The sequence below is a fragment of the Embiotoca jacksoni genome, unplaced genomic scaffold (assembly GCF_022577435.1).
Source record: "Embiotoca jacksoni isolate LCO1_2020_lvr unplaced genomic scaffold, fEmbJac1.0.p SCAF_4, whole genome shotgun sequence".
Classification (NCBI taxonomy): Eukaryota; Metazoa; Chordata; class Actinopteri; family Embiotocidae; genus Embiotoca; species Embiotoca jacksoni.
Window position 1 is genome coordinate 3,906,762 of NW_027185392.1, and position 122,808 is coordinate 4,029,569.

Genomic DNA, 122,808 nt, shown 5'->3' on the forward strand with positions numbered 1-122,808 from the left:
TCGACATGACAAATGTGTGTCAAACATCAATGGTGGAGGAGAACAATGTCTCTGCTGCTCTGCTGAAATGCATTTCCCCTGTGCGGTTAGTCCCCTGTGCTTGATGTGAATTCAATTGGAGTTGAATTGATTATCTCCTATTTGTGATCAATCCTAAGTGGGTTTACGTGTATTGGCTCAGACCTTTCACTGTGTGCTTTGCTCTTATAAAGCTTTTTCTCTTCCACTCTTTTTTCTAGTCTTCCATCCATCCCCGGCTCTAAATGTTGATTTTATTACATTTGATAGGATTGATATGATATATCAAAATAGAACTGCGATAGAAATGCAACATTTATAAAAATATGTGTACATGAAATAGCTAAACAAAGCTACAGCTCTATGCAAACTAGAGGCCAACTGATACTGATTTTTGGGGCCAATGCTGATACCAATATTAGGGAGTAAGACAGTATCAAATAACGACATATTGTCCAAAATGTGGTTATATAAGCTATCTGTGATGGCGAGCGATGGATCTGACTGAGAACCAGGGGGGGCGCTACGCCACCTAAAGCAGAAACCTGGCTGCACCACAGGCCTGTCAATCACACAGACACGCCCACAAGCCTCTTTTTGAGGCCAAATATCTAATTAATGATGGGATTATTCTCAGATGGTTCGACAGAACACTGATCAGAAAGAGTGAATTTAGCAAATAACACCAGAATGACTTGTAGAAAAAAATGCATTGACTTTGTATTTCATGCGAGAACTTAAATGGGAGTCTATGGAGGCCATGTGTCCAATAGAACTGAAATATAAGTGCATACACTGATGTGTAACGCCCGTGCTGAAACAGGCAATCAATGCTGTTTACCCTTCCTGCTGTTTAACATTTATTTAGATACCTAGTGGTCTTACTGGGTGTTGGAAATTGACGATATTTATCGTACAGATGCACAAACACACACGCATACTCAGCCACACGTCCGAGCATGCCGTGTGCAGATTTCTGTTCAGTGTGGAGGGCCTATCAAAGCATGGTGGTTTCCTCCTGTTACTTTGACAGCCCTTAAGCCTCACACATGAAAGACTGACAGGGACGTTTTATTGAACCTTTTCTCAAAGCGTGCGTGTGTGTGTGCGCGCGCGCGCGCGTGTGTGTGTGTTCTCAGAGAGGTGTAGACAGCGGTCATGCTGAAGACTTGCCAGATTTCCAGAACAAAACATGACTTCACAACAACACCAGCCTTCATCTGTGCTTTTATCTGTTGCTCTCTACTGACACACGAAGCTGTGAGTTCAGACGTACGTGTTGTCACAGACGGCATTCGGTTGGTTTGGATTTTTAAAAAAAATATTTATGGATTAAAGCTCCTGAGAGACTACAGTAATGCACATTGCATATGTTGATGCAGCAATGAAGTGCATTCCAAAAAATGCAATGAACAATTTTGTGTTAATTGATTTTGTTACCAGGTTGATTGTCCTCGAATAATCTTCTTTGAAGTTATTGTGTAAACTGCTATTATTATTGAATAAAATCAATATATGAACTTTAATTGATATTATTCTGTGAGCTTGTTCTTATCAGTCACAGCTGCTGTGCGAACACACACACAAACACACGCACAGATAGAGGATATTTGATAATCTTATTCAGTTGTTGTCATCTCAGATAATTTCTCTTTAAATGGAGAAAGACTTCAACAAAGACAGAACGAGGTGTTTGACTGTGATGACAGTATCCATACCTGAGGAGTTACGACATGTGGAGGTGACAGACAATATTTGGAAAAGCATCCGTGTGTCGAGTGTGAGTGTGTGTGTGTGTATGTGTGTGTTTGTAGAACAAATGGCAGCAGAGCTGTGGAATGCTTGTCTTGTACATACTGCAGCAGCTGTACATGAATACAGACAGTAACTATAGCAAAAGAAAGCATGAGAGACACTGTAAGAACCACACACACACACACACACACACACACACACACACACACACACACACACACTGTCATCAGAAGATCAGGATATGAGTGATCATTGCCTTTCCAAGCCAGGGAGTTTCCTTTCCTGGCTGCGGCTCCATTAAATCAGTGCATGTGTATGTCTGTGTGTGCATGCGTGTGTCTGTGTGTGTGTGTGTGTGTGTGTGTGTGTGTGTGTGTGTGTGTGTGCGTGTGTGTTTCCAAGGAGCTTTGACCTGCTGAGACGTAAACAATGTTGGAACCTCAGGTCATTCTTCAATACATCTCAATGGCACATAGTCTTTAATTTAGCGGGATTAACTAACTGTTTCATTAATTTAAATAAAAGATTTTGTTTTATTCATTTGAAGTTTATTTATTCACCTAAAAGTTTGTATTTTCCTACAACTTTAGAGAACCTAAAATCATGAATCCTCTGAAAGGGAAGATATTTTTTGGATTAAAATTGAATTGAACTGAATGACCAACCTAATGTTTATACATCAAATTTCTCAGGACTCTTGATGGTCATGTTGGCAGACTTCCCATCATGCATCGTTGACATTACAACTCTCCAGAGTTCTTCTCACATATGATAGAAACTATGTCTTTAATATGTGTTAAATAAGTCATTGATTCTTTTCATAATGATAAAACCAATGCTAACTGCAATGAAGGTTAGTAATTCACACCCTTCAAACATACAATTGAGGACAGCCTAACATGTTGTCTCGAACCACCTCAATGTTTGTCCGTATCCTGTCTATATACAGTAACCCAATGGGAGTGTCTCCGTAATTGGCACCACCCTTCTGGTGTGCATTGACTGGATCAGCGGGAGGGACGCTCTTCTTGTGATTGGTTGTTGCCTGGTAGGAGGGTTAGAGTTCTGATTAATGTTGTCGAGAGATCAGTTGATTGACAGTGAAACAACCAATTACAGCAGTGTACGGTTTAGAGTGTGCGTCCCCCCCGAAGCTGATCCCATCTAGCAACAATTATTATTATTATTTTTTTAACTACACCACATTTTTCTCGTGTTTCTGCTCTTGCTTGGTGTTCTGCTGTTTTAGCAAAGTTGCCAACTCACTCATTTTTGATTATAAACCAAGTGTCAGCCCATTTCGATGGCGGGTTAGCTGCTACCTAGACATCTTAAGGCGATGTTTACTCACTAGATAACACACTAGGACATCGGTACTGGTATGAAGGGCTGCGGCATTGGTTGCTGTCAGCTTGCCACTCAAGCTTGCACCACGGTGTGTCGGGGAATCCAAGTGTTGTGAAATTAATTTAGTTGACTAGCTTATATTTTTACAGTATCATCCCATGAATTCTGACTCACCCTGACAGTATATTGCAGTTGATAGTTTGTAATATAGTTATGATTTGTGTGATTTTCACTTGTGGCCACAGAGGTCGCTGTTGCTGCGTCTCAGTAAAAGTTGCTTCACGTCACATTGTTATGATAGTAAGAAAACCTTTAATCACACCAGCTAAAAATGATTTCCAGTGTATGAGTTCTGGCATGCACATGCATTCACATGCTCTCACAATTGCACATTGACACAAACTCTCTCTGTTTCTCAGAAACTGAGAGTATCATATTTGTGCTCTTTACTGACAAGTGAAAGAAAGCAGTGTTCTCTAATCAAGAGCCTCATTCATTAATTCTGTCACAATGCAAACTGTAAATGGCTCCGTAAATCAGCTACTCAGAAGGGGAAACATCATCTGTGTCGGAGATAAGTGCTCATTAAATCACAGTTACTCTATACTGACACAATTATGAAAGCTTGCAATTTCCTCCGCTTGCAGCACTTGTGCAGAGCCAAACCAAACACATCCTGAACCAATCTCAATGTTTTCTGTAGACATGACCCTGAGAACAAAGCCGCATGAGACTATCCGGCCCAACAGTTGCTGCTTTATAACTGTGGAACGGTTTCACATGTGATCTATGTATTGTTGTCCTGTTGCACCAAGTGGAGGTGACCTGGAACGCGTCAGGCATCAGGTGCATGACTGGTAGCAAAAATCGGGGAGACCTAAGTTGAGCTTTAAAACACCTGCAGTGACCAGTTCAACAGTGAACTCTAAAGTTTTGGATTTTGTGCCGACTTCAAAGGTGCATTCCTAGTGTCTAAACAAGGTGGGAAAACCCTACAAATAAATACATTTAATCAAAAATATTAAAGGACACGTTTATTCCTGATGTTAGATCCGACTAAGAAGGTATTACCTCACCATCAACTCCACAAAGGACTGTCTAAAAGATATCTATTTAATTTGGCTTACATAGACTGCTGAAGCCTCATACTGTATGAGCTTCGGCTGTACTTTCAAAAGCAGTTTTGCAGAGATTGAGGTCTGATTTCATGTTGTGGATTCCAGTAAAGTCATGTAGTCTGAAGTGCAGGCCTGATTACATCGACGAATAACTCAACAAACATATCTCATTTGAGTGTTCTGTACCTAAAAAGTGAACTTAAAAAGAAGAGTAAAATAAAGGAGTGCAACTTACATTTCTTCAGCTTTTTGTTGAGGACAAAGTTTAAGTGACTGAGTCACAAAAAATATGTCTTGAGGTTTTGACTTGATGGCTGTAAGACTCGACTTGAAAAGTAACTTCCTGCAGACATAATTTGAACCGAGAGGGTCGTACCATTCATGGCTCAGATTTTGAAGGGGTCCAATCCTGTGACTATAACTATACTAGCTTTGGAAACTGAATATCTGACATGAATATTGAAGGAAAAATTATACCATTCAGAAAAAAGAAGGATTTGCATCTTGACTAACAATTGGACAAGACTTAACATTTGAACTTGTAAGTATTTGAGAGACTCCAGATTTGACTCGGACATTTGATTTTAAAAGCAGCTCTGGATTAAATGACCAGGAATGGGATTTAAATGGGATTTTTTTTTTTAATTTTTGTATAAATTTTAGCAAGACTGTTTTCTATTAAATTCCCCCTGCAGCATCACAGATAAAGTGTAGGACACTCTACCTACAACTATGCAGAGCAAAAATATTCCTCACCTATCAGTGTTCAGCTGTTTCTACGTTGCAGCTCCAGTCTGGCTCTCTCCTCCAGAGAGGCTGAAATCCAGGCTGATCTGGTGCATCGAGCCCGGACATGTCAGGACACGAACACCCGCTGAACATCCACAGAGCTAGTGATTTATCTGTGTGTGACTTTTGTGTGTTTTAATCACTGACAAGAAACACACACACATGCAGGCACACGCAAAGACTCAGTGACAGGTGGGGTTTGCGTACACACTATATGTGAGAGTGGTGCATGAGAGTGCATGTGTCCCTATACTGATGCTTGAAGTCAGGTGGGCTCGCACATCCAGGGTCCTCTTTGAAGGTGTGTTCATGTACACAGACAGACAGACAGACAGACACACACACACACACACACACACACACACACACACACACACACACAAACACACACACACACACACACTGACCAGCTGTTTCTCTCTTCCTCTGCTCTTTGATGTATCTACTTTTTCCATCCTAACCGCCATAGTTGCATCTCTTTCTCCTCATTCCTCACTGTAGCGCTCTATTCCACCATTTCATCCCCTATAATTACAACTCTATAACTTAAAAAAAAAAAAAAAAAGAAATCGAATGTCAAAAGTAACAGTAAACAGTCTACGCTATTCTGCAAAAACAACACAGCAAAAAAAACTGTTTTAATGAGTAACTGAACCTCTTACTTACTCCTAAAAAGGGCCAAAACAAAGCAATTTCCTAAAAAATGCAATGCCGGAAGAGTTTTACATGTAGTATTACCAGAAATCCTGAACGATAATAAAAAAAGAATTAAAAAAAAAACTTTCTGGACAGAGCAAGGAGATAGTAATGAACATTTGTATACAATTGACATGTTACAGTGGTGGCCTATTTAGGTCATCATTGAAAACAGTTTATTTTTTACCTGCTTATAATAATAATAACATAACAATAATATATTACATATTAATGTTCAATGCAATATTTCTTCTCACAGATCAACTTCCATCCATCTATCCATCATCTATCAAGTCACTGGGGGGCTGGAGGTACACCCTGGACAGGTCGCTCACATTCACAGCTGCGGGCAAATTAGGATCACTAATTTACAGAACATGCATGTGTTTGGAAGGCGGGATTAAGCCAGAGTGCTCAGAAAAAAGCCACACAGGCACAGGGAGAGCATGCAACCTCCACACAGAGCACTGTGCTAATCACCGCACCACCGTGTCCACCCACTTCAACGCACGACTTACAATGAAAGAAAAACAATTACTGCCACTGTCAATCACACGTCCCACCACAACCGTGTTTGGCGACCTTATTCTACCATTTCTTTAAAAAAAGGAAAACATAACTGAAAACAGAAAAGCTAAATTATATCAGGCCAAAGGCAGAATTTTCTTCTTGCCGAAAAAATAAATCTCCAAATGTCCAAAATTAAATACACTGTATTTGTCTCAGTAAATGAGAGCCTTTTTACAATTATTTAAAAAAAAAAAAAAAAAAATTAAAAAAAAAAAAAAAAAAAAAAAGCCTTTATGAGTTAAAGCAACATTGTTAATGGAACAATGTGTGCACACACAAACACACAACTGTCTGTCTGTATGTCAGTAAGGTATGGTAATTATTGTTTAGATTCAGCTCTCTACAGTCGGTATGTGTTCGCTGTAAAATGTACAGAACAATGCAGAAATCAAAACGTCTTTTCTTTCATAAATGTTATGTTGTGTTGTTGTTGCACGGCGACTCTGGTGCTGAAACAAGGATCAGTTTCATACACACAATCTCTTTTATTAGAACACACACAGAGATGTGATAAAACATTGTTAGACCTTTTTTTTCCCCAGCATTTTAAGATCAGTGAGGATTGGAAGTATTTGCACAAGGCCACTAAAACAACAAAGTTTAATCAGCCTAACCCTGTCTGTTCACTGCCTTGGAGATTATTTTTTTTTATTCTATATTTATTTATATTTTTAAGTGTAATGTACACTTGAAATTATCCTGCATTTTGACAATGGTAAACAGCTGAAGAAAACGTGTTGCAGCTCCCCAGGTTAAGAAAACAGAATCAAACATTAATTTAATTCAATCTCACACACTTCATGCCACGATTGGCCAGCTGTGTCGAGGAGAGAAACTATGCTGGGTTTGAGTTTATCTCTGTTGAACCCTCTCTTTTCATTGGTCACACAGTTGTATGCGGCATTTTTTTTACGAGAACAACCAAGTGCAACACTACAAATGTGAGCGGATGACCCTGCTTTTAAAACAATGACTTGATGACACTTTAGATCCAAAAGGTCAAAGGTCAACTTCACCGGGACGATATCTTTTTCTGCAAAAACACTTCTCCGGTCATTATTCAACACCATGACTCAGGAACAGAAGACGAGATTGTGATCACATTTAACAATTTCCTCAGATGCTTCGTTGGTGAGACTAATTTGGTGTGTCCACCTTAATAGTGTGGTGATTGTATAGATCTTATGTGTGTGAAGCGTCCACCTTTTAGAACTTGTCGCTTCGTTGTTGCAGCATCCACATTGGAGGTATTGTCTGTTGTCATGGCTACAACTTTGTGTTCTAACAGATTCAGCTTTATAGGCCTAACTCCTTTATAGTTGTCACTACATATATTATATGCATATAAACAGACATTGATGTAAAATGCAACCTGACTGGTTGGTGGAGGCATACATGCATGAGGTGGTGATTATAGTTATACTGTCGCGACTCTACTCACTGCGATGGCCGCCTTTTCCCTCCATTTCAGACACTGTTGGGTAACAAGATCTAATACCCTGACCCTCAGCTTAGCACAGCATAAAGACTGGAAACATGGGGTAAGAGCTGGCCTGAGTCTGTCCAACGTTATAAAAAAAAAAAAATCATTAACTTATATCTCACTTATGCCACGTGTCAATAGTCTCATAATTATAACTCCTGTCTCTCCACACTGTCGTCTCACAAATAAAGAAGGTAAAACGGGATAAATGTGAGGTTTTTACGGGGAGTTGAGCAGAGTTGGATTAAAGCTTCCTGCAATGATTAAATCGAACTATCCAAAGATGATTACTGTCAAAGACTGAAAACTAATAATAATACAGTTCTGTAAGTCGAGGTGGCCTCTGGGAATCATCGCCCCGCTCAAGCATTCAAAATGGCTGCGTGGGAAAAAAAAGCCACTTTGTTGATGGCGGTGCCTCAGATCATCAAAAAGCTGTGTTTTTAACCCGACATTTTCCCATGTTGTAATCTTCTTTTAACCATCTTCCCTTCATCTTGGGGCCATTAAGACCTTCTAGTGTTACCTGGTCTGTCTGTGGCCCCAGCGGAGCCCCAGTCTTTGTCCGGGGCCCGGGCAGCAGGTGAATAGGATGCCCATGCGAGGGGCCTCTCAGGCCAGATACACCTGATACCTGGCTCACACCCCCACAGTAACATCCACCCACCACCCCACCCTCCAAAGACCTGAGTGGACCCCCGAAGCCCTCAACTCTTCTTGTCTGGCTGCCAGCTGGCTTTTTATACACACAGACACACTGCAAGAATGAAGGATGTTATTGTTGACAGCAACCCACTGTGTGTATGTTATATGTACGTTCTCAGCTCTGCCCTCTCTCTTTTTTAGTTGAGTCTATGTGGGCTCGGCCCTGTTGTCTGAGCCTCATATCTGTGTGAACTCTGTGTTCACCTTTGAAGTGCTCTACCCTGCATCTCTGCACCCCCTCCGCCCCGCCCCGTCTCTCCCACTGCTTTGATTCCCTTTCTTGTTACGGGGAGTTGGCTGATCCACAGATAATACCACTCAGTCTCTTCCAGGCTCCACGTTACTGAAAAAAACAATCAGCATATATATGGTTCAAGTGCAAAGCAAATAGTAGTCAATCTTGCTTGATCTATTCCATGTATAATTTGTTAATTCAGATGCCTGAGTGTGTTAAATAGAGGCAGACAAGTACACAAAAGTGGGTACAGAAAATGGATGAACCGTCCTAGTTACTTTGTTTGCTCTGGATTATTGGTGTGCTTTCTCCATAAACTGTCTACCACTTTCACTTTTTACTGCATGGCACCAACGTGCTGAAATGACTCAGTTGCTTTGAAGGCACACAGGTGGATTAAAACAAGCCTCACGTTTGCATGCTGATGATAGTTTGACTGGACTGGCTTGAGGACAATACAGAGAGACGCCTTCATTGCCTTTTACTGCATTCACAAACAGCAGCAGCCGTCACAGAAGAAGAAGAACCTCCTGCACATCTGTGTCACATTGGTACAGCAGTATCTTCCTTTTCAGGGAAAAACGATGTATTTATGTCACTTGTTTACTGTGCACTTTAGCATCCTCAACTGTGTGATTCTTCAACTATTTCGAAGAAAATAAAACAACTGGATTTAAGAATACAATCTCACTAATTACCGATGATATTGATTGTAACACATACTATTCCTCTCAGATGGAGTTGGCCCACTTGCCACGGTATTGTACATTTGAAAATTTTAACTTTTCCGTTTACCCTTCAAGGTTTTCTTGTCCACTTTGGGTCAAAAGGTTAAACTGAAAGTTTATACTTGTCCTGAAAACAGCTTTTGATTTAACAAAACTGATTAATTTAGCACTTCTGAGCCTATAGATTTCTGAAATTCTTTATAAATTCATTATTTATAGCAAACTAAATCAATGCAGTTTCTTAATGCAGTCAGTTTTTAGGTTTTTTTTATCTTTATTCACTTTATTTTATTGGCATCTTGTCACATTAATTGAATTATGGCTGTAACTGCTTTTTCTACTGCTTCCTGTAAACTTTTCATTCTGTGATCCATCAATAGAGAAAAATATGAAGATATTTTTCAACCCTATGTGTCTCTAAACATCAGCGTGTTTCTGCCTTAGTGTGTGTGTGTGTGTGTGTGTGTGTGTGTGTGTGTGTGTGTGTGTGTGTGTACACCTGACAATGTGAATTGGTTTCCAAAGAAATGATAAATGGCTGCTTTCGATCTCCCAGCCCGTTTATATAAGCCGACGACTATGGCTTTGTCAGCAGAAACAAATGATATATTAACGCACACACATACACATGCACACACGCGTACACACGCGTACACACACACACACACACACACACACACACACACACACACACACACACACACACACACACACACACACACACACACACACACAGAGTTGTGCAGCTTGGTCAGTGGTGAGTATGATGGATAGGACCTGAGGTGTGTCTTGTCTCGGTTATTGATAGGCAGGTATTGGAGTGGCTGCATGAAATATTAATAGACCAGAGCTAAATGCCAATCTGACAAATAATGAGAAGGAGAAAGAGAAGGGCAGAAAAAGAGAAGTTTGAAATGCAAGTGGTCATACGTGAGGCTTGATAGCAGGCAGAGACGATAAGTAGCATTATAGAAAAGCAAACATTCACGAAAGTGCGTCGGAGAATTTGAGATACGTCTGATATCAGTGTCAAATTAGTTCTTTTCTCAATGGAAATTCCCTCTTATCTTTGATACATTTTACAGACACACACACAAGCGCGCACACACACACACACACACACACACACACTAAATTCTCTCTCTTTTTGTCACTCTAACCCACATCCTGTTGTGGTTCTTTCTCCCTCCTCGGCTTTGATATCCGAGAACCGCTGACTTTCGCGGACAGACAAGGAGCACCTTTGTCTTTGCCTGAGTGTTTGTCATCATTTTTAGAAATCTGTGTGTGTTTGACTGTGTCAAGTTTTTCCTACCATGCTGATAGTAACTCGCATGGTAATCCCTGGCCGAGAATTTGTCCTCAGTAACGCAATTTAAACAGCAAAGAGGGTAGAAACATCCCTGTGCTATTAGATGCAGAGAGGGTGTGTGTGTGTGTGTGTGTGTGTGTGTGTGTGTGTGTGTGTGTGTGTGTGTGTGTGTGTGTATTGATGCAGCACTGCAGAACAATCTATACTAATGATTTCCCATAGACACCTCAAGTTGATCTGAGAACGAGGGAGGATGGGAGGGAGGGAAGTCAAAATAGACGACTGACCAGATGGAAGGAAAGACTGAAAGAGAGACCGAAGGAGAGACCAAAGAAGTGAGGAGGCAGCACATTGGAATGATGGCGGGATTATTACTGCACTGAATCCACGAGTCACAATCAAAACATTATTTAATAATCTTTAGGTTACAGGTTTGAGCAGCCCATAAGTTATAAGTTCTAATGGTGTTATCAATAGATAATAAATCCCTTATTAATATTTTATGGACCAGTAATTCAGCTGGAATAATTGCTTTTTTGCTCCCATTAATCAAGTCATTCATTATTAAATAAATGCCACAGTGCTAATGAGGCTCTTACTTACTGAAGCAAACAAATCTGTCGGTATAAATGTGCAGTTACTGTATAATAAAAAGTCATGAGTGAGTCCCACTTGCTAAAAAGTCATCAGCAACAGTTACAAAATTCCTCTTTAATTATAATGTCAACAGTCATAACTGCAGCAGCGGTTAATACATGCTTCATAGATAGATTGTGGCCAATAATGCTCTGCAGCTAAAAAAAAATCCCTTATCCAGAAATAATTTACACATCCTGGCAAGCCAAAGTGTTTTCAATGGTGACTCACAACTGACTGATTAACTTTCAATAAGCTCTGTATTTGTAATTTTTATTTAAATAATTACTTTTGCCTGGCTTTGCTTGTGAGTTTTGAGTTGAACCTGTGATTCTTTGATGTAGGAAAAGTTTGGGACATTGGAAATAAACGTACTCTTGTAACTAAATGTAATAAAGAAAAAATATGGAAGTGAGGATTTTATTACACTGAGTTCTTGAAAAATGAACATCATAATATAATTTTTGAGCTCAGCACCTGATGTATGTTTGGAAGATGTGCACGTGTTTTGCACACTGATATTGGAATTTCTTGCTGTTTTTATGGCAGTTACAGCTGTTCTATTTTTCACCTATAATTAATAGCAATGATTGGATTACAAAAGAATGTCATTGCAGCTGCAAATGGAATAATATGCAGAATTTTCTAAAGTTTACTGTATTTATATATTTTGGCCAATTGAAATTTTTTATTTCCTCTTTCAGCTGTTCTTGTTTGAGTTGATTCACTTGTGTAAAATCTTTGTTGCTGTATTCTTCCAATTTTATTGTTTTACTAAAATGACTTGATTAATTTTACTTTTTTATCCCCATTTTTTTTAAAGGTCCTTTTCTGCGTTTCTTCTTTTTAAAGTCTCTGCCTCGGTTTATTTTCAAGTTAAAATATAGGTTGAATGAATAAATGAATAGATTCATAAACCTGTAACTTTGTGAGTCATCTTTCTTTGAAAAACTCACGTGACAATAAGAGAAAAGAAAATATAAAATAAGAATAAAAAACATGTCATTAACAATTTTTTTAAACTATATTTTCCGTGAAGTTTTTACATTTTGGTATGATGTGATGTTAGTATTTCTGCTAACGTGTGTTTTTTTTGTATGTATATGTGAGTGTGTGTGTTTGAGAAGCCTTGAACCTGCAGGAATTTCCTCCAATCACCTCACATTGTTCAGACTAATAAGTCAAAGAGGACGAGGCAGGACAGAAATACTCCACACCCTTCAGGCCGTCTCTGAGGAACCATAAGGACTTCCAGGTCAAAAGGCCAGCGTGCGCACACACGCACACACACACACACACACACACACACACACTGAATGAACCTGACCTGATAAAAATAAGTTCAATATTCAATATTTGCCATACAAAACAATGCCGCTGTAACTTCTCTGTCAGCTGTGTGTATTTATGTTGGGCAGATAATGTATGGTGAATTTATTTAGAGGTTTTGCTGCATTGGCCTGAGTGCAGGAAGTTTAACCAGCAACAAGCAGCCAGTAATCAAAAACAATGATCTAAAAGAGGCAAAAAAGTTACACAGCTGAATGATAATTCTTTGTGGGTTTAAGGTGTGTGTGTGTGTGTGTGTGTGTGTGTGTGTGTGTGTGTGTGTGTGTGTGTGTGTGTTGTGTGTGCGTGTGTGTGTGTGTGTTGTGTGTGCGTGTGCGTGTATGTGAGAGGGAGAGACAGCTAGGTGTGAGAAATAAGGTTTAAGGTGCAGCATTAGAGGAAACAACCATGACAGAGGGTGACCTACACTCATTGTGATGGTGAGGGTGTAGGGAGAACAAGTGTGTTTACATTTCATGTGACCCTGTCTGTCTGTCTGTGTGTGTGTCTGTGTGTGTGTGTGTGTGTGTCTATGTTATCGAGAGGAAGCGATTATAACTCGGTCAGGGGGAAACTTCCACTTCAGCTGCCATTGTTCAGCCCTTCCTGGTTGTTACAGAGGAAGACGAGACTCCATCACTGTCGCACTTTTTTTTCTGCCTCATTTTCTCCCTCACCCACTTTCTTCTCCTTCACTTGTTTGATCTACTTACACCTTTTCCCTCCTTTGATCTGACCATTTTCTGCAGTGCTGTATGCCTAAAATTACACGACTAAACACAAACCTATATTTGGTCAAGCAGATGCTCCCCTTTCTGGCACATGAAAAGACAAAAAAAAATAAAAAAAATAGAGAATTCAGATGATTCATGGTGTCAATTTCTATTGATTTAAGCAAAGCATTAGATTTCATGAGAACAAACAAACAAACTCACACAGGTACAGTGTGGTGATTTATGTTGTGCTGCCATCTACTGTCTAAAACGCGCCATAATTACATAAAGCAACAGCACTGGAAGGCCACAAAACCGCCCAGTGTTACTGTCACTTATTTGATGATGTCACTTCAGTCTAAATATTATATTTAAGATTTTGGGATTTTACCAGAGAAGTAGAAACGGAGGTATGTCAATAAAAAAAAAAAAAAAATACTACAGGCTGTAATTGAGACATTTGATCTTCCTCTTTCTGTACAATAATAAAAAACTATTACAGGACATTTCATTTGCCGCTATAAAGAGTGAATTTATCATATACATAATCTACAATTAATGTTAAAGTTAACCAATTTAAAGAACACACATTAGGTGTATAAAGTCCGTTAAGAAGAAACAGCCAACGACAGAGTCCGCAGATGAAGTACAATGAGTGTTATGATTTTGAATTCGTCACATACAAATGTTTCATACCATTCTTCTTAAAAAAAAAAAAAATAATAAAAAAAAGAGAATTCACTCACCCTAATCTGATTAGCGCGCGAGGGAGTTTGTTTGGATTGGTTACTTGACAGACAGGTGCACAGCTGCACGTGCATGGATCGACATGAGTTTTACAGCAATCACACCTCATTTGATTCACCTGGGGCGGCTCCGCAGATTAAAACCTCCCCCCCCCGCTGCAAGCTTTAATTAAGTGTTCCTCAGCGCATCGAGCAGCTCGGACGTGTCCGCTGTCCCTCAAAGTCCAACATGCCGACCAACAACGTAACCGACGAGCGGCTCTCCAAGTTTAAAAACAAGGGGAAAGATCCTGCAGTAAGTTGATAATCCGTGTTCAAAGTCACGACATTTGAGCTGTTGTCTGAAACTGCAGCGTCACCTCTCGCAGAAACTTCGAGAGAAAAGGATTTCGGAGTGCGTGGAGCTGCGCAAAGCTCACAAGAACGAGAGCTTCCTGAAGAGAAGGAACATCACGCTGTCGTCTCTCCCGGACGATGAGGCCTTTTCTTCCGACTTCAGCTCCAACGAGATGGTCGGTTCACTGGAGCCTTCTTCGCAATTTCTCTCAAACTAGTGGAGCCTCTAACGGTGTGCGTGTCCTTTTTTTTTTTTTTTTTTTAGGTGGCCATGCTGTCCCTGGAGGACACAATTAAAGACGTGAACAGCATGTGCAGGGAGTCCCAGACCCGAGGCTGTAAGGCAGCCAGGTGAGCCGTTAGGGATGATTGACTGTCCTCCAAAATGAGCCCTTTTCTTTTGTCATTAATAAATACCTTTTTTTCATATTTTGAATTGTTGGTTGGAAAATAAGCATCAACTTTTAGGGTGTCACCTGCTTGCGGTGATGGGCATCTTTGCCAATTTTCTGGCTCAACTTTTTGGGCACAAATTCAAGACCAACTACAGATCAAATGTTAGTTTTTTTTTTTTTTTTAAACTAGTTTAGATGGTAAGAAGTAGATTGACCATTTTGTATTTCGTCCACCCCTTCCCTCAGGAAGCTGCTTTCTCAGGAGCGTAACCCTCCTCTGAAGGAGATCATCGATGCTGGCCTGCTGTCCCGCTTCGTGGCTTTCCTGTCTATGGATGATGAGCCGACTCTGCAGTTTGAGGCAGCCTGGGCTCTTACAAACGTTGCCTCCGGGACGTCTTGGCACACACGGCAGGTGAGACGTGTTTAATGTGACCGACGTAACGAATGTTTCGCAGGAACTGTTTTTTTTTTGTTTTGTTTTTTCTGATCCATGATTGTCTCGTGACGCGTTCGTTCTCTTGAATCACTTAAATCTGTATCTCTGCCTTCAGGTGGTAGAACATGGAGCTGTACCCCCCTTCATCTCCCTGTTGACCTCTCCGCTGTTGCACATCAGCGAACAGGCAGTCTGGGCTCTTGGAAACATTGCCGGTGAGATTCCGACCGTTTTATAGTGCCATCATGCCAGAGGTCGACTAGGAATTAATGCAACTGATGAGTAATTTAAAAGAGAAATGGATAATGATTGGCCAAGAAACACTTAAGAAAAAAAAAAAAAAAGTCCCCTTGTGGGATTAATAAAGTATCTCTCTATCTAACTGGTTGTCTGAACTCTGAATATTTACCTACAAAAAATATTTGGGCTCTCGTCAATCTGTGATCTGCTTTGCACTGTAGATAAAGGGCAGTATTACAAGAATTGGTCCATTTCAGTGGTTTGATGTCACAAACTGTAACTCCTTGACAGGGGACGGTTCGGTTTATCGAGATGTCCTGATTGGATGTAACATCATTCCAGCTTTGCTGACTCGCATCTCTCCAGACACACCAGTGAGTCAAAGCTTTACATGACCTGCTAAGAATATGGATTAAAGGTGTTTCATTGTTGCCTTTCACACAAACATTTCAGGGAAAATTGATTTAAGAAAAGATAATTTACTCCTGACAGTCTGATGCTGCCTTAATGCCACTGGATTGAGTACGAGTTTTAAACTCTTTGGTTTGGCCTTCACTATTATAGGGTTGTCAATGAACCCCTCAAATGAGGCAAATACTGTTTAGTGTTGTCAATTGATAATAATTAAAAAAAATTTTTTTATAAAAATTGTCTGGGCTTCTACCCCAACTGACTGTTGGCTACTTGAGGACATTTATCAGACTTATTGACGCTCTCGCTCTCTCATATGGACAAGTTCTCCTGTAGAATCACTTTTAATGTGTCAAATTGCTGTGGCAGGTTGGCTACCTGCGCAACTTAACGTGGACGTTGTCCAACTTGTGCCGGAACAAGAACCCGTTTCCACCCTCGTCTGCAGTCCAGCAGGTAATTGAGATCCCTCTCTGTAACCGTCGTATCGAGGCTTGACGTTCCCCTCCACAGACGAAAGGTGATATAATATCAGCAAGAATGATGTGCCGTTTCTCTGTTCCTTCAGATTCTTCCTTCTCTGATCAAGTTGCTCCATCACAGCGATAAGGACATCTTGTCAGACGCGTGCTGGGCAGTTTCTTACCTCTCAGATGGCAACAATGAACGCATCGATGTTGTTGTGAAAACCGGCATTGTTCCTCGACTGGTGGAGCTCATGACCCACGAGGAGCTGAGTGTTAAGGTAGTGTCGTCTTGGATCATTAACCCTCAGAAGTACTGTCGGACACCACGACCCAACTTTTGAATAGTCCAGATTTGAAAAGGAGTCTTCCATATGTACACGTTGTTGAGGTTCTGTCATGTTTTCCTGGGACGGCCTGAGATTAGATTGTTGCCTCCTGTAGTTGTGATACTTTTAGTCGAGGACCGAGATGTTGCAGATGTGTCTTGAAGGAAGACTTGCTCCTTTTATACGTTTGTCTTGATACTGAGGTAACCCCGCTTCCCTCTGAACCACAGACCCCGGCTCTCCGCGGCATCGGGAACATAGTGAGTGGCTCCGACCTGCAGACCCAGTTGGTGATTGACGCCGGAGTTCTGAGCGTCCTTCCTCAGTTAATGAGGCACCCGAAGGCCAGTGTCCAGAAGGAGGCAGCGTGGGCGCTGTCAAACATCGCTGCAGGGCCTTCCAAGCAAATCCAGCAGCTGATCACCTGCGGCCTGCTGCCGCCTCTGGTGGAGCAGCTCAAAAACGTGAGGAGCCGTCAAGAAGGTTGAAGAAATGCAACTACATATGAAAACCACGAGTGCCGTTTTCTGAAAGCCTCCATCTCGGTTGGCCGGTCTTTATGGTGCTCCGCTCCTGATGTCAACCGTGACCTTTTTCCATTGTCGAGGATTATTTAAACCCACAAATGCTTGAGTTGTACTGGAGTTTCAAATCACCAGATTCAGCAGATGTCCAATCGTATGATTTAATCTTTTCACAGGGAGACTTCAAGACTCAACGGGAAGCAGTGTGGGCAGTGACAAACTTCACCAGTGGGGGCACTGTGGAGCAGGTGGTCCACTTGGTGCAGAGTGGAGCCCTGGAGGCAATCATCAACTTGCTGCAGGTCAAAGACGCTAAAGTCATTCTGGTCATCCTGGATTCCATCAACAACATCTTCATGGTGAGGCCAGGGAACTTTGGAGATATGAAAATGCATTAACTTTCATACCAAACTACTTTAAGATCCAACGCAGACATTGCTGATGATCAGAGAGGAGTTTCCAGTTGTTGTTTTTTTTTTGTTTTGTTTTTTAAGGCTGCAGGAAAGCTCGGTGAGACGGAGAAGCTGAGTCTGTTGATTGAAGAGCTGGGAGGACTGGACCGCATTGAGATACTGCAGAACCATGACAATATAATGGTGTACCAGGCGGCACATGGCCTCATCGAGAAGTACTTTAATGACGCAAGTGGTCTTTTATCGTTTTTAACATTGCACGTTAAGCTGATTCATATCTGAAGGCGTGGTAGCTCTTGTGCTTATTTGCAGTTCTGAAATTGATTAGCTTTTTGTTTTGTTGGTTCTTCTAGGGTGACATTGAAGGATTGCACGTCAATACCACACTGGATGCTTTAGTGTTTGAGAACCCTGATGTCCAGAAAACCTTTGAATTTTAAACTTTATGCATGTTCGATAAAATTCATGTTGAAAATAAATGTGTTAGTATAATCTTGCAAGTGAAGCCAATTGTACACAAATGTTTACCAGCGACTCTCCTTCAAAGATCCTTGACTCACCCCTCACATTATACTCTGAGGTGGGAAAAAAAATGATGTTTGAAAAAGTAAAAGCTTGGGTACACCAAGGATTGACTCCTAAACCTGTTTGATACACAACTGCTCCAACCGACAAACAAGACTAGATATGAGGAAACTGCTTCAAGTTCACATCTCAAAACGTTTATTAAGAAATCTGCAACTTGTACAAAATTAAAGAGAAATCTGGCAAAGTTGAATTTAAGACTATACACTTTATCAAAATGGTTAAAGTCAAAACTTTCCAGGCGACAGAAATAATAATAATCATGTACAGCGACATGCAAAAAAGGTGTAAAGGGAGGTTGGCTGCCTGCTGGGAAAAACTAGCCATCACTTCCCACTGAAAGGTTTCACCAAAAGGAGGTCGATGAACAAATCTATTGACTTGACAACCTAGTCCACATTATCTAATGTGCAACAGACAGACGCACACACACACACACACTTTTACAAAGATGTAAACACGTTTTCAATTTCATTATTGCCTTTTAAGACTTTACCAATACAACAATTAAACAAACTCAAAGCACCAGTTCTTGATCAGTACGTGGATGTGGACAGTAACGTGGTATCAAATACTAGCTTACAAAAAACCCCCAAAGTAAGCAGTCTATTGTTGCATCTCTGTGCAATGATATTGGATAAGAGATGAATGCCTCTGATTTTAACTTCGATATAGAGCGATTGGTGAGAGGACGTGCCCACTAACCACTGTATTAAATCTACTACAAGGAAATCCAACCGCTGTCAACACGAGTGAGGCCACAACTGTTGACGTGAAGTGACCTTTAGGAATTAGACTCGACATGATGGCAGAAAACGACACGGTACACATCTGTTAGGACATCTGGATGCAGCCACAGACTTCAGTCCAAAAATAGAACACTAAAAATGAACTACACAGATTGATGTTCACAATAATAATCTTTTCCTTTTTAATCTTTAGCATGTTTGTGCGCTGCTGCATGTCCGTGTGAGTAACGAGCAGAGTGTACGTGCGATGTAAACCCACCAATTTAGATGCATATACATGTGTAAATGCACTTGCATATGGGCGCAAGTACTACTACGCTATGCTTTGCAGATGTAAGATGGAGCCCGACATCTGTTTCGGTCATAAAGGAGGTCCCACAACTCAGTTTTACACAAGACAGTATTTTGAAGTTTCGCTATCGTGCCTTTTTTGATTTGCCCAGATTTTAGAGGGAATCTCAAACAGGAGGATCTGCAAAGTTGTAGCTAAACACAGTTTGGTGTCAAAGTTTAAGCTGAGGTGAGAGACAGTCATTTAAATAGGAAGCTGCTGTAGATGTGTTCCACAGAAGAGGGATTTTGGCCCCTTGGATGTGCTCTGGATGGAGTGTTTTATTCACGAAGGAGAAACCCAGGAGTAGAAAAAGGAATAGTACCGAGTGGTTTCAGAGAGGCGTGGTTACCTGCAGAAGCACCAAAAATCCTGTCCCAGCTGCCTGCGTCTGTAACAGTCAGAGTGTGTGCCTCTACATCTTCTCGTAGGTCAGTTCATGTCCGCAGGTGGTACAGGTTTTCTTGTAGAGGTCCTCCTCCGGATCCACCACCTCCTCCAGTCCGTACTGATGCTGGTGAACGCTGGTGGTTTTGGTCCACATACTGCTCCTCACTGCCCTGCGCAGCTCTGAACACACACACACACACACACACACACACACACACATTAATTTGATGTTTAACAATGAACAGTTTAACCGATTTGAGAATCTTGGCTCAAACAGAAAACCGACCTTTGACCTTCTTGTTGAAACGCTTTTGTTTCTGCTCCTCTCGGCTCTCTTCCCTCGACTCTTTAGCTTCCTCCAGAGCCTCTTCTGATCCCCACACCTCCATACATCTCTTCTCTACCTGGACACACACAAATATTTTCAGATGAACACGTTAATTGTCTCAAGACAAATTTTCAGATTGGTTCAGTGTTTTAAAAGCAGTTACAAGTAAAATATGAACATCTCAATGAGCAGTCTGGATTCTTTGAGCCTCAGTCACAGGATTTTGTTTGAATACCAAAGAAACATTAATATAACATGATCTCTGCTAAACTTTGATCTTGCTCAGTATGGGCAAAATTGTGTTAACTATTCTACTATCAATAAACCGGTCCGCACCTGGACCTGGAGGTAGAGCTTCATGTCTCCCCAGCGAGGGTTGTGAGGGTTCTTCTTCAGTATAAACCTGAGCGGCGGCTCTCTCTTGTCCAGGTCGCAGTCCTTCAGCAGGTACTGCTGCTTGGCTTCAGTTCTGGAGACGAGCTTGTGCTTCTCCTCATTATCTCTTCAGATAAAAGAGGCTCACACTGTCAATAAATCTGATCGATTCTAAGAAATATAATGACTTTAAGCAATTGCAAAGGTTACATGAGAAAAGTTTTGAGAGCAGAAACATTATTTCAACCTTATCTTCCGCTAACCCAGAAAAAACAAAGTCCACACAACAAATCTTTCTTTAAAAGGTGCAACATGTCAAATTTAAGCCCCGTCTTGTAATGCCACTTTGTCCATTAAGAGGCGAGAGTGAGTCACTGTAGCGTCCCACTCTGTCTCAGAGTTTCCTTAGTTTAGTCAAATTTTGGCTTTTCTTTCCCTGCAGTTAGTTTGTAGTTGTCTTTTTTTAGTAACTGATGGTTGATCGTAAATTGTATGGACCCAGTGGTGGATAGACAAAAAAAAATGGTGATCAGTTAAGCCTGTAGTTTATGGTAAATTACCTCTCCCGCAAACTTTTTTTGAATAAATAATACTCGTGTACAGATCCACCCACATTAAGGTAGATTTATCAACACACCTTTGAGTATCATGTCTGAATAATAAACGTTAATGTAAACTGATGTTATGTACCAGTGTTAAACTGCAGTTCCTGTGTATCATTGTAATTATTTTTTTTTTTAATGTTTTGAACTAAAAATCATATATATTGCACCTATTAATGAATGGAACGGTTGTCATGCACCATCCGAATTGTTTCACCTTCAAAACACAGGTAAATGCATATGTAATATCTGCATAAACTATAAAAAAAAAATATAGTGTATTGCCACTGAATTTTTGAAATGGGGGAAGCAGCGTTATACAACGAAACTGTGGGCTGGCAGTTGAATGATAATGAAGACATGGTACAATCTCATGCCACAAAACTTACCCTTGAAGAAAACATCGCAACAAATGTAAACAATGTATGTTTATGTAATTAATGTGAAGAATTTGTCTTTGGCACTACCTCTCATAAATTACAGCTGAAGCAAAGGGGGAAAAACAAATCAAGATTAAAAAAAAAAAACCAAACATTAAAAACAAAACATCTTGTGCTGGTGACTTTCTGACAATAACCAACAACAAGCAGATGCAGTTGTGTGTGTGTGTGTGTTCGTGCACCCACCTGCACTTGTCACACACAGACAGGTCAAAGCTGTTGCTGAGGTAGGAGTCCATGAAGGGTTTTTGACAGTCATCGCACAGCAGGTAGTCTGGTTCAATCACCGGAGCTAAAAACAAAACACACACTCGTTACACAGGTAACACACACACACACACACACACACACACACACACACGCACGCACACACACCTGGCTCATGCACCACTTTCCTGGTTCTTTGCTCCCCCTCTCCTTCCTCCTCCTCCTCGATGAAGAAGCCAGCGCCAGAGTCGATGGTCTTGGAAACTTTGGCCGAGGTTGCACCCTCCACAGCGGACAAAGGGCGGCTCGCGAGTCGGGCTTGCCGCAGCATCAACGCCCGCTGACGGTTCCTCTCGATTTTAGCCCGCATCATTGCAGAAAGTTCGACTTTGGGTGTCTGTTCTGGGTCGGGACCAGCAGCACTCCTCCCCTCTGACTCGGACGGGTCCATGTTGCTCGATCAGCACGGAGGAATGACTGAAAGGACTCTGCAGACCGTGTTTCGTTCCGTTTGCTGCCATGCAAATTGCAGCGTTGAACTGTTGTTACAAAACTGACAGCTGGCTGCTTCCGGCTGCTTCTTCTTCGCTTTTACTTTGTAGGGTTCAGGCGCAGTACTGCCACCTGTCGCTTCGGAGTGTGAAGGACCAAAGACTTCATGGTGATCGTTTGCCACTTATATATAATAAATTACATATTAACAAATTGAATTCCACCTTTAGGTCCACGCCAATACAAACACTTGCAGTATTGTAAGTGTGTCATATTTCCACTGACTGTCACAGTGGCCAAGGGTCTGTCCATATTACTATTGAGCAACCTTCAACACTTCGGTGTTCAATTGGTGCCAGTAAATACGTGGGGTCAGGGGTGTAGTGCTTAAAGTACGGGAGCGCACCTGTAATGCACATGTGCATGAGTTGTGTAACTACCGTTGAGGCAATTTTACATACAATAGTCGCTTTTTTGGTTTTTAAAGTACATGCAAAGTGCCATCTTATGGCAGGACAACACTGTAAGGGTCGACTGACTCAATGTTACTACCAATCTTCACCAATCAAACTACGCTAATACCAGAGATAAATTTTGAGCCATGCATTTGTGTTTACAACCATTTGCATCATTACCGTTATTGCTCACATACTTGCTGATTCTGAGATCACACGGAGACAGAACCAACATCGGCATCGTCCCCTACTCCATATTCCCAGCACTTTCCCACCGTACATCAACATAATGGTGTTGCACTTGTTTGCAGGTTCCTGACCCTGTCTCATCTCCATTCTGGATGCACACTGCCCTCACCAGGTCATGTGTGTGTTGCATCTTGCATATCATTTCAGAGGACATGCACAAACAAACTCCAAACACATGAAGGTTTTGCAAGGCAGCCATCATGCACACACTAACGAGTAGTTTAAAGGAAGTATATCTTCGCCCTAACTCACAGAATGCTAAGCATTATAGTAAGCCACTAACTAGTACAATGCCATCGTAACAAGGTGTTGCTGGCCTTATCAAGTGGGAATAAACCATTAATAATCCAGAACATTTGAAAATAGCACGGTTCCATATCTTTACTTGAAGTGGCACCTGTGCCGCTTCAATGGAATGAGGATTTTCTTTTCTGCAAGACTCACAGAGGTTCAGCTTCAAACTTATTAGGTCCTTGAAAAAAAAATTCTTTCCATTTTTGTCTTTTCATTCATGTAATACACGAGAGCAGAGGACTCATTTGAAAATTAGCCACTCGATAAACACATTGGTCTGTTGTGGTTTGTTGGTTGACAGACGGTGAGTTGCAGTTTGGTGAGCAAATGCCATTGGATGCCAGTAAGAGGAATGCGGATATAAAGCAGACAGGTGAGTACATCCTTTGTTGGATGCCCTCGAGTGATCACTTAATCCGTGTTGCATCATGCTGATCGTGGCAGCGGGCCACGCATACTTCTGTAAGAGGCTTGTGTCAAAGTCAAGCAGATCACATTCTCATCGATGGCACTGCAAATCTAATTGGTATTATGAGGAATCTTCATAAGAAAAGTGAACTGACTGATCCCAGTGTTTCATTACAGTGTCATCAAATAAGTATCTCAAGCAGGCTACAGTACTCTGTTTGCCTTGACTAATGTTGAGGTATCATCCAAAACAGCCCAGGATCATCACCTATCCAGCAACCGCATTAATCCCACAATCGTTCCCACGAGTCTCAATCATCAGAGGTAAAAGTACTGTAGTTTGAACAGTCAGGGGCATTGTTTCCTGTTTGTGATTTTTGTGGACAAGACTTTAAAGCGCGAAGAGAATGTCCTGTTTCGGGGTCACAAGATTGCTTCTCTGCTCTTTGCAGATGATGTGGTTGTCTTCACTTCATTAGATCATGAACTTCAGGATGCTCTGGGGCAGTTAGCAGAAAATAAAACGAGATTCAGTACCTCCGAGTCCGAGGCCATGCTACTTAGCTAGAAAATGGTGGATGAAGATCCTCTACCAAGTGAAGCAGTACAAGTAGCTCAAGGTCTTGTGCATGAGTGAGGATACGTTGGGCAGGCTGATTGGTCATCAGCTGTAAAGCAGGCATTGAACTGGACTGTTTTGATGAGGAGGGACCTGAGCCGGAAGGCAAAGCTTTCAATTTACTAGCCGATTGCAGGCATCATATGGTCAGGAGCTTTGGGTACCAACCAAAAGAATGAGATTGCAGATACAAGGGGCTGAAACCATTTTCCTCCACAGGGTTGCCCAGCTCAACCTTAGAGTTATGGTTAGGAGCTCCAGCATCCGAAGGGAGCTCGGAGTAGAGCTGCTATTCTTTCAAAAGGAGCCAAGTGATGTGGTTCGGGCATCTAATCTGGATGCCTCCTGGGTGCCTTCCATTGGTGGTTTTCCAGGCAGATCCAACAGGTGGGAGGCCCTGGGGTGGACCCAGAACACATTGGCGCGATTATAATCTCAGCTGCCCTAAAAAAAAACCAGGAAGAGTTGGAAAATGTTGCTGTATGGAGGCATGTCTGGGCTAACTTGCTCAACTTGTCACTGCGACCTGATCTCGGACAAGCCCCCCAAAAATGTATGTATGGAAAAAAAAAACATTTGGAAAATTTGAGTTTTCATTTATTTGATCATATAACACTTTATACAGAGTTTATATTTTATACAGAGTTGAATGATATATATTTTTACAGTATAATACATGATTCAAGTAGCATGTGAATATGATTCCATACTTTCAAAACACAAAATATATATGAAAATTTGTGTAACATTTGAATGGAAACGTACTTATTTTCTACCACAGAATGAACCTAGTGAGTTAAAATTTCTGTGTTGTTTCACTGGCTGAACAATGGGTCACAAGCTGCAAGTCTAACAGACATAACACAAAACTTGTGTTATCTTATACAGTACATGAGCTTTTTTACACAAAAACAATACAGAAGAAACCCAGTGATACCTGAGGATATTGAACACTCCCTTTTAAAAACACAAAATTTGAAAAACATTTTTTAGTTTTACAAGTCAAATACAACAGAGAATACTAATTGCATCATCAGGATACTGATGTAATCCCTCTCTAAAGTGGTGCATGGAAAGGCAGCCAGAACAGGAAAAAGTCATATGAAAATTTTTAATAAGTTAGTTAACAGATGTGAGCCGATGTGTTGAAAATCTTATCCAATTTAATCTGTGTGCACTATCTATTTATCATTTAATGTGTCCTATGATAGATAAGGGATATACTGTATAGTAACATTGTGATTTCTGCCAAATATGACCCTCAAATTGCAAACTGCATTGGAAATCACATTCAAATTATTACCACTGAATATTTCTCTTTCGCAAACTCACACCTGTGGAGGAATGGACACTAAAAATCTAGATGTTTACGAAGCAGCTACCAGACTTTTTTTTCCGCCTCTTTGGCCCTTTAGTCTTCTTTTTTTTCCATGATATGATTTCCATGATCTTTTCAGAGCTCCGCTGGCATTTAAAAAACAAAAAACAAAGACTCTTTTTGATCCCCAGTCTTCAGTTTATATGCTTGCTTGAGTAGCGGAGGTACGCGTTATACTGCAACACAGTTCTTTCGTTAAAAAAACAAAACTATTTTTATTATGATCTTCAATTTCAATCCCAGGTAGCATTCACTGTCCTTTAGTTTCAGCAGGTTTCATCCAATAGTGGCTCTTGAAGTGTAGCCACATGGTACAAAGAGAGTCTTTGTCATATGGGTGGCATAAAGTCTTTTAAAGATGGAGAGGCCTGCATGCCACTGTTAAATGCCTGTGATGCACCGGCATGAAGGTTGATTTACGTCACGGCTCCTGCCTAACTGACTTCAACAACCACTGTGTTTGTTTGTGTGTGTGTGTGTGTGTGTGTGTGTGTGTGTGTGTGTGTGTGTGTGTGTGTGTGCGTGTGTGTGCGTGTGCGTGCGTGTGCGTGTGTGTGTGTGTGTGTGTGTGTGTGTGCAGGATGCAGTCTTCTACTTTGTGCATGTGAGACAGATAAGTAACAGTGTTTGTCCGTGCGAACACATTTTCACACTCCTGTAGTAAATCACGATTGTTATGAGTACAGTTGCGTGTAATTTCTGCTTCCCAGCAGTCAGTGGGAGTCCCTCTCTCTCAGATGGTGACGGGGCAGTTGATGACTTTGTCCTCCAACATGACGCTGACGATGAGGAAGACGAAGTAGAGCAGGAACATGAAAGAGCCCAGAAGCTTGCTCATTCTCCACTTGCAAGCCGCAATGGAAATGATGACGAAGAGGAGCATGAGGAAGAGGAGGACGATGGCGCAGAACAGGCCGTTGCTGCTCACCTGTACTGGTTTGAAGTCGTTGAGGATGTTGTAGACGAGCCAGGGGAAGGGCAGACTGGAGGAAGAGGAGGGGCGAGGAAGAGTTATTTGGGTTTCGTTACACTGGTGTGTCAATGCTGTGTGCTTCTTTGTTAATCAGTAGACTCACCCCACAGTGATGTCAAAGATGTTGGAGCCCACAGAGCTGGACACGGCCATGTCACCGAGGCCTTTTCGCGCTACAATCACACTGGTGATGAGGTCAGGGATTGAAGTACCAGCTGCTAATATGGTCAGACCCATGATCTCTTCTGTGATCCAGAAAGTCTCTCCAACCTGAAATGAAGAAAAAGTTTCATAAAGTCAGAAACACATCGAACCATCACCTTCACAGGGCTCAGAACAATCTTATTGTCTTGCTGCTGGTTTTGCCTGTAAAGTTTATGTCTCAAATTTTTCCTGCATAAAACGTCGGATGCATTTTCAGCTAAATTGAACTTTTATTGGTACCAATTTACACTCAGAATAAAAAGAGATTAAAAAAGGAAAAAGAAAAAAAGAGATAACAAATATGATCCACCTGTAGAGGTAAGCAGTAGTGGAAAGTAAATAGTGTATTCAAGTATAAACACAAGGTACTTGAGTCTATTATTTATTTTTAATGGTACTTTATCCATTCAACCACATTTTAGGAGAAAATATGGTACCGTTTACTCTTCTATATTTATTTGACAGCTTTATTTACTTTTCAGATGAAGATTTGACACAATGGATAATATAATAAGATTTTAAGATTAAACCAGGAGTTTCCAACCTTTTTGGTTTCGATCCGTGTGTAGTCGGGGGTCACATTTTACATGTCTAAGAGTTAACAGCTCCACTAAATAGTGTTTTTCCCTCGAAACCTCTCACATGGTTTTATTCAAAGAAATGTTCGGAGTATCTAATATGTCACCAAAAATAAACGATTAGAGAAAAACTCCAAAAACTTTAAACATATTTGTGTTTTGTATTCTCTCCTCTCCCAGTAATCATCTGACAACACCTCACATTTATCAGCGCTCCCTGGATATAAAACTGTAAATAAAGTACTTGAAACCAGCTCCAGCCGCAGCAGCTACATCTTTAAAATGCTACTTACACACTGATGCTTCAGTATTAGTAATCTAATGATATCATATATAATAATTTATTGCTGCTAATACTTATGCTCTTTTACTTAAGTAGGATATTAAATGCAGTACTTTACTCTTAATGGAGTATTTTTACATAATTGTATTGGTACTCACAATACCAATAAAAGATGTATTCATACTTCTTCCACCACTGGAGGTGTAGGCGCTTGTTATACTCAGTAGAGTGAGGTTCAGTGAGATGGCTGAGCATCACAGAAGGATTTGTGTGATGCAGATAGTTTTGTGGCAACACAAAGACTGAAGTCAGCAGAGCTCTAACAAGCTCATCTTCTTCTGAAAATAATATTTCCACATATCAGAAGCTAGAAGGAGGGACAGAAGGATTAAACTAACATTTACTTACATTATTGTTGTTCATTTACTTTATTGGTACTTTTTGTATTTTAGCGTCCAGAGAAGTCAGTGAAAACAACAGGCATTATGTGCATCTTTGCTTTGATATATATATAATGACATGATCAGACTTTCAATATGCTGCAATTCAGTTAAAAGAGGTAAATTATTTACAATGCCCCTGAACTTTTAGGAGGTGAGCTCCACTGATAAATAGAAAGACATGAATCCCGCAATGGGACAAGCTGAGAGTATGACAAATAATCAGACACTGATTTATATCCTTCTTTACCCAATTCATGTGCTCTGCAACAAAAAAAAGTAACCTTGTACACATGTCCTTCCGCTTCAGTCCTGTCTTTGAATTTGCGTTGTAAAAATAGAGAGTTACAGATTGAACTGGCTGTGGATCAAGACAGATTAGTCGGGATTAGCTGCTATGGTCAAACATTCGACACCCTGACAAGTGTGTGTGTGTCGGTATGTTTGTGTGTGTCGGTATGTTTGTTTGTGTGTGTGTGTGTGTGTGTGTGTGTGTGTGTTAAGTACCTGGTGAGCCCACCACACCATCAGGTAGGAGAAGAAAGCAATCCAACAGATGGCGCCGATGAATGTGATGGGAAAGAACTTTTCTGAGGTCTGAAAGAATAAAAGCAACAATCAAACAATCAATAAATGGTCTGATACAATATATACAGGATGCTTAATATTGTACATTCAGCATATAATGCAGTATTTTGGGCCACAGTCTAATGTGTGTGCATTTTACTATATGAATTTAAACATACAATGCGCGATCCAAATGGATAGAATATTCAAAATAAAAATGAATAAAGAGGTTGTGTTTAGGATCGACTTGAAGGGTTATGTTTATTTTTTGGGGGGGTAAATAATTTGTTTACATGAGTTTTTATTTTAAAAGCAGCATTAGATCTGGCCTGTTTTTTTCAATGAACAAGTTTTGACTCAAATATTGTCTTTCATTGCTTGAATATTTATCTGAAATATGTTTTGCATTTTTTTATTTTTATTTTTATTGCTCAATATGTTGTAAGTCTATTTGTTGCATTTTAATTCTGTTCCAAAGTTGTGCAGCACTTTGGTCATTATATATTGTGTTTGGATGTGATATATAAATAAAATGACTTGACTCAATGAAATGTTATATCGTAAATTAAAAAGAACACTGACAGGGTATACTGGGACAGGAAATTGTAATAAAAAATATAGTGTTGTGTGTACTTTTTCGTTTGTTTCGGTGCACATGAACAGGCGTTGGTGTAACTCAGAGCTGCCTGTACATATAAACATCTCTTTTCTTTGCGTGTGTTTGTGTACGTTTGTGTGTGTTCACCTCTCTCCTGACGTCGGGCAGTGTGAGCCACAGAGGAAAGACGATGGGCAAGATGACGAGGTAGGTGAGCTGTTTCCTGGGTGTGTCAGGCCACGCCAGGCTCAGAGGCTGGTCTTCATCTTCCTCCTCACCACCCTGCTGAAGAGTTTAGTACTTTACATTGCATATTGGACTCATAAATATCAATATTTTTACATTTTCATGTTGATAAGCAGAGTTAAACTGCCTGTTTGTGTTGGAGCTTTTAACACGTGAACAGGGAGGGATGCTGACAAAAGTCGTACCTCTTCTCCTCCTGCGACACCGTTCATGGGCGGCGTGACCTCCACTGCAACATTTGTACTGTTGATGATCTTTTTATCAGCTTCGGGGTAAAAACAAGAGACAGAGAAAGAAACACAAGAGATTGAGGTATTCTTTCACAAAAACAGTATCTCATGACATGTAGGGATGAGATGAAAGTTTCTGTGTTGAGACAAAACACTATGAATTTTTACAGCTCATGTCTGCATGTGTAACATCACATAGTCTCTTTTATAGAACTAAAACACTGATTAGATGACAGATTTGTTGACAAATCAGTCAGTGAGATGATAAATAAACTGATAACAAATGTTAATTTAATGAAGAGATTGGCAAATTATATTTCAGCTGGATAACTGTGTGAAACAAACAACAAAGTACAGCGGAGGAAGTAACTGATGTGAGATATGTGGCAGCAGGTCCAGATGCACTTTACAAACACAAAACTCTACACAAGAATATAGAAATATGAACGTTATAAATAATGAGAGCAAATTTGAAGAAAAATAGTTTTCTTATCAAATTAAAAGTAGAATTTCTTTTATTATTTGATGAACTTTTTATTCTGTAACCTGCACATTGTCCATTCTTTCATTTTTGATTAACACATAAATTTGTGTACTGTTTTAATCATTCATCAATCAATAGTCACACTTCTGAACTGATTAATGACTTGATAATTTTCAATAATCAGTTAGGAAGTGTCACTTAAATTATTCATTTGATTATTGGGACAAGGAAACACTGTAGTTACTCACAGATACCGTTGGAATTGATACCTTCGTCTTTACACTTCTTCTTGGCCATTTTGTGGAGGATTGATGCCTTCTCTTTGAAACGGTCTGAAACCGAGGAAACATTTTCCATCATGGGGTGAGACTTTTTGTAAAAGGCACAACTACAGAACGTAGGTGAGGAAGTACTTGGATATTGGAGAGGGGTCGGATGAATGGGCGTATTTACGTTTATCTGAAAGAATGCAACTTGACAAAAATCCTAACATTACAAATTTAAGCTAAACCTTAAACACAGTATTCACTAAAATGCATTCATCTTCATACAAGAAAATAAACATTTAATTTAATCATGCAATATAATGATTACGTAATTAATGTCAGCACAGTGTCTGGGTGTCAGGCTTTGTGTTTATTTTGTGTTTGCTGTATGTTTATGTACCTTCGTCACTGAGCGGGTCCAGTGTGTGAATCATGAGCTGGAAGATGCTGTTTCTCATCAGTGAGTTGTGTAGAGAAGCACAGCTGCCTTCCCTCTGCAGCCGGGGTTTAGCCTGAACAAAAACAAACCACAAATACCAAAATGTTTCAGTGGATGCACACATATAAATGTGTCCATGCTTTTTTTCCTCATCATTCTTCATTTTTATTATTTCATTTATCAGCTTTTGTCTCTTAACAAACTCCAAACTATTGTCAAGTAAAAATAATGATTTTAAAAACACTGAAAATGCATTGAACATGCAGTTTCTGCAGGATGTATACAAAAACACAAACAAAAGAAACTCACCATCAGCTTGTTCTCATCATCTACATTTTCAACGACCTTGAAGAAAAAACACAAGGAAAGAAAACATAATGTATATATATATATATACACAGTTTAAGTAACAAATTCACACATACTCTGTGCAATTGAAAACATTAGGCCCACAGGAAATATTACATTATTCATTAATTTATGTCCAATGCTTGAGTGTCATCTGAAGTCAACTCCAAGTTGTGTGTTTGTAACATTGGACTGAACTGCATTACTGTCGTTGTAATGTAGGGAGGGGATAAGTAAATGAATGAATCAACTAATGCAGGTACATTACCAATCAGAAAGCACTATAGAGCCATCAGTTGTTGTTGTTTTGAATCGAGGATGCTCCAAACTGAATGTTAGAAATATGTGTTCAACCCCTCACATCCTGTTTACTCATAACTACAGTTAAAAAAATTAAAACAAACATAAACTGTTTGAGTGACAATACAGATTTTAAGAGCCAAATATTTGACCATCCAAACAGGGGAGAGGTGAAAGGAGCAGAGGAGGTGCGGGGTTTGAGCTGAGACAGGCTTTTTGCCATGTTTTCATTTATTTTATAGATTAAGTATAATATCTCCCTAACAGCTCAGAGTGGTATATGACAGCAATGATACAAAGAGCAGGAAATTCATAACAAAATTTGTCACTGCGTCTAGTTTTTGTGCACATTTATTGGAGACAAAAACACTTTGTTCATGTCCAATGAGTGCCTCAGATCACCTTCTTCCTCCCAGTGGGCAGGAACCTGTGCCAGAGGTTTGAAGCACAGCTCCAACACACACACACACATGTTGGTGGCCTGTTGATATATAGGGGTAGTAATGTGACCCGTGGGGAGGGTTTGTGTGGGGGTCGGGATTTAGAGATGGGAACATAAAGTTGATATTGTGGCATGTCATGTAAAGGTTTTCTTGTTGGCACAGACATTAACATCAGAATTATTTAACCGATTAAATAAATTTCCACTCATTTATATCACCATTTTGCATCCCTGATTATAAAAGATGTTGTTTTACGCACCACTGAAAGCAAACACATTCAAACACACTTTGATAATCTGTGCAGAAAAATGATTTCAAGACACAATAAATAAAGAACTGCAGAGCCTGAGATTGCTCCAGAAAAATTGTCAACAACCGAAAAGTTACTGCAGGATGCCACTAAATCCTCCACACTGCCCCTTGAAGTCGTTAAACTATTATCTAAAAATATTGCAAAAATAAATGCTTTAAATTCATACTCCAAAACTAGTCCCTATAAACTATTTATCAGCCAACCTTTGCTGCATGTTACGATACCCGACAAATATTTCCCTGTATCTCCTGTTTGTCTCTACTTTGCCAGGCAAACATGACAAAAAAAATAATGTAAAAAAAAAAAATCCAAAGCCAACAACAATTTAGCAAAGTGTAATTTTTTTGTGTCTCTCAACACCACACACCAGCAAGGTTTCTATGAACATTTATGGAGGTGGGTTGTCAAAATGAACTCGCATGTACACTTAAAGAGACAGAGAAGTCCTGTTGAGAGAGTGATGGACCTCATTAGAGATAAACTGGATGTAGATGATCATACAGCTACTCTGCTGTGAACAATATACTTTATATCTATATTAATAAAGCAACAGCCTTGAAATAATTCAATAAAAATGATGGATTAAGAGAAACATGGTAAACTTATTCCATTATATAACTAAATTTGAAGGTTTTCACATGAATTAGCAGATCATTTTTATCTCTTTAATAGCTGCAAGAGCCACATGAAGGCTTTAGTTTGAGGCCAATTTTACTTGTGTGCCTCATCTTTTTCCTTAAATAGCTCAATTTAGGAACAGAGTTACAGCTCCGACAAACAGGTCAAGCAGTCAACTGTTCCTTTAGTTTTTATGCATTTCCTAATTCATATTGTAAAGAACAAATATTCCACAAAAACTGTCATGAACTGAGTGTACAGCAGTAGCTAAATGCACAACCACACAACCACATGCACAAAGCAGAGCGAAGGACGGTTTTGTTGTTGACACGTTTTCATGATGGTGGCTGCAGAGTTTGAGCAGATAATCCCTTTAGCTTACATCTGACAAGACGTCTGCTGCTGTTATGGCAACTACAGGAGGGCCAGGGGTTATTTTAGTTTGTATTTTTATGGTGTTCATCCAATCAGCTGCAGCTACAGATGATTTAGTGTTCTTTGTTTTATATTTAGCTGTAAATTTAAACGCTATAAGATTCATCTACGTCTTCATCAAACTCAACTAAAACACAAGACGTTTTTTCAGAAATGTGCGATCAATCCTCTGAAACAGAGTCTGATTTATAATCTCTGAAGATGGAAAAATTTCACGTCATTTCTTATTTCACCGATGTATTTAAAAAAACACCACATAATGAAATGAGAGATGATAACTAAAGACAAAGAAGGCTTGGACACCTGTCTCAATTTACTTTGTGATTGCTGAGCAATGTGGCCTCCTGGCATTAGTTCATGTTGTCTAATGCTCACTTGGCTCTTTAGAGCTACTTGGAAACCAACAGTCTTAAGCTGCTGTAGTCTGTTGAGACGGAAACTGAGGTTCCGTTTATCTTTGATTCAGGTGATGAATTTCATTCTACAATTTCAGGAACATCTTTGATTTAAGAAGTCCTGCACTGGAAATTCCTGAACTTAACAAAGGCTTGTCTGTTTGGACATTTCATTTAATAAAATTACTGTTGCCCAGTAGAGTTACATATTCAACAGGATTTTTTGTAAAGTATTTTAAACCTGTTACCGTATCAGTGTCACGTTTTGCCTCACCGAGGCGTGAAAAGTAACATGCTTTAGGTTTAGGAACCAAAAAACACATGTTTATGTTTAGAAGAAGATCAGGGTTGAGGTTCAAATAAATAATTTTACTCACGTAACATCACATACGTCACTTAAATTTGTTACGTTATGTACATAACTTACTTGCGTTACTGTAACAGCGGTTGTTCGAATAAAAGCCATGTATTTGTGCCATCAAATCGCCCCTTAACCATGCTCCTATAATTAGACTTCATCGCTGTTTGTACTTTGTCACATGACCTCCTACTTGAACCTTGTTAATACATATTTACACTTTTCACACCTATAGGCGAGGCACTGACATGAAATCCTCTAGTGGACTGACAGGTGTGTTACCCCCTCTGGTGTGACACTGGGCTGGCATTTTGCACAACATTGGGTGACTTGTTTGGATATGTGCCTAATTTTTGTCCCTCCCTCACTGAACTTTCATCTCTTGACAAAATTTTTTATAATTCCAGCATGTTGAATGAACAGATAAAAAATTTGCCAAACATAAAAAGAACTTTGACAGAACAAGATAATTACGAGTGACATACACTGTTATAAGAGATGACATTATTTTAAGATGTCCTGTACAGCAACTTCTATTGTGATAGATATAGCCTAATACCACATTTGCTGACTGGACAATCTGCAGAGAGATGAAAGCATCTAAGAATGTATGTGTGGAGGTTTTGACATGTGACTGCTCATATATACTGTATACTGTACATATAAACTGCAACCATAATCAAGCAACAAGTTGTATTTTGCATTTTGTTATTGTCTCGTTCACATATTTGATGCATTTTCATGGTTTATAGAGAATAAATATGCTCAGCTCCACCGCATTGACTGAGAAATAAGGCAATAAACAGGCATATACATATATATATATATATAATATTGTGATATTTAGAAGTTCCTCTGTGTCATTAGATAATTTGTTATTTTTGTTAAGAACCACAGTTTAAAATGGGCCATTTCAGAGCAGCAGATTTACACCAGACTTCACAGTCTTTTCAATCCTCAGCATGACACTGAGGCACCATCAGGTAAACTTTTCCAAATGCATCCTTATTTTCTTCCCCTCTCCTTTCTTCTTCCTCCCTCTATCTCTAACTTTACCGTCCACCTGACCGCTCGAGCTGTGGGACTTAGCCGGGATTAATCGGCAGAGATCACCACTTTTAGACTGGTAAGTTTCAAGCCTGCGTGTGAAGTCGTGCAGAAACCTTCACAGGTCACCGTGCTATCAAACATCTCTCTTCCACAATCAGCAGTCAGCAAATCCCCATGACCTTTCTTTTTTTAATTTTAATTATTTACAGCAACAACACTAATTTTATCAAGTGCTAATGAAGTTACTAATTAGGTGAGTGCCTATATAAAGAACAACTCGGCTGTAATATGTTGCAGAAGTACATTAAATAAAATGTGTATCTGCACTTTGGGTTACAAGTATTTGAAAATACCCACTTTTGAACAAATGTAGAATTACATTTGACCAGACATTATATTTCAAAATAAGTCCTCTATTTCTATTCAAGTACTAATGCCAAGACTTATTCTGTTAAATCACACCACAACACTGCTACATTGTGATCTATGGGACTGATGTCTATGCCTATTTGAACATTTCTTCATCTCTGCAGGGACTGAGTGTGCTGGGCTCTATATTTGCTGTCGTCACCGCAGGTAAGCATTGGATAAGGGGATCAGAGGGGATTGGCGTCTTTCGTTCCATCAGCAAGCATACCTGCAGATCTTTTTGCTGTATACTCATACTGGACACAGACACTGTAGGCAACGTCTGCACAGTGCAAACCCACTTACAACATCCCCAGTTATGCACAAAATTTACCTCACACTGTGTTACCAGCAGGACTACAGGCTGAAAAAGGAGCATTCAGCCTTTTTTTGTCAGTGATCTACTGATTCCTGCTCCCCCAGAGAACACCCGACTATTATTAGTGGCTCTAATGGGATTGGAGAGCATTAACCCAGGGATTATTTAGCAGATACTGACAAATGAGGACAAGGCAGCTGAACATCAAGTGCCGGACGACAGAGAGAGAAGAGCTGTTCTTGGGCTGAAGTTTGGCAGCCTGAAGAACAGCTGATTCCCAGAAGGGCATAAATGTCGAACAGACTGCGTCTGCAACAACACGGATACTAAGAAAGGTCAATGGGTGCAGAAATGTTTGTTTTAGGTTTTAGTTTTTATTAAGCACATAAAATATGGAATAAAAATAACCCAGCATGAGTTAAAAATAATCAAATTGACTTGACATGCCTTGTCTCATAAATGCCAAAAACTGTAAATAAAATAAAGTCATGATTCCTGGGGAGATTTTATTTCCTTGTTCACACTTAACGAAGCATTTAAGGGGAGGAGTTTTAGGGCAGATCATATTGGAGGCTAGTGATTATGAGCTCATCAAACGTGAGAGCTGCTACCTGCCTGAATAACTATAATAAAAAACAATGGAGAGCTCCTTTTTAAGTGTTTTCACCTCCTAACTAACAAATTGTGTACACTGCACTGTTGATGTTAGACAAGTCTACGGGCACACTGCTAAGATCAACCTACAGCAGTTTTACTGTTTGTCACCTGAGCGCCGTATGAGATTACAACATCGGAGAGCAACAGATCTGACTCCAACTGCACACACACAGACACACAAACAATGGAGAGACAAACGTAAAAAAAATTAAACACGTTTTTTTTTAACCTTCACATGAATCAATTTCCCTCTCTGTCAGGAGACAGGTTGTGTGGCTCGTGGAAGTCACTGTAATCATTCATGTTTCCACTGTAAAAGCGCACAATCCTTTCACATGAGATGAGATTATGAGGTCTGTGTGTAATCCATGTTAGAATGAATAACCACAGACACTGAAATTATGTTTAGTATGTTGAAACAGGAGGCAATGAACACCCAGGGGTAAATTCTTCCTCCAGAGTCAACAGCGTTAGCCAACTCTTTCGAATCTCAGGACACAGATGGGGGGGAGCTGAAGGGGGGAGAAATCTTATCAGGATGGAGAAATGATATGGGATTTTGGGACTAACAGTAATGCTCCTTCTCGTATCATCACTTCCCCACAAGAGTTTACCTTGGAGAAGTAACGGTCATCGGATAAATATCAGATAGAATTAAAAATCTACCCTCAAAGCATTTTAAAAGCATGAAATTTAATCAGAACAGTAAAAAAGAAATTCAGCATCATATTCTGCATCCCTGAGTTCATGTCAGATTGTTAAATCTGCATGTTGGATATGTTAGATTGTCTGGCAAAGGTGTAGTTTCATGACATGTGCTTCTTGTACCACTGATATAAAGTAATGTAAAGTGGATGAATGAACCAAATCCTAATTTTAATTGCAGCTAAAAAGAACGTCATGCCTCTGTAGTTTGCATCAACCATTTTGTTGATTTGGCTCTTCTGTGATGATCATATCTTGATCTCGGTGGAGGGGAATAATTTTAAATTCTATCACCCTATTGTGAAATAAATTCTTTAGGTTTCTTTCATAAAGTATTCTATCAGAAAACATTGATAGTATCTTAATTGAGTTGCAGGCGCTTTGACTCTGTCACATCAGTCCTATTCTGAGAGCCTTACTGGTCTGAGCTCAGTTACTGGAAGTAGTGACTGAAGATGAGGCCTGTGTAAAAAGGCTGCAGTCTGGCTGTGTGTCTGAGTCCTTTTGAACTGCACAGGTGGCAGGTTAAGGTAAATCTTTTTAAACACTGAAGGGGTAAATCAGGAGCAGAATAAGGTCTGTATTAACATCCTCCCTGAACTGGAGTACTTCTATTCTCTGGATCAGTAGCCATGACTGGTTTTCTCTGTGATATTACTCATTTTGAAAATCAAATACTTTATGTCAGATCTGTTGAATGCAAGAAATGCTTAAATTGTATGCCAAGAGACAAAAACGAACACAATTATGTTTCCCTCTGAGGAATGTTAGAAGCCCACTTCAAAAACACGTGTTGGACCACCAATCATAAATCTAAATTTCTATCTAATCTTTTATGATGAGGTATATATCGTAGATAAACTATGAAATGAGTCTTACACAAGTTTCTGTAGTGTTTTTAATTTAATTGGATGTAGTCAACCTTCTCGCTCATTAGCTTGAGATGCAGCGGACAAAAAAGTTGTTTCTGATGGTGACAACTCCTCAGTGGACTTAAGGGTGAATGTAAGGGTGAATGTAAGGATGAATGTAATGATGAATTTAAGGGTGAATGTAAGGGTGAATGTAAGGATGAATGTAAGAATGAATGTAAGGGTGAATGTAAGGATGAATGTAAGGGGGAATTTAAGGATGAATGTAATAATGAATGTAAAGGTGAATGTAAGAATGAATGTAAGGATGAATGTAAGAATTAATGTAAGGGTGAATGTAAGAATTAATGTAAGGGTGAATGTAAGGGGGAATTTAAGGATGAATGTAATAATGAATGTAAAGGTGAATGTAAGAATGAATGAAAGAATGAATGTAAGGGGGAATTTAAGGATGAATGTAAGAATGAATGTAAGGGTGAATGTAAAGGTGAATGTAAGGAATGAATGTAAGAATGAATGTCAGGGTGAATGTAAGGATGAATGTAAAGATGAATGTAAGGATGAATGTGAAGGTGAATGTAAGGATGAATGTAAAGGTGAATGTAAAGGTGAATGTAAGGATGAATGTAAAGGTGAATGTAAAGGTGAATGTAAGGATGAATGTAAAGGTGAATGTAAAGGTGAATGTAAAGGTGAATGTAAGGATGAATGTAAGGATGAATGCAATGGCCTGATACACAACATTATTGGTCTACCATGCCTGCTACCAGCTCTTGGTACTGAGCATAGCCTAAAACAAGGGTCGTGTTGAGTAGAAAAATTGGGTAGTTATATCAGACGATGAGGTGGATGGATGGATGGATGGATGGATGGATGGATGGATGGATGGACTCACCTTTGGTGCATTCTCCAGCTCGTCCACCTGGTTGCTGCCCAGCAAGCGCTTGATAACAAGTTCTACTTTGGCATTGAACTTCATGAATGTCACGTAGCAGGTGTAGCACATCAGCAGACTGATACTTTCCCCCAACGTGATTTGATTATCCAGAAAGAAATAGATTAGCATAAGCAAGCCAATGATATAGAAAGAGACGTCTCTGAACAGAGGCCACCAAGTGAGGTTCAGCACCTCTTTGGAGAACAGGGCGCACATCCCGATCACGAACAGGATGTTGAAGACGGCGGATCCCACGATGGTACCGATACCCACGTTACTGTGGGAGACGAAGACTCCTATGACAGAAGTAAAAAGCTCTGGGGCCGAGCCACCTGCTGCCATGAAAGTGGCTCCTGCGACATCATCCGAGATCTCCAGCTTCTCTGTGATGACAGTGAGAGCAGGGACAAAGAACTCATCACAGACGATGGCTAAAGATATGAACATGTACAACATGCCAAACATATGAAAGACCACAAAGCCCTCGCGTCTCTGCTCCACGGAGAATAAGTCTGTTGGGTAGTCCCCATGACTTGTCTCTGCGTCAGATGATGACATGGCCATCGGTGTGTCCTCTGGTGCAACTGAGAGGTTGTGGTGCTGTAGAAGAGTTCTTTGGGGTACTGCTGCCTCTCCTGAGCCCTCCATGGCCGATTTCAGCTGAGTGCCCACTGTTGTGGCAAAAGAGAAGGCACTCCATGAACAGACTGTGCAGACAGCCACCAGGCTGACGATGAAGCTCAGAATCCGTCCGGGTCGCAGCTTTCTCTTGACACACTGGTAGTGGTGCCGGGTGCAGCTGCTGTGAGGGCCCAGAAGAGGAGCAGAGCTGGGGTCAGCTATCATGTCTGAACTTCTGATGGGAAGTGTGAAATCCATGGTGTTTGGTGCGAGTGGTCAGGCGGAGTGGAAGAGTCTGGAATCCCCTCCAAAGGTGGGTTGGTGGTGCTGGTGGCTATGAGGGCGGGGGTTTAACAGGCCGCGGCGGTTCACCGATTTGTTTGCATGCTGCTCCCAGGTCTAAACACAAAGGAGGCCCTGCAGTCTGATTCCAGGATCCATCCCATTCAAAGGCTTCCTCATATTACTCACTGCATGACAGAGAAAACAGTGATAGCTGTTAGCAAGATGTATAATGCCAAATGTATAATAATTAGCCATGTATAGAATTAGAATAGCCATTTTTCCTGCAACAACAAGAAAACATAAAGTTCCTAATGCACATAGTGTTGTTTTTATTTGTTTACTTTTCCCACTCCTGTCTATCCATTCCCCTGCAGGTCTTACCTGCCTTGTTAGCAACTCAGTAGATTTAAGTACGTTACTCCAGTATTTCCATTATTAGATACTTTCTACTACCACTTCATAGAGGGAAATATTGTACTTTTTGCTTCACTGCAATTTACTGACATTTATAATTACTAGTTACATTAAAAATGAAGGTTTTACACACAAAACATACGGTGAGTCAGATGGTACCATTACAGATAGACAGTATATAAAGAGGTTGAAATTAGTTCCCCTTCACCTGCTATAACATGAACTTGATGCTTTATTGTCGGTTATGAGTATTACTTACTCAATAATATCATGTCTATAAGGTAACAATCTGAAAGTCCCATAATTATCAATGAGTACTTTTACTTTTGATGGAAATATTTGACTGATAATTCAGATTTATCATTATTTAAATGAACTTTTGATGGAAGATCTTTTAATTTTTAATTGAATATTTATTACGGTGTAGTTTCACTCAAGTAAAGGCTACTGACTGACTGTTCCAACACTACTCGTTAGATAACAACATTTAATATCTGTAAATATCTTTTCTTTATCGTCTCACAAAGTAAAAACGCACCTTCAACTGCAGCTTCAAAAAGAAACACAGAATATTTTAGCAAAAAAGGAATCTCCTGAGGTCGTGACCTATGAGGTAGTGTAATTTTATGAAGCTGAATCATAATAACTGGGAAGATTCTCTGTGGACCTTAAATGTAAAAAGTCCTTTATGATGCAACTGTTCAATCATATTCATGTTGTCGGGTGGTGAAGGTTGACTGAATTATTTTATTATTATGCAGCTGGAGTTACAGAATGTGCTGTATTGGACATAACAGTTAATAGTAAATGTATTAATAGAAGATGAACTGTGCAAATTGGGGTCTTTCTTGACATTGTGCTGAGAAGCTGCGGCGAGAGCTCTCTTTTAACTGAAGTTTGGACATTAGTGGAAGCTCATTAGGAAGCTATTTAATCCCTGAGAAGATATACTGAGATTAGCCTCGGGCCCTGCACACCGGGGGCCACAACACAAAGTCAAAAAAGTAGAGGCCAACAAAAAGACAGAAGAATTAACTTAACTATTAATGACATATTGTAAACACAATATCAAAGGTTTTCACAGCTGCAGTTAAAGCAGCTTTTCAAGAGACCATCTGAACTCTTTTAGGAGATTAGAGTGAAAACAAACTGAGGCTATTCACACAAAAAGCACACAAGTATCTTTTTGGTTCTCATACCACTTCTGGATTTCTCCCGTCCAGCAGGAAGGACTCGGGCAGGTCGCAGCTACTCAGGTCCTGAGTGAATATTCCTGTAAATTGACTGCCAAAGCAGAACGATCCCAAGAGCTCAGTGTTCAGCCTGAAGGTCCCAACAGTAAATCCTGAGGGAGATTTTCCTCTCTGAGCAGAGGTGGAGCTCTGAGCCACCAGGTTCGATGGGGCTCCTCCCTCCTCCTCAGTGCTGCTCATCTCTTTGACACTGCCTCTCTCATCTTACCTTTCTCCTCTCTCTCCCTGTCACCATCCAAGAGCGGGGATCAGTGCTGTCACTGATTCTCACATTTGCATCTCAATTTCTGCCTCTCGCCCCCTTTGTGGTTCCCACTTCCCCCAGTGTGCTGCATGATGTCTTCCCATCTCCACACCTAAGGAACTGGGTCTTACACAACAAGCTTACAGCATGATGTGGTTGAAGCCTGTTGTGCCATAAGATCATGGTGGCGTGTACAAAGCCCTTGAAAACCATTCTGATTACTTTGTGACGTAATGCACTGCAGCAGAAGAACATGCTGCATTATATCAGTATCATCTGTATTTTTGTAAGTCAAATTTTAATCTTGTCATTCTGGCGAGTTTAGTTTACTTTATACTTTTGCACACATTTTGTCACATAATTTGCATTTCTTTGTGATTACAAATGTGTCATATGGATATTATTTCCAGCTGTTGTTTGCACTGCAAGTTTTAGTTGTAATTAACGAGTTGTCAGAAAACAACCTCGTACAAAAGAACTGTTGCATAACAATCGTTAAAATCTGGGTATAAATACCTACAACAGGCCATGTAACTTTTAACTGCAGAACTACAGTAGAGTTGAAATGATTTTACAAACTTCCACTCCCTAAATTACCTAAATGAATGCGCACAAATATGTAGAAATAATTTCTAAAGTGGTAAAAGAATCCCTAAACTGTGAAATGCATGAAATTTGCATCGCAGAGTTATGTGGTGATTTGCTGTGCGTTAGTGCCCATGAGCACACTTAAGATAGATCAGGGTTTACACAAGAGAACTGTAAGCTTGAGTAGGAGGGGTCTGAAGGTGAGTTCAGGTGATGTGCTTTACTCTGTTACATAGCATGGCCTCAACATAGTGCTGTGTGAATGTGTGTGTGAGAGAGAGAGAGAGAGAGAGAGAGAGAGACAGACAGACAGACACCACACACACACACACACACACACACACACACACACACACACACACACACACACACACACACACACACACACACACACACACACACACACACAAGGAGTGTAAGAAGAATGGGCAAGTTTAATGTTAAAAATGGAAGATTAGAAACTTTGAAACAGAAGGTTTTCAGTAAAAAGATGTCTAAAATGTGCATTTTGGCATTCAGAGATCAGAGTAATGCTTTGAAATTTAGAAATGTTAAATTTCAGTTCCTCCAAAAATCCAACTCGAGCTGTCTATAGTTTCTCATCTGCTGCTTTCATCCAATTAAACAGGCAAATACTTAATGGACTCCTAATTTTCCCTCAGAGGCAAAATGTTGCTCTTGATGGGTTAAACCTGATTTGTTTATCCACCAAGCCAAGACCACTTTAAAAGCTCCATCACCCTCTGGGAGCTTTTCATTACATATTATTTAGAGGATGGGGAAGTTCTAGTATTATCTTTAGCTTTTATTTGAGTTCAGGTGGTCTCAGGACTCTGGACACAAGAGAAACTATTCAATGTTTTCTCCGTATTTAGTACAATGCATATTGTACTTTCACAACAGACTAATGCAGAGGTCTGAGGAGTAAACTTGTTTTGGTGCAGAGGACTTTGACCTCTGTAATGATTATATAAAGTCCAGAAAAAGGCTGAACATATTACATAAGCACCACGCTTCTAGGTAGGCTGAAGTACATCGCATTCAGAATTTGAAATACCAATAAGACCTTTGGTAGCTATTTCAGGTTAGTTTTGCAACACACCTGTATAATAGTAAGTAAAACGATTTGTCAGAAGGGGTTCACGTTGAAATCAACATGCAAAGATTATTACAAATACTGAATATAAACATGAACCAAACCTCAGCAGGGAAAATTATACCTGTAGATGATTATGTATGTGATGGTAACCGCATCATTCACGGACTAACACATTTGCGATATTATGTTCTGTTATGAAATCTGTTTCTTTGGGCTGCCGGGCAGTGAAAAGTAAGAAAGAAAGATGTTCCTGGGAGAATCTGGGATCAGCAGAAGCTTATTGGCTAAAGCTGCTGTGCCTGAAATAGCTGTTAAGGTACCTATGAGATAGGGAGGAAACTTCTCAGTCAGCAGGGACAGAACAGCTCATTTGGGAGGTCTGTCTAATGACTGTGTGAGTAAAACAGTGTAGAAGAATTTACCTCCTCTGACTGTTCCGTAAGGTCACTCCCTTCTGTTGCTGCTGCTATGGCTGCCAAGCACAAAAGCAGTTTAAATAAAGATGATTGCCGAACACAAAATTCAATGCATTTCATTTAAGCAACGAATCTGTGATTCATTGCTTCTCATTTCTAGTTTACTGCCTCATTTTTCAGCACAAACATTAAATGGTGTTTGCAGATTTATCGGCAGCAGTGTTGTGGTGTAAGAAATACCAAGTTTTTTTTACTTTTCCTTTGACCTCAGGTCATCTTTGAATTGGAAATTTGGTGCCGACAAGGAAATTTTGCTTCAGAAGAATTAATTATCAATAGTCGTTGGCTGAGAACAGAGAAATATAAAAATTACAAAGCTGAAAAATAACTGGTGAGAAATGAGAGTAATTTAATCTTAATTTATTTCATCAACTGATTATCTGATCATCAGTATCTGAGTCGAGGTTATAGTAGAAATTGATATCTTTAATTTATCTTTTAAACTTTACAGAGTAAACTTGACTTTAATTGATTGTTATATTTTTTTACGAGATAACCTGTACATACAATTTGTCAGGTTCAGGGCTCCTTTTGAGTTGATCACAGTCAGTGATGTAAATATTACTGTGTGTACTATAGCATAATATAGTAGTTTTACAAGAAACAAATCTAAGATCAGACGATCATTTTAATCTAATACAACAATACTTGTCTGCTCATCATTTGGCAGAGCCATTGAAGTTACCCTAAACTCTAATCTAGTAGCAGCTCCTGACCAGTGCGTCGTTGTCATGTCAAGAGCTTTTTAACATAACGTAACTGTAAAATAAATTATGGATCTAGCTGGTGATATGGGCTTTGCTTTGGCCTTCACTAACACGGGGTTAATACTCTGCGGAAAGTGGCACTGAACTAAATCAGCGCTTTAGTAGACCCAGGTGAGAAAGGCTGAAGGATTAAGGAAAATAGAAAAACAACTCTATCTAGTGGCTCAAGTACAACATTGCGTCTATTTGAAGTCTAAAAACAGAAAACTTCAATTTTTCTTTCCAGGACAAACTGTGTCATTGTGAAAATTTGTTGGAAGAGAGATGGATCAGACGGTGGGTCATTTTTTGATTAATACTTCAAATCAAAGATTTTAGTTTCTGAGTAGTATTTATTCACAAATATACAATCTCATTATTGCCAAGTTTTTAAAATGAGCAGATAGAAGAGAAATAAGAGACTTTTTTTTATATGTAGGTATGATCTAAATCCACAAAATTTCATGCATGTACGTAAATGCATTTAGGGGGGCGCTAGTGAGCCATTTGGCCACACCCATGCGCGAAACCACTAAAATATGTAATTTTTTGCGTTGAGACAGAAAAATAAGGAACGAGAAGAAAAAGAAGAATAATACCTTGAATAACAAAAGGGCTTTTGCACCATCGGTGCTCGGGCCCTAATCATTGGAAAAGGGTAAATCTATTTTTGAGGCTCTGATGTTGATCCTTTTTTCTTTTAGTGTCCCCATTGAATTTAATGCCTTCAGTGCTTTGAGAGTCTGAACATAAACCATGTAACTTTAACAAAAGCTTTTGCTTGCAGCAGTAACACTGCAGGCCTCCTTATGTGTGGTAATGTAATAAGCATCAAAGGGATTGAAGTGAAATGTGTCAGAAATATGACTCACTCCAGGTCCAGACTAAGAGCGGTTCAACCATCACCGATGCCATTGCAACTGGCCCTCCGGTCTCTTTACAACTGCAGTAGGAGCTGTGTTCGCATTCTTGGCAATACGTCAGAAATGTTCCCGGTGCCTGTTTGCCTTTGCCAGGACTGTCCTTTGTCACAGATCCTGTTTGGGACCTTCATGGACAGGATATTTGGGGGAAGCCAGGGGGAGGAGAATGTCCGGTTTGGGGGTCTAGGGATCGCTTCTCTGCTGTTTACAGATGATGTGGTCCTGTCGGCCTCTTCAGACCGTGACCTCCAGCATTCGCTGGGGCGGATTGCAGTTGAGTGTGAAGCGGCGGGGATCAGAGTCAGAACCTCCAAATCTGAGGCCATGGTGCTCTGCTGGAAACCGGTGGACTTCTCCCTCCGGGTGGGGACGGAGAGCCTGCCTAAGTGAAGGAGTTTAAGTATCTCGGGGTCTTGTTCACGAGTGAGGGCAGGATGGAGCAGGAGATTGACAGGTGGATTGGGGCAGCAGCAGCTGTCAAACAGGTGCTGCACCGGACCATTTTGGTAAAGAGGGAGCGGAGTCATCTCAGGCTGGTCACGAGCTCTGGGTAGTGACCAAAAGAACAAGATCGCGGTTACAAGCAGCTGAAATGAGTTTCTACCGCAGGGTGGAACGGCACAGCCTTAGATAGCCGAGATAGGGTAAGGAACTGGGACATCAGGAACTCGGACATAAAATTTGATGTAAACTCTCTGCTCAAGTCCATGGTGACATTGACAATGCGCACATACCAGTGCTCACAAAAACATGTGTAACTCCGAATCTGATGTTGTTCAAGCAACGTAACTTGGAATACTTACTCGTGAAGGTTATATCTTCCCCCTCGCTCTGTGCACATCATCGTCGTGGAGGGCAAAAGGAGAAGTCTCACAACTTTTGGATTGCCCCAGTGACTGCTGGGTAATTAGACTCTGTGATCTCACTGTTGTGTGATGAGATGACCAAAAGCAGCTTCATCTCCACGTATTCCACATTCATTCAATCTCTCCAGTGCAGGCGGAAACTGAAGTGTGTTTAGTTAACAGCAACATCTGGATCTGCACTAATACTGACCGCAGCGCTGAGACTACGATCGAGCCTCTGGATTTGTCAAAGAGCCAGTTAACCAGAGAATTAGCGAATTATGTTAAGGCAACTTTTAGAAAAAAAAAAAAAAAATGGTTTGGCTAATGAGAACTGAAGGGGGGAATGAGTTAACAGCTTAAATGTTATCACAGCTCCTGTGCTCTATCAGACTCCAATGCACTCTCCAATTACAGAACAAAATACTGATCATCCATGATTTAAATGTCAGAAGTCTCAGCAGCACCGTGCAAAATTATCCCAAAATTAACACTCCTCCTTGTCATCTTGACCTCCTCCCAAATTATCCCCAGAGGAATCCATTCAATATCCTCTCAAATGAAGTGCCTTTTTCTTTACTGATTGCAAACCTCTCTTCCATTCTCAATACTTGGCCTTCTCCACCAGTCGGATGGAGCGGACCAGCTCGGTCAGTTCAGACGGCTCCAGCGAGGCCGCATGGTCGCTTCCTTTCCACGTCTTGTCCAAGGTTATGTGGCGCTCGATGACTTTCGCCCCCAGAGCCACGGCTGCCACAGAGATGTTGATTCCAGACTCGTGGCCGGAATATCCGATGGGAATATCTGGGAATTCCTTCTGGTATTCCTGCAGTCGATAAGTGGGTGACATAAGTGTTAAAAGTAAAAGGAACAGTTCAACATTTTAAGAGATATGCTCATTCAGTGGCTTTTTACCAGGACCTAAATATGTACGTGAAACGGAGAACTAAGAACTACGATGGTTCTCAGTTCCTGCACATACAAAAAAGAAGTACTTCCTCCAACGGTTCTTTGAACTATAAAAACGTTGCTCTGTAAGTATCTCATGTAGCCGCGTGCATTGTTTGACCACAGACTGTCTGGGTTAATGCCGTGAAACGAACTGACGACTCTACTTGCTCTGAGACTCCATGAATCTACTGTGCAGCAGTGTTTTTATATCATAGTAATACTCTATTCCATTCCATTCACCATGATCACTCGGAGGTTGACGTCCTCAGCTTCCAGAGGGTAGGCGCTGGTACACTGCAGGATGGTGAAGTTTTGGTTGTGCTCCTTCACCGTCTTGTAGACGTGACGCATCGTCTCCATGGACTGCATCCCGCTGGACACCACCATGGGACGTCCTGACACGCACGAGAAGGCAAAATTATGTCAAACACGGACAGAAAATTCCTTCTGTGCTCTCTGAGAGTCCCTGTCGTCCGTAATAACAAGGCAGACCAGAAAGGTTAAACCAGAACAGCAGTCAAACTGATGTTGTTGATGATGCTGAAATCTTTTAGGCTGTGGTGAACTCTTATTCAAATCTTTGACATTTCCATGTGTATGTTGAATTATTGCGATGAAAGCACTCTTCTTTTTATAATAGAAACCTACAATGAGTGAGAAACCACAGAAAGAAGAACAACAACTTCCATGTATACTTTTTGCATTTCAGTGTCAAACGTTTGTCCAGTTACGCTGGCTCTCACCTTTCTTGGCAGTTTTCTCCAGGTAGGGGAAGTTGTTGGTGTCTCCAGAGCCCACTTTGAAGAAAGGCACATTGAGCTCATTGAGAAACTCCACCGCCATCTAAAAGACAGAAAAAGTTCTAGTTCAACTTCTCAGCCGATTAAACCCCACCCCCCCAAAAAAACAAACCTTGAACGAAAAAGTGTCAGTCTTACCTCATCCATCCCAGAGGCAGTGAAGAAGATCCCCACCTCCTTGGCATATTTCTGCAGTTCCCTGTACTGCTCGTGGCTGAACTCCAGGTGGCGCTTGTGCTCGCCGTACATTTTCCCCCAGGAGTGTTTGGAGGTGTACGGCCGCTCCAAAGCTCGCTTGTTGAATTTATTCTCCAATTCACTCTTCTGGAACTTGGCACAATCTGCACCACAGTCCTGTGGGAGAATATAAGAAAAAAAATATTTAAAGAATGGTCATGCTTTATTCTAGGCTTGTCATAGTTTACGTTAATGTCCTACAAGACAACTCTCTATAGCCAACTTCATAAAACAGGAAACGATTTTTATTTTGTTACTACTGACAACAGGAGACGCTGTTACATGTTTGTTTTTAATTCATAATTTTTTTTCTCTACAAGAGAACATGCAAATCACAATTAAAAGGAATGTTGCCAAATCTAAATAAATGCTGAATGATGGGTTCAAATTTAAAAAAAAATTTCAATGTAATTCTTCAATAAATCCCAATCACTCAGAAGTGTGTCTTTATTTCCCTGAAACTGGTGCAAAGTTACAAAGCGCGTTGCAAGAATTTATTAAGAAACGAGATCCTTCAAAAATAAAGAATAAAGGGAGGAGTTTTCTGAAAAGATATTGCTTGTTTTTTCTGTTTATTATGTGCATGTGCAAATATTGATTTCATACCCACTGCTGCACAAAACCCAGGAAGAAACTAACTGACAGACCAGTAAAAGCCTCTGGTTTAAGAAACCCTGCCTCATGGTCGTTGTCCTGACTGATTTAACGAATTAGTGACAGAACCAACTGGTTACCACATACGATAATAATGACCTTGATTAGTTTGTCGATTAATTGATCAGCTGTTCGGTCTTTAAAATGTCAGAAAATGGTGAAAAATGTCAGCCAGCGTTTCCAAAAGCTCTAACTGCAACCTAAAACGTCTTGTTTTGTCTCGACCAACAGTCCACAACCAAAAGATATTCAACTTATCATCATGGAGGACTGAAGGAAGCAGACAATATTCTCATTTAAATGCTGGAATTAGAAAATATTAGCAGATTTTCATTAAGTAAAAATGACTTGAAACGATTTAGTCATTATCAAAACAATTTCTGATAAATGTTACTTGATTGAGTAATTGTTGTATCTCAATTGAAGGCTGTCTCCTGTGGAGCTGAAGACTGCAACACACTTTAGTTTCAACTACTTCCGGTACATTTCTTTCTTACAGTTAAATTTGATACAATATATTGTTATAATAAAGTATAATATACGTGTGTAGTCGTGTGGTTTTTGCGTGTTTTTAACGGTAATAAGATGAGATAATTTGCCTCGGATGGCCAATGCATTCATAAATCTGTCAACATGGCTAAACACCTTTTTATAAAGTTCCTTCAGAGCTACAGTCGTAAAACCACATCAGATGGTATATCATTAATTCAAGCATTTCAGGTCATACAACAGACTGTCGTTAATGATTTACTCATGAATGGTTCAGAAGATAGTGTGGTGAGCAAGACATTAAAATGGTCAGTTTATAAATGGAATTGAGATGACAACATGTCCTGTGTTAATGTGTCGGCTGTTTAAGACAAAATCATTCAAAATAAACCAATACAGTTACGTGTGATTTTTTTCTTTCTTTTTTTAAATTTTTTTTTTTATCTTTGCCATCTTGATCATTTTCTTGGCAATCTCAATGTCTCCCTGGTGGTTCTGTCCAATTTCGGCTATGATGAAGCACGGATGGTTTCCTCCGATCATTCGACCGGGACACAGCTCGAATTTTAAAGGCATTTTGAAGGCAAGAGTTAGAAAAAACAAAAAAAGACGCAAATATTTAAAGCAATTAATAAGCAGAGAAACGGAGGGAAGATCGAGTGGTCAGATCTGACTGGAGAAGCTGACCGGAATGGTTTATGTGCTGCACAATCAGGATATTCAGGGACTTCCGGTTTTGTAGTGCAACGAAGCAGCCGGATTTCCTTTGAAAAAATAAAAGTATATAATTCTGCATCTGTTTGAAAGAGAAAATGGAAAGAAAGAAATCTTCTGGACTTTAAGAACAGGATGTATAAACACACAAAAAATGGAACTCACTTGAATTGAAACAAATCAAGATGCTTGGACATTTGTTTTCTAATAGTTTGCCTACTCAAATTTTGGATAAGTATAATCTTAAAACAAACTAAGCACTGTCTGACGAGTTTCTAGAAATAAAATACACATGAAATGTGAAAGTGTGATGACAGAATGCAGACGAACTGGAAATAGAAAGAAACAGGTGAGAGATTGCTTGTTGAGATCTATTAATAAAAGCTAGAAAACAGGGCTTTTTAAGATATCTTTTATTTATAAGATTATGATTTCAGAATCAGTGATCACTGTGAGAGGACCACATAGGACAGCAGTCAAAATAACAGACGTTATAGCTGCAATCCCAAAACCATTCAACAACAACATCCCCCGGAAATACAGTACATGGATGCAAACTCAGCCAACTTCACCAGCTGTTACATGAATGCATCTGCATTCTAACATACAAACGTTCATCTTGTTAAAGCCGTGCAAATGACACAGCAGCTATGCAACTCTTTCTGACATCTTATTTTAGAATATGTCATCGTAGGAATGCAGAGGGTGGGAAAATATGTCCGAGATAAAAATTAATGTTCGTTGAACTTAAAACCCAAAAACACGCACCTCAGGTCAGTTGGCGCCGCGGTCGTGGCAGCCTGTTGCAGCAGCTCCCCCTCGGGATGCTGCTGTAGTGAAAGAATTTCCCCTCGGGGATTAATAGAGTACAATAACATTTTTTTTAAAAATTTAAAAAATTTTAAAAATGTAAACTGTCAACACCACACCCTATAATTACAGGACAATGACATTTAAGGATAGGTCATGTTTGGTTCAGCACTCATTATCATGTGGAGTAAGTTCAGAACCCATCAAACCTGTTCACCCTCAGGGTAATCTACCTTTTGTTCTCCTCGTCTTTCTATTTACTCAGACTTATTCATCCGTTCATCTGTTTTCTTGCCTCCCACATCATTTACTGAATGTCTTTATGTTCACACACTGCAACACTGCCCATTTTCTATCTCCCTGCCTCTCTCTCTCACTCTCATGTTCTCATTCCTTCTCTCTCCCTGTCATCTCCTCTATCGATCCGCCCGTGTCTCTCTCCCATCCTTTGTGGAGGATCCTTTATGCTATCATGTTGTCCAAGATGCTGTCGTCGTCCTCCACATCGACTTTGAGCTTCTTGCCTACCAGCTGCTCCATTTTCTCCGGAGCAATGCCCTTTGGCTCACCAACCTTTACTGCAAACATATCCAGGGAGAGCACCGTGCCTTTAGGGATGGCCCCCTTGGCCACCACTGACTTGCCCAACTGGAGCAAAAAATGAAAAAAGGAGAAAGAAAGAAAATCACAGAAAGATTAATGAAATACGGCAGAGATGGAAAGAATAAGGAATATGGTTTGACATGTCTTTCAAATTGCGTATTACCAGCTTGTGAATCAGGCTTGCCATTCAAAAATTAGCTGTCCCTAAGTCTGAGCTCAAACTCTGGGCTAATTTTATTCAGAGTCACAGAATAAATTATACCACTGTTTTCAGTGGCCCCTTTAAAGTGGGTGGCTTTACTTCTAACTACTATATAGCACCGCATAAAGGTGATTAAGATGATGAAGAAAAACAGTTGCCTGACTTGTAATGCTTAATGAATCAAACCAACCTTGTCGTGGCAGTTCTTCTCACACGGCAACATCTGCTTGAGAGATGATCCCATCGCCGTCTCCACCAGTCGGATTGTCCGGACCAGCTCTGCCAGCTCGCTGGGCTCCAGGGATGCCTCGTGGTCATTTCCCCTCCAGGTCTTATCCAGGGTCACATGACGTTCCACAACCTTCGCTCCCATCGCCACGGCAGCCACAGTGATGTGGATCCCCTGCTCGTGTCCAGAGTATCCGATGGGAACATCTGGGAATTCCTTCTGGTATTTCTTAAGGAAACGAGAGAAAAAGTATAAATCTAATGGTCACAATTTATGTTGGTCATTATCTATTTGATCTATTAAAATATTATTGCAGTGAAGCTTTGATTTATAAACTGAGCTAATTCACCTAATTGCAAGTGAGTAACTGTGGGGAAGTTAACTTGGAGGGTTGTCTGAGATACCGTGACAAAAAATAAAAGCAGCCATGTCTTGTGATCAATTTTCATTCCAAAATCCACATACATATAAAGGCACAACCACAAGATGTTTCACTTTCTAAACCATTCTGTTGGCTGAAATCCATGTACAGTGAGCACACAGTATTATTACTGTCACATGACAGCCACTGGGTTTAAAGGCAGGTAATAGTCAAGCTTGTTTAAAGTCTTGAGTTTGAATATAAACAAAATAGAATTTCAAATATAAGAACGTGAATGTAATGTAAAAACATGCCCACACCTGGTTATAGTTGATCTTAATATATATTTAATTAAATAAGTATTTTCAGTTTGACCACCAGAATTCTAAATCGGAATTTAACGAATGACAAAATAATGAATCATGGAAAAATGATTGACTTTTATGAGAGAAGTTTATGCTTTTTGAATGGATATCTATTGGAGCCGGAGTTTCTTTTGAAACCAGCCCCTGAACCAACCACCATCAAAGGACTTAAATGCACTTCTGCACTGGCTTAACTTTTTAGGCTGGAGCCTACATCATTTTTATGGACAGTCTATTGGAAGAGCCCAGACTCAATGGTCCCCGTTCAGAAGGCCACTTAGGAATCTGGAAGGATGCACTTCTTCTATTCACTGATCTTACCTTTATCACGTTGAGGTTGACTTCTTTAGGGTCCAAAGGATAGGCGCTAGTGCACTGCAGCAAAGTGAAGTTCGGATTGTGTCTCTTTACTGTCTCGTAGACCCGACGTATCGTCTCCATGGACTGCATTCCAGTGGACACCACCATGGGACGTCCTGACCAAGATCGATGGTACAAAGACAAAGAGAGAGGAAGATATGGCTTGTGTCTGATGATTGTGAAAGAAAACTCTTTAATGTTTGTCATTTATGAATCAATGCTAATGATTCACTCATTTACACATTAATTCATTAGAAACTAAATGCTTATTTAGTATAGTTTAACCTTTGTTCTAGAAGTATTACTATTGTCCCAGTCAAAAATGTGCACACTGAACAAATGTTTTTGAAGAGTGTGAAAGCAATTCCACTTTATTGCAACTTCTGTAGCTTAGCTGATTATTAGTTTTGTTGCTGACATACTAAAATATAAAATTATCATAGGAAGACAGCATTCTTATTTTTAAGGATAAATCAACACACAAACACACTTCTTCTAACATGCACATGGATTTGGCTCTTACAAAGAATTTCTAGGTTTAAAGTGGGGTTTTTATTTTCCTGCGATAACAATGATTTGTTTACTTTCGACATTTTTTTGTGACGTGTCATTGTGATGTGAGGAAGCAAACTCAAATGCTTCTCTGCAAAGCAAACAATGAGCTTCTCAGATTAACAGTTTGTATTGTGAAATCATCGTGAACAAAACAGTCACATTCAGGTTCACTTATTGTATTATTGTCCTTTGGGACTTCACAAAGCTTCATGAGGTTGAATTCCACTTTACATTAAGTAAAATGTTGCTTCATCCACATTACCAAGAGATACAGAAAGTTCACACATTTTATAAAATAAAAAAGAATGCTCTGGTTTTTTAGTATTTTAGTACATATTTAGTTACTAGAACTACTTTCTGCTGAAGAAATAGTCCCTATTTCTACTGCCTGCAGTGCACTCTGAGACCCGACCTCACTGGACAAGGGCTCTCACTCCTCATAAATCCCAATACAATTATGCTTGTATAGTCGTACCTTTGTTACGCATAGCTTCATCAACCCCACAAACATCTGTTTCTGCTTTACAAGACTATAAATCTCTTAGTACAGCTTTTCAACAATCAAAACTCAGAACCTGAATCGGAGGCATGGTCATTACTTTTATTTGGCAGCCATTCAGTCCTGCCCACTTTTTAACTGTCAAATGTCGTCCCAATCAGAGATGAAGAGATAAGTCTTGAACATTTGAATCTGTTGCACTTGTGACCACACCCATTCGTTTTCCAGTCAATGGTGGTAAGGAATACAATACACTGTACGGATATAAAATCTACTTTTCAAACAGGAGCAGACAAAAGGACACATTGGATGGATTTACTTTTCACTATAGACTTCAAAAGGATGACAAATCCAGTATTCTCCAGGACAAAGAAAACCCTCAAATGTTTTTCTCTTCCATAACCTGTGAAGTCAGTTCAGGAAGAGTTTTTTTTTTATTTTTATTTTTTTTTATTTTACATGCTTCATAGCCTCATACCTTTTTTGGCTGTTTTCTCCAAATATGGGAAGTTGTTGGCATCGCAGGAGGCAACTTTGAAGAAAGGCACGTCCAGCTCATGAAGGAAGTCCACAGCCATCTGTGGAACTCAAAAGTATTTAGTACCGTATGTCCTTTGTAAAGTATTTCAGCGTTCCACATAAAACAATATCTGTGACATGTATGGTACTGTTACATGTGTTGTGGTAATTCAACTATTACCTCAAATTAACTGAAACATCTGCAGGTTCAGTAAGAATAATTTTTGTTTGTTCTTGCCACTTGTGTTTTTTTTTTTTTTTTATTATAAGGAATATAGTAATATCAAGAACAGCCAGTGAAGTGTTTCATATTCTTCTACTTTAAAGTGTAGTTAAATGAGGCTCTTGCTTGGGCTGCACAGCAACATTTGTGTTTCCTTTACCTCATCCATGCCCGAGGCAGTGAGGAAGATGCCAACCTCTGCTGCATACTTTTTCAGTATCTTGTACTGATCATGACTGAACTCCAAGTGACGCTTGTGATCGCCGTAAGTTGCCCCCCACGAGTGCTTTGAATTGTAGGGCCGTTCCAAGGCTCGCTTGCTGAATTTGCACTCTAACTCACTTTTCTGGAATTTGGCACAATCGGCACCGCAGTCCTGAGATGACAGACGAAGAGAAGGGAAGAGAAGAGAAGAGAAGAGAAGGGAAGGGAAGGGAAGGGAAGGGAAGAGAAGAGAAGAGAAGAGAAGAGAAGAGAAGAGAAGAGAAGAGAAGAGAAGAGAAGAGAAGAGAAGAGAAGAGAAGAGAAGAGAAGAGAAGAGAAGAGTTATTTTCACAGTTTAAAGCATCTTCTTTTTTTTTTATTGCCTTCCTCATAGATACAGTTTCACCTTTTTAACTTACCTTTGCCATCTTGATCATTTTCTTGGCAATCTCAATGTCCCCCTGGTGGTTCTGTCCAATTTCAGCAATGATGAAGCACGGATGGGAATCCCCGATCATTCTACCGGGACACAGTTCAAATTGCAGAGGCATGCTGGTGATGTTGGAGGTGAAGTGACTTGGCAGATGAGAGATGTCAAATTAGGTGAGCTTCCTTCAGGTAACCAAGTGAAGAGGAATTGTCATACGATGCATTTCCCTTTTTATCTAGTCCTGGAGTCCCGCCCTCACAGCCTCTAAATTTACACGTAATGCAAATTCCAGGTACACACACGAGCACATATCTTTCTATCTTTGTGAGGACACTCATGGACGATGGATTTCTTGGCCTTTTACCCCAAATCTTGACTTTAATCTGATTCTAATTTGAACACTAACACCATGTTTTAATTGAGATATTAGAAGCTGGATAAAAAAAACAAAAAAAACAAACGTTTTTTCGTAATCTTTCAAAACTATTTTCATGGTTAAATGTTTGTCGTTGCCAGTATTTGTTTTTAATGAACATCCAACTTTTTAATTGCTGCTCATTAAAAGAAAAGTAATATGTTGAGTATTTTTGTCCATTTTTAAGAACTAAAATCCTTTTACATTTGATTTCATGTGCATGGGCTTTGTTTATTTAGATTGTTGATTGAAGAGTTTGTGGCTCAGTCACGGAGCTTAAGTGTTGTCAGGGTGGCTAGCCTAGATCAACATCCACTCTCATGTCCACATATGACACGTCCTCTGTTGCCCTGACAAGACAAGAGAGGTTGGAGTGAAAATACTTAGTAGCATACGAAAAAAATAAATGAGTCATGTTGCCCAATAAACGTTGGAGCATTTTAATGTCGAAGGGTTTACATTGGGTAATAAGACATTTCTAATGATCAGATGAGCATCATGTCAAGAAGCTGCTCCTGTTTCTTGTTTAACCCCTTTAACCCTTTTTAATAGTCAATGATCTTTATTTTATAGTTTGCTGGAGATTCTGATATTTCCTAAGAAAACAAATATGTCAGGTTCTGGAAAATGTGTATTAATCAATGCATGAAACATCTGGAATATTTTTTTTACAAACAAAATAGACTGTAGGTTTGATTGGGTCATACATCTAATCACTTCCAAACCGAAACTTGATGGAAATTTATCGGGAAAAACTGGGATTTATATTTCTGCGCTGACAAAATATAATTTTTCATGATCCAAATAAAATCAGAAAAGATAGTAAGAAATGTACAGAGTATAATTTCTATGCAGATATATAAAATCATCAGACAGGTCGTGTCCTCAACATGTATTCGAATAGTCACATGTCACCGACACCCACATGGGCACTGAATTATCCTTTCATATCTTGAGATCTAGCTCAAAACACGTCAGCAAGAGGAATATGAATCATTAACTTGAGGTAAGCTGATCATCTGCCGCCACTATCAACACCGGCATGCTAACCAGATGGAGGTGCAGATAATAAAGGTTTGTTTACCTACATTATTTACATATTTTCAAATCAGTATTTGCAGAGCTGAAGGATGAGCAGAAACAGACAGGACTATAATCACTCTTTGTTTCCCCAGATGCTGAAATAGAGAACCGCAGGCATTTCAAATAATTTTGCTGGAAAGATTTAAACAAAGAAATGTGCCTGGAATCGTTCAACCGATTCTGCTGTAAGAGACGTGTCGTCTTTTCAAACAGAATGTCAAACGTCCGCAGGGTTCCACTTATCTTGACAGTAATGATGAACATAAAGCTGTTATGATTACACCAACAAGCATCTAAAAGGCAACACAAATGATGAGACTTCTGCATTTATTTTAGGAATGTCAGCAGCTCAGAAAGGATTCAGTCATCAATCAGCATGACACCAGGTAGCCAAAATGTTGGGCCACCCCTCCCTTTCCAGATACAGTGCATCCGGAAAGTATTCACAGCGCTTCACTTTTTACACATTTTGTTATGTTACAGCCTTATTCCAAAATGGATTAAATTCATTTTTTTCCTCAAAATTCCACACGCAATACCCCATAATGACAAAGTGAAAATAGTTTGTTGAAAATTTTTGCAAATCTATTCAAAATAAAGAATGAAAATATAACACGTACATAAGTATTCACAGCCTTTGCTCAATACTTTGTTGAAGCACCTTTGGCAGAAATTACAGCCTCAAGTCTTTTTGAGTATGATGCTATAAGCTTGGCACACCTATTCTTGGGCAGTTTCTCCCATTCTTCTTTGCAGGACCTCTCAAGCTCCATCAGGTTGGATGGGGAGCATCGGTGCACAGCCATTTTCAGATCTCTCCAGAGATGCTCAATGGGGTTCAAGTCTGGGCTCTGCCTGGGCCTCTCAAAGACATTCACAGAGTTGTCCCGAAGCCACTCCTTTGTTATCTTGGCTGTGTGCTTCGGGTCGTTGTCCTGTTGGAAGATGAACCTTCGCCCCAGTTTGAGGTTCAGAGCGCTCTGGAGAACGTTTTCATCAAGGATGTCTCTGTACAGTGCTGCATTCATCTTTCCCTCCATCCTGACTAGTCTCCCAGTTCCTGCTGCTGAAAAACATCCCCACAGCATGATGCTGCCACCACCATGCTTCACCGTAGAGATGGTGTTGGCCAGGCGATGAGCGGTGCCTGGTTTCCTCCAAACATGACGCTTGGCATTCAGGCCAAAGAGTTCAATCTTTGTTTCATCAGACCAGAGAATTTAGTTTCTCATGGTCTGACAGTCCTTCAGGTGCCTTTTGGTAAACTCCAGGTGGGCTGTCATGAGCCTTTTATTGAGGAGTGGCTTCCGTCTGGCTACTCTACCATACAGGCCTGCTTGGTGGAGTGCTGCAGAGATGGTTGTCCTTCTGGAAGGTTCTCCTCTCTTCACAGAGCAACGTTGGAGCTCTGTCAGAGTAACCATCGGGTTCTTGGTCACCTCCCTGACTAAGGCCCTTCTCCCCCGATCACTCAGTTTGGCCGGGCGGCCGACTCTAGGAAGAGTCCTGGTGGTTCCAAACTTCTTCCGCTTAAGGATGATGGAGGCCACTGTGCTCATTTGGACCTGCAATGCTGCAGACATTTTTCTGTTCCCTTCCCCAGATCTGTGCCTCGATACAATCCTGTCTCGGAGGTCTACAGACAATTCTTTGGACTTCATGGCTTGGTTTGTGCTTTGACATGCACTGTCAACTGTGGGACCTTATATAGATGGTGTGTGTCTTTCCAAATCATGTCCAATCAACTGAATTTACCACAGGTGGACTCCAATCAAGTTGTAGAAACATCTCAAGGATGATCAGTGGAAACAGGATGCACCTGAGCTCAATTTTGAGTGAATGGCAAAGGCTGTGAATACTTATTTACATTTTGATTGTTGAATTAACACGATGAAAAACTTCTTCCCTCAATCCCCACCCCTGCTGCCATAGAAACATGAGCATGTGAACATTAGTATTAAGTTACAAACACAATTGAAATGCGAAGCCAGTTTTCAGAACAGCTCATCGATCAATTAAAAAAGGCGATGCCAAAAAAACAAAACAAAAGAAGTTACCAGGCAACATGTTAAACTACTCTCATCATACATGATAGATTCAAAATACTCTACATGAATACAAGCTTAGAAGTGAGGCCCTCAGAGTGCCCGTCTGCATGAAGGAGGAGGATGATGTTTGATTAAGATCTATTCCGCACCAACAGCGCTCAGGCTTACATTTGTTTCTGTGGTATCAGGTGATATGAGACAACCATGACAGCTGCCTTGAGGTGCACACATTTTGATTGTTGAATTAACACAATGAAAAACCTCTTCCCTCAATCCCACCCCCCCCTGCTGCCATGGAAACATGAGCATGTGAACATTAGTATTAAGTTACAAACACAATTGAAATGCGAAGCCAGTTTTCAGAACAGCTCATCGATCAATTAAAAAAGGCGATGCCAAGAAAACAAAACAAAAAAAAAAGATGTTACCAGGCAACATGTGTTAGGAAAAATAGTAACTCATTGTCAGTGTGTAAATTAAGTTACTGCTATGTGCGTAAAGTTCCATCTAGTCTATGCATTAAAATGTAGTTGAAAGGTCACTACTGCATGCACAAATCAAGAATTCCTCTCCTGCAAAACACATCCCCTCGGAGGAGGAGGAACTGGCTTATCTAGTTTGGCACGCACATAAATTAAAAGCAAACATACCCATATAGTGTGCAAAGAACATTTAATGCCTACACACTCACGTTGCACAACACGTGAACATGCTTATATATGACTGTAATCAAGTGTTGTTATGTAACCCCATATGTACAATAAAAGGTGCAAAGAGGGAAGTCTGATTCGGAGTTGGCTGATACCAGGTGAAGAGCTTACAACTCTAAGACCCTGCACCGACTTCCCTTGCTGCAAGTAAAACTCAGATTTGGGTCCAAGCCTTGTTTCTGTCTGACTGTGGGTTTGATTCTTATCCTATCAGCGCTATGTTACGGTTCTGAACCCAACAACATGTTAAACTACTCTCATCATACATGATAGATTCAAAATACTCCACATGAATACAAGCTTATTAATATACAAGTTGATGTGAGGTTTCTCTTTTTGAGATCGAAATCCAAAGCTGATACACAAGAAGAAACAAAACATGTACACCACAATGCAGGCTGATGGATATCCCCAAATAATTTGATATCAAAACCAAAGGCTGCACAGCTCAGGCTACTAGATAGCTATGGGCACTTTAGCATGTTATCCTATAGGACAGCACTCGCTACAGAGCAGCTCATATTCTAATAGAGCGTGAACACAGTTGAGTTTGAAGCAGTTGTGTATTCATGACATGACAAGTGGTGCCAGAAATCAAATCTAGCTGCACGTTCACTCGCAGCACCAACCGTGATAAAAGCAGATACATTGTGTTGGAGCTCACGGTGCGTCGATGAGGAACTGGGAAGTGGGAACGTTTCGACGTCAGAGCGGGAAAATACGCACGAACGCTGGTCGAACTGGAGATCCCACTAGGAAAGTGGGATGTTTCTGAGAGCTCAGACAAGAAGGTTTTACGTCACTTGGCAGCGTTTGCGGTGAAAGGAAGAAATGTATTGGATCCAAACCTCTGGTTAAATCGCCAGACTTTGTTAGCATAGCCAACCTAGTTTGCTGGCCGTGTTAAAACACAGTTCATTGAAAGATGAAGAAATATTGTGTGCAGATAATATTGACCTGCTGAGCTCCATTTGGTCCCTGTGATAGTCTGTATGGATGTTGATGAGGTAGTTTGTTTCTGTATTGTGAGTTTGTGTTTGGGCCCGTTTTTTTTTTTTTTTTTAATGCTTCCAACTCGAAAGTGGGACGTTCCCAAATGGAAACTTTCTCACTTCCCTGCCGCCTAAACTCACAACTAACATACGAGATGTCAAGACATCTGCATGTTCAAGAAAACCAAATTCCAAACGGTTTAATGCTACCTGGAAATGATTTCCAGAACAACTTAACCAAAACCACAGAAACAAAGCCGGAAAACTCTTTCTCAAGAAGTGATTGATTAAAGTTAGTATTGAGTTTTCTGCAGCCAATAAAAACAACAACAACAACTACAAAACAAACTCAAAAGGTATCAACTCGGTGATTAATGCAAGCTCAGCACATTGTGCTGTAAAATCCTATCTTACGATATCCACTTCTCTCAAGATTAAAAAAAAGAAAGTTTAGGTGACACTCACATGAACAACACGTCCAATTATAAACACACAAATGCTTCAAACAAATCTATAAGCATCCTACTCCTGAATAACATGTAGATTAATTCAAGAGAAAACAACATTTACAAGCGTGTTCAGTAAAACAAAACACTTCCTGGTAAATTTTAGAACATTAATGTAAGCAAGTGTTAATTGTTGGAAACTTATGAAATGTATTTGCTGAAATGACTTCAAGGGAAGATAGCAGGGAAGTGAGTCATGAATGAGAACGTAACATGGACACAGTTATGACAGAATTAATATGATTTTGATGATGTGGCTGATGAGCTGCAGCGGGTGTGTGCTTGCATGCAGTTGTTCTTTTTACTGAAGTGTCCTGACAGCCATCCACTCACAGATGACATGCAAACATATGAAGCTAAAATGAGTATCACACATTGTATTTGAACACAAAAAAAAAAAAAGCTCGATGGGTAAAGTAATAAATTATAAATCCTGGCTGATAAATGTGGTTCACTGAAGATGGAAATAAAACATGTCAGCACAGAGATGTAATCAATGCCCTAACTAATGAGATGAAGATGCTGTCAATAATTGATAGGAATGGAGAAAACAAAAGCAAAAAAAAAAAAAAAAGTAGAAGGAGGATGTTAGTTGGAGCAACATACACATAACCAATGAGCTCAGAGAAGGGCTGCTTGTAGAAGTCTTCATCCAGCACTCTGGACAAACATCCGCCAAAACGACAAGAGCAGCAAGAAGGCAGGAGAGAAGAGAAACAGCGGTAAAAGGGAGGAGAGGATGGAAACACAAGCATTATAGGTTAGCACATAGTCGTGAGCTCAGGCGTATAATCAAAGGCTCGGGTTTTTTGAAAGGACGTTTAAATGCAGTGGCGGGAGGTTTCAGAGAATCAGGGAGGCTCTCGGCTCATGGATTCATTTGATTTATGGTTAATTTATGGATGACAGGAGTCTGTGTAGTTTTCGGTCAATATATTTCACCGTATAAAAACAAGTTATTATTGATTAGTTCTGAAAATGATAATAAGGAAAACATTTGTTAGTTGCAGACCAAACTCCCACAAAGAGTTCTAAAAAGTTCTCTCTTTTAACAAAACTAACACACAAACAGAGTTCTGGTGAGCGCACAGTGTCACAGATGAGTGGGGAGTCATAGCTGCGGCTAGTTTATTATTGATAAGGCAGCGGGGCTACATTAACGCACAGGAGACATTGAGACTTCAATCTTGCCATTTTACCACACGTCTCAGTCGGCCTATAAGTAGACATGATACGAATATAAACATGTCAGTCCGACGGAGTTTCATTATTAACTAGTCAAGACAAACTAACGAAATCCACACTCGGAGCGCAAATAATATTGTGTCAACTATTTACACATACACGTACATTGGAGTGTGAATTGAAGGGATCTTTTATTGAGGCCCTCGGCTTGTTAAAACCGTTTTAGAAGATGTGGTTTATACCAATGTTAATAAGTGATTCTAGACCATATATTTTTTATGGCTGTGGCTGTGACTTTAAGTTTAGGTTGTCATGACAGCTACAATCAGTCTCTATTCAGGTCAGGGTCACAGTTCAACAATTGTCTTTACTTTACTAAATGACTGCAATGCTTGCTTGCCTTTACCTTATCGTTCACAACAATGACCATAAATCGTCTGCCTTGTAAAGACATATTTGTGGTGGGAGCTCACATTAAAACAAAGCCATAAAAAAGATTGATCCTCTCGCAGCCTGCCACGTCTGCTTTACATCAATATTCATTCACTCAGTAGAGTTCTCTGTTTATTTAAGAAATTCAGGGACCTTCAGGATTTTGCTATCCTCAATCTGACAAGAGTTCAAGGGAACTCCCACAAATTATTTTATTCCACGTTGGTAAATTAAACAAATAAGATCAAAAGATAAATTATATCAATTTTACAGTTGTTAAATTAAGACTGTCAATTTAGATATCAACTAAATAGAAAGCCAATCTGAAAATCAAGACAGTCACAGTAATTGAAATTACAACAAAAATAGGCCGCAAAGTTTCTGCATGTAACTGCAGTCCTACAAGAGCGTTTGTATTTTGTTTCTTTCAGGGCGGGCAGCCCACCATCCCAAGACAATGGTCGGGGAAACTCTGACAATGCAGGACAGTGCAAACATTTTTTTGTCATGCAATGCAGACTGCTGATCTGCACCATTCTGCAAGAAGACAACTAACCCAAATATTGTGCCACAGTCAAAGAATAAGAGTAAAATCTTCAGCTATAAGAAGAGGTTAATAAGATAAATAAAATCTGGATAAATAAAAACTAGTCATCAAATATCTATGTTACTTTTTGTGTCTAAAGCTTTTACAAAACTGAACTAAATAAATTATTTCTATTAATTGAATAGTTTATCAACAGAAAACCACTTGCAACAATTTTTACAATGAATTGTTAAGTCATTATCCAAGGAAGAAAGTTGAGTATTAGTTTGTTCCACTCCTCAGTTGTAAGGAATGTATGCTTTTCTTTCACTTACATCAGAGTGAATGTAAATAAAGCTATAGTGTTTTGTAATATTGGTCAGACAACACGCGAGAGAATGATAACCCACAATCTGTCAAAAGGTGATGGATGGTGACCACCTGCTGCAGGGACAGCGGAGCACTTTCTCCAAAAGATTCCTCCAGCTCCGCTGTCACAAGGACAGATACAGGAGATCATTCCTGCCGACCGCAATAAGACTGTACAATAACTCACCTCTGGCAAAATCCATCACACAACAATAACACTGTTGACTTTGTTTCTTGGTTGTTTGTATATAATATATATATAGACATATACTGTACTGTATATACTGTATATACTGTGCATTTTATATTTTATATTTTTTACTGCTATTTTATTGCTTTTCTATTATTCTATTATTATCTTATTGCTTCTGTATGCTGCTGTCCCGACAAAATGTCCCCTCGGGGATTAATAAAGTAACTACCTAACCTAACCTAACCTAACCTAACCGAACCTAACCTAACCTAGCCTAACCTAACCTAACCTAACCTAACCTAGCCTAACCTAACCTAACCTAACCTAACCTAACCTAACCTAACCTAACCTAACCTTTGACCTGACCTGTCAAGTGATTTATGACCCTTAATCCCCGCCCATTTTATGACAGTAATTTACCACGTAACGTTACTTAATTTGGCACCGAGTTGTTGAAGAACTCCCCCTAACAAAAGACGCATATGGGGCAAGGCAGACAGGAGCTGATGACTGAACAGGTTGCAACACTAAACATAAGTTAAAGAAGTTACACGAGACTAAACCTACCACACAGTGTTATTTCATTTGGCACGGAGTTGTTGAAGAACCTGATGAGCACACTGACTGCAGTTTTGTCACTTGTGATAAGGAGCAGGTGTGGCGGAGCTGCGACTCAGACTTGGCCCACGTTAGACAAATAATCAAGAGTCAGACAAAGAAACACGGGGAAACGGGAAACAATAGGAATCTCAGCGAGATGATCTTAAGAGTTAAGATTGTGTTCACAGAAGCTAGTTTGGGCAAGCGTTCTGCAAAGTGTGATGTAAGGTGACTTCAACACCAACCTGTGGATTCAAAAGGTAATTTTAGCTCTCTACAAGAGAAACTTCCAAACTAGAATAACATGCAACTCTCAAAGGACATCCACTAAAACTATCCGTGGGATTTTGGTTAGGTCTGTTCATATGCCACGAAAATGGCCCTTACCTCTCTTAGACCTGGTTTTAGCTGCCAAAGTGCAGGCTCGATTTAACCTAATTTTACCCAAATGGCATCGCACGGTCGCATCTTTAATGGGACGCCTCCTGATGCCTTGTTCTGCCAAGCTCAGCGCAGCTGGGTTCACATAAAATACCAATGCACCTGGATCTGTGCCGTGCCATAGAAATAGAGCCTGTAGAGTGAAACAAGCCTTGGTTTTTTTTCTGACATTTCTAATGTCCTTCATGAACTTAGGCTAAGGCATGGCTGACGAGTTCCAGTACTGACTGGCTTATTTTTAGACTATTGAGAAACAAATGTTCTTCTCTAACTACAACAGCAGAGTCTGAGTATTGTATTTCAGTTACTACTGTAAGAGCTATTTCTGGTATTGTTGGTATGTTGTATTATGTTGTTAGATGTTTTGCAATGCTACTTTTTGGACACCTGGTTGCAGTAATTGGATGCGCAAGGGTATATGGCTATTGTATATACAGAGCACAAGAAACAGGAGACCAGAACCAAGCTGAGGGGCGTTCTTCTCTCACAGGGATCTGCACGAAAGGCTTGAAGATTACATTTAGTTTAGGAATATTAGTTTATCGTCTTCGCTTTGCATTGTGGGGATGCCTGGTCTCGCAGCAGCCCCCAGTTTCACAGTAGTTTATTGGGGTAAAACAATAACGCTGCTGTTTCCCCTTATGGCTGAGTGCTGGAAGGATAACTGCTCTCCCTGGTGCTTAAGATGCTCCAACCCAACAGTGACATAACAACAGTTACAGTATGTGTCTGTGGCATAAAATGTCAAAAATGGGTTTGTTGGTTAGCAGGTGTGTATCGAGCTGGTAACCCGTGGAACTGCTACAACAGGGGATTTGCTTGCCGAAGGAAGGTAAATCCACACAAATGTAACTGACTGACTTCAACTTGTATGACAAACTCTGACCCGCTGCCTTCTACAGATTTCTGACTCATTCACTAGTCTCTCCATAAAGTACACGCCATGGTTCACAAAATAGCGATCAGTAGATTTTGTACACTTTTGCATCAACACCAGCAGCTGTTAAGCTGAACAATGGGCATTTCAATGTTTGGAAAATGTGTTGATCGCATTAGGGGTCATAAATTACTTGACAGGTCAGGTCAAAGGTCACCATCCATCACTTTTTGACAGAAGGCGGGTTATCATTCTCTTTCTAACGCGTCATTTCAAGACATCACCGTTGGATTTGAAAAATTGTGATGGGACATTTTTCAGAATTTTCAGACAACAATTAAGACAAGAAAAAAAATCAGCAAGCATATTAAAAAAAAAATAATTATAACCATTAGTTGCAGCCCTAACCTTAACTAATTATGTCTTCAAGAAAATAATCCATCCATTCTTTATCTATACCCGCTTCATCCTGAACAGGGTCACACAGGAGATGGAGCCAGAAGACTTTGGGCGAATGCTAAATCTAAAGTCTTTCACTAATGACGTATCTACAAACAGCAGGGCAGACAATGTTAATGGTTGAAGAAGCATGAGATAGAAATATTTCAGGGTAGGTCGCTGCCCATCACAGGGTCCAAGGAAATAATATCAATGGTAAACATTATGTACCATCACCCAAACCCTTCGAAAGACGCATAACGTCATCTTGGTATTTGCCATGAGGGAATGGCACTATTGGAACAAGCTCTACAAACTTCCTGTACAAAATAATGGTGGAGTGTGTGAACTACCATCAGTGTTGATACGCCCATGACATCCTGTTTTAAAAAGGACATGGACAGCAGTGCCACGTTGAACAAAAGTCTGGAGCTGTTTCAATTGGGCTCCACTCTGATGATGCAAAACAGCAAACAAGGCCATTGACCATGAACCTTGCACCCATCCTGCTTTTTGCAGGATTACCATTAAAATCCAAGTAATCATACAGGAATGATTTATGACCTTACTGCAATTTCTTACTTTTACTTTACCATTCGTCAATGTTCTATTATTATTTATCTACTTATTCTAATCCGCCCTTCTACTTCTGGTGTGACTACCGCTCTCCTATACTACACTGTCTTTGGGCCCCTTTAAACTTTTACTTTCACTTCTTAAATCTTAGTATTGTCTTATTTTCTTTGATCTATTAACTTCGGTCTATCTTTTCTATTTACTCATCTCTAACTAATCTCATATTATTTTAAGTTGGTTTATTTGACTTTATCTTATCCAATCAATCACCTATTCTTCTGAGACAGGTACTGTTTCAGAAGTTGAATTGCTTGTTAATCAGACTTCCTATTTGATTGTTTAACGCATTTTTCCACATCACCGCCCCTTTGATCACCTGTAGCATTCTGTTGTTAGTGTCTCTTAGCAGTGATCACGTGACAGGTATGAAAGGAGTTCGAGTTGGTGGAGTCTGTCGAGGTCAGCCAACTGTTTCTGACACACGGATTGTCCGTGCCTCCCGTACTTGTGCCACCGGATCCATCTCGGTGTTATACTGCCTCTTGTCATGATTTCAGTGTGTCTTTTCTTTTTTTGGTTTTTATTTTGATGCCTGTTGCTGGTGGTTGCTCCGAGGAGGAGTGTTTGTCTCTGTCCTCACTCTCTCTGTCCACTTCTTGCGGTGCAGACATGGTGCTGGTCTGCTGTATTGCCTCCTTTGCTGTCAGGGTGGCTTGACTGTGTGCTGTCGCAGAGTTTCATCTTCCTCTGCACTGGTAGAGTCCTCCTGCTTCCCTCTCTGGCTACCACCCAAACCCTCTCAATCTGTCCGTGATCTTTGCATCTTATAATATCTCTCGTTTTTACTGTGGGTTTGTTTGATTTTCCCACCTTAGGGCTCTCACGGGGCTGTGATGCAGATTTTGCTGTCTCTAACCTAATTTTCTCCCTTAATCTCCCCATTGTTCTGTGTCCTTTTTACTTATCAGTAGCTTTTGCGTCTGGCGTCATCTAATTGGGAGTTTCAAAAGCTGAGCCTGTGCCTGTCTCAGCTCCTCCTCCTGTTCCTTTTTCCTCTGTTATCTCTATGCTATCACTTATCTTAGGTTATTCTTGTTTATTCATGTATTTTCTTCAATCTTTAACCCATATTTGTTTGTTTCTCTTTTTTTTTAATTGGCTTCCTTAACCATATTGTTTCTCTATCTTTTTTTATTATTTCATTTTTAACCATCACTATTATTAATTGTTCCCGTTCTTTTATTTATATATTATTACATTCTGGATTATTCTAGTCATTTGTCTGTCTCCGTTGTTCTAAGTTTTTGTTTGTTTTAGCGTGATCTTTCAGCGTTAGTTTTACTCTGTTCTGATTTTATTTTTCGTTTACTTCAATTTTTTTTTTTTAATTATTTCTGACTGAGATTCTGCCTGTGTTTATGTTATCCTTCTCTCTCAGTAATTTTGTTCATCTGGTCTTTTCTTCACCTGCTCTTTCTGTTTACTCTCCCACACTTGCTGTGTGGCTCTGCCTCCTAATGCCATATTATGCAAACTTCTTCTCCTATCCTGCATCTCTTCCTTTTCCTTTTTCCACTTCCTTTTTTCTGTCCACCTCTTAGGACCACCTTCTTCACATTTCTTTATGTCTTGTCTGGTCTTATTTTCTGCTCTACTCAGCCATGGCCACACCACCATCATGTCCTGGTCCGCGGGGAATCCTTCTGTTTCCTTCAGTTAACTTATCATATTTTCTCATTTCTCACTTTCTGACTCCCTTGTCACATCCACTACTCAACTGCAGCCTAATGAGAACCCACTGTTCTCCTACATTCACTTCTGGGCCACAGCCCCCATACTCCAAACACTCTTGATCAAATTCACCTTCCATCTCCTTTTTTAATTTGTTTTTACTGTTTATTCAACACTACCACACAGTGATAATTCAACACACACGTGGAGATTGAGTGTGAATGACTCCTTTAGGTCAATTTGTGGATCTAGTGAGACAAGCTTCTAGGCTGAATAACTTCAGTCCGGTCTCACTCCAGGGGTCGCCCCAGAAACCACAAATCTTTTAATTCACGCTCACTTCTTCACCAACACCACCCTTTGTTCCCACAGAACAAGAACTTGCCGAGACTGGATATCTCTATAAAACTTGCTTAGTTCTTGGAAGCCACCCACATTTCCCCATATTTAAATGCTTTCAACAATCTTCAATTTCACTTCAACATCAGACTGCAGTGGTCAGTTCTTCATAAGAAAAATTAATGACCTCACACACGTTGTATCGCCGGGCCTCTTTAAGTTTCCGCCTTATACAACGATCTTTCGCTCCGACTCTAACGGAGGCAGGTCTGTAACCCTGGGTCTTTGCTACGACTCTAACGTAGACGGGACTCCAACCCTTGGATTTTTTGGAGGACTCTAACCTCTCTGGTTTCCAAACCCTACCATGGGCCTTTAACCCCTACTTTTTTTCCGACGCTGGGCCTCTAACCCCCGTCTCACACTTGATTACTCTGCCGCTTACTAGGACATTGAGGTCTTTACCATGACAACAATATAATTTGACAATATCCAATTGCAGAACTTCGTTAAAACAGGTGTCTGCTTACCTTCTTAGATGTGCCGGCACTGTTGTCACCATTGACCAGATGTCCGCTGTTGGTTGTCTTTTTACCGCCTTCACTTCTCCGTCCTCATCACGTCAGGGTCACCAAATTGTTGGACTTGGGCTTATGCTAGTACAAAGCCAATATGTGTCAGCCCCCAGTCCTGCGTGTTCTTTAATGAGGCAATAGGAGAATATGTCAGGCTTCAAGATATTTATTTAACAGCAGCAGAATAACCAGTTCTCTCTGGTAAACTCTCATTTACATACACAGCCTTTTGTCTACACCTTAGGATTAGTAGTTGATAATACGACCTATATATAAGTAATATGATATGGCATATATATATGTTGTATTATTGTAAACATAACCTAGCACAGAATCGCACAACTGCCACCTAATGTCCTTCATAAGAAAGCAAACAGGTTTAGGTCATTTCCGTGACTGGTGTCTGGAGAGTGTGGTCGAACATCTCAAGTGTTCAGATGTGATAAACCACTTGGATCTCTCGTCCACAATCATTCAATTCACTTACATAAAGCTGTGGCAGATAAACAGAAAGCGATGCCGATGTGTTTAGAGGGACACCATCACAGTCAAGAACACCGCAACACGTCGCTGCGTGCTACGGAGCGATAAAGTGCAAAAGGTAACTGCTTAACAACGCATAGACATAAACGCAGCCAAATAGTGACAAGGCTGTGCGTTATTACGCAATTGGGATTGTATCCTTTTATGTCAGATGATAATTAATCTACATTGCTATGCCTGTAACCACGCCTCACAGTCATTTTAGTTGCTGCAACACAAAGCCATTTAAGTGTAGCCAGAAAAGCTTCAAGATTATTTTTGTTGACGTCTGAACCACGTCGGTTATTTGGAATTTTAAATTAAGTTTTTGGACTCGCTGTCAGGAGTCCGGTTTTTTCCTCTGTTTTGACCCCAGTCACCTCTCCTCCTGTGTCCCCTCAGTCACCTGTCTGCTTGTCTGTGGCCACACCCCTCACCAGTCCCAGCAGATGCAGCCACTCACCCCTGATCACCTCCCTGGACTATATGTACCCTGCCCCTGCACTCCTCTGGTTGTCAGTTCATTTTTGTTAGTCACCCGTCCGTCCTCCGTCTGTTCTCCGTCAGTCCGTCCATCCTGTTCCCGTTCCTCCGGCTCCTGTTCCTCCTGCTGAGCTCCCTGTCAAAGTCACCAGTCGGTCGAGTTGCCCTCCCGACTGGAAGCAAGTGGACACGATAGGTGCCACCTTTTGGTTTGTTTGTTTTTGTTTATTACAATAAAGACTGTATTTTAGAACTGATACCTAAGTCTGTGAGCTTGCATTTGGGTCCTTGTAAACACCACCATCACATGACACTCGCCCATTAAAAAAAAAAAAACGTTGAAAAAATAAAATTCACTTTGGTGTTTTGGCTCTGAAATTTTATTTATTTATTTAGAAATAACCAGCTTGGTATTGGTCTCCTGTTTCTTGTGCTCTGTAAATACAATAACCCATATACCCTTGTGCATCCAATTACTGCAACCAGGTGTCCAAAAAGTAACATTGCAAAACATCTAACAACATAATACAACATGCCAACAATTAATTAAAAAAAATTAAAAAAAAATTATCAGATCCCCTCAATTCATATTAGAGAAGAAACTTCAAAGATGTGGGATAGAAGGAAATATTACACATAAGAACGTGGGTCTTTTTTTTCTTCTCCCTGTAAACTGCTAAGAGATTTTGAGCAATTTGGTATTTGGGTGTTGAGCAACATCAGCAATTTTGCTAGTTTGAAAAAATATTATTCAACATGATTTGTATCTGCCTATTTTGGGGGAATTCCCTCAGTCCATATGAATGAACTACTTTCAGCATATCTTGCAAAAACCTACTGTAATCACATGCATGAGTTTAAATATAAACAAAACAGAATTTCAAATATAGAAACGTGAATGTAATGTAAAAACATGCCCACACCTGGTTATAGTTGATCTTAATATATATTTAATTAAATAAGTATTTTCAGTTTGACCACCAGAATTCTGAATCGGAATTTAACGAATGACAACATAATGAATCATGGAAAAATGATTGACTTTGATGAGAGAAGTTTATGCTTTTTGAATGGATATCTATTGGAGCCGGAGTTTCTTTTGAAACCAGCCCCTGAACCAACCACCATCAAAGGACTTAAATGCACTTCCGCACTGGCTTAACTTTTTAGGCTGGAGCCTACATCATTTTTATGGACAGTCTATTGGAAGAGCCTAGACTCAATGGTCCCCGTTCAGAAGGCCACTTAGGAATCTGGAAGGATGCACTTCTTCTATTCACTGATCTTACCTTTATCACGTTGAGGTTGACTTCTTTAGGGTCCAAAGGATAGGCGCTAGTGCACTGCAGCAAAGTGAAGTTCGGATTGTGTCTCTTTACTGTCTCGTAGACCCGACGTATCGTCCCCATGGACTGCATTCCAGTGGACACCACCATGGGACGTCCTGACCAAGATCGATGGTACAAAGACAAAGAGAGAGGAAGATATGGCTTGTGTCTGATGATTGTGAAAGAAAACTCTTTAATGTCTGTCATTTATGAATCAATGCTAATGATTTACTCATTTACACATTAATTCATTAGAAACTAAATGCTTATTTAGTATAGTTTAACCTTTGTTCTAGAAGTATTACTATTGTCCCAGTCAAAAATGTGCACACTGAACAAATGTTTTTGAAGAGTGTAAAAGCAATTCCACTTTATTGCAACTTCTGTAGCTTAGCTGATTATTAGTTTTGTTGCTGACATACTAAAATATAAAATTATCATAGTAAGACAGCATTCTTAATTTTAAGGATAAATCAACACACAAACATACTTCTTCTAACATACACATGGATTTTGGCCACAAAGAGTTTCTAGGTTTAATGTGGGGGTCAAAGGCCAACGGTAAAGGTCACAATAACCTCACATCTGTCCCATTCTTGTGAACACAATATGAAACATTCACTTGGGCTCGATGATGAACTAAAAAGATTTTGGTGATGAAAGGTCAGAGATCAAGGTCACTGTGACCTCATGGGTCACTGGTTGACTAGTTTTGTGACACTGTACCTTTGGACCACTAGGGGAAGGTGTATTTGATTTTTTATTTCCCTGCGATAACAATGATTTGTGTACTTTGTACACTTCATTGTGATGTGAGGAAGCAAACTCAAATGCTTCTCTGCAAAGCAAACAATGAGCTTCTCAGATTAACAGTTTGTATCGTGAAATCATCGTGAACAAAGCAGTCACTCTCAGGTTCACTTGTTGTATTATTGTCCTTTGGGACTTCACAAAGCTTCATGAGGTTGAATTCCACTTTACATTAAGTAAAATTTTGCTTCATCCACATTACCAAGAGATACAGAAAGTTCACACATTTTATAAAATAAAAAAGAATGCTCTGGTTTTTTAGTATTTTAGTACATATTTACTACTTTCTGCTGAAGAAATAGTCCCTATTTCTACTGCCTGCAGTGCACTCTGAGACCCGACCTCACTGGACAAGGGCTCTCACTCCTCATAAATCCCAATACAATTATGCTTGTATAGTCGTACCTTTGTTACGCATAGCTTCATCAACCCCACAAACATCTGTTTCTGATTATTTCTGCTTATGTTTATTAACATTAATAAAACAATAGGGGCCCCTGTGACAGACAACACAATCGTACTCTCGAACTTTCAGATTCATAGGGGATTTAGTCTTGGAACCCTCACCACGTACTGAGCCAGCAGAAATATGGTCCATTATAACCAGCCTTGAGGTTTTTCCACGTGGTCACCTGACTCAAGACTGCCGATTCAGCTTTTTTTCTCTCCTGGGTTCACCACAAATGCACGACACCTGGCCTACTTAAAGATGCGGTAAAGTAGAAATGAAAAATAGTTTTATATTCATCACACCACACAAGTATGTGTTGTTAACTACCCATCCAAATTTGAATGAAAAAAAAAAAACACCGACAAGTATGTTAAATTAGGGTTTGAAATTGTAGAAATCGGAGACAGCAGACAGTGAGCTCTCCAACTACTTCTAATGCAGCTGCATTACAATAGTGGAGATAATAAGAGCGGAGGAGTTGATTTAGTTCTGTAACGACTGCAACATGCACAACACTGCATTACATCACATGTTAATTCATTACATCACATGCCAATTCAGTACATCACATCAATTCATTACATCACATCAATTCATTATATCAGGTCAATTCAAACTTTGAACCTGCTCAGGTCGAGCCGACAGTCTTTCTTTTCCACTGATGTCTCTCCACCTCCACCTGCTCTCTGCAGCCTCCTGCACATGTAGTTGGGTTCGTTTATCCGGACCGGTACCGGTACATGTAACCGAGAGGGTCGGTGATTGTAACGTTACACCGGAGTACAAAAACAATCGGGAGGACTAGATATCGGGAGGACTAGATATCCTCTGGTCCATGTTTACCATCACCCCGACATGTAAAATACAGAGTTACATATATTGTAGTTCCTTATCGGAGCTATATTGAGACGCATAAAACAATCCGCGGTTATCGCAGCATTTTCCTCTGAACTCTGCTCGGCTACGAGCTCAATAGACACTAATTAGCACATTAGCTCCCATTTCACCAAAATACCGTTATTCTACATCGAGTAAAATCACGTCAGCAGTTTGCACTGCGGACTAAATGTAGCAGAGTTACTGTGGAAAAGTTATCTAGTATAATTATAACAAGGACACAGAATTTACGCTGACTGGTGGACTGCTGCCGGTGCGACCGGGAGATGAACGGCCGGGAGGGTAATTTTTTTTATTTTTATTTAATCTTTATTTAACCAGGAGAGTCCCATTGAGATTAAAAATCTCTTTTTCAAGGGAGACCTGGCCGAGACAGGCAGCAACATAAGAAACACATAGTTAGAGACAGAAGAACACAGAATGAGACAAGTTAAAAGAAACTAAAAGTTAAGAGTCAGCTACGTAACCTGGTTAATTTAAAAACATTGACATTTTTGGGAACCCGCCTCTATTTCTTTAATTTTAGATTTAAAATCAGTAAGTGGTATCAGTTCTTTGAGTTTTAAATCATTCTGCAACATATTCCATGATGAGGGTGCAGAGTACACAAAAGCCCTTTTGTCAACAACCTCTATTTCACTTCCTTCAAGAGTGACCACCGAAAGGATATTCTGTGGCCTACTCCGAGAGTTTGAAAACAACATAAGTTTTGTCTTGTCTGTATTTAGAACAAGTTTCAGTTGAAAAAGGGTATTTTGAACAACATTAAAAGCATTTTGCGAGAGATCAATTGCCTGCACAAGAGTTGACGCACAGCAATATATCACAGTGTCATCAGCATAGAAGTGAAAGTTAGCGTCCAACACATTTTGGCCCAGATTATTTATATAAACAGTAAATAAAAGTGGACCTAATACAGAGCCTTGTGGCACACCTTTGCAGACAGTTGCAATATCAGAGCATAGGCCATCATATCTGATGCACTGAGACCTATTTTCAAGATAGCTTGTGAACCAAGCGACCGCTTGCTCCGAGAGCCCTGAGTTGAGGAGCCTTAGCCTTAAAACATCATGGTCAACTGTGTCAAATGCCGCAAAATGACGCACAATGTTGCTTCTTGTCAAGAGCAACAGAAATGTCATTCACCACTTTCACCGCGCTGCAGGAGGAGCGGTGCGTCCGTGAACTCAATGAAACAATCCGCCATGAAATGGTCACTGCAGAGGCGGCTGTTGGTGTTAATCCTAAAGTCTCCTTTAGCAAGGCTCTTCACGAAATCAATCCACCTCTTTTTCCTTTCTTCATCAGTAGGAAATTTAAATAGCGATGCGACGCTGCTGGTTAAGCCTTTTTAATAGTCCTTTGTTTTATAGTTTGTTGGCAATTCTGATATTTCTGAAGAAAATAAATATGTCAGGTTCTGGAAAATGTGTATTAATCAATGCATGAAACATCTGGAATATTTTTGTAACAAACAAAATAGACTGTAGGTTTGATTGGGTCATACATCTAATCACTTCCAAACCTAAACCTGATAGAAATCTATAAGGCAAAACTGGGATTTATATTTCTGCGCTGACAAAATGTAATTTTTCATGATCCAAATAAAATCAGAAAAGATAGTAAGAAATGTACAGAGTATAATTTCTATGCAGATACAGTGCATCCGGAAAGTATTCACAGCGCTTCACTTTTTCCACATTTTGTTATATTACAGCCTTATTCCAAAATGGATTGAATTCATTTTTTTCCCTCAAAATTCTACACACATCATAATGACAACGTGAAATACATTTTTTTGAAATTTTTGCAAATCTATTAAAAATCAAAAACGAAAAAAATCACATGTACATAAGCATTCACAGCCTTTGCCATTCACTCAAAATTGATCTCAGGTGCATCCTGTTTCCACTGATCATCCTTGAGATGTTTCTACAACTTGATTGGAGTCCACCTGTGATAAATTCAGTTGATTGGACATTATTTGGAAAGACACACACCGTCTATATAAGGTCCCACAGTTGACAGTGCATGTCAGAGCACAAATCAAGCCATGAAGTCCAAAGAATTGTCTGTAGACCTCCAAGACAGGATTGTATCGAGGCACAGATCTGGGGAAGGGTACAGAAAAATTTCTGCAGCATTGAAGGTCCCAATGAGCACAGTGGCCTCCATCATCCGTAAATGGAAGAAGTTTGGAACCACCAGGACTCTTCCTAGAGTCGGCCGCCTGGCCAAACTGAGCGATCGGGGGAGAAGGGCCTTAGTCAGGGAGGTGACCAAGAACCCGATGGTCACTCTGACAGCGCCAACGTTGCTCTGTGAAGAGAGGAGAACCTTCCAGAAGGACAACCATCTCTGCAGCACTCCACCAAGCAGGCCTGTATGGTAGAGTGACCAGACGGAAGCCACTCCTCAGTAAAAGGCTCATGACAGCCCACCTGGAGTTTACCAAAAGGCACCTGAAGGACTGTCAGACCATGAGAAACTAAATTCTCTGGTCTGATGAAACAAAGATTGAAATCTTTGGCCTGAATGCCAAGCGTCATGTTTGGAGGAAACCAGGCACCGCTCATCGCCTGGCCAATACCATCTCTACGGTGAAGCATGGTGGTGGCAGCATCATGCTGTGGGGATGTTTTTCAGCAGCAGGAACTGGGAGACTAGTCAGGATGGAGGGAAAGATGAATGCAGCAAAGTACAGAGACATCCTTGATGAAAACGTTCTCCAGAGCGCTCTGAACCTCAAACTGGGGCGAAGGTTCATCTTCCAACAGGACAACGACCCGAAGCACACAGCCAAGATAACAAAGGAATGGCTTCGGGACAACTCTGTGAATGTCTTTGAGAGGCCCAGGCAGAGCCCAGACTTGAACCCCATTGAACATCTCTGGAGAGATCTGAAAATGGCTGTGCACCGACGCTCCCCATCCAACCTGATGGAGCTTGAGAGGTCCTGCAAAGAAGAATGGGAGAAACTGCCCAAGAATAGATGTGCCAAGCTTATAGCATCATACTCAAAAAGACTTGAGGCTGTAATTTCTGCCAAAGGTGCTTCAACAAAGTATTGAGCAGAGGCTGTGAATACTTATGTACGTGTTATATTTTCATTCTTTATTTTTGATAGATTTGCAAAAATTTTCAACAAACTATTTTCACTTTGTCATTATGGGATATTGCGTGTGGAATTTTGAGGAAAAAAATGAATTTAATCCATTTTGGAATAAGGCTGTAACATAACAAAATGTGTAAAAAGAATATAGGCGTCGGGGCTGCAGTTTAGGGGGTGCTGGCGAGCCATTTGGCCACACCCATGCGCGAAACCACTAAAATATGTCATTTGTTTGCTCGGAGAGACGCATGTACTGACTTTTATGAGTTTATGAGCATGTTAAAGTTGCCAAAATGTCAGTAGTATAATTTCTATGCAGATATATAAAATCATCAGACAGGTCGTGTCCTCTTGTATTCGAACAGTCACATGTCATCGACGCACACATGGGCACTGAATTATCCTTTTATATCTTTATATCCAGCTGGAAAACACTTCTGCAAGAGAGAGATGAATCATTAACTTGAGATAAGCCGACCATCTGCCGACACTATTGACACCGGCACACTAACCAGGTGGAGGTGTAGATAATAAATATTTGTTTACCCACATTATTTACAAATATTCAACTCATTATTTGAACTAAATCAGCGCTTCAGTAGACCCAGGTGAGAAAGGCTGAAGGATTAAGGAAAATAGAAAAACAACTCTATCTAGTGGTTCAAGTACAACATTGCATCTATTTGAAGTCTAAAAACGGAAAACTTCAATTTTTCTTTCCAGGACAAATTGTGTCATTGTGAAAATTTGTTGGAAGAGAGATGGATCAGACGGTGGGTCATGTGAAGGAGTTTAAGTATCTCGGGGTCTTGTTCACGAGTGAGGGCAGGATGGAGCAGGAGATTGACAGGCGGATTGGGGCAGCAGCAGCTGTCAAACAGGTGCTGCACCGGACCATTTTGGTAAAGAGGGAGCGGAGTCGTCTCAGGCTGGTCACGAGCTCTGGGTGGTGACCAAAAGAACAAGATCGCGGTTACAAGCGGCTGAAATGAGTTTCCTCCGCAGGGTGGAACGGCTCAGCCTTAGATAGCCGAGATAGGGTAAGGAGCTGGGACATCAGGAACTAGGGACCCCCCCCTGGAAAACGTCGCTGCTGAGAGGGAAGTCGAGGCCAACTTGCTCGACCTGCTGCCAACCTCGACCCGATCCCGGATAAAGCGGAAGAAAATCAATGAATGGATGGATGGATAATTTGATTATTTCAGTTTATTAACAAAGATGATGTTACAGAAGTGTAGTTTCTAACGAGGGTATTACTCATCTTATCATTTTTAATGCATTTTTGTTATTAATTGTGAAGCACTTTGTACCTGCAATTTTGAAAAGCATTATCTAAATCAAGTTTATTTTTGGTTATTGTTATTTGCGGTTTGAATGATGAACCTAATCATGAAAAGGATAAAAGAATAATAATAAAACAATTTCCTGCACTCTGGAAAATGGTGTTTGTTGCCAGTAGGGGACGACAACTAACACTTAATTACAAAATGTAGAAACACGCATTCTCAGGTGAGTTATGGAGGTTTAAAGAGACTGTTTTCTGGTTTTAAAGCAGATTTATGGACGGTTGTGTAAAAACATGTTTCCGTGTTGTGACTTGACGGAGGTATGGCTTTAAAAAAAAAAAAAAAGGAGTGTAATTTTTGGACACCGATTTTTCTCAAATCTGATACACCACATCAAAATAGCTGCAGATCTAAAATGAGACGCATTTACCCAGACTTATCAAACCATAACTACAGTATATTACAGTCATGACAGGGGTACTTCTATGCTTGTGGAGCACACACACTGTTGAACTGAGCAAAGAAAAAAAAAAAAAATCAACATTTGAGCGACATTTTATTTGGAGTCTTCCATCGTTTCAGAACATCACATATCTCAACGTGTTGACATTCATGCGAGTACTAAAGTCCATCATCTTGAAATCATAGACAGGAGGAGTTGGCTTCATGACCAAAAACAAGATCAGTTGTGAAAGTGGGCATTTGGCTGGATACGCAAAGAGAAGGCACAATTCAGACACAAATCTGATGCAGACAGTACACTGTATGCACATTTGCTTTGAGAGTTGAACCCAACAATTTTTCTTTAGGCTTGCTTTGCTTCTTTCCAAGAAGCTGTGCTAATAAAAGCCCCTCTGGTGCCAGTTGACACTCTTGACAGCTCAGTGAACTGGTACAAGAATATGAAGGACACTCAAACAATTCCTGATGCGTGCGAATGGCGCATCATGATGTGCAGGGGGCCGAAGGAAGCAACAACCTTCAGGAGTAAGATTTCAAGTGACGTTGTTTGATCAGCATCAGCACCTTTTGTGACCGCTGGTACCACGCGCACATTCATGATTTCACCATGGACCGGAAAGAGAGCGCACACCAAATTATCGGTCAAATTTTTTTGGGGTACAGAAAGAAGTCACGGGGAGTCAAATGTTGAGGGTGAGGAAGTTGCGCGTTGTCAACACGCTTGTGAGCGGGCAAGTTGTCAAAGTGCCATCGCTCCACAGTTCTGGTGGTTTGCAGCGCACGTCATCCCTCCGACGCCTCAGACCACCACAGGAGAACTCTGTGTTCACAGTCTCACCGCGGGGGACAAATTCCCGGTGCACAACCATGGGAACGTTAATCCCAATCCCATCTGGTTGGGCCTTTTTCGGTCTTCGACGGTGACGGCAAACGCCCTTCAAAGCAGCCATTTGTTTCATTGCTTGGACTTTCTAAAGAATTTCATGAGCCTTTATTGCCGATTTCCTGAATCGGACATAAAATTTGATGTAAACTCTCTGCTCAAGTCCATGGTGACATTGACAATGCGCACATACCAGTGCTCACAAAAACATGTGTAACTCCGAATCTGATGTTGTTCAAGCAACGTAACTTGGAATACTTACTCGTGAAGGTTATATCTTCCCCCTCGCTCTGTGCACATCATCATCGTGGAGGGCAAAAGGAGAAGTCTCACAACTTTTGGATTGCCCCAGTGACTGCTGGGTAATTAGACTCTGTGATCTCACTGTTGTGTGATGAGATGACCAAAAGCAGCTTCATCTCCACGTATTCCACATTCATTCAATCTCTCCAGTGCAGGCGGAAACTGAAGTGTGTTTAGTTAACAGCAACATCTGGATCTGCACTAATACTGACCGCAGCGCTGAGACTACGATCGAGCCTCTGGATTTGTCAAAGAGCCAGTTAACCAGAAAATTAGCGAATTATGTTAAGGCAACTTTTAGAAAATAAAAAAAAAAATGGTTTGGCTAATGAGAACTGAAAGGGGGAATGAGTTAACAGCTTAAATGTTATCACAGCTCCTGTGCTCTATCAGACTCCAATGCACTCTCCAATTACAGAACAAAATACTGATCATCCATGATTTAAATGTCAGAAGTCTCAGCAGCACCGAGCAAAATTACCCCAACACTCCTCCTTGTCATCTTGACCTCCTCCCGAATTATCCCCAGAGGAATCCATTCAATATCCTCTCAAATGAAGTGCCTTTTTCTTTACCGATTGCAAACCTCTCTTCCATTCTCAGCACTTGGCCTTCTTGCCGTAGCTGGTTAAACCAGAACAACAGTCAAACTGATGTTGTTGATGATGCTGAAATCTTTTAGGCTGTGGTGAACTCTTATTCAAATCTTTGACATTTCCATGTGTATGTTGAATTATTGCGATGAAAGCACTCTTCTTTTTATAATAGAAACCTACAATGAGTGAGAAACCACAGAAAGAAGAACAACAACTTCCATGTATACTTTTTGCATTTCAGTGTCAAACGTTTGTCCAGTTACGCTGGCTCTCACCTTTCTTGGCAGTTTTCTCCAGGTAGGGGAAGTTGTTGGTGTCTCCAGAGCCCACTTTGAAGAAAGGCACATTGAGGTCATGGAGAAACTCCACCGCCATCTAAAAGACAGAAAAAGTTCTAGTTCAACTTCTCAGCCGATTAAACCCCACCCCCCCAAAAAAACAAACCTTGAACGAAAAAGTATCAGTCTTACCTCATCCATCCCAGAGGCAGTGAAGAAGATCCCCACCTCCTTGGCATATTTCTGCAGTTCCCTGTACTGCTCGTGGCTGAACTCCAGGTGGCGCTTGTGCTCGCCGTACATTTTCCCCCAGGAGTGTTTGGAGGTGTACGGCCGCTCCAAAGCTCGCTTGCTGAATTTATTCTCCAATTCACTCTTCTGGAACTTGGCACAATCTGCACCACAGTCCTGTGGGAGAATATAAGAAAAAAAATATTTAAAGAATGGTCATGCTTTATTCTAGGCTTGTCATAGTTTACGTTAATGTCCTACAAGACAACTCTCTATAGCCAACCTCATAAAACAGGAAACGATTTTTAATTTGTTACTACTGACAACAGGAGACGCTGTTACATGTTTGTTTTTAATTCATAATTTTTTTTTCTCTACAAGAGAACATGCTAATCACAATTAAAAGGAATGTTGCCAAATCTAAATAAATGCTGAATGATGGGTTCAAATTTAAAAGTTTTTTCAATGTAATTCTTCAATAAATCCCAATCACTCAGAAGTGTGTCTTTATTTCCCTGAAACTGGTGCAAAGTTACAAAGCGCGTTGCAAGAATTTATTAAGAAACGAGATCCTTCAAAATAAAGAATAAAGGGAGGAGTTTTCTGAAAAGATATTGCTTGTTTTTTCTGTTTATTATGTGCATGTGCAAATATTGATTTCATACCCACTGCTGCACAAAACCCAGGAAGAAACTAACTGACAGACCAGTAAAAGCCTCTGGTTTAAGAAACCCTGCCTCATGGTCGTTGTCCTGACTGATTTAACGAATTAGTGACAGAACCAACTGGTTACCACATACGATAATAATGACCTTGATTAGTTTGTCGATTAATTGATCAGCTGTTCGGTCTTTAAAATGTCAGAAAATGGTGAAAAATGTCAGCCAGCGTTTCCAAAAGCTCTAACTGCAACCTAAAACGTCTTGTTTTGTCTCGACCAACAGTCCACAGCCAAAAGATATTCAGTTTATCATCATGGAGGACTGAAGGAAGCAGACAATATTCTCATTTAAATGCTGGAATTAGAAAATATTAGCAGATTTTCATTAAGTAAAAATGACTTGAAACGATTTAGTCATTATCAAAACAATTTCTGATAAATGTTACTTGATTGAGTAATTGTTGTATCTCAATTGAAGGCTGTCTCCTGTGGAGCTGAAGACTGCAACACACTTTAGTTTCAACTACTTCCGGTACATTTCTTTCTTACAGTTAAATTTGATACAATATATTGTTATAATAAAGTATAATATACGTGTGTAGTCGTGTGGTTTTTGCGTGTTTTTAACGGTAATAAGATGAGATAATTTGCCTCGGATGGCCAATGCATTCATAAATCTGTCAACATGGCTAAACACCTTTTTATAAAGTTCCTTCAGAGCTACAGTCGTAAAACCACATCAGATGGTATATCATTAATTCAAGCATTTCAGGTCATACAAAAGACTGTCGTTAATAATTTACTCATGAATGGTTCAGAAGATAGTGTGGTGAGCAAGACATTAAAATGGTCAGTTTATAAATGGAATTGAGATGACAACATGCCCTGTGTTAATGTGTCGGCTGTTTAAGACAAAATCATTCAAAATAAACCAATACAGTTACGTGTGATTTTTTTCTTTCTTTTTTTAAATTTTTTTTTTATCTTTGCCATCTTGATCATTTTCTTGGCAATCTCAATGTCTCCCTGGTGGTTCTGTCCAATTTCGGCTATGATGAAGCACGGATGGTTTCCTCCGATCATTCGACCGGGACACAGCTCGAATTTTAAAGGCATTTTCAAGGAAAGAGTTGGAAAAAACAAAAAAAGACGCAAATATTTAAAGCAATTAATAAGCAGAGAAACGGAGGGAAGATCGAGTGGTCAGATCTGACTGGAGAAACAGACCGGAATGGTTTATGTGCTGCACAATCAGGATATTCAGGGACTTCCGGTTTTGTAGTGCAACGAAGCAGCCGGATTTCCTTTGAAAAAATAAAAGTATATAATTCTGCATCTGTTTGAAAGAGAAAATGGAAAGAAAGAAATCTTCTGGACTTTAAGAACAGGATGTATAAACACACAAAAAATGAAACTCACTTGAATTGAAACAAATCAAGATGCTTGGACATTTGTTTTCTAATAGTTTGCCTACTCAAATTTTGGATAAGTATAATATTAAAACAAACTAAGCACTGTCTGACGAGTTTCTAGAAATAAAATACACATGAAATGTGAAAGTGTGATGACAGAATGCAGACGAACTGGAAATGGAAAGAAACAGGTGAGAGATTGCTTGTTGAGATCTATTAATAAAAGCTAGAAAACAGGGCTTTTTAAGATATCTTTTATTTATAAGATTATGATTTCAGAATCAGTGATCACTGTGAGAGGACCACATAGGACAGCAGTCAAAATAACAGACGTTATAGCTGCAATCCCAAAACCATTCAACAACAACATCCCCCGGAAATACAGTACATGGATGCAAACTCAGCCAACTTCACCAGCTGTTATATGAATGCATCTGCATTCTAACATACAAACGTTCATCTTGTTAAAGCCGTGCAAATGACACAGCAGCTATGCAACTCTTTCTGACATCTTATTTTAGAATATGTCATCGTAGGAATGCAGAGGGTGGGAAAATATGTCCGAGATAAAAATTAATGTTCGTTGAACTTAAAACCCAAAAACACGCACCTCAGGTCAGTTGGCGCCGCGGTCGTGGCAGCCTGTTGCAGCAGCTCCCCCTCGGGATGCTGCTGTAGTGAAAGAATTTCCCCTCGGGGATTAATAGAGTACAATAACATTTTTAAAAAAAATTTTTAAAAATTTTAAAAATGTAAACTGTCAACACCACACCCTATAATTACAGGACAATGACATTTAAGGATAGGTCATGTTTGGTTCAGCTCTCATTATCATGTGGAGTAAGTTCAGAACCCATCAAACCTGTTCACCCTCAGGGTAATCTACCTTTTGTTCTCCTCGTCTTTCTATTTACTCAGATTTATTCATCCGTTCATCTGTTTTCTTGCCTCCCACATCATTTACTGAATGTCTTTATGTTCACACATTGCAACACTGCCCATTTTCTATCTCCCTGCCTCTCTCTCTCACTCTCATGTTCTCATTCCTTCTCTCTCCCTGTCATCTCCTCTATCGATCCGCCCGTGTCTCTCTCCCATCCTTTGTGGAGGATCCTTTATGCTATCATGTTGTCCAAGATGCTGTCGTCGTCCTCCACATCGACTTTGAGCTTCTTGCCTACCAGCTGCTCCATTTTCTCCGGAGCAATGCCCTTTGGCTCGCCAACCTTTACTGCAAACATATCCAGGGAGAGCACCGTGCCTTTAGGGATGGCCCCCTTGGCCACCACTGACTTGCCCAACTGGAGCAAAAAATGAAAAAAGGAGAAAGAAAGAAAATCACAGAAAGATTAATGAAATACGGCAGAGATGGAAAGAATAAGGAATATGGTTTGACATGTCTTTCAAATTGCGTATTACCAGCTTGTGAATCAGGCTTGCCATTCAAAAATTAGCTGTCCCTAAGTCTGAGCTCAAACTCTGGGCTAATTTTATTCAGAGTCACAGAATAAATTATACCACTGTTTTCAGTGGCCCCTTTAAAGTGGGTGGCTTTACTTCTCACTAATATATAGCACCGCATAAAGGTGATTAAGATGATGAAGAAAAACAGTTGCCTGACTTGTAATGCTTAATGAATCAAACCAACCTTGTCGTGGCAGTTCTTCTCACACGGCAACATCTGCTTGAGAGATGATCCCATCGCCGTCTCCACCAGTCGGATTGTCCGGACCAGCTCTGCCAGCTCGCTGGGCTCCAGGGATGCCTCGTGGTCATTTCCCTTCCAGGTCTTATCCAGGGTCACATGACGTTCCACAACCTTCGCTCCCATCGCCACGGCAGCCACAGTGATGTGGATCCCCTGCTCGTGTCCAGAGTATCCGATGGGAACATCTGGGAATTCCTTCTGGTATTTCTTAAGGAAACGAGAGAAAAAGTATAAATCTAATGGTCACAATTTATGTTGGTCATTATCTATTTGATCTATTAAAATATTATTGCAGTGAAGCTTTGATTTATAAACTGAGCTAATTCACCTAATTGCAAGTGAGTAACTGTGGGGAAGTTAACTTGGAGGGTTGTCTGAGATACCGTGACAAAAAATAAAAGCAGCCATGTCTTGTGATCAATTTTCATTCCAAAATCCACATACATATAAAGGCACAACCACAAGATGTTTCACTTTCTAAACCATTCTGTTGGCTGAAATCCATGTACAGTGAGCACACAGTATTATTACTGTCACATGACAGCCACTGGGTTTAAAGGCAGGTAATAGTCAAGCTTGTTTAAAGTCTTGAGTTTGAATATAAACAAAATAGAATTTCAAATATAAGAACGTGAATGTAATGTAAAAACATGCCCACACCTGGTTATAGTTGATCTTAATATATATTTCATTAAATAAGTATTTTCAGTTGGACCACCAGAATTCTGAATCGGAATTTAACGAATGACAAAATAATGAATCATGGAAAAATGATTGACTTTTATGAGAGAAGTTTATGCTTTTTGAATGGATATCTATTGGAGCCGGAGTTTCTTTTGAAACCAGCCCCTGAACCAACCACCATCAAAGGACTTAAATGCACTTCTGCACTGGCTTAACTTTTTAGGCTGGAGCCTACATCATTTTTATGGACAGTCTATTGGAAGAGCCCAGACTCAATGGTCCCCGTTCAGAAGGCCACTTAGGAATCTGGAAGGATGCACTTCTTCTATTCACTGATCTTACCTTTATCACGTTGAGGTTTACTTCTTTAGGGTCCAAAGGATAAGCGCTAGTGCACTGCAGCAAAGTGAAGTTCGGATTGTGTCTCTTTACTGTCTCGTAGACCCGATGTATCGTCTCCATGGACTGCATTCCAGTGGACACCACCATGGGACGTCCTGACCAAGATCGATGGTACAAAGACAAAGAGAGCGGAATATATGGCTTGTGTCTGATGATTGTGAAAGAAAACTCTTTAATGTTTGTCATTTATGAATCAATGCTAATGATTTACTCATTTACACATTAATTCATTAGAAACTAAATGCTTATTTAGTATAGTTTAACCTTTGTTCTAGAAGTATTACTATTGTCCCAGTCAAAAATGTGCAAACTGAACAAATGTTTTTGAAGAGTGTGAAAGCAATTCCACTTTATTGCAACTTCTGTAGCTTAGCTGATTATTAGTTTTGTTGCTGACATACTAAAATATAAAATTATCATAGGAAGACAGCATTCTTATTTTTAAGGATAAATCAACACACAAACACACTTCTTCTAACATGCACATGGATTTGGCTCTTACAAAGAGTTTCAAGGTTTATAGTGGGGTTTTTATTTTCCTGCGATAACAATGATTTGTTTACTTTGTACACTTTTTTGTGACGTGTCATTGTGATGTGAGGAAGCAAACTCAAAAGCTTCTCTGCAAAGCAAACAATGAGCTTTTCAGATTAACAGTTTGTATCGTGAAATCATCGTGAACAAAACAGTCACATTCAGGTTCACTTATTGTATTATTGTCCTTTGGGACTTCACAAAGCTTCATGAGGTTGAATTCCACTTTACATTAAGTAAAATGTTGCTTCATCCACATTACCAAGAGATACAGAAAGTTCACACATTTTATAAAATAAAAAAGAATGCTCTGGTTTTTTAGTATTTTAGTACATATTTAGTTACTGGAACTACTTTCTGCTGAAGAAATAGTCCCTATTTCTACTGCCTGCAGTGCACTCTGAGACCCGACCTCACTGGACAAGGGCTCTCACTCCTCATAAATCCCAATACAATTATGCTTGTGTAGTCGTACCTTTGTTACGCATAGCTTCATCAACCCCACAAACATCTGTTTCTGTTTTACAAGACTATAAATCTCTTAGTACAGCTTTTCAACAATCAAAACTCAGAACCTGAATCGGAGGCATGGTCATTACTTTTTATTTGGCAGCCATTCAGTCCTGCCCACTTTTTAACTGTCAAATGTCGTCCCAATCAGAGATGAAGAGATAAGTCTTGAACATTTGAATCTGTTGCACTTGTGACCACACCCATTCGTTTTCCAGTCAGTTGTGGTCAGGAATACAATACACTGTACGGATATAAAATCTACTTTTCAAACAGGAGCAGACAAAAGGACACATCGGATGGATTTACTTTTCACTATAGACTTCAAAAGGATGACAAATCCAGTATTCTCCAGGACAAAGAAAACCCTCAAATGTTTTTCTCTTCCATAACCTGTGAAGTCAGTTCAGGAAGAGTTTTTTTTTTTTTTTTTATGTTACATGCTTCATAGCCTCATACCTTTTTTGGCTGTTTTCTCCAAATATGGGAAGTTGTTGGCATCGCAGGAGGCAACTTTGAAGAAAGGCACGTCCAGCTCATGAAGGAAGTCCACAGCCATCTGTGGAACTCAAAAGTATTTAGTACCGTACGTCCTTTGTAAAGTATTTCAGCGTTCCACATAAAACAATATCTGTGACATGTATGGTACTGTTACATGTGTTGTGGTAATTCAACTATTACCTCAAATTAACTGAAACATCTGCAGGTTCAGTAAGAATAATTTTTGTTTGTTCTTGCCACTTGTGGTTTTTTTTTTTTTTTTTTTTTTTTTTTTTTTTTTTTTTATTATAAGGAATATAGTAATATCAAGAACAGCCAGTGAAGTGTTTCATATTCTTCTACTTTAAAGAGTAGTTAAATGGGGCTCTTGCTTGGGCTGCACAGCAACATTTGTGTTTCCTTTACCTCATCCATGCCCGAGGCAGTGAGGAAGATGCCAACCTCTGCTGCATACTTTTTCAGTATCTTGTACTGATCATGGCTGAACTCCAAGTGACGCTTGTGATCGCCGTAAGTTGCCCCCCACGAGTGCTTTGAATTGTAGGGCCGTTCCAAGGCTCGCTTGCTGAATTTGCACTCTAACTCACTTTTCTGGAATTTGGCACAATCGGCACCGCAGTCCTGAGATGACAGACGAAGAGAAGGGAAGAGAAGAGAAGAGAAAAGAGAAGAGAAGAGAAGAGAAGAGTAGAGTTATTTTCACAGTTTAAAGCATCTTCTTTTTTTTTTATTGCCTTCCTTATAGATACAGTTTCACCTTTTTAACTTACCTTTGCCATCTTGATCATTTTCTTGGCAATCTCAATGTCCCCCTGGTGGTTCTGTCCAATTTCAGCAATGATGAAGCACGGATGGGAATCCCCGATCATTCTACCGGGACACAGTTCAAATTGCAGAGGCATGCTGGTGATGTTGGCGGTGAAGTGACTTGGCAGATGAGAGATGTCAAATTAGGTGAGCTTCCTTCAGGTAACCAAGTGAAGAGGAATTGTCATACGATGCATTTCCCTTTTTATCTAGTCTGGGAGTCCCGCCCCCACAGCCTCTAAATTTACACGTAATGCAAATTCCAGGTACACACACGAGCACATATCTTTCTATCTTTGTGAGGACACTCATGGACGATGGATTTCTTGGCCTTTTACCCCAAATCTTGACTTTAATCTGATTCTAATTTGAACACTAACACCATGTTTTAATTGAGATGTTAGAAGCTGGATAAAAAAAAACAAAAAACGTTTTGTCGTAATCCTTCAAAACTATTTTCATGGTTAAATGTTTGTAGTTACCAGTATTTGTTTTTAATGAACATCCAACTTTTTAATTGCTGCTCATTAAAAGAAAAGTAATATGTTGAGTATTTTTGTCCATTTTTAAGAACTAAAGTCCTTTTTTCATTTGATTGTATGATGTTTGTTTACCTACATTATTTACATATATTCAAATCATTATTTGCATAGCTGAAGGATGAGCAGAAACAGTCAGGACTATAGTCACTCTTCGTTTCCCCAGATGCTGAAATAGAAAACCGCAGGCGTTTCAAATAATTTTGTTAGACAGATTTAAACAAAGAAATGTGCCTGGACTCGTGCAACCGATTTTGCTGTAAGAGACGTGTCGTCTTTTCAAACAGAATGTCAAACGTCCGCAGGGTTCCACTTATCTTGACAGTAATGATGAACATAAAGCTGTTATGATTACACCAACAAGCATCTAAAAGGCAACACAAATGATGAGACTTCTGCATTTATTTAATGTCAGCAGCTCAGAAAGGATTCAATCATCAATCAGCATGACACCAGGTAGCCAAAATGTTGGGCCACCCCTCCCTTTCCAGATACAGTGCATCCGGAAAGTATTCACAGCGATTCACTTTTTACACATTTTGTTATGTTACAGCCTTTTTCCAAAATGGATTAAATTCATTTTTTTCCTCAAAATTCCACACGCAATACCCCATAATGACAAAGTGAAAATAGTTTGTTGAAAATTTTTGCAAATCTATTCAAAATAAAGAATGAAAATATAACACGTACATAAGTATTCACAGCCTTTGCTCAATACTTTGTTGACGCACCTTTGGCAGAAATTACAGCCTCAAGTCTTTTTGAGTATGATGCTATAAGCTTGGCACACCTATTCTTGGGCAGTTTCTCCCATTCTTCTTTGCAGGACCTCTCAAGCTCCATCAGGTTGGATGGGGAGCGTCGGTGCACAGCCATTTTCAGATCTCTCCAGAGATGTTCAATGGGGTTCAAGTCTGGGCTCTGCCTGGGCCTCTCAAAGACATTCACAGAGTTGTCCCGAAGCCATTCCTTTGTTATCTTGGCTGTGTGCTTCGGGTTGTTTCCCTGTTGGAAGATGAACCTTCGCCCGAGTCTGAGGTCCAGAGCGCTCTGGAGAACGTTTTCATCAAGGATGTCTCTGTACTTTGCTGCATTCATCTTTCCCTCCATCCTGACTAGTCTCCCAGTTCCTGCCGCTGAAAAACATCCCCACAGCATGATGCTGCCACCACCATGCTTCACCGTAGAGATGGTATTGGCCAGGTGATGAGCGGTGCCTGGTTTCCTCCAAACATGACGCTTGGCATTCAGGCCAAAGATTTCAATCTTTGTTTCATCAGACCAGAGAATTTAGTTTCTCATGGTCTGACAGTCCTTCAGGTGCCTTTTGGTAAACTCCACAGGCCACTGTGCTCATTTGGACCTTCAATGCTGCAGACATTTTTCTGTACCCTTCCCCAGATCTGTGCCTCGATACAATCCTGTCTCGGAGGTCTACAGACAATTCTTTGGACTTCATGGCTTGGTTTGTGCTTTGACATGCACTGTCAACTGTGGGACCTTATATAGACGGTGTGTGTCTTTCCAAATCATGTCCAATCAACTGAATTTACCACAGGTGGACTCCAATCAAGTTGTAGAAACATCTCAAGGATGATCAGTGGAAACAGGATGCACCTGAGCTCAATTTTGAGTGAATGGCAAAGGCTGTGAATACTTATGTACATGTGATTTTTTTTCGTTTTTGATTTTTAATAGATTTGCAAAAATTTCAAAAAAATGTATTTAACATTGTCATTATGGGGTATTGTGTGTAGAATTTTGAGGGGAAAAATGAGTTCAATCCATTTTGGAATAAGGCTGTAATATAACAAAATGTGGAAAAAGTGAAGTGCTATGAATACTTTCCGGATGCACTGTAATTGATTTGAAAGTTACATAACTGTTCTGTTAAACTCATCCTCCTGAAGCATCAACCATCCAGCTGAAAGACGACAGTACAACAACTTTCATTCACTTTTTTACTGATATTGAAATCAAATGGACAACAAACACACATGGTCAAGCAACAGCGGGCTATTTTTCTAGTTCTCTTCAAAACCACGACTGTCTAATTTCAGTGACATAAATGTTCTATATACTGTATATATAATGCCTTCTGTATATGTACATAGGTGCACGCATAGAGTACATACACACGCTGTTGAGGATAAACACACATACAAACAGGTCACATTTGTTGTAATGACTAGACTTTGTTGAGTTCCTGACTGGATGGAGGAGGAGGAGGGGGGGGCTTTCAAAAGAAAATGCATAGATTGGAAAATTTAACACAGTACACCACAAGCAGGCTCTACACACACAGTTCGATGTACACACACACTGAATTTGGAGTTTTGTCTGAAGAGTTTGGTCCTAAAAAAAAAAAAAAAATGGTAAAGAATGAACGGGGACGTGCGAGTTGATGTATTTGAGGGCAAAAGGTGAATAAAACCACTTCACATGAACCCTCGGAGGTCAGAGGAGGACATAGAAGGGTGACGAGTTAAAGAGTTACAACACAGCATCGGGGGAATGATATTGTTAGAGGCCGTGTGAAGCTGAAAGCCTAAACATACATCAACCCTTCCCTTTTAGTGTCCCAACTCACCACCCTTAAACAACTGTTACACAGAACCACAGACCTGGAGACCTCGTACAGATCTAACTATCCCTGATCTCTTTTTTTTAGACGACAAGGTCAACACATCATGAGGTCTGGATTGGTCTGAGGGAGAGGTGCACACAGGTAAACACCTTTCAGGGGGCGGGAAAATGGTGATTAGATACATCAAGGCTGATCTCTACAGCCCTGCCAGGAGGAGATAGATGAGGATTGGACCGCTGGCTATATCCGTCCGAAAAAAAACAAAACAGGGCTGTGCATGGCAAATAGATGTGGACACGAGGGACGTAAGCCCCCTTAGTCATCAGGATACAATTGGTGGCACCTCAGTAGTTGGGCTGTTTGGTGTGTGTGGTGGAAAAGGGATGATATGGAATGACGCCCTGAGCAGCCACGAGTGCCTAGCGGACTAGCGGGGACTGCTTCAGGGAGATGAGGACAGAGCGCAAGCGGGACACGTCTTTAGCCTGCTTGCTGGACTTGGGGTTGAAGTCGCAGAGCCGAGCCACCCGCTCCCACTCCGTGCCGGGGTTGTTCTCGTCCAGATCTGAAATCATGGCTTCCTCAGCCGCCCTACAGGCAACAGAGAGGAGGACAAGGACATGGAAGAGAGAACAGTCAGTGGAGGAAGAGGTAAAGTACACACAGATTTACGTGCAGCCCTGAGGAACTCCTCTGCTGACCACCAACACACAAGTTCTGATGGAAAACTCAAGTCCTTGACTGTTTTCTTGTTTGTTTTTGGCCCCGGCAGTTTTGACTCGACTGTATCCGACTTATTTGTCAGATCACGCTGGCATGTCTGGCATCAAGGTCTGAGGTTTTTTTTTCATGGTCTTTGGCTGCGTTGTTGGTCCAGCAGAGCCGTCCTCAGGGGAGGACAGTCCAGTCACCACGAAGAAACACCCATCTGTCTTCACACCCACAAAGAGAAATGAGCTCTAACTGAAGTTATTACCTGTGGCATGCCCCCAACTCTGTTTACACATTACAGTACAGTCGCCTGTATTCTTAACTCTCCACAACAGTATCGGGAGGTACATACACAACACTGACAAATCCAAAGAGAAAGTAAACTTAAGATAAAAATAAAACAATAACTGTAAAATCTGATAAGCATTTTTGGTTGGTTAAAGATGCAGTTCTGTTCAGAACTGGGGGTGGAGGGGGAGTTTGCCCACACCCTCACACTTCAACTTGCCCGGTGTTTGCATATTTACAACGTTCTCTTTCAACAAGAACCAAGTATAGTGATAATGATCTCATCTGAATACTTGTCCTGGATTAAAAAAAAGAACAGGAATGGCAAGTTCTGTTTGTTTGTATTTAAACAAGCTCAAAAGAACTGGCAGGCTCTCCAGCAGTTGTGGCAAAAAATGTGGATACTCTTGATTTCATGTGTGTGCAAGTGTGGAACAGATAACGCCCTACCGGTAAAGGCTGCTGTATTTTTGCACCATCTACGAAACCAAAAATTACATTTACACTAAAAAAAGGACTTACCACATACTCAAAATTAAAAGAACAGACTTAAAATGGATCAATGCCACTATCACAAGACATTTTAGGAGATGCAAGCCACAGATTATTGGCTAAACAAATAGAAGTTCTCACCACACCCCATCCACAAGCAGAATAGTAATCCCACTGCCATACTTGAGTTCTAATTACATCACTTTTCTAGTTCCCTCCCCAACGGCAGGCAGGAACTGAGCTACGGACTACGACATGGTACACAAAGCAAAATGGGGGATGAAAAGCAAATGAATATTCACTGTCACAACCATCTACAAATACACAAGGGACTAGGAAGGACCACGACATCAAAGAGGGGAAATTATACCAAACTTCTATGTAGGCAGCGGATTAAACTGTCGGACTAACAAACTGCCACACGCATACAAACATATACACACACACACAGAACTGCATCTATCTCCTGTCAAAAAAAATATTAAGTACTTGGAGGTTCTGGGGTTTTATGTTTTTACTTAACTGGTCTAGGCGGTAGCAAGGATGGTTAATGTGTGTGCTTTAAGGTGCATAGGAAAAGAAAACAGGGAGAAACAGTTTCACAAGTCAGAATTTAGAAGCGAGATAAGAGAGAGAGAGGGAACAAAATAAAAGACAACAAAAATGAGCTCAATGCAGATGTTGAAAGCCGGCATGCAAAAGCAACAGTTCTTTTTCATTTGTTTCTCTTACAAAATGATTCGTGTGCAGCCTTTGGTTTGAGGAGGACAGATCTCGGCAGATGTTTCTGTCAAGTTACAAACTCAAGGACATTATGTCCTCTGGTCTTATTTATAAAACTGGGCTGATTACCTTTTAATGTCGTTAAAAATACAAGAACTACATCGCCCAAGTAATATCCAAAACAATATAATGGCCAAAAGCCCTCCTTGTTTATCTTTACAATTTACTTCTCTCCTTTTGGAAATAATGTGGCCAACTTGGAAATTTACCTGAAAAGTTTGCAGGCATTGACAAGAGCTCATTCTGTTCGGACACTTTTTAGTTTCTGTGTGGGAAGTGATGTTTAAATGATTCAAGGCCACTTCCTGGACATTTAGAAGTGAGGCCCTCAGAGTGCCCGTCTGCATGAAGGAGGAGGATGATGTTTGATTAAGATCTATTCCGCACCAACAGCGCTCAGGCTTACATTTGTTTCTGTGGTATCGGGTGATATGAGACAACCATGACAGCTGCCTTGAGGTGCGCACATTTTTATTGTTGAATTAACACAATGAAAAACCTCTTCCCTCAATCCCACCCCCCCTGCTGCCATGGAAACATGAGCATGTGAACATTAGTATTAAGTTACAAACACAATTGAAATGCGAAGCCAGTTTTCAGAACAGCTCATCGATCAATTAAAAAAGGCGATGCCAAGAAAACAAAACAAAAAAAAAAGATGTTACCAGGCAACATGTGTTAGGAAAAATAGTAACTCATTGTCAGTGTGTAAATTAAGTTACTGCTATGTGCGTAAAGTTCCATCTAGTCTATGCATTAAACTGTAGTTGAAAGGTCACTACTGCATGCACAAATCAAGAATTCCTCTCCTGCAAAACACATCCCCTCGGAGGAGGAGGAACTGGCTTATCTAGTTTGGCACGCACATAAATTAAAAGCAAACATACCCATATAGTGTGCAAAGAACATTTAATGCCTACACACTCACGTTGCACAACACGTGAACATGCTTATATATGACTGTAATCAAGTGTTGTTATGTAACCCCATATGTACAATAAAAGGTGCAAAGAGGGAAGTCTGATTCGGAGTTGCCTGATGCCAGGTGAAGAGCTTACAACTCTAAGACCCTGCACCGACTTCCCTTGCTGCAAGTAAAACTCAGATTTGGGTCCAAGCCTTGTTTTTGTCTGAATGTGGGTTTGATTCTTATCCTATCAGCGCTATGTTACGGTTCTGAACCCAACAACATGTTAAACTACTCTCATCATAAATGATAGATTCAAAATACTCTACATGAATACAAGCTTATTAATATACAAGTTGATGTGAGGTTTCTCTTTTTGAGATTGAAATCCAAAGCTGATACACAAGAAGAAACAAAACATGTACACCACAATGCAGGCTGATGGATATCCCCAAATAATTTGATATCAAAACCAAAGGCTGCACAGCTCAGGCTACTAGATAGCTTTGGGCACTTTAGCATGTTATCCTATAGGACAGCACTCACTACAGAGCAGCTCATATTCTAATAGAGCGTGAACACAGTTGAGTTTGAAGCAGTTGTGTATTCATGACATGACAAGTGGTGCCAGAAATCAAATCTAGCTGCACGTTCACTCGCAGCACCAACCGTGATAAAAGCAGATACATTGTGTTGGAGCTCATGGTGCGTCGATGAGGAACTGGGAAGTGGGAACGTTTCGACGTCAGAGCGGGAAAATACGCACGAACACTGGTCGAACTGGAGATCCCACTAGGAAAGTGGGATGTTTCTGAGAGCTCAGACAAGAAGGTTTTACGTCACTTGGCAGCGTTTGCGGTGAAAGGAAGAAATGTATTGGATCCAAACCTCTGGTTAAATCGCCAGACTTTGTTAGAATAGCCAACCTAGTTTGCTGGCCGTGTTAAAACACAGTACATTGAAAGATGAAGAAATATTGTGTGCAGATAATATTGACCTGCTGAGCTCCATTTGGTCCCTGTGATAGTCTGTATGGATGTTGATGAGGTAGTTTGTTTCTGTATTGTGAGTTTGTGTTCGGGCCCGTTTTTTTTTTTTTTTTTAATGCTTCCAACTCGAAAGTGGGACGTTCCCAAATGGAAACTTTCTCACTTCCCTGCCGCCTGAACGCACAACTAACATACGAGATGTCAAGACATCTGCATGTTCAAGAAAACCAAATTCCAAACGGTTTAATGCTACCTGGAAATGATTTCCAGAACAACTTAACCAAAACCACAGAAACAAAGCCGGAAAACTCCTTCTCGAGAAGTGATTGATTAAAGTTAGTATTGAGTTTTCTGCAGCCAATAAAAAAAAACAACAACTACAAAACAAACTCAAAAGGTATCAACTCGGTGATTAATGCAAGCTCAGCACATTGTGCTGTAAAATCCTATCTTACGATATCCACTTCTCTCAAGATTAAAAAAAGAAAGTTTAGGTGACACTCACATGAACAACACGTCCAATTATAAACACACAAATGCTTCAAACAAATCTATAAGCATCCTACTCCTGAATAACATGTAGATTAATTCAAGAGAAAACAACATTTACAAGCGTGTTCAGTAAAACAAAACACTTCCTGGTAAATTTTAGAACATTAATGTAAGCAAGTGTTAATTGTTGGAAACATATGAAATGTATTTGCTGAAATGACTTCAAGTGAAGATAGCAGGGAAGTGAGTCATGAATGAGAACGTAACATGGACACAGTTATGACAGAATTAATATGATTTTGATGATGTGGCTGATGAGCTGCAGCGGGTGTGTGCTTGCATGTAGTTGTTCTTTTTACTGAAGTGTCCTGACAGCCATCCACTCACAGATGACATGCAAACATATGAAGCTAAAATGAGTATCGCACATTGTATTTAAACACACACAAAAAAAAGCTTGATGGGTAAAGTAATAAATTATAAATCCTGGCTGATAAATGTTGTTCACTGAAGATGGAAATAAAAGATGTCAGCACAGAGATGTAATCAATGCCCTAACTAATGAGATGAAGATGCTGTCAATAATTGATGGGAATGGAGAAAACAAAAGCAAAAAAAAAAAAAAAAAAAAAAAATGTAGAAGGAGGATGTTAGTTGGAGCAACATACACATAACCAATGAGCTCAGAGAAGGGCTGCTTGTAGAAGTCTTCATCCAGCACCCTGGACAAACATCCGCCCAAACGACAAGAGCAGCAAGAAGGCAGGAGAGAAGAGAAACAGCGGTAAAAGGGAGGAGAGGATGGAAACACAAGCATTATAGGTTAGCACATAGTTGTGAGCTCAGGCGTATAATCAAAGGCTCGGTTTTTTTTGAAAGGACGTTTAAATGCAGTGGCGGGAGGTTTCAGAGAATCAGGGAGGCTCTCGGCTCATGGATTCATTTGATTTATGGTTAATTTATGGATGACAGGAGTCCGTGTAGTTTTCGGTCAATATATTTCACCGTACAAAAACAAGTTATTATTGATTAGTTCTGAAAATGATAATAATAAAAACATTTGTTAGTTGCAGACCAAGCTCCCACAAATAGTTTTTTATTTTTTATTTTTTTTTATTTTTAATTTAACAAATTAAATCTGCTGCCAGGAAGCCATTATGACATCTGCACTTTATCAACTAAGCATTTGAAGTCCAGCTTGATCATCCTGTTAAGTCTGTCTGTTGATGGAATAGAAAAAAAAAAGATTCTTAGTCAAGACAGGAATTTGTTGGATGATTTACAAGTCTCACCCTTCACTTGGTCTCAGTTACATCAGGAAGAACTGGTACAGCCTGTTTATGAGGATCAGCGAAACTCCCCTCCCTCCCTCTCATCACCACCACCCACACCCACTTGCTTTGTTATTTTCTCTGAAGTGCTTTATGCTGAGATGGACTTGTGATGTCTCTCCTGTAATGTGTGTTTACACCACTAAAATATGAACCAGGGGAAAAAAAAAAAAAAAAAAACTTGAGGAAATGAAAATTTCCAGGAAATTATTATTATTTATTTTTTTTTATTTTTTTTAAAGTCCCTGCTCAGGGGGAAGCACTCTCTGAAGGTTTCGTCACTTTTGGGGTGGGACATGCAGTGCTGAACCTCGCATGGCTCAGGTATGCTTTCCGCAGCATTGACACAGACTCAGCATTTCCTGGGTGTATAACAATAGTGCTAATAATTCACATCGATCGGGTGCAAACACGGCTTTGCTTGCAGTTTGTGTCCGACAGTTATCAGAATGGAGCACCGCAAGAGATTTTACAAACTGCACTTCTGACATGCCAATGAGCTCATTTACTTGAAGTTCACAGGTCTGCTGTGTAGACATACCGTTGTACATTGGGGCGTGGGATCTTTTATTGAGGCCCTCGCCTTGTTGAAACCGTTTTAGAACATGTGGCTTATACCAATGTTAATAAATGATTATAGACCATATATTTTTTATGGCCTAAATGTGTGGCTGTGACTTTAAGTTTTGGTTATCATGACAGCTACAATCAGTCTCTATTCAGGTCAGAGTCACAGTTCAACTATTGTCTTGACTTTACTAAATGACTGCAACGCTTGCATGCCTTTACCTTATCGTTCACAACAACGACCATAAATCGTCTGCCTTGAAAAGACATATTTGTGGTGGGAGTTCACATTAAAACAAAGTCATAAAAAAGATTGATCCTCTCGCAGCCTGCCACGTCTGCTTTACGTCAATATTCATTGACTCACTAGAGCTCTCTGTTTATTTAAGAAGTTCAGGGACCTACAGGATTTTGCTATCCTCAATCTGACAAGAGTTCAAGGGAACTCCCACAAATTATTTTATTCCACGTTGGTAAATAAAACAAATAAGATCAAAAGATAAATTATATCAATTTTACAGTTGTTAAATTAAGACTGTCAATTTAGATATCAACTAAATAGAAAGCCAAACTGAAAATCAAGACAGTCGCAGTCATTGAAATTACAACAAAAATAGGCCGCAAAGTTTCTGCATGTAACTGCAGTCCTACAAGAGCGTTTGTATTTTGTTTCTTTCAGGGCGGGCAGCCCACCATCCCAAGACAATGGTCGGGGAAACTCTGACAATGCAGGACAGTGCAAACATTTTTTTGTCATGCAATGCAGACTGCTGATCTGCACCATTCTGCAAGAAGACAACTAACCCAAATATTGTGCCACAGTCAAAGAATAAGAGCAACATCTTCAGCTATAAGAACAGGTAAATAAAATAAATAAAATCTGGATAAATAAAAACTAGTCATCAAACATCTACGTTACTTTTTGTGTCTAAAGCTTTTACAAAACTGAACTAAATAAATTATTTCTATTAATTTAATAGTTTATCAACAGAAAACCACTTGCAACAATTTTTACAATGAATTGTTCAGTCATTATCCAAGGAGGAAAGTTGAGTATTAGTTTGTTCCACTCCTCAGTTGTAAGGAATGTATGCTTTTCTTTCACTTACATCAGAGTGAATGTAAATAAAGCTATAGTGTTTTGTAATATTGGTCAGACAACACGCGAGAGAATGATAACCCACAATCTGTCAAAAGGTGATGGATGGTGACCACCTGCTGCAGGGACAGCGGAGCACTTTCTCCAAAAGATTCCTCCAGCTCCGCTGTCACAAGGACAGATACAGGAGATCATTCCTGCCGACCGCAATAAGACTGTACAATAACTCACCTCTGGCAAAATCCATCACACAACAATAACACTGTTGACTTTGTTTCTTGGTTGTTTGTGTATAATATATATATAGACATATACTGTACTGTATATACTGTATATACTGTGCATTTTATATTTAATATTTTTTACTGCTATTTTATTGCTTTTCTATTATTCTATTATTATCTTATTGCTTCTGTATGCTGCTGTCCCGACAAAATGTCCCCTCGGGGATTAATAAAGTAACTACCTAACCTAACCTAACCCAACCTAACCTAACCTAACCTAACCTAACCTTTGACCTGACCTGTCAAGTGATTTATGACCCTTAATCCCCGCCCATTTTATGACAGTAATTTACCACGTAACGTTACTTAATTTGGCACCGAGTTGTTGAAGAACTCCCCCCAACAAAAGACGCATATGGGGCAAGGCAGACAGGAGCTGATGACTGAGCAGGTTGCAACACCAAACACAAGTTAAAGAAGTTACACGAGACTAAACCTGTAGAGTGAAACAAGCCTTGGTTTTTTTTCTGACATTTCTAATGTCCTTCATGAACTTAGGCTAAGGCATGGCTGACGAGTTCCAGTACTGACTGGCTTATTTTTAGACTATTGAGAAACAAATGTTCTTCTCTAACTACAACAGCAGAGTCTGAGTATTGTATTTCAGTTACTACTGTAGGAGCTATTTCTGGTATTGTTGGTATGTTGTATTATGTTGTTAGATGTTTTGCAATGTTTCTTTTTGGACACCTGGTTGCAGTAATTGGATGCACAAGGGTATATGGCTATTGTATATACAGAGCACAAGAAACAGGAGACCAGAACCAAGCTGAGGGGCGTTCTTCTCTCACAGGGATCTGCACGAAAGGCTTGAAGATTACATTTAGTTTAGGAATATTAGTTTATCGTCTCGGCTTTGCATTGGGGGGATGCCTGGTCTCGCAGCAGCCCCCAGTTTCACAGTAGTTTATTGGGGTAAAACAATAACGCTGCTGTTTCCCCTTATGGCTGAGTGCTGGAAGGATAACTGCTCTCCCTGGTGCTTAAGATGCTCCAACCCAACAGTGACATAGGGGGACAACAGTTACAGTATGTGTCTGTGGCATAAAATGTCAAAAATGGGTTTGTTGGTTAGCAGGTGTGTATCGAGCTGGTAACCCGTGGAACTGCTACAACAGGGGATTTGCTTGCCGAAAGAAGGTAAATCCACACAAATGTAACTGACTGACTTCAACTTGTATGACAAACTCTGACCCGCTGCCTTCTACAGATTTCTGACTCATTCACTAGTCTCTCCATAAAGTACACGCCATGGTTCACAAAATAGCGATCAGTAGATTTTGTTCACTTTTGCATCAACACCAGCAGCTGTTAAGCTGAACAATGGGCATTTCAATGTTTGGAAAATGTGTTGATTGCATTAGGGGTCATAAATCACTTGACAGGTCAGGTCAAAGGTCACCATCCATCACTTTTTGACAGAAGGTGGGTTATCATTCTCTCTCTAACACGTCATTTCAAGACATCACCGTTGGATTTGAGAAATTGTGATGGGACATTTTTCAGAATTTTCAGACAACAATTAAGACAAGAAAAAAAATCAGCAAGCATATTAAAAAAAAAATAATTATAACCATTAGTTGCAGCCCTAACCTTAACTAATTATGTCTTCAAGAAAATAATCCATCCATTCTTTATCTATACCCGCTTCATCCTGAACAGGGTCACACAGGAGATGGAGCAAGAAGACTTTGGGCGAATGCTAAATCTAAAGTCTTTCACTAATGACGTATCTACAAACAGCAGGGCAGACAATGTTAATGGTTTAAGAAGCATGAGATAGAAATATTTCAGGGTAGGTCGCTGCCCATCACAGGGTCCAAGGAAATAATATCAATGGTAAACATTATGTACCATCACCCAAACCCTTCGAAAGACGCATAATGTCATCTTGATATTTGCCATGAGGGAATGGCACTATTGGAACAAGCTCTACAAACTTCCTGTACAAAATAATGGTGGAGTGTGTGAACTACCATCAGTGTTGATACGCCCATGACATCCTGTTTTAAAAAGGACATGGACAGCAGTGCCACGTTGAACAAAAGTCTGGAGCTGTTTCAATTGGGCTCCACTCTGATGATGCAAAACAGCAAACAAGGCCATTGACCATGAACCTTGCACCCATCCTGCTTTTTGCAGGATTACCATTAAAATCCAAGTAATTATACAGGAATGATTTATGACCTTACTGCAATTTCTTACTTTTACTTTACCATTGGTCTTATTCTATTCTATTCTATTCTATTCTATTCTATTCTATTCTATACCTTCTTTTTTCTTTTTTTTTTTTAAACAACAACAATAAACGATTTGTATATATATATATATATATATATATATATTTTTTTTTTTTTTTTTTTTTTTTTTTTTTATAAAACTTTATGAAGCACAAGTTGATGTTGTTGAAAGGAACTATACAAACAAGCTTGTCTTTAAAAACAAAAGTCCTAGTAACTGGCCAAAAATGCTTTTGAGTTCTCTTAACTTGAAGAACATCTACTCATTGCTCCTTTCCCCACATATTTAGTTTCTGACCTCCACTTTAATGAACCTTTTAAGGCCTTGAGACAACAAACAAGTGGCCACTTTTTGGAAGCTAACGGGGAACCAAATAATAATTCACTAGCTAAGACCCCGCCTCGGCTGGGGGTGAACCTTCATTGATTGGGGGAGATTAAGCCAGGGTGAGAGTTTCGCGGTTTGGGGAAGGCTTAGTCGAGGATCCACTGCGGCTCCCAGGCCTTGCAGATCCCCAAAAGAAGCCATCCTCAGACTGCAAGGCAGCCTGCCCTTTGCGCAGGTCGTCGAAGCTGTGGCGGGTGTAAAGTTGGTAGGCTTGGGAACACCAGCGGCCCATGATCTAGATGAGGTGGTCTGGGACTCCTCTGCTTGACGCGGTGGTGGCTGCCCCTATGCGAAAGGAGTGGCCGGAGAAGGAGTCAGGATTAATCCCCGAGGTGATTAGAACTGCTCTGAAGCTTAAAAGGAACCAGGCTTAGTCAAGGATCCACTGCGGCTCCCGGGCCTTGCAGATCCCCAAAGAAGCCATCCTAAGGAGCAAGGCTGCCTGCCCTTTGCGCAGGTCGTCGAAGCTGTGGCGGGTGTAAAGTTGGTAGGCTTGGGAACACCAGTGGCCAATGACCTTGATGAGGTGGTCTGGGACTCCTCTGCTTGACGCGGTGGTGGCTGCCCCTATGCGAAAGGAGTGGCCGGCGAAGTAGTCAGGATTAATCCCGGAGGTGATTAGAACTGCTCTGAAGTGTAAAAGGAACCAGGATCGATTGGCAACTTGGCCTGTTTCGGTGATGAACAGTGATTCAGGGGAAGAAGTTTGCTGCGTTTTCCTGAGCTGTCTCTGAGGCGACAGCCATCAGCAGTCTGGATATTTCTGACAACAGTAAGTTAAACCACGTTACGCAGTTAGGTAATACGATACTTTACGAGATGATAAGGTACAATATGTTACGTATTGAGAGGAGACTTACGTTGCCGTTGGCTACGTCTGGGGGTGGCAGGTCTCCCTCTGTCACCGGTGAATGAGTTATTGGAGGACGGTTGTGGATCGGAACCCTCGTACAGAAGGATTGAGCGGAGAGAGGGATTCTGGTGGATGCAGCTTGTCGGCGGGTTTGGCTCCGCTGTGCTGCCTGGGTGTTCCCGGTGGCGGTTGGTGGCGTCTCGTGGGTAACCCTGGGGTTTTTGGAGAGGGCAGCTGTATGGGTGGCCTCTGGGGAGGCAAGATAATCGTCGTCGTCGTCGGACGGGCTGAGGAACAGTATATCCATGCTGGGGCCAAGGTAAGATCGTTTTTTGTTTTTTCTGCGTGGCGTCTGGTTCCGGATGCAGAAAACGTGAACGGGCCGAGGTTTAGAGTGGGTGGACATTTATAGGAGTGTGGCCGGAAGTGGGGGAGTGGCGGAGGCGTGGTCCTGCTCCTGAAATTCAGCTAAAACTTTATCTCCAATAAATAAAAAAAAGCATTATAAAAAAATACGGACTTCACAGTCTTCCAATTTAAGACCAAATGGCAGGTGGAAATGAAGGTATGTCTAATTCCTACCAATGCCATACTGCCACCTAATGTCCTTCATAAGAAAGCAAACACGTTTAGGTCATTTCTGTGACTGGTGTCTCAAGAGTGTGGTTGAACATCTCAAGTGTTCAGATGTGATAAACCACTTGGATCTCTCGTCCACAATCATTCAATTCACTTACATAAAGCTGTGGCAGATAAACAGAAAGCGATGCTGATGTGTTTAGAGGGACACCATCACAGTCAAGAACACCGCAACACGTCGCTGCGTGCTACGGAGCGATAAAGTGCAAAAGGTAACTGCTTAACAACGCATAGACATAAACGCAGCCAAACAGTGACAAGGCTGTGCGTTATTACACAATTGGGATTGTATCTTTTTATGTCAGATGATAATTAATCTACATTGCTATGCCTGTAACCACGCCTCACAGTCATTTTAGTTGCTGCAACACAAAGCCATTTAAGTGTAGCCAGAAAAGCTTCAAGATTATTTTTGTTGACGTCTGAACCACATCGGTTATTTGGAATTTTAAATTAAGTTTTTGGACTCGCTGTCAGGAGTCCGTTTGTTTCCTCTGTTCTGACCCCGATCACCTCTCCTCCTGTGTCCCCTCAGTCACCTGTCTGTAGTGATGTTACCAGATGTGCCGACGCTTCGAAGCGTGTGTCGAGTAATGGAGGGGGCGTTTCCTTGAAGCGCGTGTCGAGGCTTGCTTCATTTAGGGGAGGAGCCAAAAATGATGACGTCCGAAGCCTCGCTGCCCGGCTGTACCACGTGACTGCTTCGGGAAGTGGTTCAGATTTTGCAGGGAGGTTTGACAGCAATATAAACCCCTCAGGCTCCATTCAAAATGTGGGTTGTTGGTGGGGAGTTGCAGTCAGTTGAGAGTTTGGATAGTTTGGATCGCGTTTATATAGTTTGGAGAGTTTAGAGAGAGAGAGATAGTTTGGAGATTTAGGAGAGTGAGGAGAGAAGGATAGGTGATAAGACGGAGCCAGCTGGGAAGAGGAGGATTTCCCCTGTGTGGGAACACTTTGATTTGATAACTCCTAATAAGGTAAGCTAAATCTAACTCTATTTCAGACACATTAGGGTTGCTTATCAAGAACTGTATTTTTCACAGTTTCTTATTTTATTCAAAGGTGAGGTGTTTATTGTGCTCCAAGGAGTTGGGGTACAATAACAACACCTCATCCATGCTGAGGCATTACCGTGCCTTGCATGAGAATAAGGAGGAAACTGGAGCTTCACCCAGCCAAGGTAAGTCATTACAATATTACAAATGCACCATCACAATTTTTCCCTGTTCACTTTTGTTTATTGTTCAAATAAAGACAGGTAACAGACACTGAATTTATTCTCTTTTAACCAGCCACCAGAAAACAAGAGCTGGATGAAGCCCTCGTCTCCATGATAGTGAAGGACACACAGCCCTTCAGTATTGTGGATGATGTTGGATTCAGGGCATTTGTGTCCAAACTGGATCCTAATTATGTTCTCCCTACAAGGCAGGTATGTATGGGTGCATGCATGAAACAAATGAGTACTTTATTGTGTCTCACAGTTCAGCACTATATATTTTTTCCTTTAGGCTCTGAAGGCCATGGTGGAGGCCAAGTATGAGTCAGCTAAGGAGAAGGCTAAGGCTAAAGTGGAAAAGGTGACTGCTGTTAGCCTTACTTCTGACATGTGGACATCCACAAAACCAAAAACTGTTGAGAAACTGTTATTTCTGAATAAAAATGAATACAATGTCCCCTGTCCTGTACATCATTGTCCAAGTTACATAAGCATATTCAGTCCCCTCTTCCTAGTTCCACAAGCACTTTCACTGTCCTCTGCCTGCTTAAGCCCAGGCCATTTTCCTAAAGTGACAGAAAAACATTATTACACAACCTGCCATATCATATGATACTACCATTTTGGGAAAATTTACACACACAGAATACATTCAAAAAATATTTTATTATGCACATATGTGATAATTTATGTACAGAAATTATTTGGTCATACATTTTTGTAATTCATAGTCATTCCCAACAGCCATAACAGACACAAAAATTCAATGCATCACATTATGTGGTTCAGATACAGCTGCCTGTGATTATACACTTGGCCAGTAGGTGGTTTCGTGTGCACATGAAGCTTCGAGAAATGAACCCTTTCTCGAACCAATTGGCGGAAGTGGTTCGATGCCTCATGAGGCTTCATCTCACCATCACTACCTGTCTGCTTGTCTGTGGCCACGCCCCTCACCAGTCCCAGCAGATGCAGCCACTCACCCCTGATCACCACCTGCAGGTGTGCTGCATCTCCCTGATCACCTCCTTGGACTATATGTACCCTGCCCCTGCACTCCTCTGGTTGTCGGTTCATTTTTGTTAGTCACCCGTCTGTTCTCCGTCCGTCCGTCCGTCCTGTTCCCGTTCCTCCGGCTCCCGTTCCTCCGGCTCCTGTTCCTCCTGCGGAGCTCCCTGTCAAAGTCACCAGTCGGTGGAGTTGCCCTCCCGACTCGGAGGATTATTGACGCCGTTCCTTCCGCTGGTCTGCCGGCTGCACTGCCAGCCGTGTCTCCCCGGATCTGTCGGTCGAGTTGCCCTCCCGACTGGAAGCAAGTGGACACGATAGGTGCCACCTTTTGGTTTGTTTGTTTTTGTTTATTACAATAAAGACTGTATTTTGGAACTGATACCTAAGTCTGTGAGCTTGCATTTGGGTCCTTGTAAACACCACCATCACACGACACTCGCCCATTTAAAAAAAAAATAAAAAATTGAAAAACAAAAAAATTCGCGTTGGTGTTTTGGCTCTGAAATTTTATTTATAAATAACCAGCTTGGTATTGGTCTCCTGTTTCTTGTGCTCTGTAAATACAATAACCCATATACCCTTGTGCATCCAATTACTGCAACCAGGTGTCCAAAAAGTAACATTGCAAAACATCTAACAACATGCCAACAATACCAGAAATAGCTCCTACAGTAGTAACTGAAATACAATACTCAGACTCTGCTGTTGTAGTTAGAGAAGAACATTTGTTTCTCAATAGTCTAAAAATAAGCCAGTCAGTACTGGAACTCGTCAGCCATGCCTTAGCCTAAGTTCATGAAGGACATTAGAAATGTCAGAAAAAAAACCAAGGCTTGTTCACTCTACAGCAGGGGTCTCAAACTCGCGGCCCGCGGGCCAATTGCGGCCCGCGAGACGATATTTTGTGGCCCCAACCTTAATATGAAAGTGTCATGTTAGTGCGGCCCGCGAGTTTTATATGAATGGCACTTTACAGTGTTGTGTGCGGAGCTGAACGAACCGACCAATCACGGTGGGTATATGGCTCTCGGGGGCGGGACATCGACCGGGCTTGATGCAAGCAGAGAAACATTTCTCAATGAGTGAAAGTGACAGCAGCGTTGCCATGGAGAGTTTTCTTCCGTGCTTGGCTGGCTGCCTCGTTTCTATTCGGCCAACGCGGACATCCGTCCCAGCGCGCTGCGTTCACAACACTTCCAAAAACAAGTTTTTTTAAGTTGCTGCCCAGCGGGACATTATACGTATATATGTCTCTCTGACAAAATAAATCAAAGTGATGCGTGCGCGGCGAGATAAAAGAAAGGAAATAATGTAGCCTAATGTGGTCTGCAGTCACATACCGACACCTGTCCGTCGGCAATAACAGTCCCCGATAACCCGGACCAATTATAGGGTCGCACAAGTTTTTTGGGGGTCATTATTTTTTTATTTGCATTGCCTCACACGATGAACACTACATATATTTCTAGATGATGTCATAAACACGGCTAAACACGACAGTGACACCAAGTGGAATTAAAATATATTCCACAGCCCCAAACATGTCTTTTTCAAAGCCTGCAGTGAAGAGAAAGGTTGGTGATGAGCACAGACAATTCCAGGGGAAGTGGGAGATGCAATATTTCTTTATTGAGCACAGGGGCACCCCGACGTGTCTTATTTGCACAGAGAAAGTTGCGGTGCACAAGGAATACAATTTGAAACGTCATTACACAACTAGACATGCTGAGGAGTATGCAAAATACCAGAGAGATGAGAGAGCCAACCGGGTTGCAAATCTTAAAACATGTCTACTGAGGCAACAAGATTTCTTCAAGAAAGCAACCAAAGAGAATAATGCAGCAGTCGAAGCTCGCTACGTGGTTAGTGAGATGATTGCTAAGGCGGGAAAGCCGTTCACAGAAGGTGAATTCGTCAAAAAGTGCATATTACAGGCTGCAAGTATAGTCTGTCCGGAAAAGAAAGGTCAGTTTAGCAACATCAGCCTTTCTGCCAACACCGTAGCAGAGCGCATTTCTGACCTGTCAAGTAACATTTATGATTGACTGTGTGAGAAAGCCAAATATTTCAGTGTATACTCAGTCGCTCTTGATGAGACCACAGACATCAGAGACACTGCCCAGCTCACAATGTATGTCCGTGGTGTTGATGACAATTTTGAAGTGATAGAGGAGTTGCTCACAGTAATTCCAATGCATGGCCAGACCACTGCTCAGGAGATATTTCACCAGCTGTGTGATGCCATTGAGAATGCCGGTTTGCCATGGAAGAGGTTTGTTGGAATAACAAGCGATGGAGCGCCATCAATGACAGGGAGGAAAAATGGACTGGTGGCACTTGTTCCAAAAAAAACTGGAAGAGGAGGGTGTAGAGGAGGCCATTGCTCTGCACTGCATTATCCATCAGCAGGCCCTTTGCAGCAAATGCCTTAAGTTTGACAATGTGATGTCTGTCGTTGTGAAATGCATCAACCAAATCAGATCCAGGGGCTTAAAGCACCGAAGGTTCTGTGCTTTTTTAGAGGAAATAGAGTCAGAATATGGGGATGTGCTCTACTTCACCGAGGTACGTTGGCTCAGCAGGGAAACGCCTTGAAGAGATTTTTTGAGTTGAGAGCAAAAGTGAAAGCCTTCATGGAGAAGGATGGGGTGGCTGTTCCTGTGCTAAGTGATCCCAAATGGCTCATGGACTTAGCTTTTCTTGTTGATATCACACATGAGCTTAATGTACTGAACAAGAATTTACAAGGCCAGGGGCAACTCGTCAGTGCTGCCTATGACAATGTGAGAGCATTCTCCACAAAACTTGTGTCATGGAAAGCCCAGCTCTCTCAGACAAACCTTTGCCATTTCCCAGCATGCAAGGCACTCGTGGATGCAGGCACACCATTCAGTGGTGAGAAGTATGTTGATGCCATTTTGAAGCTACAGGAGGAATTTGATTACAGATTTGCAGACTTCAAGACGCACAGAGCCACATTTCAAATTTTTGCGGACCCCTTCTCCTTTGATGTGCAAGATGCCCCTCCTGTGCTTCAAATGGAGCTCATTGACCTGCAGTGCAACTCTGACCTCAAAGCCAAGTTCAGGGAGGTGAGTGGAAAAGCAGACAAGCTTGGGCAATTTTTGAGAGAATTGACCCCCAGCTTCCCTGAGCTTTCCCGAATGTTCAAGTGGACCATGTGCCTTTTTGGGAGTACATACTTGTGCAAAAAGCTCTTCTCCACCTTGAACTTCAATAAGTCCAAGTACAGGTCCAGACTTACTGATGATCATCTTCAAGCCATACTGAGGGTCTCAACTGCTTCCTCCCTCGAGACAAATGTGGCTCAGCTATGCGAGAGGAAGCGCTGCCAGGTCTCTAGCAGCAAGGAGTAGGCAAGAGAAGCCATGTTCAGAAGAACAGTTCATGTTCTTCAATGTTCCATTCATGTTCAGGACAATTCATGTTCAGAAGAACCCATTGAGGTTAAAGAACTGTTAATAAAGACGTTTAAATCTGAATACAGCAGATATAGAAGACTGAAGAAACCACACATAGTTGCTGACTAGAGAAATCTAATTATTATTATTTTATTTATTACTGATTTATTTACTTATTTACTTATTCATTCTTAATTTGTTTATTTATTTTTTCATCTTATTTTGTGTTAAAAAAAATAAAAATAAAGACATTTGAGAAGATTGGAATTTTTTTAACAAAGCTTTTCTTGTGGAATACCCGATGCGGCCCAACCTCACCCAGACTCTGCCTCCAGCGGCCCCCAAGTAAATTAAGTTTGAGACCTCTGCTCTACAGGCTCTATTTCTATGGCGCGGCACAGATCCAGGTGCATTGGTATTTTATGTGAACCCAGCTGCGCTGAGCTGGGCAGAACAAGGCATCAGGAGGCGTCCCATTAAAGATGCGACCATGCGATGCCATTTGGGTGAAATTAGGTTAAATCGAGCCTACACTTTGGCAGTTAAAACCAGGTCTAAGAGAGGCAAGGGCCATTTTCGTGGCACATGAACAGACCTAACCAAAATCCCACGGATAGTTTTAGTGGATGTCCTTTGAGAGTTGCATGTTATTCTAGTTTGGAAGTTTCTCTTGTAGAGAGCTAAAATTACCATTTGAATCCACAGGTTGGTGTTGAAGTGACTTTACATCACACTTTGCAGAACGCTTGCCCAAACTAGCTTCTGTGAACACAATCTTAACTCTTAAGATCATCTCGCTGAGATTCCTATTGTTTCCCGTTTCCCCGTGTTTCTTTGTCTGACTCTTGATTATTTGTCTAACGTGGGCCAAGTCTGAGTCGCAGCTCCGCCACACCTGCTCCTTATCACAAGTGACAAAACTGCAGTCAGTGTGCTCATCAGGTTCTTCAACAACTCCGTGCCAAATGAAATAACACTGTGTGGTAGGTTTAGTCTCGTGTAACTTCTTTAACTTATGTTTGGTGTTGCAACCTGTTCAGTCATCAGCTCCTGTCTGCCTTGCCCCATATGCGTCTTTTGTTAGGGGGAGTTCTTCAACAACTCTGTGCCAAATTAAGTAACGTTACGTGGTAAATTACTGTCATAAAATGGGTGGAGATTAAGGGTCATAAATCACTTGACAGGTCAGGTCAAAGGTTAGGTTAGGTTAGGTTAGGTTAGGTTAGGTTAGGTTAGGTTAGGTTAGGTTAGGTAGTTACTTTATTAATCCCCGAGGGGACATTTTTTCGCTACAGCAGCATACAGAAGCAATAAGATAATAATAGAATAATAGAAAAGCAATAAAATAGCAGTAAAAAATATAAAATATAAAATGCACAGTATATACAGTATATACAGTAGAGTATATATCTATATATATTATATACAAACAACCAAGAAACAAAGTCAACAGTGTTATTGTTGTGTGATGGATTTTGCCAGAGGTGAGTTATTGTACAGTCTTATTGCGGTCGGCAGGAATGATCTCCTGTATCTGTCCTTGTGACAGCGGAGCTGGAGGAATCTTTTGGAGAAAGTGCTCCGCTGTCCCTGCAGCAGGTGGTCACCATCCATCACCTTTTGACAGATTGTGGGTTATCATTCTCTCGCGTGTTGTCTGACCAATATTACAAAACACTATAGCTTTATTTACATTCACTCTGATGTAAGTGAAAGAAAAGCATACATTCCTTAAAACTGAGGAGTGGAACAAACTAATACTCAACTTTCCTCCTTGGATAATGACTGAACAATTCATTGTAAAAATTGTTGCAAGTGGTTTTCTGTTGATAAACTATTAAATTAATAGAAATAATTTATTTAGTTCAGTTTTGTAAAAGCTTTAGACACAAAAAGTAACGTAGATGTTTGATGACTAGTTTTTATTTATCCAGATTTTATTTATTTTATTTACCTGTTCTTATAGCTGAAGATGTTGCTCTTATTCCTTGACTGTGGCACAATATTTGGGTTAGTTGTCTTCTTGCAGAATGGTGCAGATCAGCAGTCTGCATTGCATGACAAAAAAATGTTTGCACTGTCCTGCATTGTCAGAGTTTCCCCGACCATTGTCTTGGGATGGTGGGCTGCCCGCCCTGAAAGAAACAAAATACAAACGCTCTTGTAGGACTGCAGTTACATGCAGAAACTTTGCGGCCTATTTTTGTTGTAATTTCAATGACTGCGACTGTCTTGATTTTCAGTTTGGCTTTCTATTTAGTTGATATCTAAATTGACAGTCTTAATTTAACAACTGTAAAATTGATATAATTTATCTTTTGATCTTATTTGTTTTATTTACCAACGTGGAATAAAATAATTTGTGGGAGTTCCCTTGAACTCTTGTCAGATTGAGGATAGCAAAATCCTGTAGGTCCCTGAACTTCTTAAATAAACAGAGAGCTCTAGTGAGTCAATGAATATTGACGTGAAGCAGACGTGGCAGGCTGCGAGAGGATCAATCTTTTTTATGACTTTGTTTTAATGTGAACTCCCACCACAAATATGTCTTTTCAAGGCAGACGATTTATGGTCGTTGTTGTGAACGATAAGGTAAAGGCATGCAAGCGTTGCAGTCATTTAGTAAAGTCAAGACAATAGTTGAACTGTGACTCTGACCTGAATAGAGACTGATTGTAGCTATCATGATAACCAAAACTTAAAGTCACAGCCACACATTTAGGCCATAAAAAATATATGGTCTATAATCATTTATTAACATTGGTATAAGCCACATGTTCTAAAACGGTTTCAACAAGGCGAGGGCCTCAATAAAAGATCCCACGCCCCAATGTACAACGGTATGTCTACACAGCAGACCTGTGAACTTCAAGTAAATGAGCTCATTGGCATGTCAGAAGTGCAGTTTGTAAAATCTCTTGCGGTGCTCCATTCTGATAACTATCGGACACAAACTGCAAGCAAAGCCGTGCTTGCACCCGATCGATGTGAATTATTAGCACTATTGTTATACACCCAGGAAATGCTGAGTCTGTGTCAATGCTGCGGAAAGCATACCTGAGCCATGCGAGGTTCAGCACTGCATGTCCCACCCCAAAAGCAACGAAACCTTCAGAGAGTGCTTCCCCCTGAGCAGGGACTTTTTGGGGTAAAATTAATTTCCTGGAAATTGTAATTTCCTCAAGTTTTTTTTTAATTTTTTTCCTGGTTAATATTTCAGTGGTGTAAACACACATTACAGAAGAGACATCACAAGTCCATCTCAGCATAAAGCACTTTAGAGAAAATAACAAAGCGAGTGGGTGTGGGTGGAGGGGAGGGGATGAGGGAGGGGGGGGGGGGCAGGAGGGTTCAGTTAAATAGTTTAAAAAAAAAATGAAATTTTGATGTAATTATTAGAGCGCAAAAACAAAAACAAAACAAAAAATCCATTAAGCCAATTAATGTATGTTGTTTGCTATCTTTAGATTAACACACATTTAGCTTCGGGATTAATTTTTAATTCATCCATGCCCCATATGTTTGGGAAAAAGTATAAAATAATGTAGGAACTGCTAAAACCATCCTTTTGATGGTTTTGGCAGTTCCTACATTATTTTATGGTTTGTCCAGAACAGTGGCACATTCTTCTTTCTTCCATCCTTTTAGCCAATCATGAGATTCAATCCAAATCAGCCCAACCCAGATCTCACTCAGCCCCTCCCCCAGCGCTATGTCCATGGCACGTACCTCTCTCCCTCTCCCCTCTCCCTTTCCCTTTCCCTTTCCCTTTCTCCTTGTGCTGTTTGCTGGCTCCTGCATGCTCTCCATAGCTTAACGCGGCTAGCATAAGGACAAAAATATAGAGGATTTGAAAACGAGCACAGGGTGATTTTGGCCACAATACCACAGAGGTGTGGGATGGAAAAGCATCCAGGTTCTTTCGCCATAAACCCTCACGTGAGTCAGATGGCCTTTTTTCACTTTCATCATCCTTTCATTTTTTTTGTCATCATTTTCTAATCCTTGCTTTCTTTCCCACTTTATGTCATTATGTCCCTTTTATTCTTTACGTTTGGTATCTCTATCTGTCTCTGGTGCTGTGTCATCTCTGCCTGATCCTCATAAACAGGCTGTACCAGTTCTTCTTGATGTAACTGAGACCAAGTGAAGGGTCAGACTTGCGAATCATCCAACAAATTCCTGTCTTGACTAGCAATCTTTTTCTTTCTATTCCATCTACAGACAGACTTAACAGGATGATCAAGCTGGACTTCAAATGCTTAGTTGATAAAGTGCAGGTGTCATGACGGCTTCCTGGCAGCAGATGGGAGCATATATTTGTCAAATAAAAAAAAAAGGATTCTTGATTAAAATGAGCCATCATTTACAGAGAAATTCAGTACTTGAGCTCTGTTGGATGAGACTGTGGCATCTGCCTTAACAGACTGTTAAAAGTTAAAGAGAAGAGCAGCAATAGGCCTGTTTCACAGATTAAATACTAAAATATTACAGTGAGAAAAGCACATCTAGATGAATGGATAGATAGACTTAATTGATTCCGCAAGAGAAATGGTTGATGTGAGTACTGTGGGTGTCTAAAATGTCAATTGACAGCTGAAAGCTATAATGGAATAGTCATAGCAAAGATTCTTGTTGGACTCCTTAGTGATGTCATCTGAAATGCTTTTTCATTGTTCCTGTTTAAGTGAAGTCAGTAAGTGGCGTCTGACTCTCAGGAGTTTCGATTAATCAGACTGACTTTTCATACTAAATTGAAATGAACTAATGTTCTGTGTGTTTTGTCTGTCATACATGTGGCGTTCACACCTTTGTTTGGTGAAGTGTAAGAAGAGGTTGAGGGTGTGTGTGGCGACATGCAACAGAGCAGATTACTCCAAACTGGCCCCCATCATGTTTGGGTTAAAATCCCACCCTGAAGAGTTTGAACTGGAAGTTATGGTGCTTGGCTCGCATCTCATCGATGACTACGGGTAAAATAATGCACCTGCACCTGCTAACACAACAGTGTGTAATCTGTCACAGGTGTACGCTTTAGCTCTGCATTTATTATGACACTTTGTGCAGCTATTCAAGTTGTTTTCATTTCATTTTTGTTTTGTTGTTTCTGCTTTGCAGGAACACTTTTCGCATGATCGAGCAGGATGACTTTGACATCGGCTCTAAGCTCCACACCATTGTGAGGGGAGAAGACGAGGCAGCCATGGTGGAGAGCGTTGGGCTCGCTCTGGTGAAACTCCCCGACGTCCTGCAGAGGCTGCGGCCTGACATCCTGGTCGTACACGGGGACCGTTTCGACGCTCTGGCTCTGGCGGCTGCTGCAGCGCTGATGAATATAAGAATACTTCACCTGGAAGGAGGAGAGGTCAGAGGGCTTTCTCTGTTGAGCAGCTTCTCCTTTATAAGACAACATTTCTTTTGCCATGTTTTAGTTTATGTCACACTACACTTTACTGTTTACTCTGTATGCTGTTATAACTTTTTTGAGCTTTGCCTTATTAAAGGAGCACCGACTATAATTAGGGAAGCACACTTAGTTCATACCATATCCTTTATTCTTAAACATTTTGTAATCCATTTCATTGGTCTTCAAATTATTGTTCATTGGTCCTTTTCCCAGGTTAGTGGTACAATCGATGACTCAATCCGCCACGCCATCAGTAAACTGGCCCATTATCACGCCTGCTGCACACGCATAGCAGAGCAGCACCTCATCGCCATGTGTGAGGACCATTCTCGCATCCTCCTGGCTGGCTGCCCTTCATATGATAAGCTGCTGTCATCTCATCACAGAGAGGACTACATGGATGTCATTAAGAGCTGGCTGGGTACGCAGGGAAACGGTCACGGGACAGAAATGTAGTGTAAGACAGTAGTCAATGTATGTGATGTGTGCGTTTTATTTTGTTCTTGTTGCAGGTGATGAGGTGCAGGAGCATGATTATATTGTGGCTTTGCAGCACCCGGTTACGACAGACATCCAGCACTCCATTAGGATCTATGGGCTGATGCTGGAGGCGCTGCTCTCCTTCAATAAGAAGACGCTCATCCTCTTCCCTAACATTGATGCTGGTTAGTTACACCTATTGATCCCTTCAGTTCCCACATTTTTGTTCTGGCTTTGTTTTCATGTATATGTTAGTGGGTTTTTTTGTGTTTTTTTTTTTATAAAACCGAGATCATCAGAATTATTTCATGTCATTTTCAAATTAGTTGAACATTTGATTTGTTTTTTTAACAAATAAACAGGAAGTAAGGAGATGGTACGTGTCATGCGAAAGAAGGGCATTGAGCAGCACCCAAACTTCCAGGCAGTGAAGCACATTCCCTTTGAGCAGTTCATCCAGCTTGTCTCGCACGCCGGCTGCATGATCGGAAACAGCAGCTGTGGGGTGCGAGAGGCCGGAGCCTTCGGCACGCCTGTCATTAACCTGGGAACAAGGCAAACAGGCAGAGAAACGGGTTAGTATGTCAGAAAACAAAATGATTACCAGCTAAAGCCAAAGTTTTGGTCCTGATTTCATCTCCTAGCAGAGCAGGTGGAAGGGTTAAAACAAAACAAAAAAACACGAATAAGGGATCATGTGCTGATCAAAAGCAGAGCTCTGCAAAAGTTTCTAATACATTTGCTTATAGAGCTTGCTCAAACTTTACAAAATGTGTTTTATAACACTGATTATTAAATGTTGGTTTGAAAATGTTCAAAAGTTTGAGAATTTATCATGTTGCCATTCAGGGAAGAAGACTGTGAATGTCCTCGGACTTTCATAAAGGCTCTTTGTCATCTGACGCAAGTTATTGTTCTGAATATTAGAAGATTTTGACAGCTGGAAAAAAAAATATTATAAAAGTATCAAGATCAGTTCGTTTATCTTAACAGCGGCGTTCTGACATTTGTGTCTCTGTCAGGTGAAAACGTTCTACATGTCAGAGATGCCGACACTCAGAACAAGATCTACCACGCTCTGGACCTACAGTTTGGAAAAAGATACCCCTGGTATGACCTGCGCACTTCCTGTCTGTCTTACTGGTTCTGGGTCCTCACGTTAAGATCCACTTTTACTAACTTGTTCCAAAAGCATTGATTCTTTAATGTAAACATCCGCTTTGGTCTCAATATTATTGATTCTTACTTACAACAACTAAAATGTGAACTTGGAGTTGATCAGCTAAACTCCCAGCACAACTTTCTAGTTTATGTTTAATTAAATGACGGAGCCCCCTTTCTATGATAATATTGCATTTTAACACAATCCAACAACATGGTAGTCAAGACGGAGTTGCACACAGTTCTCTCGCTCTCTCAGTTGAAACAATGTAGTTGTTGTTTCTTTGCTCTGCAGACCACAGATTTATTTGCAGGACTGTTTAGAGTAAGGTTTACTGATTTCTGTCAATTAAATCAAGCACTGCCTTCCTGGTTGAACTCTCCCTGTTGAACACTGACATTAGAGTGTATAAAATACAGAGCTTTCAGGTAGATTATAAAGAGCAAAACATTTGGCATTTTGTTTTGTCTCCCAAATAGTTTTAATCACAGAAGTTTAGCATTTGGTATTTTTTGGTATAATAAGCACTGACGCTGCTGTGGTTGGTGGTGAATGTTTCAAAAGCAGCTCTTACATCATACTATGATGCAAAAAAGTCTGTAGCCGCTATTAAACGGGGCCAATAATGTTAACACAAATATTTGTCTGTTTTTACCTAGCTCCAAGATTTATGGCGATGGTAATGCAGTGCCTCGTATTCTCAAGTTTCTTCACACTATTGACCTGGAGGAGCCCCTTCAGAAGACCTTCTGTTTCCCTCCTGTGAAAGAGTCCATCTCCCAGGACATCGATCACATCCTGGAGACCCAGAGTGCTCTGGCCGTTGACCTCGGAGGGACCAATCTCAGAGTGGCTATCATCTGCATGAGGGTAGGCTGCATAGACCCTCGCATGGATAGAAAGAAAGGTGTAATTGTTTCTGCATCGCTGCTTCTCCATTTTTATGATCATAAAACTTTTATTATGATTCTAGATTCCACTGCTCATGAAGGCATTTGTTTTACTATGACATTAAAAACATGTCTTTTAATTGGCTGTCTTTCCTTATCCTCGCAGATTATGTCTTAATTATAATTCAATATGTGCCTCAGTTTGCACTCATAATTATGAATTAACCCCTAAATTATTGCAGTTTGTTTAAGTAACTCTCAATTCATGTTCTTGTAACTCTGTCCAGGGGAAAATGGTGACGAAGTACACTCAGCCCAATCCAAAGACTTTTGAGGCCAGGATGCATGTCATATTAAAGATGTGTACAGACGCCATGCGGGATGCCATGAGCCTCAACTGTCGAATACTTGGTGTCGGTATGAAAACACACATTCCTTCAACACTATAATGCTGGCGGACACATTTCATGACCTTCTCAGAGTTCTTTTTTAATCTACTTCTCAGGAGTGTCCACGGGCGGCCGTGTAAATCCACAAGAAGGAGTGGTCCTGCACTCCACGAAGCTGATCCAGGAGTGGTCTTCTGTGGACCTGAGGACACCCATCTCAGACGCCCTGCACCTGCCTGTCTGGGTCGACAACGACGGCAACTGCGCTGCGTTGGCCGAGAGGAAGTTTGGTCACGGCAAGGGAGTGGAAAACTTTGTCACTGTCATCACAGGAACAGGTGAGAAGGAATTCAGCAAAACATTTAAAAGGGCATCATTCAAGTTTTTAAATATATTTTTCCATTTTCAACATTATTTTTAACCAGCGAGAAGGTGGAATAGATTCGGAATTTCCTAGTGTCAAATGTGTGTCACTATATGTTGTGAGTACAACTATGAGCCCTGTATCATTAACTGTGATCATCATTATAGCCTGATTTGAAAGAATGAATTGACATAATTCTTTATAAAAGTTAGATTGGCCGGTTGATTGCACTGAAAGTCTGAGGAAGTAAATATCTTGGCTGTGTGCAGGGATTGGAGGAGGGATTATCCATCACAATGAGCTGGTCCATGGCAGCACCTTCTGCGCTGCAGAGCTCGGCCACATCATGGTTTCACTGGAGGGCCCAGAGTGTTCGTGCGGCAGCCGCGGCTGCATAGAGGCTTATGCATCCGGCATGGCACTGCAGAAAGAGGCCAAAAGGCTGCACGACGGTGAGTGATTGCTTTTGTGTGCGAAGTGCAGAGCCATTTGAATGCGGTTATATCTAACACAGCTCTGATATGGCCATGGGAAAATAAAGGTAAATAGAGAGGCTAGACAAAATTATAAACTCTTAACGCTTTTTCCTGTAAATTTCTTGTGTGAAGTCAATTTTGGTCCAACGCAGGAGCTCCTACACCAAGAATGAAGAATTAAAGGATGCTAATTTTAAGAATCTTGCAGTTGTGTCAAGTAAATTACATAAAGGTCCTGTCCATTTCTATGTCTTAAATGCCTTCACACCATCATGTGTGATTTACATTCATATCTCTGACCTGGGTGATGGTGTGTGTTTTATAGAGGACCTGTTGATGGTGAAGGGGGTGGACATGAAGCTCTCAGAGCCAATCACTGCTGCCCACCTCATCAGTGCAGCAAGAATGGGAAACTCCAAAGCTGATGCAGTTCTCAACAAGGGTCAGAGCGCAAAGCGCGCACGCACGCACACACACACACACACACACACACACACACACACACGCACACGCATATGTAAACCTGTTGACTTCAGAAACCAGTCAAGAAGAATGTTAAAATTATCATCAGTGCAAAAGCTAAAAAGTTCATGCTGCTGTCAAAATAAGAGACAAATCTAACTTCTCTATGTAACCTTCTCTTTTGCAGCCTCCACAGTGCTGGGTGTGGGCATCATCAACATCCTCCACACAGTCAACCCTTCACTGGTGATTCTGTCTGGAGTCTTGGCCTCTTACTACCAGGCCCCAGTGCAGTCCATCATCTCGCAAAGAGCGCTCATCTCCACCCAAAGCATCAAGGTTGTCTCATCAGACTTAGAAGAACCTGCTTTACTTGGAGCTGCCAGCATGGTATTAGACTATGCAACCAGAAGGATATATTGAAGGATATGGTCCTAATTTACTTTGGACCACTACCAACAAGAGGACTGTACAAGTGAAATTAGTGCCTGCTCTGCCCAGATAGATACATGAACATATCTAGGAGACATGTTTAATGTTGGGTGAAAGACAATGCGTTCAAACCATCCCCTCATTGTTAAGAATGCGCGTAATATATTTGTATTTAATTTTTGTTCTGCTTATTAATGACCTCTGTGAAGGCAGTTGTCCACACAAATGCAAACATCCTGTTTTTTCCATGTTGGAATCTGTTGCCCAGATTGTGATCTGGATTAATGTGTGAAGTGTGTCCATTGCAGGCCAGAACTCCCAGCTCTCTTTCATACAGTAGCTGCTGTATAACCAAGTGTCAAGTAAGCCCCAGAGCCTTTTTTTTGAACAAAGCTTTTGAGTAAACTATGCATCCATCTTTAAGCCAAAATTACCCGCACAGGGCAGCTCTCCTCTGCTCCACCTTTGTCATTATACAAAGCTTGTTTCAGATGAGACCAAACTGCAGCTGAAACATGCTGCTTCTGAAACCCTTTTTTAGTTTTCAGACATGTCAATCAATTTGTTCTATCTTCAAGGTAAGGGGGACTGTCCAGTCATTATATTACATTTCCATGTTTTGTTGATTACTTAAATCATTATTTAAAAGATTATTTAAATCAAGTTGATGTTAAATCATTGGGAAGATGATAGTGGCCCACACGAATGAAATATTAGGGCAGCAACTTATTTACTTTTATGTATTATGTATTTTTGCCTGAACTACTTGGTTATTTTTCATAGCATTGCCACAGACCTTATGAAGATGTTAGCTTTCGAAAGACATATTACATGTTTTGTATGTAACATTACATACTGCATTGTATATTACATGTTCACGTTTGGACAAATTTCTATGTAAGTTTATTGATTTGTTGGTCTAAATACATAAGTGCTTGATCATCACAAGAAATGTCTTTAGGTAGGTAGGTAGGTATATACTTTATTAATCCCCGAGGGGAAATTTTTTAAATTTAAACTTTATTTAAGTGAAATGAAGAATGTATAAATGGTCCATAGTACAGATCCCAAGTACACTATTGCAAAAGCCCAATCTACAATATATGAGTATGTTTGCACTCATTTGGGTGTTGAAGCATCCATATGCAACAATGGACAGCAATTCGAAATGTTTTTTGTTTTTTTTACTACAGTATTTACAACCTTTTAAAATGCATACAACATGCAAACAAATGTGATATTGGAGTGATGTATCGGGGTGGGGCACTAACATTTTAACAATACCAGGCCACAGTTTGGACACACCTTCTCATTTGAGGGTTTTTCATTATTTTGTACTGTTTTCTATATTTCGTTTAACAACACTTAAGACTTCAAAACTATAAAATAAAACACCGTATTTATGTAGCAAGCAAAAAAATGTAGGTTCCTCAAAATAGGTTTAGGTTAGGTTTGATAACAGCTTTGCATACTCGTCATTCTCTCAACCAGCTTCATGAGGTCACCTGAAGCTTTTCTAACAGTCCTGAAGGCGTTCCCTCATATCCTGAGGACTTGTTGAGTGCGTCTCCTTCATTCGGTGGTACAACTTGTCCTTCAGGTCATCGGATGCAGCACAACATCACTTGTTGATCAAACAGGCCTCACAGAGCCTGGAGGTGTTTTCTGGCTCTTTGGTCTGTTAAAAAATAAATGATGGTCCCACTAAGCTCAAACCCGATTGGATAATATGTCGCTGCAGGATGTTGAGGAAGCCATGTCGTTCAAGTGTTGCCTTGAATTCGGAATAAATCACCAATAGTAACACCTTTTAAAGCTCCCTGCACACCATGATACTGCCCCCTCCATGCTTAAGAGTGGAAACCATCGGTTCACATTCCATTGTCTAACAAAGACAACGGTTTAAAAATGTTTACATTTATCCGTTCCTTATGTTTCTTGGCCCCAATAAAATCTCTTATTGTTCTCCCTCAGTGGTGGTTTCTTTGCAGCATTTTGACCATGAAATACTGATTCATGCAGCCTCCTCTGAACAGCTGCCTACTATGTGAACAACAGAAAGCAAAGGTAACACTTGGTCTTATTTTTCCTCAGGCCTTATTCATGAGAGCTAGTTCTATAATTTTTCATGCACTTGAAGAAACTTTTAAAGTTGAGTACATTTTTGACAAGGCTCACCTGTTAATATACAACTATTCCAGGTGATGACCTCATAAAGCTGGTAGAGATATTGTGAGGAGTGTAAAGCTATCATCAAGGCAAATAGCTACTGTGAAGAATCTAATAAAGCCATGAAGGAGCAGCTGTATATATACTTTTGACTGGCGCTCCTGCATTAAACAAAATAAAAATAACCACCCACATAACATTTAAGGGAAAAGTAGTGTAACAGGGACTTTTATTTTGAAGTCATGGCTACCTATTACAGGTGTTGTCATGTTGCACGTGACATGTAGCAGTGAGTGCTTCAATAGTTGAAGTGCTCGATGACTCGCTCTGATGTTCTCATGTTTTAAACCCAATGCATTTGCTTCTAGCTGTGTACCTTCAGTCAGGTGATTGCTTGCTCGCCACCTGAGCCCTTTGAGAAGGTCAGAATTGTTAATAATTAACAAGTGTGACAGTATGCTCAGACTGGACACAACTGTCAACAACAGAGAAATCTAAAAACCCAGCTAGTGTTTGACATGTCTTAAGGTTTTAAGCAAAGTGCAGGAGGATTCTGTAATTGAGACGGAAATTAAGCTTTTTGATTATCACACTAAAGCAATATTGTGTTTGTGAAGGAAACACTGCATATCATTTGAAGCATCATTCCCACCATGTTGCATGATACTGGCAGCATCAAGGTGTAGGGATGTTTCCCTGAAGGTTTGTAAAGAGTCAAACAGATATGGAGAAGAAAAAACTGTATTAAGATAATAAAAATGGGACTGTTTTTTTTTTTTTTTTTTTTTTTTATTCCATTATTGTTATGATGATTAATTTGACAACAAGACAGCAACTCTTAGTAGTCGTGGTAAATAATTTGTATCTTGATTTTATCCATTTATGTTCAATATACATATGTATATTTATGGATTTATATTCACAATTTGTTTATTTTTGTTGACAAAAGAATACCCATACACAGAAATAAAATAAAAAAGCCCATGGTAATATATATCCATTAACAGTGCAGTAGATAAATATGATAATCTCAGACTCCTT

At 40.4% G+C, this 122,808-nt stretch overlaps 9 protein-coding genes across 10 annotated transcripts; 2 read left to right on the plus strand and 7 right to left on the minus strand.

The window, feature by feature from the left end:
• The first annotated feature begins 14,409 nt into the window (after positions 1-14,409).
• kpna7 (karyopherin alpha 7 (importin alpha 8)) lies at positions 14,410-18,279 on the plus strand. The gene is made up of 12 exons (XM_069167209.1): positions 14,410-14,475; positions 14,549-14,692; positions 14,782-14,867; positions 15,158-15,326; positions 15,466-15,565; positions 15,882-15,964; positions 16,371-16,457; positions 16,570-16,746; positions 17,025-17,258; positions 17,495-17,677; positions 17,813-17,959; positions 18,085-18,279. The coding sequence occupies exons 1-12, from the start codon at positions 14,410-14,412 to the stop codon at positions 18,169-18,171; spliced, it is 1,563 nt and encodes a 520-aa protein (XP_069023310.1). The 3' UTR covers positions 18,172-18,279.
• A 158-nt stretch (positions 18,280-18,437) lies between these two features.
• Positions 18,438-22,277, minus strand: xpa (xeroderma pigmentosum, complementation group A). The gene is made up of 5 exons (XM_069168030.1): positions 21,907-22,277; positions 21,718-21,823; positions 20,451-20,616; positions 20,073-20,190; positions 18,438-19,966 (listed from the first exon to the last, which is right to left on the minus strand). The coding sequence occupies exons 1-5, from the start codon at positions 22,187-22,189 to the stop codon at positions 19,812-19,814; spliced, it is 828 nt and encodes a 275-aa protein (XP_069024131.1). The 5' UTR covers positions 22,190-22,277; the 3' UTR covers positions 18,438-19,811.
• A 4,089-nt stretch (positions 22,278-26,366) lies between these two features.
• slc24a2 (solute carrier family 24 member 2) lies at positions 26,367-39,978 on the minus strand. Its single transcript, XM_069167530.1, has 9 exons — positions 39,058-39,978; positions 31,251-31,286; positions 30,903-31,014; positions 30,485-30,568; positions 29,708-29,787; positions 29,424-29,561; positions 28,619-28,708; positions 26,710-26,876; positions 26,367-26,616 (listed from the first exon to the last, which is right to left on the minus strand). The coding sequence occupies exons 1-9, from the start codon at positions 39,976-39,978 to the stop codon at positions 26,367-26,369; spliced, it is 1,878 nt and encodes a 625-aa protein (XP_069023631.1).
• Positions 39,979-47,197: 7,219 nt separating this feature from the next.
• LOC138208666 (sialic acid synthase-like) lies at positions 47,198-72,275 on the minus strand. The gene is made up of 7 exons (XM_069166734.1): positions 72,129-72,275; positions 70,849-70,975; positions 69,790-69,872; positions 48,483-48,698; positions 48,288-48,387; positions 47,785-47,939; positions 47,198-47,419 (listed from the first exon to the last, which is right to left on the minus strand). Exons 1-7 carry the CDS (start codon positions 72,273-72,275, stop codon positions 47,198-47,200), a joined length of 1,050 nt encoding a protein of 349 aa, XP_069022835.1.
• Positions 50,843-55,981, minus strand: LOC138209396 (sialic acid synthase-like). The gene is made up of 6 exons (XM_069167949.1): positions 55,788-55,981; positions 55,325-55,540; positions 54,901-55,000; positions 53,330-53,484; positions 52,244-52,510; positions 50,843-51,896 (listed from the first exon to the last, which is right to left on the minus strand). The coding sequence occupies exons 1-6, from the start codon at positions 55,917-55,919 to the stop codon at positions 51,711-51,713; spliced, it is 1,056 nt and encodes a 351-aa protein (XP_069024050.1). The 5' UTR covers positions 55,920-55,981; the 3' UTR covers positions 50,843-51,710.
• An 8,695-nt stretch (positions 72,276-80,970) lies between the features above and the next one.
• On the minus strand, positions 80,971-83,253 carry LOC138208668 (sialic acid synthase-like). Its single transcript, XM_069166735.1, has 4 exons — positions 83,128-83,253; positions 81,438-81,653; positions 81,243-81,342; positions 80,971-81,143 (listed from the first exon to the last, which is right to left on the minus strand). Exons 1-4 carry the CDS (start codon positions 83,251-83,253, stop codon positions 80,971-80,973), a joined length of 615 nt encoding a protein of 204 aa, XP_069022836.1.
• A 542-nt stretch (positions 83,254-83,795) lies between these two features.
• LOC138209520 (sialic acid synthase-like) lies at positions 83,796-88,877 on the minus strand. The gene is made up of 6 exons (XM_069168156.1): positions 88,659-88,877; positions 88,294-88,509; positions 87,847-87,946; positions 86,284-86,438; positions 85,198-85,464; positions 83,796-84,850 (listed from the first exon to the last, which is right to left on the minus strand). The coding sequence occupies exons 1-6, from the start codon at positions 88,788-88,790 to the stop codon at positions 84,665-84,667; spliced, it is 1,056 nt and encodes a 351-aa protein (XP_069024257.1). The 5' UTR covers positions 88,791-88,877; the 3' UTR covers positions 83,796-84,664.
• Positions 88,878-91,181: 2,304 nt separating this feature from the next.
• Positions 91,182-97,312, minus strand: LOC138209248 (clathrin light chain A-like). Of its 2 annotated transcripts, XM_069167696.1 has the most exons (3): positions 97,152-97,312; positions 93,836-93,871; positions 91,182-92,412 (listed from the first exon to the last, which is right to left on the minus strand). In XM_069167696.1, the coding sequence occupies exons 1-3, from the start codon at positions 97,298-97,300 to the stop codon at positions 92,241-92,243; spliced, it is 357 nt and encodes a 118-aa protein (XP_069023797.1). In that variant the 5' UTR covers positions 97,301-97,312; the 3' UTR covers positions 91,182-92,240. The 2 variants fall into 2 exon arrangements, with proteins under 2 accessions (XP_069023797.1, XP_069023798.1); XM_069167697.1 differs by lacking the exon at positions 93,836-93,871.
• A 15,966-nt stretch (positions 97,313-113,278) lies between these two features.
• LOC138209177 (bifunctional UDP-N-acetylglucosamine 2-epimerase/N-acetylmannosamine kinase-like) lies at positions 113,279-121,571 on the plus strand. Its single transcript, XM_069167572.1, has 13 exons — positions 113,279-113,475; positions 114,361-114,509; positions 114,655-114,901; positions 115,157-115,364; positions 115,456-115,608; positions 115,786-115,998; positions 116,446-116,533; positions 117,245-117,455; positions 117,763-117,892; positions 117,981-118,202; positions 118,498-118,680; positions 119,030-119,146; positions 119,354-121,571. Exons 1-13 carry the CDS (start codon positions 113,437-113,439, stop codon positions 119,587-119,589), a joined length of 2,196 nt encoding a protein of 731 aa, XP_069023673.1. The 5' UTR covers positions 113,279-113,436; the 3' UTR covers positions 119,590-121,571.
• The last annotated feature ends 1,237 nt before the right edge of the window (positions 121,572-122,808 follow it).

What these genes read in the sequence shown, in the direction of transcription:
- kpna7 (XM_069167209.1), top strand. Translation starts at nt 14,410, where the DNA reads ATGCCGACCAACAACGTAACCGACGAGCGGCTCTCCAAGTTTAAAAAC. An exon ending in CGAGGCTGTAAGGCAGCCAG is followed by an intron (nt 14,868 to 15,157) that starts GTGAGCCGTTAG and finishes CCCTTCCCTCAG; the next exon opens with GAAGCTGCTTTCTCAGGAGC. An exon ending in GCATCTCTCCAGACACACCA is followed by an intron (nt 15,965 to 16,370) that starts GTGAGTCAAAGC and finishes TTGCTGTGGCAG; the next exon opens with GTTGGCTACCTGCGCAACTT.
- xpa (XM_069168030.1), bottom strand. Translation starts at nt 22,189, where the DNA reads ATGGACCCGTCCGAGTCAGAGGGGAGGAGTGCTGCTGGTCCCGACCCA. An exon ending in TCTGTGTGTGACAAGTGCAG is followed by an intron (nt 20,617 to 21,717) that starts GTGGGTGCACGA and finishes TTTTATCTGAAG; the next exon opens with AGATAATGAGGAGAAGCACA. An exon ending in AGCTCTACCTCCAGGTCCAG is followed by an intron (nt 20,191 to 20,450) that starts GTGCGGACCGGT and finishes GTGTGTGTCCAG; the next exon opens with GTAGAGAAGAGATGTATGGA.
- slc24a2 (XM_069167530.1), bottom strand. Translation starts at nt 39,978, where the DNA reads ATGGATTTCACACTTCCCATCAGAAGTTCAGACATGATAGCTGACCCC. An exon ending in ATGATGAGAACAAGCTGATG is followed by an intron (nt 31,015 to 31,250) that starts GTGAGTTTCTTT and finishes GTTTTTGTTCAG; the next exon opens with GCTAAACCCCGGCTGCAGAG. An exon ending in GGACCCGCTCAGTGACGAAG is followed by an intron (nt 30,569 to 30,902) that starts GTACATAAACAT and finishes CCTCGGTTTCAG; the next exon opens with ACCGTTTCAAAGAGAAGGCA.
- LOC138209396 (XM_069167949.1), bottom strand. Translation starts at nt 55,919, where the DNA reads ATGCCTCTGCAATTTGAACTGTGTCCCGGTAGAATGATCGGGGATTCC. An exon ending in AAATGATCAAGATGGCAAAG is followed by an intron (nt 55,541 to 55,787) that starts GTAAGTTAAAAA and finishes CTGTCATCTCAG; the next exon opens with GACTGCGGTGCCGATTGTGC. An exon ending in AGAAGAACTGCCACGACAAG is followed by an intron (nt 51,897 to 52,243) that starts GTTGGTTTGATT and finishes TTTTTGCTCCAG; the next exon opens with TTGGGCAAGTCAGTGGTGGC.
- LOC138208666 (XM_069166734.1), bottom strand. Translation starts at nt 72,275, where the DNA reads ATGGTGGTGTCCACTGGAATGCAGTCCATGGGGACGATACGTCGGGTC. An exon ending in TCAACCTCAACGTGATAAAG is followed by an intron (nt 70,976 to 72,128) that starts GTAAGATCAGTG and finishes TGACTTTGACAG; the next exon opens with GGAGCTCAGCAGGAGGAACA. An exon ending in CAGAGGAGTGCAGGGGCAGG is followed by an intron (nt 69,873 to 70,848) that starts GTACATATAGTC and finishes TGACGTGATGAG; the next exon opens with GACGGAGAAGTGAAGGCGGT.
- LOC138208668 (XM_069166735.1), bottom strand. Translation starts at nt 83,253, where the DNA reads ATGCCTTTAAAATTCGAGCTGTGTCCCGGTCGAATGATCGGAGGAAAC. An exon ending in CCAAGAAAATGATCAAGATG is followed by an intron (nt 81,654 to 83,127) that starts GCAAAGATAAAA and finishes ATTCTCCCACAG; the next exon opens with GACTGTGGTGCAGATTGTGC. An exon ending in CTGCCTCTGGGATGGATGAG is followed by an intron (nt 81,343 to 81,437) that starts GTAAGACTGATA and finishes TCTGTCTTTTAG; the next exon opens with ATGGCGGTGGAGTTTCTCCA.
- LOC138209520 (XM_069168156.1), bottom strand. Translation starts at nt 88,790, where the DNA reads ATGCCTCTGCAATTTGAACTGTGTCCCGGTAGAATGATCGGGGATTCC. An exon ending in TAAACCTCAACGTGATAAAG is followed by an intron (nt 85,465 to 86,283) that starts GTAAGATCAGTG and finishes CGTTTCCTTAAG; the next exon opens with AAATACCAGAAGGAATTCCC. An exon ending in AGAAGAACTGCCACGACAAG is followed by an intron (nt 84,851 to 85,197) that starts GTTGGTTTGATT and finishes TTTTTGCTCCAG; the next exon opens with TTGGGCAAGTCAGTGGTGGC.
- LOC138209248 (XM_069167696.1), bottom strand. Translation starts at nt 97,300, where the DNA reads ATGCTTGTGTTTCCATCCTCTCCTCCCTTTTACCGCTGTTTCTCTTCT. An exon ending in TCTGAGCTCATTGGTTATGT is followed by an intron (nt 93,872 to 97,151) that starts GTATGTTGCTCC and finishes TGCACCTTAAAG; the next exon opens with CACACACATTAACCATCCTT. An exon ending in CCTTGCTACCGCCTAGACCA is followed by an intron (nt 92,413 to 93,835) that starts GTTAAGTAAAAA and finishes TGTTGCCTGTAG; the next exon opens with GGCGGCTGAGGAAGCCATGA.
- LOC138209177 (XM_069167572.1), top strand. Translation starts at nt 113,437, where the DNA reads ATGGAAAAGCATCCAGGTTCTTTCGCCATAAACCCTCAC. An exon ending in TTCACCTGGAAGGAGGAGAG is followed by an intron (nt 114,902 to 115,156) that starts GTCAGAGGGCTT and finishes TCCTTTTCCCAG; the next exon opens with GTTAGTGGTACAATCGATGA. An exon ending in TGGCTATCATCTGCATGAGG is followed by an intron (nt 117,456 to 117,762) that starts GTAGGCTGCATA and finishes AACTCTGTCCAG; the next exon opens with GGGAAAATGGTGACGAAGTA.